The sequence below is a fragment of the Paroedura picta genome, chromosome 7 (genome assembly GCF_049243985.1).
Source record: "Paroedura picta isolate Pp20150507F chromosome 7, Ppicta_v3.0, whole genome shotgun sequence".
NCBI classification, from domain to species: Eukaryota; Metazoa; Chordata; class Lepidosauria; order Squamata; family Gekkonidae; genus Paroedura; species Paroedura picta.
Genome location: NC_135375.1, coordinates 104,271,234 through 104,413,683, shown reverse-complemented (window position 1 = coordinate 104,413,683; position 142,450 = coordinate 104,271,234). Strand labels below are relative to the sequence as shown.

General features: G+C 45.9%; 5 protein-coding genes across 7 annotated transcripts; 1 reads left to right on the top strand and 4 right to left on the bottom strand.

The window, feature by feature from the left end:
- Positions 1–1,073: 1,073 nt before the first annotated feature.
- Positions 1,074–11,381, bottom strand: LOC143841884 (bridge-like lipid transfer protein family member 1). Of its 2 annotated transcripts, XM_077346457.1 has the most exons (12): positions 11,144–11,381; positions 9,963–10,210; positions 9,577–9,815; positions 8,400–8,644; positions 7,804–7,909; positions 6,891–6,988; positions 5,610–5,795; positions 5,261–5,429; positions 4,468–4,679; positions 3,746–3,842; positions 1,609–1,733; positions 1,074–1,188 (listed from the first exon to the last, which is right to left on the bottom strand). In XM_077346457.1, exons 1-12 carry the CDS (start codon positions 11,246–11,248, stop codon positions 1,114–1,116), a joined length of 1,905 nt encoding a protein of 634 aa, XP_077202572.1. In that variant the 5' UTR covers positions 11,249–11,381; the 3' UTR covers positions 1,074–1,113. The 2 variants fall into 2 exon arrangements, with proteins under 2 accessions (XP_077202572.1, XP_077202570.1); XM_077346455.1 differs by lacking the exon at positions 1,074–1,188 and having other exon boundaries at positions 1,251–1,733.
- Positions 11,382–29,997: 18,616 nt separating this feature from the next.
- On the bottom strand, positions 29,998–52,600 carry LOC143841959 (bridge-like lipid transfer protein family member 1). The gene is made up of 14 exons (XM_077346509.1): positions 52,406–52,600; positions 51,574–51,994; positions 49,455–49,525; positions 47,310–47,483; positions 46,028–46,148; positions 44,025–44,152; positions 42,092–42,242; positions 39,111–39,351; positions 36,093–36,251; positions 34,593–34,838; positions 34,084–34,177; positions 32,469–32,711; positions 32,085–32,323; positions 29,998–30,293 (listed from the first exon to the last, which is right to left on the bottom strand). Exons 2-14 carry the CDS (start codon positions 51,811–51,813, stop codon positions 29,998–30,000), a joined length of 2,403 nt encoding a protein of 800 aa, XP_077202624.1. The 5' UTR covers positions 51,814–51,994; positions 52,406–52,600.
- Positions 52,601–59,501: 6,901 nt separating this feature from the next.
- WDR3 (WD repeat domain 3) lies at positions 59,502–97,022 on the bottom strand. Of its 2 annotated transcripts, none has more exons than XM_077345893.1 (27): positions 96,891–97,022; positions 95,180–95,383; positions 93,480–93,689; positions 92,506–92,624; positions 91,625–91,703; positions 90,148–90,243; positions 87,148–87,258; positions 85,744–85,845; positions 85,061–85,158; positions 83,572–83,685; positions 81,866–82,075; positions 80,271–80,364; positions 78,635–78,736; positions 77,724–77,809; positions 74,836–74,971; positions 73,572–73,628; positions 72,203–72,303; positions 70,208–70,319; positions 69,968–70,102; positions 68,961–69,011; positions 67,754–67,819; positions 66,705–66,797; positions 64,730–64,777; positions 64,281–64,324; positions 63,509–63,637; positions 62,281–62,374; positions 59,502–60,130 (listed from the first exon to the last, which is right to left on the bottom strand). In XM_077345893.1, exons 2-27 carry the CDS (start codon positions 95,348–95,350, stop codon positions 59,975–59,977), a joined length of 2,814 nt encoding a protein of 937 aa, XP_077202008.1. In that variant the 5' UTR covers positions 95,351–95,383; positions 96,891–97,022; the 3' UTR covers positions 59,502–59,974. The 2 variants fall into 2 exon arrangements, with proteins under 2 accessions (XP_077202008.1, XP_077202007.1); XM_077345892.1 differs by having other exon boundaries at positions 81,866–82,096; positions 96,891–97,021.
- A 112-nt stretch (positions 97,023–97,134) lies between these two features.
- On the top strand, positions 97,135–120,410 carry GDAP2 (ganglioside induced differentiation associated protein 2). The gene is made up of 14 exons (XM_077345894.1): positions 97,135–97,272; positions 100,708–100,937; positions 104,419–104,558; positions 106,456–106,609; positions 107,762–107,850; positions 109,383–109,459; positions 110,474–110,633; positions 112,250–112,400; positions 113,258–113,334; positions 114,809–114,885; positions 115,865–116,004; positions 116,337–116,391; positions 118,110–118,253; positions 119,446–120,410. Exons 2-14 carry the CDS (start codon positions 100,774–100,776, stop codon positions 119,488–119,490), a joined length of 1,473 nt encoding a protein of 490 aa, XP_077202009.1. The 5' UTR covers positions 97,135–97,272; positions 100,708–100,773; the 3' UTR covers positions 119,491–120,410.
- Positions 120,411–128,626: 8,216 nt separating this feature from the next.
- TENT5C (terminal nucleotidyltransferase 5C) lies at positions 128,627–140,365 on the bottom strand. Its single transcript, XM_077345891.1, has 2 exons — positions 140,250–140,365; positions 128,627–132,373 (listed from the first exon to the last, which is right to left on the bottom strand). Exon 2 carries the CDS (start codon positions 132,347–132,349, stop codon positions 131,186–131,188), a length of 1,164 nt encoding a protein of 387 aa, XP_077202006.1. The 5' UTR covers positions 132,350–132,373; positions 140,250–140,365; the 3' UTR covers positions 128,627–131,185.
- Positions 140,366–142,450: the final 2,085 nt, after the last annotated feature.

The window sequence follows — 142,450 nt, the reverse complement described above, 5'->3', positions numbered from 1 at the left end:
AATCACAGAAGATGCAGCGAGGCTGCTATAGCGGTTTCAACCTCTTCCCGAGAATGGCCTACCAGCAACCAATCCTCAAGGTAAGGGTAAGGGTAAAGTAAAACTCCCCATGTGGGAGGGGCTAACACTCTTGGGAGTGTTTTTGAGCTTTAAGTTATTTCTCCGAAGCAGGCCTGCGATCTTCACAGGACCCATGTGGGAATGCACAGAACCCACGAAGGTGAACTTCCATCGCTTGACCCACCAGAGAACTCTATCCTGTGGCCTTTTGACATGAGTGAGAACATCCATCTGTCAAAGATAGTGGCTGCCCAGCTCTCCTGAAATCTTGCAGCCAACCACTTCTCTGGTAGACAGACGACCGTGTTCTTTGTGTGTGTGTGAGGGGGGGGGGGGAAGAATGTTAAAAACTTTTCAGGTGAAATGGTGACCCAAGTGAAGGGGCAAGGAGGCCGAAGGAACACACAAGCCTGCAATTGTTCACCAGCCTTCTACCCTCCCTCACACACAGTTTCTCTTGTTCCCAGGTGTGGGGTGCTTGACCTGGCCCCTGTCCTGCCTGGCAACTTGGAGATCCCCCCACTCCTGGGGTGGTTTTGGCTCCTGCAAGGGCTCTGCCTCGCAGCTAGGGATATCCTAGGGACTGGAACAATCTCACCACTGAGGCACGCCGGCCCCTTTTGTCTCCTGCAGTGCTCTGCATCGTTCACCTTCCAGTCCCAGCTGGTAGTGGAGAAACCCACCCCCGAGACCTGGGGGGGGCTCACTCTGCAGAGGCTGTCGATTGCATGCCTGTGTATGCCACCTTTGGAGTCCCCAGCCCAGAAACCTTGGGCAGGGAGTCAGACACCTCCTTGAAATCCTTCGTAGTCTGAGGCCCCAGCCCAAAAGCCTTGGGCAGGCTCTCAGCCAACTACTTGAAGTCTCTCTTCATTGTCTTTAGTGGCGTTGTGCTGGATCTGTGAATGAACGCAGACCTTGGGGCCTTTCCGCACAAGGACCAATGTTGCCAATTGTTTTCAGTATGCAGAAACGCTATATTTAATAGTGGAATTTCGGCATTCCTCATACCTTTAATTTTAGTGGAATATTGAAGTCCCAGCAGCGTTGTATTCATACCCCACAGGTTTCTGGTCTCGCTGGAATTGCAGCAAAGGAAGCGATATTTTTCTGTGCTTCTTCCCGCCCCTGGCCGTAAATCAAACAGAACAGCCAATGGACAGTTGTGTTCATGCTCCCGAAAAGCCCCTTTCCCTTTAAAAACTGTTTTTTTTAAGACACAAACACACCAGTTGCAACGAATATGTACAATATTTCTATCCTGAATATCAATATCTGCATGATGGCTTATTCAGGTAAACAACATTAGAACCATTCTAGGAAATCAAACGGCAAACATGCAGCAGAAACATTTATTTAAAGGTGGAATGTCTGAAGGGACATTGCTGAGCACCCTTCAGAGTTATTGAGACCACAGTTCCGCTGATTATGCTCCTTCTTCTAAATGTTACGTTGTCATGAAGAGCATCATGGCATTTTCCCATCCACTGTGTCGTCAACTTCAACGGCACCGGAACTGCCTCCAGGTCTTGCTGTCTTCCTTCTCACCTGAACTCTTATATAAACCACCACGTCCACAGGGAAGGTTGATGAGGACACCAAGGAGGCTGTGGACTCTTCTAAGGGATCTTGCATATCCAACTGCCCGATATCTTCATCTTGGGTGCTAACAGCTTTTAATAAGACAAAGAAATTAGTTTTAATAATTAAGCAGGGGAACATGGAACAAATTGTAGCTGTGATAGAAATAAGTTAGTTTGTCATATGGTACCTGCATCGTTCCTTTTTATTGGAGTTATAAGAATGGTTTCAAGTGCCTTTTCTAGGAAATCCAACAAGCAGGGGCTAATCACCATTTCCTCCGGCAAAGACTGCAGTGCAACCCAGGCGTACAATTTTGCTGTTTTTATGCCACCTCTTCCCTTCCCTTTGGCCGAAAGGTTTTTTTAAAAAAGCGTTCAGTGAAATACCAGTTAACCAGCTTTCATTAGAATACAAATTGAGAAATGGATTTTCTAACTCATTGGATAAATCTATTTTTGCTCAAGAGCCCGAATCCTAGCCTTTTGCATATACATCATCAAGACGGCATGACTTAAATACATGTAATTTGAAACAGCAAGAAAAATAGCTACCAAATCAATGAATAAGCTTTCTATAAAATTAAACAGATAGCAGTTAAAAACAACTCTGTCCTGAATGGCTGCATTTCAATAGCCCATTCGGTAGAAAGGTGGCCATGCAAAGTTAGGAACAGGCCCTGACTGAGGTTTAATGATTTGATGGTTTTCTTCCGCTTTGGAAAAGTGGGGAGGGAAGGAGTTGAGATTGCACCCAGAGTCGTCATCAGTCAGCTGAATAATCACGGGGACTGGTTGGGTTGGCTAAAGACAGAAAGCAGAGAGCAGGCATAAATGGACAGTTCTGCAGAGGGAAGCAAGCAGTAGGATCCCACAAGTCTTGGTACAGAGACTTTTTAATGTGTTCAATAATCATCTGAATTGGGAGTGAGCAAGGCATTAGCCCAATTTAAAGAGTATATCAAACTATTCAGAGCTGGTGCAGTGGTTGGACTAGTCTCTTCAAATCTCTATGTGTGCCACAGAAGCTCGCTGGGAGACCTTGGGCCAGTCATATTCTCTCAGTCTAATCTAATTTGCAGTAGCTGGAGAGAATCCTAAAGGAGAATCCTAAAGTACTATAGAAGTTGAATAAATGGGGCTAAGAATTCCATGAAGAAGCAAACGGGGAAGGGGGTATACTTAAAAAAAAAGAGACATTAAATTGCATGGGAGTATAATTTTAGAACTCCCATCACTAACATAATTATAGTGTGGTTTGTGAAATTAGGATTTCCATACTCAAGAAATGAAGAGGATAGTTCCTCTGAAGACCTAGATATATTTGGAAGTTGAAGAATTTTTATTCCATTAAGGGGAAGTATCAATTCACTTTTGATTGCCAGAGGTAAAATCCTGACACTTAATACAAAAATAGATGCCATATTTGGTCAACTCTATTTGTATTCATAATGCTTCGCCTCAAAATGCCTTGTAAGGCACTGCCAATGTTTTAAACTACAAAGATTGTAGAAAGCCCTCTTCATCTTGACCTCAAAATCCCTATGTTGCTATCTTTGGTTTATTCTTCTATATGAAAAAGTAAAATGTAGCTCAAAGTGCTTGTCAGTTTGAATTATGATTACAGAATTTTAATGTTTGCCAATGTTGCATCCAATTCTCTAAAACCACGTTAAACCTCTACGTTCATAGAGGTTTTCACAAAACCATTTGTGAAAAAATGTCTAATAATATAAGAATAGAGAGAATAAAAGTGAAGGATAATGTTTAAAAATAAATATTAAAGAATTCCGGATCTTGAATCCAGTATCAGATTTTAGCATCCAAATTACATCATGTAAACATCTAAGTTTATTTGGAAGTCAAAAATGGTCCTAGTCAAATGGGGATGGATTTCCCAGCCTTTTTGATCCTGTGGGCCCCATTGTTATTCTGACGCAAGGTGGTGGGCACAATCACAAAATGGCTACCACAGGAGGCCATGACTGCCAAAATATGGGGCTACAAGGTCATTCATAACCCCAAGAGTAACTCATCAACATTTCAGGCAGAAGCTCTGTAGAACTGGATGTATTTCAAAATGAATACATTATATTATTTCATACCATGCAGCTTGGATTCTTTGCAAAGGGTTCTTGGCAGAGATGAACCACGGGATGCATTCGGCCATTCAGTCTTTAACATCTCGGAGTTGTAGTGTAGCTGAAAGGAAACAAATTGCTCGTTTCACACCTGTATAGGCATTCTGTCACTGGCAGCATTCATAGGAGGAGGAGGAGGAGGAGACATGCAACAGAGTTCTGGGCTTTGTCCGACTGCCGCCGCCGACTCAAGTAAGCACCTAGCGCCCGCTGCATTCCCCTGCAGCGGGCTTGCTTACTAGTATATAAATGATTAACAGAGAATTAAATGTTTAAGAAAATACTTTTAAAGTTATTACATCCAGGCAGAGGGACAGGATGGAGTTTTTCTTCAAATAAATTAAATGAATAGTAATTAAAATTCTACGCTAAGGAAAATATTTTGATGTTTAAATTAATGTATTGTAGGTTTTTGGATAAGTTCATTGCCACAGTATCTAAGAAGCATGTTAGAAGAATTTCTAGAACCAAAATTCCATTCTACCCCAACATTTAAGTTCCACTGTAACTGTGGCAAATTGTTAGGTAATTAGTATTTTAGTTCACATTGTTAGCATAAACATATTAGTTTGGCATTTCAAATTATAGTGTTAATGCAATATTAAAACTTTGAGACGGTTTTATGAAAAATGTTTGGATGTGGACAAATTGTTATTTCAATAATGAAATCATATATTCTTCAATACCTGTGGTGCACTTGTGATGGGCAGGCAAATTCCTAAATCATTAACTGTTAGCTGAAGAAAGAGTGTTCCCAATGCCTGAGCAGATGTCGGCTGGATTCCAGGTGACATGTCAACTATTTCCTTTGTGGCCATGTGGATGTCTTTACGCAAGGCCAGTCTCTGTTCACTCCAGTTGTCATAAGCAGCCTTATAATTCAGCCAGAAAAGCACAGCTTTTTAGGGGGAAAAACATTTTGCATGATGTTAGCTCATAACTGCGTATAATCCAACCTTGATTTTAACAATAACGCTATCCCGGAAGAGCTAGAAAGTTATTTGCATTTCAGTTCCCAAACTATGTTGAAGAACAAAGGCAGCATATTGCCTGAAATTGGGATTTCTTTACAGTTCAAACGAAGAAGAAGAAGAAGAAGAAGAAGAAGAAGAAGAAGAAGAAGAAGAAGAAGAAGAGTTGGTTCTTATATGCTGCTTTTCCCTACCCGAAGGAGGCTCAAAGCGGCTTACAGTCACCTTCCCTTTCCTCTCCCCACAACAGACACCCTGTGAGGTGGGTGAGGCTGAGAGAGCCCTGATATCACTGGCTGGTCAGAACAGCTTTATCAGTGCCGTGGCGAGCCCAAGGTCACCCAGCTGGCTGCATGTGGGGGAGTGCAGAATCGAACCCAGCATGCCAGATTAGAAGTCCGTACTCCTCACTACACCAAACTGGCTCTCTAATACATTTTCCTCCCCAAATACTGGTGTTCAGAAGGCATATAAATCTTCATACAACAGACACAGCATCTAGCAGTACCTCTATCAAAGGCCACAGGCTGAGCAAAGACAACGGGTCTGTTTAAAGTGATGAGCACAGCTGCACGATCCGATGAGCCACCGATTTCCTCTCTGAGGGCATTTCTTAATCCAATTCCAGTCTTAAAAGAAGCAACCTGATGGAAGTCTGATCCAGCTTCTTCATAAACCTTCAGATAGCCCAGAGATATTAAACATGAGACTTCAACATTAAAAAGGACCCACTTTGACATCGTACAAACAAACTAAAATTCAGGGTGGTTGTTCATTTCCACAGTGTTTTGCAAAGCTGTTTTTGGCATCTCCTTTTAAATCTTATTTTGAGAACCATACGAAGGATGTAAACTTACGTGATGTTTAATAGTTTGCCCTAATGCCGGATTCAAATCCACCTGGCATTTACCAAAAAGCTTTAAGGAGCTGCTACTGCCAGACACTGCTTTTGTTTGGATTCTGTTGGACAGCTCCAGTTCTGTCAATCCTGTTTCGAATCTTACAGCCCTCACATATGGTGTTGTGGCTGTCACCTGGATACCCTGGTAAGAAAAACAAAGGCTATTAAAGGTATGCTTCAATGGTCTCTCAAACATTTTTTTAATAAAGTTTTCAATAAGTTTTCGGTCTTTCAACAGATTTCATGAAAAAGTAGTTGCCTAAAATAACTTGCGAAATCAGCAGTAGCCAATTAGACGTTAGCTGAGGCATTTGCAAGTCACTTTCGGCATGACCTTTCTCTAACTTTGGACACAGTAAGTGAACTAGAGGCCCCTTGTCCATCTTTGGAGAGAACAAGGAGAGAACAAGGAGTCACTTCAGACGACTCTCACTAAATGAAGTGGACAGGATGCTGGCAGCACTGAGGCCAACCACTAGACCCATGTCCATCGTGGCTCCTAAAAACAACAGACATAAGCATTGGAGCCCCCCTCTGGGAAATAATCAACCTCTCCCTCTCAGCAGGAGAATTCCCGGAGGGATTAAAAGAGGCAGTGGTATGCCTGTTGCTCTAGTATTGCCAATGGTCAAAGAAAGAGGCAGAAATCTCTGGCTTGAGGAATGAGATGAGGAAATGGTTCCCAGAAGGGAGTGCCCCAAGAGTTACTCAAACGCCTCCTTGTTTCTTGCAATGCAAAGAAGACCCTCATCTTTTCTCCCCCCCCCCCCCTCTTGCTAAGATTGTTCTTTCACAACAACCTGTACATGTCTCAAAGACAGAAACGTCTCTCTTTGTTTACAGGCTTCCTATGGAGGTAGGAGTGGGGTGTTAAAAATTATCTCCTCCAGGTGTCAAATACACTAGGTACACGAGTGTTTGGAAGCCAATTGTTTTGGCTGAAAAATGAAGTAGAATACAACATAATCATTTAAAATTGCAAGTAAATCTAAGATTACCCTTAAGCTTAAAAGGGCAGAACAGTAGGGATCTGCTATTTATGAAGAAGCAGAACAGACACAGAAAAAAGAACAAGGAGCACCCTTCCTACTGAGAATGAGGTTAAGACGTGATGCAGGGCATAACCTACTCATTATGGCTCAAAAACTGATTAAACGCATACTATTAATGTGCTTTTAAAATGGGGGAAAGGTACCCCTTGTCATACTGTGGCAAACATGCAAGAGACAAAAACTACCTTAAACTGTAGACTGAAAGAATAGAGGAGAATCTTTGGCTTCTCTCCATCCGTTGTCCCATCATGCGCATTCCAAAGAGGACTAGGTGGCTCCACTCCTGCAAGGATATTTCGTATATTTCCAGAATTTTGCCAAGGATTACAAATTTTGATATTATTTATAGATAAAACCTAGGAGCTGTGCAGTGGTTTAATTCCCAGTCTGCCATGCAAACGTGCTTGGTGACTTTCAGCTTAGCCTGTCTTTCAGGGTTAGTGTGAGTGTAAAATGGTGAACAGGAGACCAATATAAGCTACTCTGGGTTCTCTATTGGGGGAATAGTTGAGAGATGCTTGAAATAAATACGATCCATCCAACACAGCTTTTGTCAAGAAGGCTTCTTATTCTGAAGTCAATCTCATAAAAGAGGAGCCAGATTTGAACGTTCAAGAAAGTATGGCACTGGTTTTCCTAGCACACACTTGATTATTTCTTGCTTCATTTAAACCATAAACAATGGGTTAGTTTTGACAAGTTTTTCCACTTGTGAAAAAAAGACCTTTAAAATGCTACAATAAGGATTATTTGTTTGTTTATTTGATTTATATCCTGCTGCTCTCGAGACTGTCTCAGGGCAGGTTACAGTCACATCGTAAAACCCCACAAAGATAAAAATTTGAACAATTAAAACCCCACCGTGGTTAAAATTTACCTGGCGGCAGACCCCCATCCCCTCTCTTCCCGCCCGGCCCCTCCCTCACCCAGCTCTTCAGGGGGGGATACTAGGGGTGCCTGTCTTCTCTGAATGAACAAAAGCCATGTAGTATGGGGGGCTGTAACTAAAGAAGGGAATTGTGTGAGATCTAGAGGAAAAGCTGGTTCTATCTACTAGAAAGTAACATTCGACTAAAATTCAAAAGCCATTACACTTACCTGAAACTTTCTGCATCGCTTCATTGAGCTCTTTCATGAAGACTTTCTGAACAAAAACTAGGTGGTTCAAAAGGTCTGTGGTGAGATTATGTCCAAATGAACCAACCTGGCAGAGAAAGATAATGCTTATCATAAACGAATGCGTGATAAAACTGGCTTCGAGAAAAAATCTATTCCTGAACTAAACATTTTCCCACTTCAAGTAAACCAGATTGAAAAGACAAGTTTCTACTAAAAATGTGTGCAAAGATCTACGTGATAACAGCAGAGGTATGCTCCAGTCCTACAATACAGCACAGGTTTTCAAGCTGTATTATTTGCACCACCAGCCTGACACAGGATTTCTATAACTATTAATTTGTTCATTACCAATGATAAATATAAAAACAAACAGCCTGTAAACTTATACATTTCCTTCTCAGAAAAAGCATGGTGGGACCCAGGTTCTCTGACAGAACAGTTGCTGGAATGTTAGATACAAAAGGCTGAGGACCATGTTTATAGCATCACAACAAAAATACTGTTCTATGCAGAAACGTTAAAACTCATGTATAATAAAATAACTTTCCCAAATAGTGGAAGTCTTGAATACAAACCTCAGCAACGCAACGCGAGGAATTTCCCTGTAGATAATAACCCTGTTTAGTCAGTAGCTCATCTATACTCCATGTCTGATCTGTATAGCTGTCATGCTCCTCCATGATGCATGTACCCGACATGCTTACAGGAGGAAGGTTAAGACTGGCTGATGGAGGGATGGAAGATATATCAGTGGCAGAGACTTTAAAAGTGCATCGCAGCCTGTGATATGACAATTCAAATGTAAACCTTGTTTGTGCACCTGAAAAACCAGGAGATATGGCTAAATTTAGTATCATACATTAGCAATACAAATCACTACAGAAATGTAGACCACAGTGAACATGTTGGAAATTCTGAGAACTATTCATATGCCTTCATGGCTGTTCTTTTTAAAAAAAATTGCTGCTGAAATGTATGGCAAAGGGATTTTTAATATTATGATATACACTTAAAGTAAAAGGTTTTCAAAATTACAAAAAAAATGGGAGTCCTGCCCTCCTACATTCTCCAAAGAAAGCCACTAGTATTAGTTCTTGCATTGAACAAGATGTCTAATTTGATGTTCCTCAGAGAGGGAACCATAACCATGAGGAATCCATATTTCTTTACTCATAAGCATAAACATAAAAAGCACCCAACAGGATTTAGGAAGGTTTCCCATTAAACTGGCCATTCCCCGAGACCTGGCAGATTATGAATTGTTTTTGCTGTCCTCTCAAGTTTCTAAAGAAATTCCCTAGCAATATTGGAGTGCTGTTGTTAGGAAAAGATAACAGCCAAAACGCTGCACGTGAAAATTTTCTCATGAGTTGCTCTGGACTGTAACCATAAGCCGCATTTCAAACTGCAATAATTATTGACTGATAGTTACATTATAAATATTTGAGAATAATTTAAATTTTGCACTTTATCCTCATTTAATTTTCAAAAAAAACTTAACCAAAATATTTCAAATCCTGTGCCTTTTCCTGTCTCCTCCAAGCATCCCTGTCATGTCACACATAGAGCTCAGAGAAGGGACTCGTCAAAGGAAAGCCGTGGAAAAACTGACTGGAAGCATCAATGCTTTTGAATGTACCCATTACAAGTAGAATTGTTATGTGATATATTACAAGTGGAATCCTTTAATGATGCCATGATATTTGTGATATTCCCTAAATAGAGATCTATGAAGCTCATTGGAACAGTTACCTGTCCTTCCATGGCTTCTCATTCTTCCCATCTTGTACTCTGGTTTTAAGGATGGCAAGAGGGCTGCTCCAATAGCAATTCCATCAGTCCTGGCACTGAATTTAAGAACAATGGGCTTCTTCTCCAAGCCCTCAGGCAACTGCGGAAATGCACTGGTTTCAATAGGTATCTGGTTTACGCTTGTGGGAGCCTTTTCTCCAGGTAATGGCATTGCTGTGTCTTCTTTTGTAGGCTGCGGTCTGTTTATTTTACAAAGAAACACAAATTATTAGACACACAATAGACATTGGGTCCCAGCTGCCTGATTATAATACATAATATAGGCATGACCATGCAAATTTACAGGAAATCTCCCAATGGCAACCTATGTCGAGTCAAATACTTACACTGTCGGTGGCTGTCTGATGAGGTCAGAGATCTGTTTCGAAAGCTGATGAGAACTCCGCACCGTCATGCTGTGAAGGGCAGCTGGATGTTGAGGAATGTTGATTCTGAGAGCACCAACTTTGAATTCTGCAGCATTCTTTGTTTTCAGCCCTCGTTGGGGACTGTGAAGAGCCTGTGATTTGGCAATGCTGCATTTCACCACCGTTCGAAGACGGTGGACATCACCACATTGTAGACCACCTGATTTCTAAATGATAATAAGTAGCAAGATTAATAATTCAGAAAACCTTTATGGCTCCGTTATCTTTATGGTCTGGCTCTTCTCTGAGGAATTCTGCAGATATTTGATCATTCTAGCCCTTTGAACATTTCCAAGATACCGGGGCTTCCTGAAATTCTTCTAGAACTACGTATTCCAATTACGAACTCCCTCACATTAACTGAAAATTATTGTTTGAAAACCCCTCTTCTCATTCAGATATGCCCATTAAATACAAGAAGGAGCAATTCTGCATTGACCGATCTATGGGGTTACAGTTACAGTTGACATGTTAACGTTCAATGATTACTGCTGTTATTGTTACTGTTGGTTGTTACTGAGCCATTTCGATCACCTACTGTCTCTATTATTGTTTTTATTTTGTTCATGTTCTTGTGTTATGTAAACTGCCCTGAGCTGTAAGAAGAGGGTGGTAAAACAAACAAAAAAACAAATAGTTTAAAATCACCCTACACATTCTGTCAAATCTTGATTACCTGATCAGCTCACATGAAATATAGTCAAGGGCTTGGTATTCATCAGAATGAAAGGCCTGAGGATAATGTGTGCAAAGATCTACATGATAACAGCAGAGGTATGCTCCAGTCTTACAATACAGCAGAGGTTTTCAAGCTGTATTATGGGCACCACCAGCCTGACACAGGATTTCTATAACAATTTGTTCATTCCCAATGATAAATATAATAACAAACAGCCTGTAAACATATACATTTCCTTCTCAGAAAAAGCATGGTGGGACCCAGGTTCTCTGGCAGAACAGTTGCTGGAATGTTAGATACAAAAGGCTGAGGACCATGTTTATAGCATCACAACAAAAATACTGTTCTATGCAGAAACAAATGTTAAAACTCATGTATAATAAAATAACTTTCCAAGATAGTGGCAGTCTTGAATACAAACCTCAGCAACGCAACGCGAGGAATTTCCCTGTAGGTAATAACCCTGTTTAGTCGGTAGCTCATCTATATTCCATGTCTGATCTGTATAGCTGTCATGCTCCTCCATGATGCATGTACCCGACAGGGTTACAGGAGGAAGGTTAAGACTGGCTGACGGAGGGATGGAAGATATATCAGTGGCAGAGACTTTAAAAGTACATCGCAGCCTCTGATATGACAATTCAAATGTAAACCTTGTTTGTGCACCTGCAAAACCAGGAGATATGGCTAAATTAAGTATCATACATTAGCAATACAAATAACTACAGAAATAGCCACTTATCTTCTGCTTCATGGGTCAAAGCTACCTGTTATCTCTCTGCAAGTGATGCTCAAGTTGCTCAGTTAAACTGCCTGTGTGTGGAGGGAATGTTTCATCCCAACCCCCAACCAAATTTTCACCAAGATTCATACGTGGCAAAGATATAGTGGTTAAACTTTAGCAAATGTAGACCACAGTGAACATGATGGAAATTCTGAGAACTATTCATATGCCTTCATGGCTGTTCTTTTTTTAAAAAAATGCTGCTGACATGTATGGCGAAGGGATTTTTAATATTATAATATACACTTATAGTAAAAGGTTTTCAAAATTACAAAGAATGGGCGTCCTGCCCTCCTACATTCTCCAAAGAAAGCCACTAGTATTCGTTCTTGCATTAAACTGCAATAATTATTGACTGATAGTTACATTATAAATATTTGAGAATAATTTACATTTTGCAATTTATTCTCATTTAATTTTTGAGGAACTAGTATGTCATGTTTTACAAATTCAGCACGCAATTTTACAGCAATTTTACAATTTCAGTTCCTTAAAAGCATCAATGCTTTTGAATGTACCTATTACAAGTAGAATTATCATGTGATATATTACAAGTGGAATCTTTTAATGATGCCCTGATATTTGTGATATTCCCTAAATAGAGATCTATGAAGCTCATTGGAACAGTTACCTGTCCTTCCATGGCTTCTCATTCTTCCCATCTTGTACTCTCCTTTTAAGGATGGCAAGAGGGCTGCTCCAATAGCAATTCCATCAGTCCTGGCACTGAATTTAAGAAGAATGGGCTTTTTTTCCAAGCCCTCAGGCAACTGTGGAAATTCATTGGTTTCAATAGGCATCTGGTTTATGCTTGTAGGCGTCTTTTCTGCAGGTAATGGTGTTGCAGTGTCTTCTTTTGTAGGCTGCGGTCTGTTTACATTACAAAGAAACACAAATTATTAGAAACACAATAGACATTGGGTCCCAGTTGCCTGATTATAATGCATAATATAGGCATGACCATGCAACTTTACAGGAAATCTCCAAATGGCAACCTATGTCGAGTCAAATACTTACACTGTCGGTGGCTGTCTGATGAGGTCAGAGATCTGTTTTGAAAGCTGATGAGAACTCCGGACCGTCATGCTGTGAAGGGCAGCTGGATGTTGAGGAATGTTGATACTGAGAGCACCAACTTTGAAGACTGCAGCATTATTTGTTTTCAGCCCTCTTTGGGCACTCTGAAGAGCCTGTGATTTGGCAATGCTGCATTTCACCACCGTTCTAAGACGGTGGACATCACCACATTGCGGACCACCATCTGATTTCTAAATGATAATAAATAGCAAGATTAATAATTCAGAAAACCTTGATGTCTCCGTTATCTTTATGGTCTGGCTCTTCTCTGAGGAATTCTGCAGATATTTGATCATTCTAGCCCTTTGAACGTTTCCAAGATACCTGTTCTTCCTGAAATTCTTCTAGAACTACGTATTCCAATTACTAACTCCCTCACATTAACTAAAAATTATTGTTTGAAAACCCTTCTTCTCATTCAGATGTGCCCATTAAATACAAGAAGGAACAATACTGCATTGACCGATCTATGGGGTTACAGTTACAGTTGATATGTTAACGTTCAATGATTACTGCTGTTATTGTTCCTATTGGTTGTTACTGAGCCATTTCTATCAACTCGACTACTGTCTCTATTATTGTTTTTATTTTGTTCATGTTCTTGTGTTATGTAAACAGCCCTGAGCTGTAAGAAGAGGGTGATAAAATATAATATAATAAATAAACAAACAAACAAATAGTTTAAAATCAGCCTACACATTCTGTCAAATCTTGATTACCTCATCAGCTCACATGACAGATAGTCCAGGGCTTGGTATGCATCAGAATGAAATGACTAAGGAAAATGTGTGCAAAGATCTACGTGATAACAGCAGAGGTCTGCTCCAGTCTTACAATACAGCAGAGGTTTTCAAGCTGTATTATGGGCACCACCAGCCTGACACAGGATTTCTATAACAATTTGTTCATTCCCAATGATAAATATAATAACAAACAGCCTGTAAACATATACATTTCCTTCTCAGAAAAAGCATGGTGGGACCCAGGGTCTCTGACAGAACAGTTGCTGGAATGTTAGATACCAAAGGCTGAGGACCATGTTTAAAGCATCACAACAAAAATACTGTTCTATGCAGAAACAAATGTTAAAACTCATCTATAATAAAATAACTTTCCAAGATAGTGGCAGTCTTGAATACAAACCTCAGCAATGCAACGCGAGGAATTTCCCTGTAGGTAATAACCCTGTTTAGTCGGTAGCTCATCTATACTCCATGTCTGATCTGTATAGCTGTCATGCTCCTCCATGATGCATTTAACCGACATGGTTACAGGAGGAAGGTTAAGACTGGCTGACGGAGGGATGGAAGACATATCAGTGGCAGAGACTATAATAGTATATCGCAGCCTGGGATTTGGCAATTCAAACGTAAACCTTGTTTGTGCACCTGCAAAACCAGGAGATATGGCTAAATTTATTTTGACACATTAGCATTACAAATCACTACAGAAATAGCCACCTATCTTCTGCTTCATGGGTCAAAGCTACCTGTTCTCTCTCTGCAAGTGATGCTCAAGCTGCTCAGTTAAACTGCCTGGGTGTGGAGGGAATTTTTCATTCCAAACCCCAACCAAATTTTCACCAAGATTCATACGTGGCAAAGATATAGTGGTTAAACTTTAGCAAATGTAGACCACAGTGAACATGATGGAAATTCTGAGAACTATTCATATGCCTTCATGGCTGTTCTTTTTAAAAAAAAATAGCTGCTGACATGTATGGCGAAGGAATTTTTAATATTATAATATACAGTTATAGTAAAAGGTTTTCAAAATTACAAAGAATGGGAGTCCTGCCCTCTTACATTGTCCAAAGAAAGCCACTAGTATTAGTTCTTGCATTAAACAAGATGTCTAATATGATGTTCCTCAGAGATGGAACCATAACCATGAGGAATCCATATTTCTTTACTCATATGCAAAAACATAAAAAGCACCCGACAGGATTTAGGAGGGTTTCCCATTAAACTGGCCCATTCCCCGAGACCTGGCACATTATGAATTGTTTTTGCTGTCCTCTCAAGTTTCTAAAGAAATTCCCTAGCAATATTGGAGTGCTGTTGTTAGGAAATGACAACAGCCTAAATGCTGTAAATCAAAATTTTGTCATGAGTTGCTCTGGACTGTAACCATAAGCCGCATTTCAAACCGCAATAATTATTGACTGATAGTTACATTATAAATATTTGAGAATAATTTAAATTTTGCACTTTATTCTCATTTAATTTTTTAAAAATATTAACTAAAATATTTCAAAACCTGTGCCTTTTCCTGTCTCCTCCAAGCATCCTTGTCATGTCACACACAGAGCTCAGAGAAGGGAGTGGAATCTTTTAATGATGACATGATCATCCTTTCCTTTCCTTTCCATCCCCTATCCTTTCCTCTTCACCTCTTTAATAATTGAGGGAGGGATGGGATTTTTAGCCGGCATGTTAGTAGATTGATGTTTTAATGGGGATTTTAATGGGGTTAGTTGTTGTGACCCACCTTGAGCCTGTCGGGAAAGGCGGGAAATAAATCTAAAAATACTAAAACTAATACTACTACTAATACTACTACTAATAATAATAATTTGTGATATTCCCTAAATATAGATCTATGAAGCTCATTGGAACAGTTACCTGTCCTTCCATGGCTTCTCATTCTTCCCATCTTGTACTCTGCTTTTAAGGATGGCAAGAGGGCTGCTCCAATAGCAATTCCATCAGTCATGGCACTGAATTTAAGAACAATGGGCTTCTTCTCCAAGCCCTCAGGCAACTGCGGAAATTCACTGGTCTCAATAGGCGTCTGGTTTACGCTTGTAGGCATGTTTTCTGCAGGTAATGTCGTTGCAGTGTCTTCTTTTGTAGGCTGCGGTCTGTTTATATTACAAAGAAACACAAATTATTAGACACACAATAGACATTGGGTCCCAGCTGCCTGATTAGAATACATAATATAGGCATGACCATGCAAATTTACAGGAAATCTCCCAATGACAACCTAAGTAGAGTCAAATACTTACGCTGTCAATGGCTGTCTGATGAGGTCAGAGATCTGTTTTGAAAGATGATGAGAACTCCGGACCGTCATGCTGTGAAGGGCAGCTGGATGTTGAGGAATGTTGATACTGAGAGCATCAACTTTGAATACTGCAGCATTATTTGTTTTCAGCCCTCTTGGGGCCCTGGAAAAAGCCTGTGATTTGGCAATGCTGCATTTCACCACCGTTCGAAGATGGAGGACATCACCACATTGTGGACCACCATCTGATTTCTAAATGATAATAAATAGCAAGATTAATAATTCAGAAAACCTTGATGTCTCCGTTATCTTTATGGTCTGGCTCTTCTCTGAGGAATTCTGCAGATATTTGATCATTCTTGCCCTTTGAACATTTCCAAGATATCGGGGCTTCCTGAAATTCTTCTAGAACTACGTATTCCAATTACTAACTCCCTCACATTAACTAAAAATTATTGTTTGAAAACCCCTCTTGTCATTCAGATATGCCCATTGAATACAAGAAGGAGCAATTCTGCATTGACCGATCTATGGGGTTACAGTTACAGTTGACATGTTAACGTTCAATGATTACTGCTGTTATTGTTACTATTGGTTGTTACTTAGCCATTTCTATCACCTCGACTACAGTCTCTATTATTGTTTTCATTGTGTTCATGTTCTTGTGTTATGTAAACTGCCCTGAGCTGTAAGAAGAGGGTGGTAAAATATAATTAATAAATAAACAAACAAACAAATAGTTTAAAATCACTCTACACATTCTGTCCAATCTTGATTACCTCATCAGCTCACATGAAATATAGTCCAGGGCTTGGTATGCATGAGAATGAAATATCTAAGGATAATGTGTACAAAGATCTACATGATAACAGCAGAGGTCTGCTCCACTCTTACAATACAGCAGAGGATTTCAAGCTGTATTATGTGCACCACCAGCCTGACACAGGATCTCTATAACTATTAATTTGTTCATTCCCAATGATTAATATAATAACAAACAGCCTGTAAACATATACATTTCCTTCTCAGGAAAAGCATGGTGGGACCCAGGTTCTCTGACAGAACAGTTGCTGGAATGTTAGATACAAAAGGCTGAGGACCATGTTTATAGCATCACAACAAAAATACTGTTCTATGCAGAAACAAATGTTAAAACTCATGCATAATAAAATAACTTTCCAAGATAGTGTCAATCTTGAATACAAACCTCAGCAACGCAACGCGAGGAATTTCCCTGTAGATAATAACCCTGTTTAGTCGGTATCTCATCTATACTCCATGTCTGATCTGTATAGCTGTCATGCTCCTCCATGATGCATTTAACCGACATGGTTACAGGAGGAAGGTTAAGACTGGCTGACGGAGGGATGGAAGACATATCAGTTGCAGAGACTTTAAAAGTACATCGCAGCCTGTGATCTGACAATTCAAATGTAAACCTTTTTAGTGCACCTGCAAAACCAGGAGATATGGCTAAATTTAGTATCATACATTAGCAATACAAACCACTACAGAAATATTTATTTTTAATTATTATATTTATATACCGCCCTCCCCGGGGGCTCAGGGCGGTTTACATAATAACACAAGAACATTACATGGAACAGTCTTATAAAACATTTGGGTAACGGTGCAATAATAACATAATTGTAAACATATAACATTATAATTGTGTAACCAATAAACAATACAACGTTGCAACATACAAACAGGTCCAGAGTGTATAGGTGGTGTTCTGCGGGGGGCGGGAAGCAGGGGCCCTTTGTTTGCTGTTGGTTATATATATCTGGTCTCAACCAAATGCCTGGCGGAAGAGCTCCTCCTTGCAGGCCCTGCGGAAATGTTTAAGCTCCGTCAGGGCCCTGATCTTGCCCAGGAGCTCATTCCACCAGGTGGGGGCCAGGACAGAGAAGGCTCTGGCCCTGGTTGAGGCCAGGGAGACCTCTTTAGGGTCAGGGATCACCAGCTGGTTGGTGGTGGCGGAGTGTAGGGCTCTTTGGGGGGCATAGGCAGGGAGGCGGTCCCTCAGGTACACTGGGCCCTGACCACATATGACCTTGAAGGTAATTACCAGAACCTTTAGTCTGATCCAAAATTCAACTGGCAACCACTGCAGTTGATGGAGAATGGGCCGGATGTGGGATCTCCACGGTGTTGCAGTGATGATCCTGGCCGCTGCATTTTGAACCAGCTGTAGCTTCTGGGTCAAGACTAAGGGCAGGCCTGTGTAGAGCAAGTAACAAAAGTCCAGTCTAGAGGTGACCGTCGCATGGATCACTGTGGCTAGGTTTTCTGGGGCCAGGTAGGGCGCTAGTAGCTTGGCTTGGTGGAGGTGGTAGAATGCCAGCCGCGCTACTTTTGTGATCTGGGCTTCCATTGTGAGGACACTTCCAAGTGTCCAGAATCACGCCTAGGTTCCTGGTACAGTGAGCCATAGAGTGCTGCACACCATCCAGGATAGGCAGGCGCGCTTCCTCACAAGGGCCCCTGTAGCCACCTATCTTCTGCTCCATGGGTCAAAGCTACCTGTTCTCTCTCTGCAAGTGATGCTCAAGCTACTCAGTTAAACTGCCTCTGTGTGGAGGGAATGTTTCATCCCAAACCCCAATCAAATTTTCACCAAGATTCATATGTGGGGCAAAGATATAGTGGTTAAACTTTAGCAAATGTAGACCACAGTGAACATGTTGGAAATTCTGAGAACTAATCATATGCCTTCATGGCTGTTCTTTTTTCTTAAAATTGCTGCTGAGATGTATGGCAAAGGAATTTTTAATATTATAATATACACTTATAGCAAAAGGTTTTCAAAATTACAAAAAATGGGAGTCCTGCCCTCCTACATTCTCCAAAGAAAGCCACTAGTAGTAGTTCTTGCATTGAACAAGATGTCTAATATGATGTTCCTCAGAGATGGAACCATAACCATGAGGAATCCATATTTCTTTACTCATAAGCAAAAACATAAAAAGCACCCGACAGGATTTAGGAAGGTTTCCCATTAAACTGGCCCATTCCCCGAGACCTGGCACATTATGAATTGTTTTTGCTGTCCTCTCAAGTGTCTAAAGAAATTCCCTAGCAATATTGGAGTGCTGTTGTTAGGAAATGACAACAGCCAAAATGCTGTACGTGAAAATTTTCTCATGAGTTGCTCTGGACTGTAACCATAAGCCGCATTTCAAACTGCAATAATTATTGACTGATAGTTACGTTATAAATATTTGAGAATAATTTAAATTTTGCACTTCATTCTCATCTAATTTTTTAAAAATCTTAACTAAAATATTTCAAAACCTGTGCCTTTTCCTGTCTCCTCCAAGCATCCCTGTCATGTCACACACAGAGCTCAGAGAAGGGAGTCGTCAAAGGAAAGCCGTGGAAAAACTGACTGGAAGCATCAGTGCTTTTGAATGTACCCATTGCAAGTAGAATTGTTATGTGATATATTACAAGTGGAATCTTTTAATGATGCCATGATATTTGTGATATTCCCTAAATAGAGATCCATGAAGCTCATTGGAACAGTTACCTGTCCTTCCATGGCTTCTAATTCTTCCCATCTTGTACTCTGCTTTTAAGGATGGCAAGAGGGATGCTCCAGTAGCAATTCCATCAATCCTGGCACTGAATTTAAGAAGAATGGGCTTCTTCTCCAAGCCCTCAGGCAACTGCGGAAATGCACTGGTTTGAATAGGCGTCTGGTTTACGCTTGTAGGTGTTTTTTCTGCAGGTAATGGTGTTGCAGTGTCTTCTTTTGTAGGCTGTGGTCTGTTTATATGACAAAGAAACACAAACTATTAGACACACAATAGACATTGGGTCCCAGCTGCCTGATTATAATACATAATATAAATTTACAGGAAATCTCCCAATGGCCACCTATGTCGAGTCAAATACTTACACTGTCAATGGCTGTCTGATGAGGTCAGAGATCTGTTTTGAAAGCTGATGAGAACTCTGCACCGTAATGCTGTGAAGGGTAGCTGGATGTTGAGGAATGTTGATACTGAGAGCACCAACATTGAATATTGCAGCATTATTTGTTTTCAGCCCTCTTTGGGCACTGTGAAGAGCCTGTGATTTGGCAATGCTGGATTTCACCACTGTTCGAAGACGGTGGACATCACCACATTGCGGACCACCATCTGATTTCTAAATGATAATAAATAGCAAGATTAATAATTCAGAAAACCTTGATGTCTCCGTTATCTTTATGGTCTGGCTCTTCTCGGAGGAATTCTGCAGATATTTGATCATTCTAGCCCTTTGAACATTTCTAAGATACCGGGGCTTCCTGAAATTCTTCTAGAACTACGTATTCAAATTACTAACTCCCTCACATTAACTGAAAATTATTGTTTGAAAACCCCTCTTCTCATTCAGATATACCCATTAAATACAAGAAGGAGCAATTCTGAATTGACCGATCTATGGGGTTACAGTTACAGTTGATATGTTAACGTTCAATGATAACTGCTGTTATTGTTACTATTGGTTGTTGCTTAGCCATTTCTATCACCTACTGTCTCTATTATTGTTTTTATTTTGTTCATGTTCTTGTGTTATGTAAACTGCCCTGAGCTGTAAGAAGAGGGCGGTAAAACAAACAAACAAACAAACAAACAAACAAACAAATAGTTTGAAATCACCCTACACATTCTGTCAAATCTTGATTACCTGATCAGCTCACATGAAATATAGTCAAGGGATTGGTATGCATGAGAATGAAATGCCTAAGGAAAATGTGTGCAAAGATCTACGTGATAACAGCAGAGGTATGCTCCAGTCTTACAATACAGCAGAGGTTTACAAGCTGTATTATGTGCACCACCAGCCTGACACAGGATTTCTATAACTATTAATTTGTTCATTCCCAATGATAAATATAATAACAAACAGCCTGTAAACATATACATTTCCTTCTCAGAAAAAGCATGGTGGGACCCAGGTTCTCTGACAGAACAGTTGCTGGAATGTTAGATACAAAAGGCTGAGGACCATGTTTATAGCATCACAACAAAAATACTGTTCTATGCAGAAACAAATGTTAAAACTCACGTATAATAAAATAACTTTCCAAGATAGTGGCAGTCTTGAATACAAACCTCAGCAATGCAACGCGAGGAATTTCCCTGTAGATAATAACCCTGTTTAGTCGGTATCTCATCTATACTCCACGTCTGATCTGTATAGCTGTCATGCTCCTCCATGATGCATTTAACCGACATGGTTACAGGAGGAAGGTTAAGACTGGCTGACGGAGGGATGGAAGACATATCAGTTGCAGAGACTTTAAAAGTACATCGCAGCCTGTGATTTGGCAATTCAAATGTAAACCTTGTTTGTGCACCTGCAAAACCAGGAGATATGGCTAAATTTAGTATCATACATTAGCAATACAAATAACTACAGAAATAGCCACCTATCTTCTGCTTCATGGGTCAAAGCTACCTGTTCTCTCTCTGCAAGTGATGCTCAAGCTGCTCAGTTAAACTGCCTGGGTGTGGAGGGAATTTTTCATCCCAAACCCCAACAAAATTTTCACCAAGATTCATACGTGGCAAAGATATAGTGCTTAAACTTTAGCAAATGTAGACCACAGTGAACATGTTGGAAATTCTGAGAACTATTCATATGCCTTCATGGCTGTTCTTTTTTTAAAAAAATGCTGCTGACATGTATGGCGAAGGGATTTTTAATATTATAATATACAGTTACAGTAAAATGTTTTCAAAATTACAATGAATGGGAGTCCTGCCCTCCTACATTCTCCAAAGAAAGCCACTAGTATTAGTTCTTGCATTAAACAAGATGTCTAATATGATGTTCCTCAGAGATGGAACCATAACCAGGAGGAATCCACATTTCTTTACTCATAAGCAAAAACATAAAAAGCACCCAACAGGATTTAGGAAGGTTTCCCATTAAACTGGCCCATTCCCCGAGACCTGGCACATTATGAATTGTTTTTGCTGTCCTCTCAAGTTTCTAAAGAAATTCCCTAGCAATATTGGAGTGCTGTTGTTAGGAAATGACAACAGCCAAAATGCTGTACGTGAAAATTTTGTCATGAGTTGCTCTGGACTGTAACCATCAGCCGCATTTCAAACTGCAATAATTATTGACTGATAGTTACATTATAAATATTTGAGAATAATTTAAATTTTGTACTTTATTCTCATTTAATTTTTAAGGAACTAATATGTAATGTTTTACAAATTCAGCATGCAATTTTACAGCAATTTTACAGTTTCAGTTCCTTAAAAGCATCAATGCTTTTGAATGTCCCCATTACAAGTAGAATTATTATGAGATATATTACAAGTGGAATCTTTTAATGATGCCATGATATTTGTGATATTCCCTAAATAGAGATCTATGAAGCTCATTGGAACAGTTACCTGTCCTTCCATGGCTTCTCATTCTTCCCATCTTGTACTCTGCTTTTAAGGATGGCAAGAGGGCTGCTCCAATAGGAATTCCATCAGTCCTGGCACTGAATTTAAGAAGAATGGGCTTCTTTTCCAAGCCCTCAGGCAACTGTGGAAATTCATTGGTTTCAATAGGCATCTGGTTTACGCTTGTAGGCATCTTTTCTGCAGGTAATGGTGTTGCAGTGTCTTCTTTTGTAGGCTCCGGTCTGTTTATATTACAAAGAAACACAAATTATTAGACACACAATAGACATTGGGTCCCAGTTGCCTGATTATAATCCATAATATAGGCATGACCATGCAAATTTACAGGAAATCTCCCAATGGCAACCTATGTCGAGTCAAATACTTACACTGTCGATGGCTGTCTGATGCGGTCAGAGATCTGTTTTGAAAGCTGATGAGAACTCGGCATCGTCATGCTGTGAAGGGTAGCCGGATGTTGAGGAATGTTGATACTGAGAGCACCGACTTTGAAGACTGCAGCATTATTTGTTTTCAGCCCTCTTTGGGCTCTGGAAAGAGCCTGTGATTTGGCAATGCTGCATTTCACCACCGTTCTAAGACGGTGGACATCACTACATTGTGGACCACCATCTGATTTCTAAATGATAATAAATAGCAAGATTAATAATTCAGAAAACCTTGATGTCTCGGTTATCTTTATGGTCTGGCTCTTCTTTGAGGAATTCTGCAGATATTTGATCATTCTAACCCTTTGAACGTTTCCAAGATACCTGTTCTTCCTGAAATTCTTCTAGAACTACGTATTCCAATTACTAACTCCCTCACATTAACTAAAAATCATTGTTTGAAAACCCCTCTTCTCATTCAGATATGCCCATTAAATACAAGAAGGAGCAATTCTGCATTGACCGATCTATGGGGTTACAGTTACAGTTTACATGTTAACGTTCAATGATTACTGCTGTTATTGTTACTATTGGTTGTTGCTTAGCCATTTCGATCACCTCGATTACTGTCTCTATTACTGTTTGTATTTTGTTCATGTTCTTGTGTTATGTAAACTGCTCTGAGCTGTAAGAAGAGGGTGGTAAAATATAATAAATAAATTATCAACCAACCAAACAAACAGTTTAAAATCACCCTACACATTCTGTCCTATCTTGATTACCTGATCAGCTCACATGAAATACAGTCAAGGGCTTGGTATGCATCTGAAGGAAATGCCTAAGGATAATGTGTGCAAAGATCTACGTGATAACAGCAGAGGTATGCTCCAGTCTTACAATACAACAGAGGTTTTCAAGCTGTATTATGGGCACCACCAGCCTGACACAGGATTTCTATACCTATTAATTTGTTCATTCCCAAGGATAAATATAAAAACAAACAGCCTGTAAACATATACATTTCCTTCTCAGAAAAAGCATGGTGGGACCCAGGTTCTCTGACAGAACAGTTGCTGGAATGTTAGATACAAAAGGCTGAGGACCATGTTTATAGCATCACAACAAAAATACTGTTCTATGCAGAAACAAATGTTAAAACTCATGTATAACAAAATAACTTTCCAAGATAGTGGCAGCCTTGAATACAAACCTCAGCAATGCAACGCGAGGAATTTCCCTGTAGATAATAACCCTGTTTAGTCGATAGCTCATCTGTACTCCATGTCTGATCTGTATAGCTGTCATGCTCCTCCATGATGCATTTAACCGACATGGTTACAGGAGGAAGGTTAAGACTGGCTGACGGAGGGATGGAAGACATATCAGTTGCAGAGACTTTAAAAGTACATGGCAGCCTTTGATTTGGCAAGTCAAATGTAAACCTTTTTTGTGCACCTGCAAAACCAGGAGATATGGCTAAATTTAGTATCATACATTAGCAATACAAATAACTACAGAAATAGGCACCTATCTTCTGTTTCTTGGGTCAAAGCTACCTGTGCTCTCTCTGCAAGTGATGCTCAAGCTGCTCAGTTAAACTGCCTGTGTGTGGAGGGAATGTTTCATCCCAATCCCCAACCAAATTTTCAGCAAGATTCATACGTGGCAAAGATATAGTGGTTAAACTTTAGCAAATGTAGACCACAGTGAACATGTTGGAAAGTCTGAGAACTATTCATACGCCTTCATGGCTGTTCTTTTTTTAAAAAATTGCTGCTGACATGTATGGCAAATGGATTTTTAATATTATAATATACACTTGTATTAAAGGTTTTCAAAATTACAAAAAAATGGGAGTCCTGCTCTCCTACATTCTCCAAAGAAAGTCACTAGTATTAGTTCTTGCATTAAGGTAAAAGGTAAAGGTAAAGGTATCCCCTGTGCAAGCACCAGGTCATGTCTGACCCTTGGGGTGACGCCCTCTAGCGTTTTCATGGCAGACTCAATACGGGGTGGTTTGCCAGTGCCTTCCCCAGTCATTACTGTTTACCCCCCAGCAAGCTGGGTACTCATTTTAACGACCTCAGAAGGATGGAAGGCTGAGTCAACCCTGAGGTGGCTGCTGGGATTGAACTCCCAGCCTCATGGCGGCAGCCTTACCACTCTGCGCCACAAGAGGATCTTTCTTTCATTGAACAAGATGTCTAATATGATGTTCCTCAGAGATGGAACCATAACCATGAGGAATCCATATTTCTTTACTCATAAGCAAAAACATAAAAAGCACCCAACAGGATTTAGGAAGGTTTCCCATTAAACTGGCCCATAACCCCAGACCTGGCACATTATGAATTGCCTTTGCTGTCCTCTCAAGTTTCTAAAGAAATTCCCTAGCAATATTGGAGTGCTGTTGTTAGGAAAAGGCAACAGCCAAAATGCTGCACGTGAAAATTTTCTCATGAGTTGCTCTGGACTGTAACCATCAGCCGCATTTCAAACTGCAATAATTATTGACTGATAGTTGCATTATAAATATTTGATAATAATTTCAATTTTGCACTTCATTCTCATCTAATTTTTTAAAAATCTTAACTAAAATATTTCAAATCCTGTGCCTTTTGCTGTTTCCTCCAAGCATCCCTGTCATGTCACACATAGAGCTCAGAGAAGGGAGTCGTCAAAGGAAAGCCGTGGAAAAACTGACTGGAAGCATCAGTGCTTTTGAATGCACCCATTACAAGTAGAATTGTTATGTGATATATTACAAGTGGAATCTTTTAATGGTGCTATGATATTTGTGATATTCCCTAAATAGAGATCCATGAAGCTCATTGGAACAGTTACCTGTCCTTCCGTGGCTTCTCATTCTTCCCATCTTGTACTCTGATTTTAAGGATGGCAAGAGGGATGCTCCAACAACAATTCCATCAGTCCTGGCACTGAATTTAAGAAGAACGGGCTTCTTCTCCAAGCCCTCAGGCAACTGCGGAAATTCACTGGTCTCAGTAGGCGTCTGATTTACGCTTGTGGGAGCCTTTTCTCCAGGTAATGGCATTGCTGTGTCTCCTTTTGTAGGCTGCGGTCTGTTTATTTTACAAAGAAACACAAATTATTAGACACAAAATAGACATTTGGTCCCAGCTGCCTGATTATAATACATAATATAGGCATGACCCTGCAAATTTACAGGAAATCTCCCAATGGCCACCTATGTCGAGTCACATACTTACACTGTCGATGGCTGTCTGATGAGGTCAGAGATCTGTTTTGGAAGCTGATGAGAACTCCGGACCGTCATGCTGTGAAGGGCAGCTGGATGTTGAGGAATGTTGATACTGAGAGCACCAACTTTCAATACTGCAGCATTATTTGTTTTCAGCCCTCTTGGGGCACTCTGAAGAGCCTGTGATTTGGCAATGCTGCATTTCACCACCGTTCGAAGACGGTGCACATCACCACATTGCGGACCACCATCTGATTTCTAAATGATAATAAATAGCAAGATTAATAATTCAGAAAACCTTGATGGCTCCGTTATCTTTATGGTCTGGCTCTTCTCTGAGGAATTCTGCAGATATTTGATCATTCTAGCCCTTTGAACATCTCCAAGATACCGGGGCTTCCTGAAATTCTTCTAGAACTACGTATTCAAATTAATAACTCCCTCACATTAACTAAAAATCATTGTTTGAAAACCCCTCTTCTCATTCAGATATGCCCATTAAATACAAGAAGGAGTAATTCTGCATTGACCGATCTATGGGGTTACAGTTACAGTTGACATGTTAACGTTCAATGATTACTGCTGTTATTGTTACTATTGGTTGTTGCTTAGCCATTTCGATCACCTCGATTACTGTCTCTATTACTGTTTGTATTTTGTTCATGTTCTTGTGTTATGTAAACTGCTCTGAGCTGTAAGAAGAGGGTGGTAAAATATAATAAATAAATTATCAACCAACCAAACAAACAGTTTAAAATCACCCTACACATTCTGTCCTATCTTGATTACCTGATCAGCTCACATGAAATACAGTCAAGGGCTTGGTATGCATCTGAAGGAAATGCCTAAGGATAATGTGTGCAAAGATCTACGTGATAACAGCAGAGGTATGCTCCAGTCTTACAATACAACAGAGGTTTTCAAGCTGTATTATGGGCACCACCAGCCTGACACAGGATTTCTATACCTATTAATTTGTTCATTCCCAAGGATAAATATAAAAACAAACAGCCTGTAAACATATACATTTCCTTCTCAGAAAAAGCATGGTGGGACCCAGGTTCTCTGACAGAACAGTTGCTGGAATGTTAGATACAAAAGGCTGAGGACCATGTTTATAGCATCACAACAAAAATACTGTTCTATGCAGAAACAAATGTTAAAACTCATGTATAACAAAATAACTTTCCAAGATAGTGGCAGCCTTGAATACAAACCTCAGCAATGCAACGCGAGGAATTTCCCTGTAGATAATAACCCTGTTTAGTCGATAGCTCATCTGTACTCCATGTCTGATCTGTATAGCTGTCATGCTCCTCCATGATGCATTTAACCGACATGGTTACAGGAGGAAGGTTAAGACTGGCTGACGGAGGGATGGAAGACATATCAGTTGCAGAGACTTTAAAAGTACATGGCAGCCTTTGATTTGGCAAGTCAAATGTAAACCTTTTTTGTGCACCTGCAAAACCAGGAGATATGGCTAAATTTAGTATCATACATTAGCAATACAAATAACTACAGAAATAGGCACCTATCTTCTGTTTCTTGGGTCAAAGCTACCTGTGCTCTCTCTGCAAGTGATGCTCAAGCTGCTCAGTTAAACTGCCTGTGTGTGGAGGGAATGTTTCATCCCAATCCCCAACCAAATTTTCAGCAAGATTCATACGTGGCAAAGATATAGTGGTTAAACTTTAGCAAATGTAGACCACAGTGAACATGTTGGAAAGTCTGAGAACTATTCATACGCCTTCATGGCTGTTCTTTTTTTAAAAAATTGCTGCTGACATGTATGGCAAATGGATTTTTAATATTATAATATACACTTGTATTAAAGGTTTTCAAAATTACAAAAAAATGGGAGTCCTGCTCTCCTACATTCTCCAAAGAAAGTCACTAGTATTAGTTCTTGCATTAAGGTAAAAGGTAAAGGTAAAGGTATCCCCTGTGCAAGCACCAGGTCATGTCTGACCCTTGGGGTGACGCCCTCTAGCGTTTTCATGGCAGACTCAATACGGGGTGGTTTGCCAGTGCCTTCCCCAGTCATTACTGTTTACCCCCCAGCAAGCTGGGTACTCATTTTAACGACCTCAGAAGGATGGAAGGCTGAGTCAACCCTGAGGTGGCTGCTGGGATTGAACTCCCAGCCTCATGGCGGCAGCCTTACCACTCTGCGCCACAAGAGGATCTTTCTTTCATTGAACAAGATGTCTAATATGATGTTCCTCAGAGATGGAACCATAACCATGAGGAATCCATATTTCTTTACTCATAAGCAAAAACATAAAAAGCACCCAACAGGATTTAGGAAGGTTTCCCATTAAACTGGCCCATAACCCCAGACCTGGCACATTATGAATTGCCTTTGCTGTCCTCTCAAGTTTCTAAAGAAATTCCCTAGCAATATTGGAGTGCTGTTGTTAGGAAAAGGCAACAGCCAAAATGCTGCACGTGAAAATTTTCTCATGAGTTGCTCTGGACTGTAACCATCAGCCGCATTTCAAACTGCAATAATTATTGACTGATAGTTGCATTATAAATATTTGATAATAATTTCAATTTTGCACTTCATTCTCATCTAATTTTTTAAAAATCTTAACTAAAATATTTCAAATCCTGTGCCTTTTGCTGTTTCCTCCAAGCATCCCTGTCATGTCACACATAGAGCTCAGAGAAGGGAGTCGTCAAAGGAAAGCCGTGGAAAAACTGACTGGAAGCATCAGTGCTTTTGAATGCACCCATTACAAGTAGAATTGTTATGTGATATATTACAAGTGGAATCTTTTAATGGTGCTATGATATTTGTGATATTCCCTAAATAGAGATCCATGAAGCTCATTGGAACAGTTACCTGTCCTTCCGTGGCTTCTCATTCTTCCCATCTTGTACTCTGATTTTAAGGATGGCAAGAGGGATGCTCCAACAACAATTCCATCAGTCCTGGCACTGAATTTAAGAAGAACGGGCTTCTTCTCCAAGCCCTCAGGCAACTGCGGAAATTCACTGGTCTCAGTAGGCGTCTGATTTACGCTTGTGGGAGCCTTTTCTCCAGGTAATGGCATTGCTGTGTCTCCTTTTGTAGGCTGCGGTCTGTTTATTTTACAAAGAAACACAAATTATTAGACACAAAATAGACATTTGGTCCCAGCTGCCTGATTATAATACATAATATAGGCATGACCCTGCAAATTTACAGGAAATCTCCCAATGGCCACCTATGTCGAGTCACATACTTACACTGTCGATGGCTGTCTGATGAGGTCAGAGATCTGTTTTGGAAGCTGATGAGAACTCCGGACCGTCATGCTGTGAAGGGCAGCTGGATGTTGAGGAATGTTGATACTGAGAGCACCAACTTTCAATACTGCAGCATTATTTGTTTTCAGCCCTCTTGGGGCACTCTGAAGAGCCTGTGATTTGGCAATGCTGCATTTCACCACCGTTCGAAGACGGTGCACATCACCACATTGCGGACCACCATCTGATTTCTAAATGATAATAAATAGCAAGATTAATAATTCAGAAAACCTTGATGGCTCCGTTATCTTTATGGTCTGGCTCTTCTCTGAGGAATTCTGCAGATATTTGATCATTCTAGCCCTTTGAACATCTCCAAGATACCGGGGCTTCCTGAAATTCTTCTAGAACTACGTATTCAAATTAATAACTCCCTCACATTAACTAAAAATCATTGTTTGAAAACCCCTCTTCTCATTCAGATATGCCCATTAAATACAAGAAGGAGTAATTCTGCATTGACCGATCTATGGGGTTACAGTTACAGTTGACATGTTAACGTTCAATGATTACTGCTGTTATTGTTACTATTGGTTGTTTCATAGCCATTTATATCACCTCAACTACTGTCTCTATTACTGGTTGTATTTAGTTCATGTTCTTGTGTTATGTAAACTGCCCTGAGCTGTAAGAAGAGGGTGGGAAAATATAATAAATAAATTATCAAACAAACAAACAAACAGTTTAAAATCACCCTACACATTCTGTCCAATCTTGATTACCTGATCGGCTCACATGAAATATAGTCAAGGGCTTGCTATGAGAATGAAATGTCTAAGGAAAATGTGTGCAAAGATCTACATGATAACAGCAGAGGTCTGCTCCAGTCTTACAATACAGCAGAGGTTTTCAAGCTGTATTATGGGCACCACCAGCCTGACACAGGATTTCTATAACTATTAATTTGTTCATTCCCAAGGATAAATATAATAACAAACAGCCTGTAAACATATACACTTCCTTCTCAGAAAAAGTATGGTGGGACCCGGGTTCTCTGACAGAACAGTTGCTGGAATGTTAGATACAAAAGGCTGAGGACCATGTTTATAGCATCACAACAAAAATACTGTCCTATGCAGAAACAAATGTTAAAACTCATGTATAATAAAATAACTTTCCAAGATAGTGGCAGTCCTGAATACAAACCTCAGCAACGCAACGCGAGGAATTTCCCTGTAGATAATAACCCTGTTTAGTCGGTAGCTCATCTGTACTCCATGTCTGTTCTGCATAGCTGTCATGCTCCTCCATGATGCATTTAACCAACATGGTTACAGGAGGAAGGTTAAGACTGGCTGATGGAGGGATGGTAGACATATCAGTGGCAGAGACTTTAAAAGTACATCGCAGCCTGTGATTTGGCAATTCAAATGTAAACCTTTTTTGTGCACCTGCAAAACCAGGAGATATGACTAAATTTAGTATCATACATTAGCAATACAAATCACTACAGAAATATTTATTTTTATTTATTATATTTATATACCGCCCTCCCCGGGGCTCTGGGCGGTTTACATAATAACACAAGAACAATACATGGAACAGTCTTATAAAACATTTGGGTAACGGTGCAATAATAACATAATTGTAAACATATAACATTATAATTGTGTAACCAATAAACAATACAATGTTGCAATATACAAACAGGTCCAGAGTGTATAGGTGGTGTTCTGAGGGGGGCGGGAAGCAGGGGCCTTTTGGTCGCTGTTGGTTATATATATCTGGTCTCAACCAAATGCCTGGCGGAAGAGCCCCTCCTTGCAAGCCCTGCGGAACTGTTTAAGCTCCGTCAGGGCCCTGATCTTCTCCGGGAGCTCGTTCCACCAGGGGGGGGCCAGAACAGAGAATGCTCTGGCCCTGGTTGAGACCAGGGACCTTTAGTTGGTTGGTAGCAGTGGAGCGCAGGGCTCTTTTGGGGGCGTAGGCAGGGAGGCGATCCCTCAGGTACACTGGGCCCGGACCGCATATGGCCTTGAAGGTAATTACCAGAACTTTTAGTCTGATCCGGAATTCAACTGGCAACCACTGCAGTTGATGGAGAATGGGCCGGATGTGGGATCTCCACAGTGTTGCAGTGAGGATCCTGGCTGCTGCATTTTGAACCAGCTGTAGCTTCCGGGTCAAGACTAAGGGCAGGCCTGTGTAGAGCGAGTTACAAAAGTCCAGTCTAGAGGTGACCGTCGTATGGATCACTGTGGCTAGGTGTTCCGGGGCCAGGTAGGGCGCTAGTAGCTTGGCTTGGTGGAGGCGGTAGAATGCCAGCCGCCCTACTTTTGTGATCTGGGCTTCCATTGTGAGGACACTTCCAAGTGTCCAGAATCACGCCTAGGTTCCTGGTACAGTGAGCCATAGAGGATCCAGGATAGGCAGGCGCGCTTCCTCACAAGGGCCCACAGACCACAGTGAACACGTTGGAAATTCTGAGAACTATTCATATGCCTTCATGGCTGCTGACATGTATGGCAAAGGGATTTTTAATATTATAATATACACATAGTAAAAGGTTTTCAAAATTACAAAGAATGGGAGTCCTGCCCTCCTACATTCTCCAAAGAAAGCCACTAGTATTAGTTCTTGCATTGAACAAGATGTCTAATATGATGTTCCTCAGAGATGGAACCATAATCATGAGGAATCCATATTTCTTTACTCATAAGCAAAAACATAAAAAGCACCCAACCGGATTTAGGAAGGTTTCCCATCAAACTGGCCCATTCCCCGAGACCTGGCACATTATGAATTGTTTTTGCTGTCCTCTCAAGTTTCTAAAGAAATTCCCCAGCAATATTGGAGTCCTGTTGTTAGGAAATGACAACAGCCAAAATGCTGTACGTGAAAATTTTGTCATGAGTTGCTCTGGACTGTAACCATAAGCCGCATTTCAAACTGCAATAATTATTGAGTGATAGATACATTATAAATATTTGAGAATAAATTTACATTTTGCACTTTATTCTCATTTTATTTTTAAGGAACTAGTATGTCATGTTTTACAAATTCAGCACACAATAATACAGCAATTTTACAATTTCAGTTCCTTAAAAGCATCTATGCTTTTGAATGTACCCATTACAAGTAGAATTATTATGTGGTATATTACAAGTGGAATCTTTTAATGATGCCATGATATTTGTGATATTCCCTAAATGGAGATCCATGAAGCTCATTGGAACAGTTACCTGTCCTTCCATGGCTTCTCATTCTTCCCATCTTGTACTCTGCTTTTAAGGATGGCAAGAGGGCTGCTCCAATAGCAATTCCATCAGTCATGGCACTGAATTTAAGAACAGTGGGCTTCTTCTCCAAGCCCTCAGGCAACTGCGGAAATTCACTGGTCTCAATAGGCGTCTGATTTACGCTTGTGGGAGCCTTTTCTCCAGGTAATGGCATTGCTGTGTCTTCTTTTGTAGGCTGCGGTCTGTTTATATTACAAAGAAACACAAATTATTAGACACACAATAGACATTGGGTCCCAGCTGCCTGATTATAATCCATAATATAGGCATGACCCTGCAAATTTACAGGAAATCTCCAAATGGCAACCTGTCGAGTCAAATACTTACACTGTCGATGGCTGTCTGATGAGGTCAGAGATCTGTTTTGAAAGCTGATGAGAACTCTGCACCGTCATGCTGTGAAGGGTAGCTGGATGTCGAGGAATGTTGATATTGAGAGCACCAACTTTGAATACTGCAGCATTATTTGTTTTTAGCCCTCTTTGGGCCCTGGAAAAAGCCTGTGATTTCAGCCCTCTTTGGGCACTGTGAAGAGCCTGTGATTTGGCAATGCTGCATTTCACCACCGTTCTAAGAAGTTTTTAAAAATAGTTTCAAAATGCAGAAACGTATTTAGCATCAATAATTAATTACATTAAACTAAGTTAAAGAATTAGCAGTATCAGGAACATTAAAAACCGTGCTGAATTTGTAAAACATGACATACTAGTTCCTTAAAAGCACATCCATGAAATCCAGAAGACTGGACTATGTGGAGTTACTCACTGGCAACTTAATAGTTCAAAAAGTTTACAAATTTGGCAAACTGACAGGTGCAAATATTCAGATTTCTGAAAACATGTGTGAGATTCCAAATCCACAACTTTAACTTTTGAAATAGGTGCTGGGAGCAAACATCAGCCAAAGATTGATCTCAAATTAAGCATGGGTAAATGGATGTGTATTGTCAGTTTATGCAGTCATTGCTTTTAACAAGGTCGTGCACAGCAAAATAATATGGTTGTGCACAGCAAAATAATTTTAATCACCACAAAAAAAACAGTACATGTATGAATAGGAAAGATACATACACACAAACACCATGCATGTCTCTGCATATAATTTTATTCTATTTCATTTATGAACAGTTTTTGCTGCTGCTTTACTACACGAGAAATTTGCCGCATCTAGCTTGATCAAATAATTCTGTTATCTAACACTTATTTCACAACACGCAAGCTTTTAATGACCATCTACCGTATTTGCCGACGTATAAGACGACTGGGCGTATAAGACAACCCCCCAACATTTCCACTCAAAATATAGAGTTTGTTACATTACATTACCTGTCATTGTCACCATTGTAAGGCCGCAGCACGACCGCAGTGCCTGGGAATTGTAGTCCATGGACATCTGGAGGGCCGCAGTTTGACTACCCCTGCTCTAAGCCCTTGGCTACCTCTCTAGTTTTTGAATTTATGCTCAGCTCCCTCAATGACTTGGTCTAAAGTGGTCAGCCCTTAACCTGGGGACTCTGACAATTGAGCAAAAGTGCTAGCTAAGTGGTAAATAGCATAGGGACATCATTCTTCACCTTTTAGGTTTTAGATTTAAGGTGGTTCCAATTATTGTTCTAAAAATTATGTGAATAGATAGCCTCTGAGATTCCAGCCACTTCACACTATGAAGTAGCTGCTCTTTAATACTATACAATTTTAGTAACATTTAATGTTATTTTCCCTGAATATCATCTGTACCTAACATGAAGTCAGAAAAACTCATTTCTTTCTTGGCCCGTTTGCTCTCTTAAGGTTTTTTTTTGCCTATAACAGATTTTTAAAATTCAGCTAAATTAAATGCCTAAGAAAATAGTGCGGCTCTTCGTGTTATATTGTTTGGGTATAACAGAGACCTTCCAACTGGCTGGAGAATATTCATTGACTTTTTTTTAACTTGCACTTACCGAATATTTGGTGTGATCCCTTCCAACAGAACAATAGTAACACCACCAATGTGAGCAGTAGCACTTGTCTCCGTCATCTTTTGATGAAGTATATCTTTAAATTAAAAAAATAGGTTAAACCTGTGTGAAATTTTATACTGTTTGCATTTGTTTTCATAATAACATAGGCAAAGTATAAAGGAATAATTATTTTTAATTGCCAAAATGCACTTACTGTAATCGTTCGAGAACAGAATAAACAACCTGGATGTCATTTTAACACTAACTTTTCGAATTATTTAAATACATCATTTGGGAGAAAATACAATATCATGCCTCTATTTATTCAGTGGTATGGTAACTATTTTCTCCATGAACGTATTTCAATAAAGAACATACAATGTCAGAAAGGAGGCTTTCCAGGTTAGGACATAATGGTATATTTATTTATACCAAAAATGTTTTACTTATGACTTAATTTTATTATCGTAGAAGATCAACAATAATGTATTTTCAGATACTCAATCTACCTTTCATTTTTTCTTTGAGTGTAAAACTCCCATGGATCCTCTGCAGCTCCGCTTCCCTTGTTAGCCCACCGATGCCTGCTTCAAGATGCATGCGATTCACCATGCCTATTCGAAATACTATCAAGGTCACATGCGGAGGTTCAGAGGTGACTAAACTGCCCTTTCTCTGTGTTCTGCTTAAGCTGTTGTTATCCTGCTCATTCTCAAATATTACCCTACAGGCAGGCTCAGTAGGACTCCGAACACCTACAGAAAACAGATAGCAGGAAAGCAGAAGTACAAGAACAGAAAGTAGAATTCATAGTTAACCTTTTTCTTATGCATTCAATGCATGTGTCATACTTTGTAGGGTAAGAAGATTCATAGAATGTTTTAACAAATAGAAGGTATAGTGGGAAGATTTGGGGCCACACCTACAAAACAATACCATGTCTGTCTTAATTCCCTTGTATCATACCTAGTTCTGAACACTGCAGACTTATTCACTTTTATATAGCTATATATATGAAGAACTGAATTGAAGTGCAAGGAGAAAGACATTTTCATAGAATCATAGAATCATAGAGTTGGAAGGGGCCATACAGGCCATCTAGTCCAACCCCCTGCTCAACGCAGGATTAGCCCTAAGCATCCTAAAGCAGGATTTTGCATCTTTCAGTGTAAGCTGACAATGCACAAATATAGAAGAAATTACTAGCGGTATGAATATTATGAACAGTAGCATTGGTAAATATCAGGTGAAATACACATCATGTGGTGTTCACTCCATCTCTCTTTCGAAGAACAGTTTCAGGCCTTTGATTGCATAGCAAAAATAAAAACCATTAGCTGTTCCCCAATTAGACCGTTTATGCACTGGAGGTTTCATGCCGGGCTGCAGGCTGGAGTTTTAGTCGTGGCAGATTGCCCCACCTCTTCCTGCACCCACATGGGGGAGCATTTGGCCCGGTGCACCTCATCTACCTCCGATTTTTGTTCTTGCACGGGTGCTTGGGCAGTGAAATTCCCAGTGCATAAACAGTCTTAGTGAAAACTAGAAATTGTCAACTCCTTTATTATTATTATTTTTTTGAGAAAGATTGCAAATTAGAACATTGCAGAGTGTTCCTCTTCTGAAAAATATCAGCTGCCTCGTGGTTTTAAATCAAGGTCTGGCACAGACATCACTTTTAGCCTACAGTTAATTGGACTGTAGGTAGCAATATAATCCAGGTACTTCAGGCTATTGGATGCAATAGCTAAAGAGCACCTGAGTGTTCAGGGGCCCTGCACTCCCAAATGCCAGGTGATGGAGAACCATTTTATGCACTCTCTGTTGGTACTGAAATTAGACACAACATGCTAGATCTTTGGTTTCATTCAGGAAGACTCTCCTTATGTTCAAAACTTAAATGATTTGAAGACACCATTCCGTGCTCGAAGTTTTTCTCATTCATATAGAAACTTCAGGAATAGTTTATTTTTTTTTACAAATGCATTATTAAAGCTTCTAGTTAATACCTGTTGGAAGACTATTGTGTCCAGATTTGGTGACAGGAGATTCTTGAACCACACTTCCTCTGTTGCGCACAGCATTTGACATCCAGTTATAAAAGCTCACTGATGATGGCTCAGTTAATAGAGGATGTTCTGACAACATGTCAGAGGGCACTGTGGTTACTAAATGGACATCAAATACAACACAGTTAATTCACTGTATGTCCCATAAAACTGGTATTCAAGTAATACAGGAGGAAAAAACTTTCTCAGTTCCTGGCCACAAGAACATATTCTAAGGAAACAGAGAGCATCAACTGTAAAGTTAGTACTAAATTAATATAACATGGATACCAAAACAGAATATTTAACAGGCCTCGCTGGGTGGCCATATGCTTAACTCAGGTTTTCTCAACCAGGGTTTCATGAAACCCTGGGGTTTCTTCTTGGCCCTGGAAGGGTTTCCCGAACGGGAGTTAACAAATCACAAATCACAAATAAATTACAAACATTTATTTGTAATATGACCATATATGGTCATGTCAACTTGCTTGCCCCTCCCAAAATGGCCAATGCTAGGTCTGGAGGAGGTGGGAAGAGGAGTGGCCAGGTGCATGCATACACAGCTATGCTTCCCAACATATTCTGCACGATCACACTACTTCTGGGATTTGTGGAAGCCAGAAGAATGCTTCATGGGTTTCTCAGTGCTAAGAAGGTTGAGAAAGGCTGCCTTAACTGAGTTAATGAACCTTCATCACTGTGTCCCTGTTCTGAAGATGCTGGTGCTCAGACCACTGCCCCCAAAGGATCACTGTTACTTGCTGCTTTGAATTAATTAAAAAGCATCCTGCTGGAAAATACCATGCATAAACCATCTGCATGACTTCATTCAGAAATAATGCTGGCATTCAATATTTCCACTACTGAACATAAGGAGGTGTCAACTAAACAATAGCTTCATTTCAATGACAATAATTTCACCAATTCTATACTACAAAAAAGACATTATTGTAGTCTGTGGACTGCTGACTCCTTGATTCTTAACCTAAATAATTTTGTATAGCAATACTGAAGTTGGGTATGACAATGAATTTTTAAAGTTTTACGTTGGCTAAGCTGCCTATTTTTGAGTTTTCACAACATGTTTACTGCTTTACTACATCATGCCTTCAAAATCTGGAATTAATGTTGCAAATTTAGCACTAAAGACTGCCTATTAAGAACTAATAGTTTTGAATGAGTATATATTAGCTGCCAAAGGACATTATCTGCAGTTGATTGCATGTTCAAGAACAGCCGAAAATGCTTTAAGATTCTATTGTTTTTTCAGTTGACACTAACCTTAATAAATAAGGTTAGCCAGAGTAGCAAATTGTCAGATATCACTACTGTCGACTCCAGAACATGGCAAAAAATCCACTTTGTGGATACACAGGAAACATGTTTTTAAAGGGATCACATAAGGGGTAATGCAGAAGAAAAGCACTTGTTTTTACAGACCAATCCTGCCAATTCTAATCATGTTTAAGACACTTAATTCCCAGACAGCCCTCGCTGTCTGATTGGTTGCTGATTTAAATGAACTTTTCTCCCAAGTAAGTGAGCTCAGAACTGCAAGTTCAAGATGTTCAGCTAAGTACATTTCTCTAAAGAAGTCCATCTCAGTCGTAATATTCCAACTCAAGGCCAGAGGGTAGACTTCACCTTCAGGAACTGGATTACCTCCGGATTGAAGACAGTCTCTCACATAGGTGGAACTATAGGTTTCCCAAGCTGATAGGGGTGGCCCACCCACTACACTTACTCTGGCTATGGACCCATTTGATGTACTGGTTAAGAGTGGCAGCCTCTAATCTGGAAAATCGAGTTTGATTCCCACTCCTTCCACATGCGGCCAGCTGGGTGACCTTGGGCCAGTCTAGTTCTCTCAGAGCTCTCTCCGCCTCACCTACCTCACAGGGGAGGAAGAATTGGCGATTGTAAGCCACTTTGACTTTCGGGTAGTAAAAAGTGGGTTACAAAAAAAACAGCTCTTCTTCTTTTTCTCTTTCCATAACAATGAAACTGTCTTTAAACAACTGCCTTCTGCAGAGATTAAAGGGTTTCTCTGGAGGTACTTTGAGTGCCAGTTTATGGCTTCTTACAATTTAGAGGTAGCAACTAGAAGCAGGAGACTTCAAAAATTATTCTGTGGCTATTGTGTATAAGCTACACCTAAGCTTTTAGAGGTGTCAATTACACTCTCATACCAGAGATGTAAGTCATGTTACCATATGCAACTCTCAAAAAAGATCAGAATACAGTTTACTGCCTGACATTGAATATTTTGAATATTTTGACCTTAGCTAAACACCTGAGCACATGTGGGGAAGATGGCAATAGCTCGCTACTTCTTAAAGTTCTCTTCTACTTGAACAACTGATGTTCTTGTTTCAAGGGTTTACTGCCTATCACTAATCGGTGGGGCATGATGGGTGTTTGCTGTACAAGAATCCTTGTACAGGGAGGTTCCTCAGCCTTGTGAAGTTACTGTCCTGCCTCCCACAAAAACAACACACATCCAGAAGAAAAGAAGAATCTCTACTGAGAACAAAGATTTATAATAAGTAAGATTTTGCTTCTTATTTAAGGAGTATTTTTTCAGCAAGGAAAGTAGGTTGCTCACCAGCTAACTTCTACAGATTATTTTAAAAGTCAGAAGTCCAGGAGGACATTCAGTGTGGACAAATGTCAAAAATGCTCTGAAAATACAGATAAGCTTGAATATTGTGGGAAAGCTCCATTCATGGAAGGGATTTCTGTCAGTGAGGTCAGCTTCCTCGTCTCCTCTGTAGCCCAAAGGGCACCCTGAAATGCTGATCATGGGAAGCATGAAGCACCAGGAAAAGCATGAGGACAGTGTCAGAGGTCTGAAGTTTATTTTACCAGAAATGTCCCACCCCTAACTTAAAGAGAGACTTTGTAATAAATAGAATCTAAAATAGATAAATGCTATTTATGGACAGAAGAAGTTATTTTGAAAATGTATAGGTGAAATACCTGCATCAAATTCAAACTCTGCTCCATCCGCACTTGTGTCACTTTGAAGACCACCTCCATTGTCTGCACCAAAGCCATCCTCTTGGCCATGGGGGACAGATGACTGGAGTTCCATTGGCTGAGCTGGCCTGTGTAAACTCACCCCTTTGGAGGCTGGTGTCACAACAATGAACTTCATCCACTGCCCAGCTAAGGCAATGAGACCTTTCTTTGATGTTACAAGAGCAGGAAGGCCATCCCTCTGGAAGACAAGCACACGTCAAAGATAATTTTTTACTTGGAACCCAATTGTGTTATAATCCCACCCACCCCCAAAAAAACTTTGACAAAATACGTAGAAAAAGAGGAGACAGCAGGTCTCAGTCATGCAATTTTCTGACCTGCCTGGCTGACAATTTCATTTATCAAATGGTAGATGAACCCACAAGAGGTTCAGCCATACTGGACTTAATACTGACCAACAGGCAAGAGTTGGTGGATGAGGTGAAGGAGGTGGGGACCCTAGGGGGAAGTGACCATGTCCTCATAGAATTCCTTTTGAGATGGGGAGGCAAGGAAGCTTGTAGCCAGATGTGGATGTTGGATTTTTGTAGGGCAAACTTTAATAAACTCAGAGAGATGATGAGTGTCATACCATGGATGAGAATGCTGGAAGGGAAGGGAGCATGTGAAGGGTGGGCGCTACTCAAACAAGAGCTATTGCATGCTCAATCAATGACTATCCCAGAAAGAAGAAATCACTGCAGGAGCTCTAAGAAGCCTATTTGGATGAACAGAGAACTTCAAGAGGAACTAAGAAAGACAAGGAAAATGTTCAGGAAATGGAGGGAAGGACAGAGCTCTAAAGAAGAGTACCTACAGGTTACTAGGCACTGTAGATCAATCATCAGAAAGGCCAAAGCTGAGAGTGAACTAAGATTGGCCAGGGAAGCCCATTGTAACAAGAAAAGATTTTTCAGTTATGTGAGGAGCAAACGTAAAGTAAAGGAGGCAATAGTCCCACTGTTGGGTGCAGATGGACAAACTCTAATGGAAGATGCAGAGAAAGCAGAAAGGCTTAGTGCCTATTTTTTCTCACAAGTCAAAGGGTTTAGGCACATCTAGAGATAGCAGTAGCCAAAGGATAGTGTCTGGGTGGCAGGTTGACATGGATAGAGAGGTTGTTGAGAGGCATTTAGCTGCACTGGATGAGTTCAAATCCCCTGGGCTGGATGAAATGCACCCGAGAGTGCTCAAAGAACTTTCCAGAGAACTTGCAGACACCCTTGTCTATCATCTTCAGGACCTCTTTAAGGACTGGACAGGTCCTGGAGGACTGGAAGAGAGGCCTCTTATTCCGATCTTCAAAAAAGGAAGGAAGGATGACCCGGGAAACTACAGACCAGTGAGTCTGACTTCTGTTGTGGGGAAGATAATGGAGCAGATATTAAAGGGAGCGATCTGCAAACATCTGGAGGACAATTTAGTGATCCAAGGAAGTCAGCAAGGATTTGTCTCCAACAGGTCCTATCAGACCAACCTGGTTTCCTTTTTTGATCAAGTAACAGGTTTGCTGGATAGTGGAAATTCGGTTGATGTCATTTACTTGGATTTTAGTAAAGTTTTTGATAAAGTTCCCCATGATGTTCTGATGGATAAATTGACTGCAATCTGGATTTTCAGATAGTTAGGTGGATAGGGAATTGGTTAGAGAACCACAATCAATGAGTTGTTGTCAATAGTGTTTCATCAGGCTAGAGGGAGGTGAGTAGCGGGTACCTAAGGGTTCGGTGCTCGGCCCAGTACTGTTTAACATATTTATTAATGATCTAGATGAGGGGGTGGAAGGACTACTCATCAAGTTTGCAGATGACACCAAATTGGGAGGAATGGCAAATACTCTGGAAGATAGAGACAGAGTTCAATGAGATCTGAACACAATGGAAAAATGGGCAAAAGAGAACAAGATGCAATTTAATAAAGATAAGTGTAAAGTTCTGCATCTGGGTCATAAAAATGAAAAGCATGCCTACTGGATGGGGGATACGCTTCTAGGTAGCACTGTGTGTGAACGAGACCTTGGGGTACTTGTGGATTGTAAACTAAACATGAGCAGACAGTGTGATGCTGTGGTAAAAAAGGCGAATGCCATTTTGGGCTGTATCAACAGGGGCATCACATCAAAATCACAAGATGTCATAGTCCCATTGTATACAGCACTGGTCAGACCACACCTGGAGTACTGTGTGCAGTTCTGGAGGCCTTGCTTCTCAAAGGAAAGTGCACACTATTGTTCTGAATGTGTAAAGATATTCATAGATTACAACTCACACAAATCTATCATCCAGGTTATTCACTTTTGCTCTGGCATGAATGAACGGGGGGGGGGGGGAATCCCAGAGCCAAATGGTCCTTTTTACTCTTTCCCCCACTTCCTTGGTCACAGTGAGACTGTTGTTTTCCTCACAGAGTTTTTAGAAACCATACTATGTGCATTTCTACAAACAGGCTCAGGAATTGTCATCTCAAACCATTTAGAAAACAGACTTCAATACACCATTTTATAAATTATTTGTCAATCAAATAGCTAGTTAGGTTATTAAATAGGTCAACGAGTTATAGTTGGTTTGGAGGACTAACTTTATATAATCTTAGAAATCAAATAGTAGTTAGTCTAGAGAATGTGATATAAACATCTGATTATTTGTCTATGTTTTCCCAACATTTTATGGAAAAAGGATCAAACATCATTAACTGAATAGATCTGTGGGCTCCAATCCCTATCAGTCCCACCTGGTCACTAAGTAACTAAGGAAGGTATACATAAGGACTGTCCTGCATATTCCAAGCACTAAACCAGGTGAACTATGGACTACACTGGACAGACAGTACTTCGAAATGCTAACTCAGAAAGACCTGAAATGATATTTGAAAAGTTAAGCAACTTTTAAAAGCCAAGCAAGACAAATCACTGGCCAGGTAATTTTCATCAATCCACCCACCTCTAAAGCTTCGGTCATTATGCAGTCCATGACAGCACAAACTCGTAATGTTCCTTCTGCTTCCAGTTTCTTTAAAGAGGATTTCACTTGATCAATAGGAACAAGCCAAGCGCCAACAGCAGGCGTTGCAGTGCTTAGAAAGTTCAGTTGCCTGTGGGAAAGAAAATCAGCTATGAATACAACAAATATTCCTTTTAAGACGATTTACTGATACCCAATTGTTTTCAAAGAGCCTCTTGTGGCGCAGAGTGATAAGGCAGCAGAAATGCAGTCTGAAAGCTCTGCCTATGAGGCTGGGAGTTCAATCCCAGCAGCCAGCTCAAGGTTGACTCAGCCTTCCATCCTTCCGAGGTCGGTAAAATGAGTACACCCAGCTTGCTGGGGGGTAAACGGTAATGACTGGGGAAGGCACTGGCAAACCACCCCGTATTGAGTCTGCCATGAAAACGCTGGAGGGCGTCACCCCAAGGGTCAGACATGACCCGGTGCTTGCACAGGGGATACCTTTACCTTTACGTTTAATTATTTTCACTTGACACAAACAGAATGGTTCATTTGATTAGGGTTTTTAATTTTGGGTCTGTCTGTAACCCACCTTGAGCCGGTTCCGAGAGAAAAGAAGAATTGATAAGACCTGAACACAAACTGATTTTGTGCATTTAACAAGCCATCCATCATGGAGGGGACAGGGAAGTGGACATGTTCACTGTCTCAGCCAGAGTCACCCAACAATTCTTCAATGGGTCTGAGACCATTTCCTCTATACCAGAATTGGGAGGGTAAAAGCAGAGCTGAAAGGATGGCACCTTTCTGGCAGCCCAAGTTCAAATCTGTCTGCACAGAGGAGGAAGCACCTCTGTGATCACAACAAGTGCATTTGGTGGTCACACGGGAGCGATACAAGGGGAGGGGAAGGAGCAGCCCTCTGTTACATCAGCTACGGCAGACATCTTCAAAGGCGGAGGCACCTTGAAATGATAAGTGAGTTGGAATGTCATCTATACCGCTCCTTTCCTTTCGGTTATATGACATGTGAGCTGGAACGCTCTGTTGCATTCTTTCTTTCCTTTAAGGCCTGTAAAAGCTGCTAGTCATCTTCTTTCTTTCAAAAAGCAACTGAGTTTTGACATTCACAAAGGAAGCTAACCTGTGGATTATATTACTAGTATTTACAAGCTTGAAGCTGCCTTTTCGGAAGTATCGATCTACTTTACTCTTATGATAAGGTTTTAATGTATTTTTAGATGTAAACCAGCCTGAGCTCCTGGAAAGGGCAATATATAAACAATACATTTATTTATTTGATTTATTTATTATTTGATTTATATACCGCCACTCTCTAAGAATCATGGCAGGTTAAAATGAAATGATAAAACAACAATAAAATAACAAATAAATAAAATGTTTGAATTGACAGTTAATCTTTTAAATTAATTGTCCGAGTGGATGAACATACTTTGATTGTTATATTATCTCAATTATTCTTATTTTTCTATTTAATTGATACAAATGCTTATAATTATAGGTTAGATCATGATTACTTATAAAAATACAAATACAGTGTACAGTCTATAATAATTATAGACTGAATGTGCCAGTCTATTTTTGCAAATAAGATTAATACAGGTTTAACAATTGATTTAATCAAAGGTGTCAGAATTTCTAAATTCTACTCTCCTAAATGAAAATGCAACAGATGGCCATTCCCAGCTCCTGGGCTTACCTCCTGGCTGCTCTTCCTCCTGTCAGGTGCTAGCAAATGGCAAGGAGGAGGAGCAGGGAGATGGGGAAGAGCCTCTGATTGGCCCTCTGTTGGGGACTGCTATCACGCTATTGAGGGCACGTCCCCCAATGAGGGCCAATCAGATGCTCAGCACATCGTTAGCAGGATGGTAAACTTTTTACGTGTTCTGATGGGAAGGCACTGCCTTACCTGTTCATATGAACACGTACGGCAATCCTATCAAAGCACAAAGCCACTAAGGAAACATGGATTACGCTTTTCCCTGCAGCGTTGCCTGTTGATTCTTCCACTGATGCTTGCAGCAAACACAAATTCACCTATGAAAAGGGGCCCAAAGATCAATAAACCCTATATTCATATTTTAAGAAATTACATGATAACAAACTTCCATTCCTTCACATACAAACCCACAATTTCTAAACAAGCCTATTAAATAATCCATTAAATTCATATAACCACATGCTTTTCTAAAATATATAGGTACTATAAAGCCTAGAGGCTTCTATCGTGCAAGGCTATTCACCAGACTGGTTATTACCTTAGGGAGTGTAACACTGGCCTGAAGTCCTTTAATAGTCACATGATCTTGCTTGAGAGAAAGATTTGTTTGTGTTTTTACTTGAGTAGTTCCTGTGGTCTCTGTTTTTGATCCTCTAATATCCTGCTTGGAGGATAACTTTTAAAAAGCAGGGGGAAGAATAATGCCAGTTTGTGTGCTAAAATGCTGTCTTTAATGACCATATAATTTATTCATATACATTCAATTCAATAACATAATAAATCCCTAGATCAGATGACTAGTCCATCTAGTTCAACATCCTGTCTCACACAGTGGCCAACCAGTTCCTCTGGAAGGCCCTTCACCTAATGTTACCTCCTGGCTCTGGGATTCAGAGGATTAATGTTTCTGAATGTGGATGTTTCCCCTCAATCCTATGGTTAGTAACCACTGACAGATCTCTCCTCCATGAATCTATCTAATCCCTTTTTAAAGCTGTTTATTCCCGAGGAGTGTGCAGAAGAGGATCATGGAGAGACCTTCACATTCATGCCCTGCCCCCAAGTCTCAGGGGGAAAGCCTCCCTCCTAGTCCCATCTCCTCTCAGTCCATTAATAATGCTGGAAGAGAGATGGGGAAAAGAAGGAACAGCACCTGGAATTTTGAAGGGCAGCATCAGTCTTAGCTAGGAGCTCCACTGAGCCCCTGTTGCCTAATAACCAGTTTCGGCAAGCCTAATGGTGCTGTTCTCCTAGGCATCCTGTGCAAGGCCACCCTAGCTGTGATAAAGAGAATCTGCTCCAAAGATCAAGGGTGCACGATTTTGGAATTACCCAAGAATACTCATTTCAAAGGGAAACCTGATAGCCACACAGAACCAGGATTCAGCTTTAGAAACAATCAATTCCAGGAGAACTGGTGTCAAAAATAGGGAGAACGAAAGCTGAACCTTAAAAAAACCCTATAATAACAAAACAGAAAATGAGGTACAAGGAGAAGCTGTGGGGCTACCTTCTTTGAAACACCCCTTTCTGCTTCTCTACTTTCACCCCTGTTCATAGGAAACCAATTTCCTTCCGCCAACTGCCTCCTGTTCCAGGCACACCTCACCCTGTACACTAAAGAAAAGGTGACCCAGCAAGGACACTTCAGGCACAAGAAGATCCCTGGCGATTCCACCAAGACTTAAATGAAAGGAAACGCAGAAAAAACGTCCTCTTTCCTACTTGATGCCGCTTGGCAGAGAAACTGTCTGTTCACCACAGTGCCTGCCCTTCTGCTTGGAATTCCAGTAGTGATGCATGAAGATAAAAAACCTCTCTTAATAAATTTCGCATCTCCCCTGTACCTTGATTGTGTACACTGATTTCACCCCCCTGCCTTGGGTGGTAGAAATGAAATTAACTAAATTCATTCACAGAGCTCTGGAAATTATTTACTGCAGAAACAAATAAAAAGAACAGATTTTTAAAAGACTGATGGATCCCAGGGAAGGATGATCATAGATTCACCACTTTTCTTAAAGGAATCGCACATTCACATCCTTAAAGATGTTCATCCTCACTTCCCGCTTACAAGTAGATTCTCTGGGAAATGGCTGTGTCGTGATCGTGATTCTTTGGATGCCTCACGTGAACAAAGAGTATGGTTGGGGCATCCTAAGCCAAAATGTTTGGCTATATAACACACATACCTTTTCGGAGAAAGTAGTTTTCCTGTTCTGTACAGCTTCTCTGAGGACCTCGAAATGCAGATTATCCACAATAGCTGCAGGATGGCATGTGCTAGCACAGTGAACCATTGCCTGTATATACCTGCAAGGGAAATGAGTTCAATGCAGTTTACTTATAAGACACATCCCTATACGAAACGTCAACACTGGGTAGGATTGAATTCCACAGGAAGGTGGCTTTTCCCCAAGACTCATCTCTAGCTGCAGACCTCTAAACCCCCTCTCATGTAATCTCGGGGGGGGGTCCCCTAGTCCCCAAGGAGCAGCATTTGGAGAAACAGTGGTGAGAAAAGTCCATTCCAAAGAGGAATGTCCCTTCCTTTCGTGGAAATGATCTGTAGGATTCAAACCATATTAAACATGAGGCTGCCTGTGAAGAGTCTTTGGAAACTTTAACAAATCCAGAATGCCGTGACCAAACTAACATCTGGACTCACCATACTAAGCAAATTTCACTGGTGCTCAAAAACCTTTACTTATCATCCTGCACAATTCTCCTCAGCACAATTTTTAGTGTTTGTGTTGCCTTAGGAGACAGTCTAGAGCAGGGGTAGTCAAACTGCAGCCCTCCAGATGTCCATGGACTACAATTCCCAGGAGCCCCTGCCAGCATTCGCCAGCAAATGCTGGCAAGGGCTCCTGGGAATTGTAGTCCATGGACATCTGGAGGGCCGCAGTTTGACTAACCCTGGTCTAGAGCCCCCGAAGTGCAGGTTTCTCTTGTATGAGCTTGCCTGTCAATTAAGGTCACTGTCAAAGGCCTTTTCTAGGTGTTCTCAACATAAGTTATAAGCAGCACAAAAATTATCAGAGCCTTCAACACACAAATGCACACAATGTAAGTTGCCAAGAATTTCCCAGTGAGAAAGAAAGGAGCCAACCCTTTTCTAAAAATTAAGTTTAAAAAACTTTCTAGTGCTTTGCCATAGTGATATTACTGCCGCAAAAGCAGGAGAGAAGTTTCTAATTCTACTGAAAGGGATGGGCAAAGAATGTTCACTAACATTCCTATTTCTGCCAAGACTTCTCTCAGCCCATATCTGACATATGCAAACCTCACAATGCTTAGTTGCACGTCATGTAATTGCTGAAGAACAATGCCCTTCGTATTTTGATGCATAAGCACAGTATCATGACACCCTATTGCAGCTGAGCAGAAGCTTGTACAGATGATCTTATCAGTTACATTGTAAAACAAGCATTATATTCAAAGTTGCTATGTTTTTAAAAAATTGTGAAATACCTGTCCAAAGCCTCTGCTACAAGTGGAGTGAGAACAACATCCACAGTTTTCTTTATTTCCACAATAACAGTTGTTCTGGTCTGAGAAATGGGGTGATCCAGAGTCCATTCTTCTGTTATGGTTTCATCATCCGTATTGTCAAGGATTTTCTTTTCCAAGGGGGTATAAGGTGTGCTTAATAAACAAAACAATAACAGAAACAAGTTGTTGCTTCTCAAGAGGCCATGCTACAAAATGAATTCCAAGCGCTCATAGACAGCAGTGGGATTTATGGTGTTTAGTTAGTTAGGTGGACAAACAACTTGTCAAGATGCAGCTGCTTCTTGATGCCAAGCACAGAAGGAGCAAGAGTTTAATAAGCTGCCTAATTTTAAGAGCAACAGATGTTCACACAAGGGCAATGTAATTGCAGATAACAATCACTTGGGTTGTGAGGAATGCAGCACTGGGTCATTCGCTTGCTAGGGTTGCTATGAGCCTATATTAGCCTCAAAGGAATTTTATTTCAGTAATTTTGGTTATCATTAAACAGATAAAAAGTCTCATCCTGGCAACCAAGAACATTAAACACACAACTATTGTAGTTGGTTAGTAAACACGACACACAATTTATCTCAGAAAAGTTTGTGCCCCGCAGCACCTTTCAGATCCACAAAGTTTTCGTTTGTATGCACACCTCATCAGATACATGTACATGAAAGCTTAAACCCAGAATTCAACTTTTCTAGTCCTAGAGGTGTCATTGAACTCAAATGTTGTTCTACTACTTTGGACCGACACGGCTAAACATCGGAACCTATTCTCAGAACACTAGAACAGTCTAGTTAAGACAGATGTGCTTGTGTCCCCTTCTGTATTTTCCAGGTGCCTCATCCCATTGTGATAAGAGCAGTGCATTATGAAAGGAGAATACAACTACAGTAATATATTGCTATATATTCCTAGGAGAAAACTGTGACAGGCCATTTCTATCAACTAAGGGACTCACACAGCCTTGAGGGAACCAGGTTTATTTTAAGTTACAAACTTTCCTCTCAGTTGCAAAGTATTCTAAAGATAATGGGTGTCTAGGCTTTGGATTTGCTGCTGTGAGCTAAGCTTTGAGGTGCACAAGAGTCAGACTAAATGGCAGAATGTCTACTCATTGCTAGAGACAACCCTAACAACTGGGTCCTCTTGTCAGAAGTAGAGACAAAACACTCTGCCACACCGCCAAGCAGAGCTACCCTTCACTCCACACCTGCTCTTTTCCTCAACCAGACTTGAGCTCTCATGGCTCTCTCCCCGACGCAGAACCAAACCCCCAATGTGTTTCCGTCCAATATCCTCAAAGAAAGAAAATGCAGACTATCAGCTTAGTTTTAGCTTCCCTTCACACACGCTCCATGCTTTCCGTTGGTATGATTTCATTCTGAAAATCAACATATATGAACTTGATTCAATCAGAGGAAGAGTACTGATCAGGGAAAAGAAATACGACTATGTACCAACCAAAAAGCAACACTATGTACATGTTCCTCTTTGCAGAGTATTATTTATTTATTTATTTATTTGGCTCCTGACAAGCCAGCTCATGGCGGGTTACACAATAAAACGCCACATACAATAAAACACTATTAAAATTAACATTCACACAACATAATACAGTATGGCACTAAAACCCCCTCCCACGACTGCCAGAACCCCCTCCCATGACTGCCAAAGGGATTACATCAGCTGACAACACCAATGATGTTCCAAAGTTCGGTGGCGTATCTTCCTTGCTCATCTGATCTTCTTCCTGCACTGGTCTCGCCAATAGATCTGGAGGAAGAGCTCCGTTTAACAGGCCCTACAAAATGTCAAAAGCTCCTGCAGGGCCTGCAGCTCTTCCTGGAGCTCATTCCGCCAGGTATGGGCCAGGACCAAAAAGGTCCTGGCCCTGGCCAAGACCAGGCAAGATTCACTGGGGCCAGGAATGACCAGTAAGTTGGTACCCAGAGAGCGCAAAGCCCTGCAGGAGGCATAAGGAAACAGGCGGTCCCGCAGATATGTGTATCCCAGACCACCAAGGGCCTTAAAGATCAAAACCAGAACCTTGAACCTGATCCAGGCCACAACTGGCAACCTTAGAATACTGCAAACGTATTGCAACTTGTTACTCACTTTGATGTTGATCCCGTAAACTGTATTCCTCGATCCAGTAAAGCATTAGCTGTGAGGCCCTGTTTAACAGTCTAGAACACACACAAAACCTTGTCACTATTCTAGAACTTTTATACAGCACATTTGTCTTTAAAGGAAGACTATTTATATTTTGTCCTGCTCAATAAACATGCCCATATCTGCACATCTGACTTTACATATAAAAGATATTTATTTTACATTGTTGAAGAAACATGGCTCCTAAATGCCCTTCATACTTAAATATAGATTTAGATATTGATATGTAAAGCATAAAAGCTATGGAGCATATTATATATATATATATATTTCAGTTTCTAAGTAACATTCTGAATCACAAGTGTTCCCTGGAATTTTTAAAAAATCGGTAATTCTCTTCACTGCATTCTGACATTCTTGGTAGAAACTCAACTCATTCATAAAAGCAGTTTACACTTTCAAAAGCACAATGAGACACAACAAACTACTTTGATGTAAGTCCACTGTATCCTGAGGGAGTGTTTCCCAATGTGTGGGTTAGGATCCACAAATGTCAGGAAGCCTCCCGAAAGAAGACCGGAGGCCAGCCTTCCCTAATGGCAGCTTCTGTCCTTTCCATCTTTCTCTGCCTTTCCTCCTCTCTAATTTCTCACATTCACCTCTCCCACTCCTTCTTTGTGACATTAACAAGGAGAAAAAAGCCATCAGACAACTAAGAACTTCACTGTAGTAGCTGAAAGGAGGGGAGACTGGGAAGTAGCAGGGAGCAGTCCAGCATACCATGGAATAAACAGAGTGTCAGGATCAGTCCCTGCTCTCTGCCATGCTTGTGATTCCAGTGAACCTGAGGGACTCCATCTTGGAGTGCTGTGCCTTTACAGAAACGTTCCCAGGTACCAGAATGCTTATGCCTGTAGTTTTCCTTTGATTCTCCCCCTCTTTGATCCTTGCGTTTTCACACCGCATAGTCTCCTTGCTGTGAAACAATGTTGCCCACTTCCTGTAAACATCTTATATGCTAGCCCGAGGTGCCAGCCTGACCAAGGCCGTGCTAACTTCAACACCTTGGCAGGAAGCCTGGGATGGCACCTGGGTGAGGGGTCCCCCCCCTCCCTTAGGAACGCTTGGGTTTTCGGCGGGAGAAATGTATGGATAACCGCTTGCTGTCCTATTATCGAACAGTCTTGACTTCGACTGTTATAGTGACTAGATCTACTTCCAATTAAAGCTTTCTTTCTATAGAAGTTTGTTTGTGAGTTTTGTCTGCGCTTGACACAGAGGAGAATAGAAACAGGTGTGTGTATGCGAATGGCCTCTGTCTTGGTGCTGCTTCTTCAGCAGCCCAAACACTTGCTCAGTCCCCTTCACTGCTTCACGGCCCTCTGTCAGCTGCAGAAGTTGCACTGCATTGAGCCTTTTGCTGCCAGACTCTTCACTGGAATCTGCCATCTTGTTGTTTCCCCTCAAAACACTGCCCCCCCAAGCATTCATCATAAACTCTAGCTCAGGCCCAGCTGGCAGAGGAGGAGGAGGCTGGGATTCATAGCAGAGGCAACTCTTTGTGTGATGTTTGCTGGTTTCTCAAAATCACCTGATTGGGCAATGTAGAAAATGGAATGCTGGAATAGAGGAATTGCCAAGGTCATCGTTTGCCTAGGGCACCGAAAAAACAAGGCAGCCCTGGATGGGTCACTATATAAAGTATGAATCACCATCTGAAAAGGTTGGTAAACACTCTCCTAGGGAAGCAGAACCTGGAACAGTCACATTTCTGACATTCTTGGACATAACACTGTTAACCTGAGAGCACTCCATTGTCCTTAGCTAGTGATGGTCAAGCCAGCAACCTGTTCCTGTATACCTGTTCCCTGAATATTTGGCTGAATTCTCCTGTTCCTGGGATATTGTTCTTGAAAGAATGTTGCCTTAACCCAACAGGCCGTTGCCTGAAACAACACATCTCAGATATATTGTTCTAAAGTCTAGAGTGCTACATAGTTTGCTCAAACAGTTTATTACTCATTATCAAGATCAAATAAAATTGGGCCATAAAACGGAGCCACTGAAAACACACCCTCCCGATACACTGATTGCTTTGCCTGATTTGTTGACTTCTTTTTACCTTAAAGGCTGGGACAGTCTCCTGGTCTAATGATTGACGTAATGAGGTCCTTTTCTTTCTTGGATGCTTTTTGGACCAGTTGACCGGCTGATATTGGGTAAGGTAGTTTTGATAACAGTTCATTACAGGCTGCTGGGAGGTGATCTGTTCATTCTCTGGAGCCTTCTCAGCTTCTATAACAAGGTCATCTTCTCCTCCCAAAGCAGAAACAAATGAAGCTAAGGAAGGATGTGTTCTCATTGATAAGCTCTTTGGATCCTGATTAGCTTCTCCATGTAATGTTGTAGTTAAGGGTCTTTCTACACTATGGTAGATAGAGCCTCTCCCATAATCGATTTGTTTGGCTTGCTTTTTTTCACCAGCAGGTCTCTCTTGGGATTTCGGTGACACCAGACTACTCCCAGGACAGTCTGCCACTGAACTAAACATTAGCAACAAAAAGAAGAGGGTGAACATTTTCTGATATGACATTTTTAGCCAGAATGCTGACCATATTCACAAGTTGCAGGAAAATTGCAAGTAATTCAGAGTTGTTTTCCACTCTCTCTGAAGGGCAATCTGCAAATGCAAGTATACCAGGCCTGCAAGCCAAAGTAAACAGGCTGGCTCCCAATAACTGCAGTAGCATTTAAATCTCAATTATGAGTATGCACATGACACACACAACAGTCTTTATTGTGCACAAGCCATAGCAACAACAAAACACTGTGCCAAGCAGTAGCACTGTGTCTTATCCATATTCCTGATATACTACCACGGAAGTTTTTATTTTCTATATATCCAAGCATCTGCATTGGGGAACAAAAAGTGTCAACAGAAGCAGTACACTTACCATCCGTGGACATCATCTCCTTTTGTACCCGCCAAGAATTCTTTTTGGCCCAAGCTGTCCTCAGCTGCAGAAGGGCTTTCCCTCTCACCTGCCAGTAAGGGAAGGGCAGCACTAGAGCTACTATTCTCCTCCGAAGAAGAGGAAGAACTGGGAGATCACAGTGGTACTTGTCAATTCAGGTGTTGTGATTTTCTTTCCAATTCTATTCCCATAGGTCGACACTCCCATTCTTTTCTTTTAACAGCATATATATATATATATATATATATATATATATATATATATATATATATATATATATATATATATATATATATATATATATATATATATATATATATATATATATATATATATATATGTATGTATGTATGTATGTATGTATATGTATGTATATGTATGTATATATATATATATATATATATATATATATATATATATATATATATATATGTATATGTATATGTATATGTATATGTATATGTATATGTATATGTATATGTATATGTATATGTATATGTATATATATATATATATATATACATACCGGAATAGCAGAGCATCTTATTTGTCTCTTGAGAAACTTATATGCAGGTCAAGAAGCAACAATGAGAACTGAACATGGAATCACTGATTGGTTCAAAATTGAGAAAGGAGTTCGGCAAGGCTGTATACTGTCGCCTTGCCTATTTAACTTGTACGCGGAGCACATCATGAGAAAGGCGGGGTTGGAGGAGTCACAAATTGGGATCGAGATTGCAGGAAGAAATATCAACAACCTCAGATATGCAGATGATACCACTCTAATGGCAGAAAGTGAAGAGGAACTAAAGAGCCTGTTGATGGGGACCGCAGATCACTGCAGATGGGGACTGCAACAAAGAAATTAAAAGATGCTTGCTCCTGGGGAGAAAAGCTATGGCAAATCTAGACAGCATACAAAAAAGCAGAGACATCACCCTGCCAACAAAAGTGCGTTTAGTCAAGGCTATGGTCTTCCCAGTTGCAATGTATGGCTGTGAAAGTTGGACCATAAGGAAGGCCAAGCATCAAAGAATTGAGGCTTTTGAACTCTGGTGCTGGAGAAGACTCTTGCGAGTCCCTTGGACTGCAAGGCGAACAAACCGGTCAGTCCTAGAGGAGATCAGCCCTGACTGCTCCTTAGAAGGCCAGATCCTGAAGATGGAACTCAAATTCTTTCGCCACCTCATGAGAAGGAAGGACTCCCTGGAGAAGAGCCTAATGCTGGGAGCGATTGAGGGCAAAAGAAGAAGGGGACGACAAAGAACGAGGTGGCTGGATGGAGTCACTGAAGCAGTCGGTGCAAACTTAAATGGACTCTGGGGAATGGTAGAAGACAGGAAGGCCTGGAGGATCATTGTCCATGGGGTCGCGATGGGTCGGACACGACTTCGCACCTAACAACAACAACAATATATACATAAATATAAGATTACCATCAATAGTTTTTGGAAGTTCTTTGGTAATAATCCATTCTCCTGGTTGCAATAAAGATTGTCCATAATACATATCAGATTCTGCATTTGTACTTGAAAAAGCAGAGCTACTTGAGGGTGTCAAATCTTCAAGTTTGAAGAAATCTAGTCCCAACACTGTGCCACCAAAAAACCTACAGCCACCAAGACAGCTGTACTTATTCTTGCTTCTTTTACTCTTTGTATTATCATCTGACCACAAAAACCATAACCTACAAAATAAAAAATGAATAGAGGCACATGATCCATATTGAAACTTAATGGGAAAATCCAATCTCAATTTGCTCTTTATATCAAAATTTACTTAAGAATACCATTTATTAAAGATTTAAAGAAACATATCAGTGTATGTTTTATTCATTCTATAGAGAAAGACCCATATTCTAATAAAAACTATCACTGGCTGTTCTAAGTTATGCCTAATTTATTTTATTTGTATCTTTTCTCCCTGATCTGGACCCACAGCAGCTTTTCACATTATCTTTAACCGCTCCTGCGGAGTGGATTAAATAAAGCCCTAAGGGCTATTGGGGAGGGGTTAGGGCGGTCTCTGCTCGTGATAAAAATCTCTTTAACGGGCGAATCAGGAGCCACGAAGCCGCGAAGCAGCTCCTGATTCGCCCCTACGAGTGCCACTCTTGCCCCCATCGGCCGCTTGGCACGGCCTCGCCCGCCAGGGAACTCCTTCCCATCACCCTCGGGAAAGGAGCAGGGACACCGCGTGGAAGACGCCACATCTCTGCTCCTTTCCCGCCACCCCCCAACACCACACTCACGGGTAAGTCCTACGACCCCCCTACTACCCCCCTACTACCCAATGCTGGCAGGGGCTCATGGGAATTGTAGTTCATGGACATCTGGAGGGCCGCAGTTTGACCACCCCTGCCATCTACTGCTATGTGAGTCATCGTGTACTTTAATTCATCAGAAGTTGGACAAGGGCCAGAGACACAGATCATCTTAAAAGATTAAACATAGAAAACATAACTATATATTTTACTTGCTTTAAGTTAACTAGCATTCAGCAAACAGATAGATGGACAGAGATGAGAACAATGACTAATAATATGCAAATTAATATGTACACGAACTACATATTATATGTACATGAACTTCTAGTCCGGATCTTATTTTTGAGGAATATATTTTAGCTTTCAAAATGACTTGATTCCCTTACCCCTTAATAGCAGACTGTTTTCATCTTCCATGGATGCCTCATACACCCCACAAATGAAAAGTTGGTACAGAGTTGAAGAGACATCAGTACAAGGCAACCCTCCCCCGTCCTGCACGCAGGCTCAGGGAGGCTTAGAGTGAAATTTTAATATAAGTAAAAACCATAAAAACATTACAGTTTAAAATTATTTATTGCTTTTTTCAGGTCTATGATGGGAGATCTTTCTATGCTGGGGACCACCCAGTTGTACTTGGAGAACCTGCAATAGGAGAAGGGTAGGGATGCCCATAGTTGTCCTTGTTTTACCTGGTGGAAAAGCACCATTTTACAGGCTATGCGGAACACCATCTGCTCCATCAGGGCCCAGACCTCCACCAGGAGCTCATTCCACCAGGCAGGAGCCAGGGCCAAGAAAGCCCTAGCTACAATCAAGGCCAGTCGAATGTCCAGATGATATTAACATTAATCTTGAGAAACATTATGGACATTTATTAACCTAGAAGCAAAAATAGCAGATCAAGTGGAAAAGCTGAGACCCAAAGGGAAATTTGGTATATTAATGACAAGATGAAAAACTAAAGAGGCAACTGCTTGACTGTTCTCCGATTCCTATCCCAGATGTAGATAAGTGATGCACCTAAAGGTGACAGAAAGGCTTTATCTAAACTGGATCGTTTCAGACTTCACTGCCGGTTCAATGAACACAATGTTCTTCACCGGGAAAAGAATCCCAACATACTGAGAACACACCGAAGACGCTTCTAAATGGCATGACAGGTTTTTACATGCAAGGCATATATAGATCTAAATCACCTGTATGACAGTAATCAGATTGTTCTACCTTCTACCTTATCAGGGGATATCCGAGAAGCCTTAGAAGATTTACCCTTCGATGGGGTAGATCTCTTTAGCCCACAGGCAGATGAGGTATTGGAGAAGATGCACAAATATCATCTCTAAGCCAAGACTCTGGGAATTGGAGGTTCCTAATGGGCTCAGACCCACCCCAGGCAATTCACAGACTGCCGTAAAGATAAATTGGAGTAAAGTTACTTGACTGCAACCAGGTGGCTGCCCTGCAGATGTCAGACACAGGGAGCCCTGCTGTGAATGCTGCTGATGTAACGTTGGCCCCTGTGGAATGTGCAGTGAGTGTCAGAGGACAGTCAAGTTTTGAAAGTCTGTATGCATGTCTGATTGCATGCACAATCGACCCGGATATCGTCTGTGAAGACGCTGCTTTACCTTTATTGATGCCTCGAAAGCAAATGAAAAGTGATTTGTCTTTCCTAAAGGCTTTTATTATCTCTAAATAAAAAAGGACAGTTCTACGAACAACCAAGGTGTTCATTCGTCTTTCGGAAAGCGATGTCGGATTTGGGGAAGCACTAAAGATTGTCCCAGGTGGAATTTAGAGACTACCTTTGGTAAAAACGCCACACCGGAGTGTAAAATAACTTTATCTGTGGAAATTTGCAAAAAAAAGGTGGTTCCGAGGAAAAGGCTGCCAGTTCCCCCACTCTACGCGCCGATGTTATCACAACCAAAAAGGCCACTTTGTATAACGAAAGAGACAAGTCTATCGTTGCCAACGGTTCAAATGGTTCATGGGTAAGCACAGAAAGAACAAGGGACAAGCTCCATTGAGGGATTACAGGTGCAACTGGGGGAAACAAATTCTTCAAACCTTTAAAACCTTTTCGGTCCTGGCCCCTACCTGGTGGAATGAGCTCCCGGGTGCGGGCCCTGCGGGATTTACCAGCTTTCCGCAGGGCCTGCAAGACGGAGCTCTTCCGCCAGGTTTTCGGTTGAGGCCGGGGTCAGCGAATGAGTGCCAGCATCCCCCCCCCAGACCTAGTAAGTTAGATCTCCTCCCCACCCTCCCTGCCGCTCTGATAGCAGGGGGTAGGAATAAGGAGAGCTTCTGCCATGTTGGGATTGTTTTCAAAGTCTTTTAATGGGTATTTTAATGGGGATAAGACTATTGTGACCCGCCACGAGCCTACGGGGAGTGGCAGGAAATAAATCTTAATAATAATAATAATAATAATAATAATAATAATACGCAACTTGGGGTGTGAGGTTTGCCACACACAAACTCATGTGAGGCTGAAGTAGCACCAAGGTGAGCTCTGATTGACGAATTGGCAAGCCCGGACTCCTTTAACGAGGTTAGGTAAGATAGAAGGCAGAAATCCGACGCGTTCTGTCAGGTGTTTCTGCAGCCACCCAAAAGAGCACCTATAAACTCTAGGGACTGCATAGGTATTAAACAAGATTTTTATAAATTGGTGTTAAAACCCAAGAATCACAGAAGATGCAGCGAGGCTGTTATAGCGGTTTCAACCTCTTTTTATCTATCAGGAAATACCTAGAATAATGGCATTTTTATTCAAGAACTCTGTTATCTCTGCCAGGGTTCTCAGAATCCCACTCCGAAGAAGGAGTGTTAAATGTAGGAGAATCCACAAATTCAAAAAAAAAAAAAAAACCTGATTTTATTATGGAAAGAATCCAGGAATTCTGTTATAGAATAGCAATCCCCAACCTGTGGGCTGCGGACCACATGTGGTCCTTCGACTAACAGGAGGTGGGCCCCGAAGGATGCCTTCTCCTCCCCCCCCCCCGGCCCTTTACAACACACTTTGGGTGTCATTGTTTCCCATCACTCCCAGGTGGGACTACCTCGTTGCAGAGAAACAAGCTCAGGGTTCCCATTTATTTGTCATTGTCATGAGTTAAAATTTCCATGATCAGTTCCTCGAATTCTGTAAATGCCTCCCTTGTACCTTCTCATGTTTTGAAGTCTGCTTTGAGTCTAGATTTTAGTTGGTTATATTCCAACCACTTTAATGGAATTCCTTCTTGGCTTATAGTTGACAGTTCTTTAAGTTTTCTTGTATTGGTTAGGATATCTTTATACTTTAGGCATGTGATCCTTGCTTGCTGTTGTGATGTAAAGCAGGGGTGGTCAACCTGTGGTCCTCCAGATGTCCATGGACTACAATTCCCATGAGCCCCTGCCAGCAAACGCTGGCAGGGGCTCATGGGAATTGTAGTCCATGGACATCTGGAGGACCACAGGTTGACTACCCCTGATGTAAAGTACGCCTCTATTGGTGATTTTAGTAAGGAAGGGGTTGGAGAAAGTCTTTCCCTGTATCTTTGCCATATCTTGACAGCACCGTAGCTCCAGAGGTTTTCCTTTATCTTCAACTTTTCTTTTTTCCAATAAGATGCCCAAAGAATTTCATGCAACCCTATCCCTTGATTCTCTTTTTTCTATTACCAAGTCTCTTACCGTTGGGTCTATCATCCAATCCGCCAGTGTGACCAACATAGCAGAGTGCAAATATAATTTCAGATTTGGCAGAGCCTGTCCCTCCCCTCTTCTTCTCATCTTGTAACACTCTAGCTCAGGGGTAGTCAAACTGCGGCCCTCCAGATGTCCATGGACTACAATTCCCTGGAGCCCCTGCCAGCAAATGTAGTCCATGGACATCTGGAGGGCCGCAGTTTGACTACCCCTGATCTAGACAGAGGGGGCGGAGGCTTTCTGCCCTGTCAGCCTCATCGCTGTGTCCCCTTGGCCATAGGCGGCTCACCGCAGCAGCGGGACTCACACCCTAACTGCACTCACTCGATGGTTACCCTTCCGGTCTTTCCCCAGAGGCAGTGCTTGTTCGCCACGGCCTGCAGTTTTACGGCGGCGGCACTCTTATATCTCCTGTTGCAAACATGTTTGCTCATAAGGAGCAGCAGCTTGGGCAGCAGCACTCTTCTGGTGACTATGGCACCTGCTTTGCTGCGGACACTGTACTGATGCTGTCTTGCTCAGCAGTGGTGGCAATGCTTCTGGCTGGGGCAAGCCACACAAAGAGAAGTGGGCGAGCTTATGAAGTATTAAAAAAAATGTCAATGTTAAAAGAATTTCTTGGAGATCCAGGAAAGCAGAATGTCCCTTGGTCTCACAGGAACTCCTTCCACCATCCTCCACCAAAAAAAGGCGCAGTGGATCCCAGAAATGTTACCATTGGGAGCACCAGCCATTACAGCAGGGGTGGCCAAACTGTGGCTCTCCAGATGTTCCTGGACTACAATTCCCGTGAGCCCCTGCCTATAGCATGCTGGCAGAGGATCATGGGAATCTATAATCCATGGACATCTGGAGAGCCAGTTTGGCCACCCCTGCATTACAGCATCCAGTGCTTCCAAATAGCTTCCCTTCTTCTTATTGGCCACTTTTCCTGGCCATCTACTACCTTGTGTGCCTGTCCACGTGCTATCCATCTACTACCTTGTGTGCGTGCTATCCGAGAAGACTTTTGCAGAATAAGCCAAGACTCTGAGGAAATGAAATTGAAGGGCCCGGATCACTTCTGACAACTCAGCCTGTGAATGCTTTCAGGACGGAGCAAGGGGAGAATGTAAAATATATTTATTTTGGCTCTGGGTGTCCAAACTCACGCTCGCTGTGAGACGCCAGAAGGGTGGGGGAACACTCGTGTTGGAGAGGTGGCTGTACAAATAAGGAAAGGGGGGGAAATGTTCAGGAGCCATCGCCTACACGGTCTTTCGGTTTTGCAGGGTTGTTACACAGTCTGTCAGATGTCACTGTTGTGACGGCACAAGGGTGCCCCCTCTGAGCCCAGGTTAGAGCAGCCAGGGACACTGCAGTGGATGGGCAGCTAAGCAGCAGCCAAGGGAGAGCGTAAATCTCCCTCCTTCCCCCTATTTTTTTTTCTGCAGAACCTCAGTCTGTCCCTGTTTTCCGAGATCCACTCTGGTTTGACTTGCAGGAAAGGGAAAGAGCCTGGCTCTTGCGTGGCCGGCAGTTGTCCTGGTGGAGCAGTTCCCACCGGAGTTTGGCAGAGTCCTGGGAGGATAAGCTGCCCGTTAGACCACTGCCAAAATCATCTTCTCCTTTTTCTTCCTCTTCCGCCTCTTCTCCTCAAAGCGGTCGGTGGCGTCCGCAAAAAAGGCCACTTCGTCTTGGGCCTCGATTTCTCGCTTCAGGAACTGGAGACCGGCCATGTTGAAGCCCAGCACGTCCTGCGGAGGGAGAGAATGTGAAAAGGCAGCACGAGGCCCGTGCCCAAAGCAAGGGGACTTCTTCCTGTTCAAATGAATTCTGGCCACTCTGCCCAGGGAATGCGCTCTCTAATCCTCACAACAGCTCTGTAAGGCAGGCCCAGATGGCCATCCTCTTATTAGGGTTGCGTGCTCCGGTGCGGTTCGGTCACTTCGGCGATCACTGAAAACGGCCGAACCGCACCGGAGCGTGCAACCCTACCTCTTACTGATGGAGATATCGGGGAATCTGAGGCGTTTAATCATCCTTCTCAGCTTGATTTTAAGAATAACTGACTGCCTTATCTGTACGGAACCTTCGGAGCATAACTGCTAAACACGACAAAGGGAAAGTCAGTCTACGGGCAGAGGAAGGCTTTGCCCCTGTAAGGCAGACTGAACTGAAGACTGGCAAAGTACATCAAGGGTGTATCCTGGGAATTGTGGCTACACTGGGACTCCAAGCTATCCTTTAAATCCTGACCTGGATAGCCTAGAGAAGCCTGATCCGATCAGATCTCAGAAGCTAGGCAGAGTTGACCCTGGCTAGTATTTGGATGGGAGACCTCAGAGTAACACCCGGGGAAGTAGACACTGACGGGGAAGTTGACACTGCCAAACTACCTCCCAACATCCCTTGCTTGGCTGCCAGATGATCTCAAGATGAGCCCTGACCATATTGCTATATTCTTTGGAAACATATGGCCATTGTTGAGCCACACGGTTTTACTCCCGCCCACTTCTACTACACACATGCCAGAAGAAGAAGAAGAGGAAGAGGAAGAAGAAGAAATGGTTCTTCTATGCTGCTTTTCTCTTCCCAAAGCGGCTTACATTCACCTTCCCTTTCCTCTCCCACAACAGACACCCTGTGAGGGAGGTGAGGCTGAGAGAGCCCTGATATTACTGAAGAAGAAGAAGTGTTGGTTCTTATAGGCCGCTTTTTTCTACCTGAAGTAGTCTCAAAACGGCTTACATTTGCCTTCCCTTTCCTCTCCCACAACAGACTCCCTGTGAGGAAGGTTGAGGCTGAGAGAGCTCTGATATCACTGCTCAGTCAGAAGAGTTTTATCAGTGCCATGGCGAGCCCAAGGCCACCCAGCTGGCTGCACATGGGGGAGTGCAGAATCTAACCCAGCAGGCCAGAGTAGAAGTCTGTACTCCTAACCATTACACCAAACTGGCAATAGTATTATACTTCAAAGGGTTTCTCCACCGTGGTGGCACCTGTCATGAACCCCGATTCATGACTTTTTCATTTCCTGGGCCCTGGCAAGCCCAGCCGTCATAACTCTATAAATCTGCTCTCTGGCTCCAATGCATTCCCAGTGCCCCCCCCCCTTTTGCATTCCCAGAGCCAGCTAAGCTTAGTTTCTCGCAAGCCTCTTCGTTCTCACCAGCCTGGTGAAGCCAAGGCCATAAACCCATAAATCTGCCTGTGGGCTCCTAGCCTCCCTTCCCTTTCCCAGCGAGAATTTTCCGTTGCTGATGCATCCATCTCACTATAAGTGTCCTTGCGGTGACAACACAAGTCTCAACAATGTGGCAATAACTCAGATAAGATTCCGGGCCATCTGGTCTCTTGGGAATCAGCTCACCTTTACTGCCCTTCCGCTCTCCCGCCAAAATGCATATGTGCCCCCTTCCCCTATGTGATGGGCTCTATATCTGCCCTGGGTTTCTTATTGTTCTTTGTTATTATCAAGATCTTTGCTTAGGAAGATCTTGGCTTGCTTTAGCGTTCTGTGGACTCTGTTTAATAAAGCTCTCTTTGGATTTACAACTGCCTGTTGGATCTCGGATGTGTCTTTATCACGGACTCTGCAGGCTAGGCTCAGCCTGGTTCCTGACAGCACCCTTAGGACCACCTGACCTTGTGATCCACCCGGCCACGTTTCACTTATTCTTGCAAAGTTAGCCAGTGAGTTCTGACCAAACGAATTGGAACCATTAATAAAATCGTATTCGGCTAATGTATGAATGCAACAGCCGCAAAGCTCTGAGCATGACGATGCACAGAAGGCCAGGGAGAACAGGATCAGCCCCCCCCCCCCAACCTCCCCACCTCAACAGCAACATCCCTCTGTGTGTGTCTCTCTGTGGGCGCATCGTGTCCCCCAGATCACACTCACCCGCACTTGGCTGACTTTGGCAAGCGTGGTTTTCTTCAGGTTCTCCATCACTGTTAACAGCATCTGGTTGCTTGAGATCTGCCCAAAGTGTATCCTTGGAGGTGGGAACAAAAAACAAGCAACAGCTTTCAGGCTGCTTCTCCCCACAACAGGCACCCTGGACAATGGGTGGGGCTGAGACAGCTCCGTGAGGACTGGGACTGGCCCAAGGCCACCAAGCAGGCCTCATGAGTCCCAAAGCGGTTTACAATCGCCTTCCAGTCCTCTCCCCACAACAGACACCCTGGGAGGTGGGTGAGGCTGAGAGAGCTCAGATGGACCCAAGGCCACTCAGCTGGCTGCATGTGGAGGAGCAGAGAATCCAACCCGGTTCTCCAGATTAGAGGCCACTGTTCACAAACCACTACACTACACTGGCTCCCAGGGACACGACAATCCTGTGGCCCATCTGTCTGCTCTGCATCCCAGCCGTCTGCAGCACTCCCAGGCCTCCTAATGGATGGGGATGGGTCCAAGTAGAAGGCCAAGATCAGTGGACAAATCACTGCTGAACTATTCTGTCTGTGAAAAATTTATTATTGTATTTCTATCCTGCTGTTCCCAAAACTGGCTCGTGGCAGTTCACAAACAATATCAATAAAATCTCCCCCCAAAACAGTAAAAGCAACATAAAATATAAATACAGCCAAATATACAGCCAGTACCATTCTCCATGTAGTTTAAAACCCATTCCTGCGGGTCTTGTCCTCTGGTGCCCACAGGAACCTTTTCCTGCGCTCCTCCAAGTGACAATCTTTCAATTAGTTGAAGAGAGCCACCAGGTCCCCTCTCCACCTCCTCTTCCCCAGGCTGACCATTCCCAAGTCCCTCAACCGTTCCTCAGAGGGTTTGGTCCCCAGGCCCCGGATCATCCTCGTGGCTCTCCTCTGCCCCCTCTCCGTTTTGTCCACGTCCTTTTTGAAGTGAGGCCTCCAGCACTGCACCCAAGTGGTCTCTGACCAATGCACTATACAGTAGGACTCCACTTGTACTCCGCTCAACTCATTCTCCCACACCTGTCCTTTGCATCCTTTCTTCCTGAGAAGAGACTTTGATTGGGGGAAAGGCAAGAAGGGGACGCATTGTGCCCAGGGAACATCTGCTTTAGCTGAGCCCTCCAATCAAGGCACTGAGGCCGTGGCCGACTATGAAGCGCCCCCCCCCCGCCCTCTTTAGGGCCGAGACGTACCTGAGCAGGAACAGGAGAGCTCTGCAGAGCAGCTCCAACTCCGAATCCTGCTGGAGATACTGGCAGAAGAGCCCGAGAAGGTCAGGGACATAAGAGAAGGGCAGCACCAAGAGGGATTCTTCCAGCTCACTGTGGGGAGGAAGAGAGCGGTCAAGCTCCCAAGAGCGCAGCCATCCCCTCAACCCAGGGCAGGAGCTCCATTCCGGCAGGATGCCTGCAAAGGTGAGGACTCCCAACGGCAAACCAGCCGTGACTTTCAGGAGTTGCTTCTGCTTGCCTGAAGGAGGGAGGACACTCAGGGGACCTAGCAACAAAACCGTCAACCTCCCAAAAGGCGACCTGGAGGGTTGGTTCTAGACCAGGCTTTCTCAACAGCCCTGGAAGAGTTTCCCAAAGAGGTGCAAGTTAATTCATTTTTAATACATTTAAAACATTTTTAAAACCTGCTTAGCATTTGTCGCATGATGTAACCATCTATGGTCGTTGGCCAAATTGGCCAATGATGGGCCTGGAGGGGGTGGGAAGGGGAGGGGCCCCAGATAGGCGTGTCCACAGCTCTGCTTCCCAACCATATTGTGCACGATCTCACCTTCCCTGGGGCTTCTTGACGCCTGAAAAATGTTTCAGGGCTTTCTCAGCAATAGAAAACTTGAGAAAGGTTGTTCTAAACCAACTCAAGGCGATCGTCTTTTCTCCTGCCTTTGACAGTGCCCCCCCCCCCAATCAAGCCCACTGGCCCACTCACAAGCCTCGGGCAGCGACAACTCCTCACCTGGACTTCACCTTCTTGAGAACTTCAAGTACATAAGCAGCCGGCTGTAAACAGAAAACGGGGAGATGATGGGAGGCCTCCGTTAGTATAGGTGGCCTGCTCACCCCTCCCCCCAAAATAAAACTTGTTCCAGGAGGAAAATTTTAGGACCTATACAAAACCTTTGCAAGCCCACAGCAAACTAGGGGTGAAATGAGATGGCAGGTGAGAACCCTTTTTTCTACACATGAGATGGTGTTCACGGGGGTGAATTTCTCGAATTATCCTCCACTGCAGTGGTAGACAATACACGGGAATCCCAGGGACCAACGGCCCAACCCCAACATGTGCCGCCAGTCACCCTGACGCCTTGCAGCCCGCCTCATCCTACCGACAGGGACTGTTCTTGGGCCACGGAAAAGCATATTCCACAGTTGGCACCCCTTGAGATCCCACCCGTTTCCACTTACCGAAATACTGCCGTAGGCCTGGAGAATGGGGTTGACCGGAAGAGGGACCTGCCGGCAGAAAATGGGCCACAGTTAAGACTCTCCTCGGCCAGGAGAACCAAAGCCATGAGGGTGTGTCAAAGCAGATGGGTTTAATCTCACTAGCCCCTCCTTTTCTCCACCCCAACCTCATCGCCAATACGACCCATCTCCTCTCAAACTTCTTTTTTTTTTAGAAAGTTTTTATTTTTATTTTCCAAAGTTAAAGAAAATGAAATACATGCAATCTATATTGTCAATACAGAAAAAGGAAGGCTATGATCTTCATTTAATACACTTAGTTCCCCGTTTTAATCCCCTTTGTATTATTTCCTTAAATAGTTCAGGTAAGGGCCCCATTGTTCTTGAAAGGCCTCTTCTGTTTTTCCGTTAACTATCAGTGTCAGTTTAGCCATCTTGGCAAAGTCAGCTAGTTTATTCAGCCAGTCTTCTGTCGAGGGTAGTTCTTGCGTTTTCCATTTCTTGGCCAATTCTAGTCTTGCTGCCTCCTCTCAAACTTCTGAGCAAAAGCAGTCCCGAATCTATCCCTTCTCCTGAATTTTTGGTGGCGTCTTATCTGCAGGCATATTTATCGACCAGGGTTTCGTGAACATTTATCGACCAGGGTTTCGTGAACATTTTTCGCGTGATATGACCATATTTGTTGCCCCCCCCCCAAGTGTCCAATGATGGGCCTGGAGGGGGTGGGAAGGGGAAGGGCCCTGGGTGGGCGTGTCCACAGCTCTGCTTCCCAACCAAAATCTGCATGATGGCTCCATTTCTGGGGTTTCTCGAAGCCTGAAGACTGTTTCGGGGCTTTTTCAAAGGTAAAAAAGTTGAGAAAGGCTGCTGTAGACTGTAGAGGGCTATAAGGGCTTTTTCTCCCTTCCCTGCTGTCTTGACTGCTTCGGCTGTCTCCCTCAACCAAGCTTTACCCTTTTTGCATGTACAGACGTGCTGTCCAGTTGCCACTGAATTACTATCGAGGCAAGTGAGACACAGAGGGGAGTTTGCTGTTGCCTTCTCTTGCAGAGTCCTCCTTGGAGGACTCCCACCCTGGTACTGCCCCCCACCTAGGCAAGCCCAATCCTGCCAGATCTCATGAGCTAAGCAAGGCCGACCCTGGATAGTATTTGGGAGACCAGCAAGGCTTTGTTAGGCAGTTCCTCCAGGGACCACCAGGGGTCATGACGTGGAGGCAGGTAACGGCAAACCACCTCCCAGCATCCCTTGCCTGGCTGCCAGACAAGCCTCAGATCTCCTGGCTACACAACACACCTGCCATGCCATTTGGGTGGTGTTTGTTAAAGATGGGATAGCCTGTCCCTTGGGGTAATATCCCAGCTCTCCCCGGATGCAGGATATTCCACCTTCTTCTTTTAAGGGAGCAGAGTCTGAAGTTCCTTCATAGTGGATGAGTATATGTATATATACAGCACATATATTCATATTAAGAAAGCTGAAGCTGAGTTTAATAACCAGTTAAATGTACATTTAAGGGGAGGGGCTGATTCCGGAGCAGAGCTTTCAGACCCCCTCCCTCCTGCAATCCCTGAGACTCCAATCAGGCTCCAGAGAAGTGGTTCCCCTTCCTCTCTCCACAACAGACACCCGGTGAGGTCGGTGAGGCAGAGAGAACTCAGAGAGAACTGGGGATGAACTAAGGCTGCCAGCTTGTGGAAGAGCAGGGAATCACACTCAGTTCTCCGGATTTGAAGAGCCGCTCTTAACCACCTCACCAAGCTGGCTCTTGTTTTACTCTGGGTTTTATTCTCTTTTATATTCTGTGTATAAGCTTTCACATACATGCACACTTCCACAGCATGCACAAGAAAGCTTACACCCAAAATAAAACTGGGGGATAAAGATGCCCCAGCTGGCTGCATGTGGAGGAGGAGGAGGAGTGGGGAATCAAACCGGGCTCGATGACTGCAAGGCTCCCAGCTCCTTTCCTCACCTCTTTCCCGGCTGCTCGGCAGATGGCCTTGTGCTCCTCCATCTTTGCCGTCTCCTCTCGGTACAGCTCGAGGGCTTCCATGAGTCGTTCCGCCTGGGGATGCCAGAGAACAGCACCCGGTTAACCTAGAGCAGGTGGGCTGCGTGGCAAAACAGTTCCCTGGGCGATTATGAAGCCTCCATTCCCCTGCCATGGCTTGCCCATGCCAGCTGGGTACCCCTGACTAGTCTTTCCAAGAATGAGGCGTTCAGTCCACAAAACATGGGATCTATACTAGCCAATAGGCACTGAGAACAGACTACGTTTTAAAGGCTTTTTTCGTGGAATAACCACCAGCATGAAGAGCTACGCAGGTCGGGAAGACCCTGCCGTCCCCCAGCTGGCTGCAACAGCAACAAGAATTAGCCAGGCGTTTCTGCCAAGGTCTCAGAAGAAGAAGAAGAGTTGGTTCTTATATGCCGCCTTTCCCTACCTGAAGGAGGCTCAAAGTGGCTTACAGTTGCCTTCCCATTCCTCTCCCCACAACAGACACCCTGTGGGGTGGGTGAGGCTGAGAGAGCGCTGATATCACTGCTTGGTCGTAACAGTTTTATCAGTGCTCTGATGAGCCCAAGGTCACCCAGCTGGCTGCATGTGGGGGAGCGCAGAATCGAACCCGGCATGCCAGATTAGAAGTCCGCACTCCTAACCACTACACCAAATTGGCTCTCAGTCCCAAAGGACAGGCCCTGCATGCTGCAGTCAAGCCCCGCCTTCACTGAAGCCCCACCTTCCATACAAGAGACATCCATACTCTCCCCCTGTAAGCATCCAGGCAGAATTCCAAAATACTAAAAAAGCCTTCCTCTTCCCAGCTCATCAGAAGCGTTTGCTTCTGGGGAGGTCCTCATGGAGTAAATCTCTTTGGATTCAGATGCCCTCAAAGCCTGGTTTAGGGGAAGTGGTCAAGGACTCATGATCTGGAGCAGGCCCCACCTCAGCCGGGCACTTCCTGAAAAGGCTCTGCTCTGTAGGAAGGGGGGGAGGGGAGATGAATACGGCATACTTACCCCCTTGATTGTTTCGATGGTCTTCTTCCCCGCCAAGCCAGCTTCGCCCTGTGTTTCACCAGCCACCTGGAACAAGTCAAGGAAAAGTTTCCAAGTAGGATCCTGCCAAGCGCGGGACTCTGCTAGCATCATAGTCGGGGCTTACAATTGCCTTCTCTTTTTCTCCCCACAACAAACACCTGGTCAGATGAGGGTGGGGGCTGTGAGAGCTCTGAGAGAACTGAGACTGGGCCATGGTCATCCAGCTGGCTGCATGTGGAGGAAGAGTGGGGAATCAAACCCAGTTCTCCAGATAAGAGACCACCACTCTCAACCAGAGCACCATACTGGTTTTATTGATTTATTTTTAAATAGTTTGATTCAATGACAATAGCAATTTCAGGGCAAGCAGACTCATGGAAAGGGGGACGCTGTGAGAAAGCCTCTCGCCTAAGACAGTTCCAGTCTGGGGCTAGACTGGCTCCTGAAGAAACAGCTGAGCTAGACTGGCTCCTGAAGAAACAGCTGAGCCAACTGCAATCTTAATTCAGGAAGGCATCAAATATGTCTTCCATTTGCAGGCTCAAATACTAGAAAGATGAGAGGATTAAAAGTGTGAAGACAGGGAAGTGAAGGCTGAGGAGCAAACCTAGAAGCTCAACTAGGGGCCAAAAGAGCAGCTGTTGGATCAGGGCCTCGCTCTTTGCTAAAGCACCGCCAAGCAGGGATAGATAAGATCTTACTCTCCATGAGAGACTCTGATAAGGCGTTTCATGTTAGCCCGGCTCTTGGCAGGGAAGGGAGCTCGTGGACTGCACGTCAGCTGCAACCGTTCCACAACAGGGCGCCTGGCACAAGCCCCGCCTCCAGAGATCCGAAAACACTTGACAACAGCCCCAAGTTTGCTTACACAAAAGCCGGTTTTTGAAAAGGGGGCACTGATCGCGTTCAGGCCCCGCCGCAGCTTCGGAGCGACCACCGATGCCGAACTAAGACTCCGGTTCGAAACAAGCGGTTCGGACGTGCCGCACGGACGCAGGCAAGGAGGTGCCCCTCTGGATGCCCACTGCCTCCCAAAGGTGCTGGGTGTGTCTTGGCTTCCCAGTCTCAAGAACTGCATTTCCAGACTCCCTGGAAAACCCACTGCTCCCAAGGAACCTTCTCCCGCGTAGATCCCCCAAGTTGGCAAGCAAGGCAGCACATGGACGCTCAGGTCTCCCTCACTCACCACCGGCTGGTCTTCCTTGGCTACGCTCTCTTCGTATTCCGCCTCCCTTTGCTGCAGACAGAAACAAGACAGCCTGTGAGCCTCGATGTCATGGACCAGACAGCGCTGGCAGAGCCAGGTGATGCAGACAACAGCTCTGAAGAAGGGGCCGCCAGCGGACCTGACCCAGAGCCACAGCCAGTGGCAGAGACACTGCAGGAGGAAGCAGGCTCCGAGGAGCCAGACATGGATCTGTAGCACAACAGCCCCTCAGCCCCCTAAGCCCTGAGTTGGCAACAGAGCAACAGTTCACCTCCCCGGTCACCAGAGACTTGGGAACTGTATAGGAGGAGGACAAGGATGGAACTGCAAGACAGAAGGCACAGTGCCAGGTTGGCAGCACAGCACGGGCTCCACATTAACACTGAAGAAGAGTCTTTGCAGGAGCAGGACTGAGGAGGCTGGGAGGTGTGGAGGGTATGTTTAAAGTCCCTCCCGCAAGCCCCACTGTCTGCAGGCCCCACCTCAAAATCTCCAGTTTTTTCCCAGCCTCGAGCTGGCAACCCTAACTAGTAGTCTGATCCAGGAGTCTTAATTCGTAATGTCCTTCATTAACCCCATTTCCCAAAGCCTGCCATATCTTTCTGTTGGGAAAGGACCACGAATGTCAACCAGGCACCACAAAGGTTCTAAACATCAAGAGCATCCCTTTGCACCACTCGGCTTGTTTTGTCAGTTTCAGAAGCCACCCAGCTGACTGGCAGGATGCGTTTGTTTAAAAAAGGATACCCCCAAGAAACCCAACAGCTGGCCCCTGCCCATAGCCAGGTCTGGGTAAGGCAGGATGCTATGAAACAAGAACTGAGATTACAAATGGCAGAAGATCTCACAGAATTAAGAGCCAAAAACAAAAGAAGGCTTTTTGAAAAAATATGTGGACCTACAACATACAGATGTGGGGCGAAGGACTAGAATTCGAATTCCGCTGATGTTTCAGAAGCCAGCAAGTCCAGGGCATCAGCACTTACCATCTCCCTCTCCTCCTCTAGGACCAGTGGCTCCCTGGTCCTTTCCCAGAGACGCAGCGACTTATCATGAGAGGACGAGGCAACGTAGTCTCCATTGGGACTGAGCGCCAAGCACCACACTTCCTGGTGGTGGCCCTGCAAATTGGACACACAGAGTGACAGTCAGAAGAAGGGGGAAGGGAAGCACCCCCTTCTAAAGTGTGGCCGCCCAACCCCAAAGACACCGTGCTGATATTCTACCTCCAGGGTCTGGATGTGCTCGAACTTATCGGCATCCCACTGCTTAATCTTGTGGTCCTTCCCGGCTGTGAAGAAGAGGTGGGACTTGGGGACGAACTGGAGGTACATCACGCTGAAGAATAAGAGAAGGAAGATTTTGTGAACCGGGAGAGGAAGCCTCAAATCGCCACCAATTTCAAAGAAACACTGTGGCCTCTTAGCACGATTCTTCAGGGCAGCTGGAAAAGGGGAGGAACACAGAACGTTTGACCCACTGATCCCACTCCCAGATGTTCCTGAATTGGCTGAGTTTAACTCAAGAGACCCAGAGGTATAATTTCAGGGTTTGCAGAAATACAAGTCCACGGAGCAAACACACAATGGGGATTTAATAGCTCAAAGATAGCCAGAGTGAACTCCCACCTATCAAAGGCAACCCCAAACACTGCTTGGGGCTATCACCTGGCAGGATGGGTGCATCCCAAGCACATACTGCAGAAGTGCAGCTTTCAAAAGCTAGGTGTGAAATCCAATTCAGGATTTTTAAGTGCCAATGGTCGCAGATAGGGATGGGCATGAACCGAACCATGATGCAAAATTTGTGCTGAATTTCAGTCTGCCATTCATGAACAGACGTTCGTGGCAAATTCGCTGTCATTAACTTCCACGAACCTTTAGAGCAGCTTGTGAGGTTGGAGGGTGGAGCAGAAAAGAGGGATTCAAGTCCCTTTAAACCTCTGCTTTCTGCTCCCCATGAAAATCCGAGAGCCCCACAGCTATGTGAATACTTGAAATCCTCCAGCAGATAATGTCTTCTTTAAAGTAGAACAACTGTCTCCTAGTGTTATTTATATATTTAATTATTTATGGGACTCACAGTCTGCCCTGTTTTTGGGAACTCAGGGCAGATTATGTTTTACAGTTCAATACAATCCCTGTATAAAAGTCAAAATTAGTTCAAATTAAGACAACACATTGATATGTTTACATTAAAATCTCATGCCTTAAAAGGTAAAGGTATCCCCTGTGCAAGCACCAGGTCATGTCTGACGCTTGGGGTGACGCCCTCTAGCGTTTTCATGGAAGACTCAATACGGGGTGGTTTGCCAGTGCCTTCCCCAGTCATTACCGTTTACCCCCCAGCAAGCTGGGTACTCATTTCACCGACCTCGGAAGGATGGAAGGCTGATTCAACCTTGAGCCGGGTGCTGGGATTGAACTCCCAGCCTCATGGGCAGAGCTTTCAGACTGCATGTCTGCTGCCTTACCACCCTGCGCCACAAGAGGCTCTAAAATGCCTTAAAATCATCATATCATAAATTAGCCATAAATGTTAACTATTATGGAGCTGGGAGGGAGGAGAATCATTCAAACTAAAATGCAACATCTCAGCAGAGAGGCCGAATGAATTAGACGTTACTTCTGGCCTCAGCCACAGGCCTAAGGGAACAGATCTATATTGTAAGCTCCATGGAACTGTTGAAGTTCTCACAGGGCTCTGAGGTCCTCTGGTGGAGCATCCTGACAGGCCAGGGCCAGGGCTGAGAAGGACCTAGCTCTGGTCGAAGCCAGAGCTAGGTCAGGCTCAGGGCAGGGTACCCTTAGCAGATTTTACTTGCTTGAATGCAGCGTCCTATGGGGAGACGTACTGGGAGAGGCAGCCCTGCAGCTGGTCCCAGACTGCTTAGGGCTTTAAATGTGAGTACCAGTACCCTGAAACTAATCCAGTCTCCAATCTGGAGCCACTGCAGCTGGGAGAGGGCTCTCCACTAGGTCCCAGTAAGGACTCTTGCTGTCATTTTCTGGACCAGATGGAGCTTCCAGGGAAGCCTCAAGGGTAGCCCTGTGTAGATCGAGTTGCAGTAGTCCAGCCTGATGGATTTTATGGATTTTTTAATGTCCCCCAAATATGGGATTGGACAAAGGGTGGTCAACTTTTCTTGCTAGCTCCAAAACAATTTCAGTAGGGAAAGATCCAGCACAAACCCAAACCAGCTGTTCTTGGAAGTGACCTACCTGTCATCATGAGCAAAAAGTGAGCGATGACAGTCGCCAAAGTCCAAGCCCCAGATTTTCACATTTCGGTCAGCAGAACCAGTGGCAATCAATGCCCCGTCCTGCCACATGGCAAAGCAAGTAAAGGACATTCAGACAACGGAGCAAGAGAATGAAGGCCCCTCGCTTCCACCTGCAACCAACCAAGTGAAGACCACCCAACCACCCTTTTCTGAAACAGGTCGGGACCTAATCCTGTACCACACTCTGAAAGAAGGAGAGAACGGAGTCCTTTTCTCTCCAAATCTGTGCCATCTTAGTGTCGTGGTTTAGAGTGGCAGCCTCTAATCTGATTCCCCACTCCTCTTCCACATGCAGACAGCTGAGTGACCTTAATATTTATAAACTAGTATCAAAGCCCATTTTAAAAATGGGCTTTGAAAGGGGCGGCAGGCAGGAGGGCATGAGAGGGTGGCCGCGGCTCCCTTTGGCCCACAAAGCGGACTAAAGAGAGTGGGACCCCCCCCCATCATTGGCGACAGGGCTTTGTGGCCCGCAGGGAGGCTGCAAACTCCCCCCCCCCCAGCAGGAGTGTACCTGTGGGCCGCAAAGCCCTGTCACTGCCTCTCCTCGTGGGCGACAATGGAAGCCGCAGGCACAAGGATTCTAGCAGGCAAGGAGGGAGGGTGGGAGCTGGAGGGGGAGGGCCAATCACGGTGGACCTTGACAAACAGGGCCCTGGACAGTCCCCTCCCAGGATATATATGGGAGCAAAATAGTGTTAAGGGTATTTTTACATTTGTTAAACATTTATCGGATGATAAAACCACATATGGTCATGTTGACCTCCCTCCCCCTTCCAAAATAGCCAATGATAGGCCTGGAGGGGGTTAGAACGGGAGGGGCCCCAGGTGGGCGTGTCCACAGCTCTGCTTCCCCGCCGTATTCTGCATGGTCACGCCACTTCTGGGGTTTCTCAAAGGCTGAAGGGGTTTCTGGGGTTTCTTAACAGTAAAAAAAAATTGAGAAAGGCTGGTCTATCAGGCGGAACCATTGAGACTGTAGTTGCAATACTGCACAGACTCCGACGCTTCGGTTTAAATGTTATTCTTAACCTGCTTAATGCCCAATATATACACCTGTATTTTCATTTTAATCTATTCTCTTGATTTATGACCACCGCAGATATGGCTTTCGGCAAGCCACGGACAGAGCGCCACGAATTCCCTTGCTTTGCACCCCTGCTTTCCTCCCCAGCAGAGAGCCCAATCGGCCTCCGTGGTTCTCCTCCCCTCCGCCTCATCCCCACAACATCTTGCCTGACCACCTCCAGCACCAACACTCTGCCCCACAGGAACATCACTCGGCCAGCGAGGCACACCGTACTCACGTAGGAGATGTCCATGCACAACACCGGCAGCTTGTGTCCGTACAGAGACAGGAAAAACTGGAAGGCAAAAGGTGCGGCAGGGAGGGAGGGAGGGAGGGAGGGAGGGAGGGAGAGATCTGTCAGTTCAATATAAAAAGGAAGCGCAGAAGCGATCCTTCCATCGTCAAAACCCGTTGCCCTCCAGAAACCACACAGGACCCATTTCCGCACTCAATTGCTTTTGTTGAAAGAACACGGGAACTTTCTATGAAAACCTGCATGGCAACAGCTGAGAAGCAACAGGCTTGCAGATGGTCCTGAATGCCCAAAGGTAACCACCGCTGAAGAGAGAGTGAATGAACCGTCCCCAGGTCACCTCAAACAGAAGAAGAGCTGGTAATTTGGACTGTGCTTTTCACTACCCAAAGGAGTCCCAAAGCGGTTTACAACTGCCTCCCCCTCCTCTCCCCACAACAGACAACCTGGGAGGTAGGGGAGGCTGGGAGAGCTCTGAGGGAACTGTGGCAAGGCCCACATGTGTCCCAGGGGAGCTTAGACTCACCTTCCCTTCCTCTCCCCACCTCTCCTCTCCAACCTGTGAGGTAAGGGAGGCTGAGAGATCTCTGGGATTGGCCCAAGGTCACCCACCAGGCCTCATGTGTCTCGGAGGGGTGAGGCTGAGAGAGCACTGAGAGACCTGGGACTGACCCAAGGTCACTTGGTGGGCTGCATGTGGAGGAGAGGGGAATCAAACCTGGTTCTCCAGATTAGAGGCCACTACACTGAACCTCTAAAGCAAGTGAGGCAGCACAGAAAGAGAGCCATTCCACACAGGGAAGAGGCCTGATCCAGCAAGGCTTTCCTTACGTTTGTATGAAGGCCTTGGCCTCTATGCCCTGTAGTTGGCTCTCGAGACGCACTGGTTGGCCCCTGTGTGAGACGGGGTGCTGGACTAGGTAGACCACTGCTCTAATCCAGCTGGGCTCTCCTGACGTTCCTCAACACACTAAGCTGCCTTAGACAGAAGCAGGCCATTGGCTCATTGCAGTCAATATTAGCAGCAACTCTCCAGAGCAGGGGTAGTCAAACTGCGGCCCTCGCTGGCAACGGCTCATGGGAATTGTAGTCCATGGACCTCTGGAGGGCCGCAGTTTGACGACCCCTGCTCCAGAGTCCTTCGCAGGGGTCCTTCGCCTTACTCACTACCTGATACGTTTCACTGCAGAAGCTAGGGGTTGAACCTGGGCCCTTTGGCGGGACAAGCGTCCGAGTTGACGTCGGCTACCTTGAGTGTGTCAGTGTAGAATATCTTCACGGTGCAGTCCAGCAAGGCAACAGCGAGAAGTTTCTGGTTGGGGCTGTACCGGACACAGAGGACGTCTTCCTCCAGCTGCAAGACACGCGTTTGCTTGACAGACAGCCTAGAGGGCAGGACGGAGAAGAAGGGCTGGCGTTTTGTATCCTGATTTTTACTTCCTGTAAAGTTCTCTTAGGGCTGTTCTCGTGGAGTGATTCTCTCAGATCTCTCTGAGCCTCACCTCCCTCACAGGGCGTCTGTTGTGGGGAGAGGAAAAGGAAGGCGACCGTCAGCCGTTTTGAGACCCTTTGGGCAGTGGAAAGCGAGGGATGAAAAACCAGCTCCTCTCCTTCTCACCTCCAAGGAACCCCAAAGCAGCTGACAATCGCCTTATTTTCCTCTCCCCTCAACGGACACCCTGCGAGGTAGGGGAGGCTGAGAGAGCTCTGAGAGACCTGGGATTAGCTCAAGGTCAGCCAGACAGCCATGCTATGGCAGTGCAGGCTGGCAATGATTCAAGATTCTGCTTAGTCTTAAGGCAAGAAGCCTCCAAAAGGAAATGCCGGATGCCTCAGCAAGGCCCTTCTCCTTCACCACAGCCTCCCTATCTGCACTGTGGAACCCAGCACCAGCTGGCACTCCACTGCCCCTCCCAGCTGGCCCTTTGTGATGTCATTTCCTGTTCTCCTCAGAGCACTTCCAATCAGAGGGCCCAATGAGACAGGAAGGCCAAGAACATCCTCAGTTGCTACAGACTGTTGCTCTGGGCTAAGAAATAGAGCCCAAAATACAGACATACGTTAAAGTTCAGAGCTGGGAACATACGGTCTGAGAACATGTGGGCACTGGTGTTTATCCTGCTTTGCTCCCCAGTTTGGATTCAAAGCAGCCTTCTGAACACTGTACTCCCCTCTTTTATTTTTAGAGCCTCTTGTGACGCAGAGTGGTAAGGCAACAGACATGCAGTCTGAAAGCTCTGCCCATGAGGCTGGGAGTTCAAGGTTGACTCAGCCTTCCATCCTTACGAGGTTGGTAAAATGAGGACCCAGCTTGCTGGGGGGTAAACGGTAATGACCGGGGAAGGCACTGGCAAGGCCACCCCGTATTGAGTCTGCCATGAAAACACTAGAGGGCGTCACCCCAAGGGTCAGACATGACTCAGTGCTTGCACAGGGAATACCTTTACCTTTACCTTTATTTTTCCACAACTGCCCTATGAAAGAAGCCAGGCTGAGAGGTTCTGATAGGCCCATGGTCACCCAAGTGAGTTTCCTATTGGGAATATGCAAAACCTGCGGTGTGAATGATACCCATACAGGGGTATCCTCACAGAGGATACTGTGAGCTGCAGTGTGCATGACATCCTATGGGGGCATCAGAAGATATGCAAGAGCTGAACTGTGCACGATATCCTGCAGGGGGCATCAGACAATACGTGGGAGCTGCAGTGTGCACCATATCCTACAAGGAGTGCCAGGTAGAGCTGCAGTATATATGATATCCTATAGGGGGAGGCAGAGGATACGCGAGATCTGCACTATGCATGATAACCTACAGGGGGGGCATTGATGAAGATATTTCACTAGAATATATAGATCAGGAACTTCCTGGTATTTTTCAAATCATTTCCTCCTATGTCCTGATTGTTTTAGTTGGAACAAACAGACAGAATGAAGACAGTTAGGGCTCACTCTCCCACCTCTCTTTGTTTCTCTTCTTCATAAAACTATTTCATTCTTTTAAGAGTTTGGTGCTCTGCTCTCTTGCATATTTAAATTCTGCCAACACTTGCAAGTCAGAAATGGGGTTTCGAGCCTTAGTTGCCCAGAGTCCCATTCAGCCAGTCTTTCCACTACCCCACACTGGCGGGGTACTGATGTATAAACAATAGCACAACAAGGAGCACTGCCCGTCCAATCCACTCGCCTACAGATTTCACTGGAGGACTTGAAACGAAAAAGAAAGTGAGGTTCAGGTGCTGGCGAATAATACAGAACCAGCCAGTGATGTGACACAGTAGCAACCACATGCCATGTTAGAAAAATAAATAAATAAAGACAGTGGGACCGTGAAGGGATTTGATTCTCAGAAACTCGAGCTGTCTACAGCCTATGATCTTCCCTTCATTTCCATGGAGCCCCAGTAAAAATGTTAGTTTAATACAAACGCAAGCAGTAAAAAAAATATATATATACAGGGGTGAGGACAGGACACCACGCAAAACATATAAACTAGTAAAATTGGCATTTAAGAGACAGACGTTAAGGGATCCCTAAGATTGATTTTGCATATTCTTCCATCTAGTCGAAAAGGAAAAAGCGCATGTTGTGATACCTCCTGTGCTTATGACATTGCCAACACAGGGGGAAAACACCTTCCTGCCCCACATCATGTGTTTGGCTGTTCGGCACTGTTAAAGACGGGATAGCCCGTCCCTTCCCTTGGGGCAATATCCCAGCTCTCCCCGGATGCAGCATATTCCACCTTCTTCTTTTAAGGGAGCAGAGTCTGAAGTTTCTTCATAGTGGATGAGTATATATATGTATATACAGCACACGTATTCATATTAAGAAAGCTGAAGCTAAGTTTAATATACATGTAGATTTCTTCAAGTTAACTTCACAACAATAGAAAAGCCACCCCCCCCCAGGAGAGAGGCAGAGAGAGAAGAAGGGCAGTTCAGCTGCAGAGGGGAGGGGCTGATTCCGGAGGGGAGGGGCTGATTCCGGAGCAGAGCTTTCAGGCCCCCTCCCTCCTGCAATCCCTGAGACTCCAATTAGGCTCCAGAGATTCCCCTACAGGCACTGGCTGGCCAAGGCCCCTAGTGGTGTGCTCAAAAGCTTCTGTGCTCTCTAACACCACACTGACATCCTCACCTCTTCTGGAGGGTCTTCTCGTCCTTCACCAGCTCAAACTCCCAGAACTTGACACATTTATCTGCGCCGCCCGTCACGAAGCCGCGCTGAAGGAGAACAAGGCTGACATTGAAGCTAAGCCTACGGGAGAAAGCTACAATCGAGCACACAAAATCTGCTCAAGATCCCCAGGCCCAGAGAAGTCAAGCTGGCCTCCAGCAGGAGCCAGGGCTTTCTCCGCCCTGGGGTTGGCCAGGTAGAACGCTCCCTCCAGTGAGATTTGGGGATGGAGCCCAGGGAGCATAGGGGCCTCAGTGGAGTACAATGCAGAATCCCCCTCTGAAGCAGCCATTTTCTTTGGATCTTGATTGCTTGGAGATTAGATGTAATAATGGGGAATCTCCAAGTACCACCCAGAGGTTGGCTGCCCTAAACAGGGATAGGGAGTTTGGGTGGCTGAATCCAGTTTGGGAAAGCCCTGGGGGTGGAGCCCGGAGAAGACAGCGACCTCAGCAAGGTACAATGCCCTAGAGCAGGGGTAGTCAACCTGTGGTCCTCCAGGTGTTCATGGACTGCAATCCCCATGAGCCCCTGCCAGCAAACGCTGGCAGGGGCTCATGGGAATTGTAGTCCATGAACATCTGGAGGACCACGGGTTGACTACCCCTGCCCTAGAGTCCACCCCCCAGAGCAGCCATTTTCTCCAGGGGAACTGATCCCTGGAGTCTGGAGATAAGCTGTAATTTCAGGGGATCCCCAGGTCCCACCTGGAGGCTGGCATCCTTACCACCAGCAGTACCACAAATCCACACAAGAGCCGCCGCCTTGGACAAAACAGGTTGCAACACATACGGAGGACCGTCCTCCTGAAAAGTGGACCCAGCTCCCTAGTCCCGAAAGAGCAATTCAAAGACAACAGGAGGTGGTGCTACCTGATCCGAAGAGAGCGAGATGGACCAGAGTGCTCCGTCGTGGGCCTCGAGGGTTTCCAACGCAGTGCCCGAAGCCAGGTCAAAGAGCTGCAGCTTCCCAGCCTATGGTGAGCGATACAGGGCAGGTGTTCATCTCAAGGCCACACTCACGAGCCATTCCTTCGTTCCTAATATTGGTTCCTTCTCTCTCTCTCCCCCCCCCCATCCCTCCCCCATCCCCTGCATTTTATATCCCCTGCACTTGTTGTTGTTAGGTGCGAAGTCGTGTCCAACCCATCGCGACCCCATGGACATTGATCCACCAGGCCTTCCTGTCCTCTCCCATTCCCTGGAGTCCATTTCAGTTCGCACCGACTGCTTCAGTGACTCCATCCAGCCACCTCATTCTCTGTCGTCCCCTTCTTCTTTTGCCCTCAATTGCTCCCAGCATTAGGCTCTTCTCCAGGGAGTCCTTCCTTCTCATGAGGTGGTGAAAGTATTTGAGTTCCATCTTCAGGATCTGGCCTTCTAAAGAGCAGTCAGGGCTGATGTCCCCTAGGACTGACCGGTTTGTTCGCCTTGCAGTCCAAGGGACTCACAAGAGTCTTCTCCAGCACTAGAGTTCAAAAGCCTCAATTCTTTGACGCTCGGCCTTCCTTATGGTCCATCTTTCACAGCCATACATTGCAACTGGGAAGACCATAGCCTTGACTAGACTTTTGTTGGCATCCCCTGCACTATGGGAAACTAAAGGAAGAAGTTTAGGCAGGTGGGGGAGAGGAGGTGAGACTGGTTTTAATTTGCATTTTAAACAGTGTTTTTATGACTGCATTTTATAGCTGTGAACTGCCCTGAGCTCGCTTGCAGGGAGGGGAGGTATAGAAATCTAATAACTAAATAAAATTAATAAACGCACTTTCAAAACATACAAAGCCTATCATGTAGATACAGCTTGTTCTTATCCCTACAAAAGCCTTGTAAGGTATTAAAGAGAGACGTCGGGGAGTGGGAGGAACCAGTTTTCCATCTAATCATGCCTTGGTGAGAGTTTATTCAAACGGGGGACTCACCCCGCTCCCTGCGCAAGCCGTCTCTCAGCATTGAAACAAAAGGGCAGCACAGAAACAAAGAAGAGGAACTGTTTTTTTTTTTATACCCCATTTTTCACTACCGGAAGGAGCCCCAAAGCGGCTTACAAATCTCTTTCCCTCCCTCTCCCTTGTCAGGCAGATGGGGCTGAGAGAGCCCTGAGAGAACTGCTCTGAAAAGACAGCCCCAAGACCACCCAGCTGGCTGCATGTAGAGGAGGAATGGGGAATCAAACCCGGCTCGCCAAATTAGAGGTTGCGGCTCTTGAACCACAACACTGCGCTGACAACACCAAACTTAAAAGAAAGATGCCAGAGTGATTTCACGGATAGTTCTGGGTAGTATTGCAACAGTCTTCACCAGGGCGATCACGCAACACAGAGGTGGTGAGTTGCAAGGACAGAATGCTCTGCCTGACCCAGGCCCAAGTCCCAGAATGGAGCGCCAGGGCAAGAGCTGGGGAGGCCAGGGAGTGAAGACCCTTCAAACCATTGAGGCCCAAGGGGTGAAAGACCCTTCAAATCAGAGAGGTCTTGCGGCTAGGTCTTCGGAAGGGACAGGAACTCACCTTGGTTCCCACAATGACCTGGCGATCTCCCGGGACAAAGAGTGAGCAGAGAGCGTAATCACACGTCATGGTCCGGATGCACTGCAAGGTAGACCTGCAGGGAGAAGAAGAGCTGGTTGTTTGTACTGCACTTTTCACTCCCTGAGTCTCAAAGTGATTTACAATCGCCCACCCTTCTTCTCCCCACACCTTATGAGGGAGGTGGGGCTGAGAGAGCTCTAAGAGAACTGTAACTAGGTCACCCAGTAGGTTTCATGTCTCAGAGGGGCTTAGAACTACCTAACTTTCCTCTCCTCACAACAGGCACCCTGTGAGGTAGGTGGGACTGAGAGCTCTGGGAGAACTGTGACTGACCCACGGTCACCCAGCAGGCCTCATGTGTCTCAGAGCGGCTTAGAATCACCTACGTTTCTCACTCCACAACAGTAACCCTGTGAAGGAGATGAGCTGAGAGAGCTCTGGGACTGGTCCAAGGTCACCCAGCTGACTGCATGTGGAGGAGGTGGGAATCAAGCCCGGTTATCCAGACTGGAGGCAGTCGCTCTTAGCCCCTACGCCATGCTGACTCCCACACCAAGGAGGCAGGGTGCCAGGCCATCCCCCCTCCAAACAGCAGCCATGTTCAGCCCTGTGTAGCGTTTGAGATCTGGTGGGATTAAGGCGTGTCTCAACTATCCAGGTCTAATAAGACCTGTTGCAGAGAAGGAACCTCAAGGACAATGTATACTGTAATCCTCCAGGCCAGACTGGCCAGGGATTCTGCGTTTTGTTTTGTTTTTTTTTGGGGGGGAGCATCATCTGGGCATAGAATTGGAGTCATGATTCTATTATTAGAGTAGAGGGGAAATGCATGCGTGGGGGGCAGAAAATCAGTTTAGGTAGTGAGATAACCCGGGGAGGGGATGTTTTGAACGTGTGAATGTATTCAAGTTCAGAAATCACATTGGAATCTTGCCTTGAAGCTTCTCAGTTTCTTCCTTGCAATGCCTTTCCCATCTTCTGACTGGGATAGAAGGACTCCGAGATTGCTATTTCAAACCCATATCCGGTGGAGGGAGCTTTGACTCTCAAAAGCGCATTCCCTGACAATATTGCTGGTCTCTAAGATGACTCTGGCCTAAAAGAGGACAGTTTGCGTCCAGTAGTTCCTTAAAGACCTACGCGATTTCCAGTGTTACAATGATTGGAGACTTGCCAAGTTTTCGGCTGTACTTCAAGAGTACGGTCCATGAATAAAGTCACTAAAAATTAAGAAAAACTGGGAAGTTTGTGGCAGTGTGGTTATCCGCAGGGTGCCAAGACCCTGGCTTCAAACCCTATGAAGATAACCAGTAAAAATGGAAAGCTTTCTTCCAAAGTCAAAACAGCAGCTGGACTCACGCCACAAGCCGCGCTGCTTGTGAACGTTTATTGCATTTCCCTTTGCTGAAGGTCCCAGGTTCGATCCCCGGCAGCTCAGTTAAAGGCACCAGGTGTTGAGTGATGTGAAAGATCCTAAGCCCCAGGGAGCAGCTGCCAGCCTGAGCAGGTAATGCTGAAGACCTTCTGACTCAGTACTGGGCTGCATCAGGAGTCCCGCAAGAAGAACTTCTCACCTGTTCCAAATCTTAACGGACTCGGCAGATGCAGAAAGAATGGCTATGTTGTCCGAGCTGAACGCCAGCGTCCGGACGTCGCTGCGGTGCCCGCCGATGGTGATCTTGGACGTCCGGGCGACTTGGGAGGGCTGTTGGGATGGGTTCAAGGTGTACGTCTCGACGAGGTTGTTTTGGAGCATGAGGGCTGCTTTCAGCTCCCCTCTGGGGCTAAGGATCAAGTCAAAAGACCTGCTCAAACAAGAAGCAATGACGGCAGAGGGTAAGCGGCATGCGGACTCAATGCCACACAAACGGGTCAACTGGGGGATTGAACGGGCACAGGGGATCGTAACAGTTCAAACAGACACAAAAAGGTTTGTCTCCCCCTGTGCAGTTTGGTTCTCCATGGACTCTCTTGGGATAAGTTATCAGGGGCCAAGGGTGAGGAACCTGTTCAGGGAACAATGATCTTACTGATCCCTCTTGATCCCAAAGGTTTATATTACCAGGAGTCTCAAAAGTGGCTTACAGTCGCCTTCCCTTCCTTTCCTCACAACAGACACCCTGAGGTAGGTGAGGTTATAAGAGCTCTGAAAGAACTGTGAGTGGCCCAAGGTCACCCACCAGCTGCATGTGAAGGAGGGGTAGGGAATCAAACCTGGTTAGAGGCTGCTGTTCTTAACCACTACTCCAAACCCATAATTTGGCTTGGGTTAATTTCTGGAGTTGAAAAATCTGGACTCTGCTCACACTCACACACACACACACAAACCCCTTTAAAATCCTTGGCTAATGCAACTGGGTTCTCCAGCCCACTCCTCCCTGCCCCTGGAGATCTCAGAAGCACCTCAAGAATCACACCAGTTCTGTATTTGAAATTCAAGGTGCAGTCTGACCAAAACAGCAGGAGGGAAGCATCCCACTGTTACCCAGGCAACGATCAGCCTGGGGTTTGTAGCCTTGACCCAAGGCCTCTTCTCTGACACAGGAATAACTTGTGCTACAAAGGAAGCGCTAAATGTGAATCCAACAAGTAGGCAACTAGTCAGGATTTGGGAGGAGAGAGGGCATCAAGGAGAAAAATAACTTGCATGCCAAGGGAAATACCAATCACCACTTTGGATTGAGAAGTGAATTTCTTCCTGGATAGAGTGGCCAGGGATTCTAGTTTGGGGGAGAGGGCATCATATGGACATAGAATTGGGGTCACTGTGGGTGGGCAGGTAGTTGTGAATTTCCTGCATTCTGCAGAGGGTTGGACTAGATGACCCTGGAGATCCCTTCCAACTCTGTCATTATATGACAACAGCAGCAGCTAATTTTATTTATGGTTATTCAGACCAAAATTTAAAACATACATTTCCAATGTCGGGAGGACACAGAAAAATATCTGGGTAGAAAAAACTTATTTAGATGATCAAATATGTAATACCTAATGGTGGTGATAACACAACCATTAAAACGGTCTTTCCCGGAACACTGACTCGTTACAGAATTCAGTTTCGATGGAGGGAGATACTTTCTGTCCTATATATAAACTATGCAATTTAATAACTCAATGGGCTAAGAGAGGCGGTCTCCAACCTGGAGAACCGGGTTTGATTCCCCGCTCCTCCGCCACCTGCAGCCAGTGGCTCTGGGCGCCCATCGAAGATAAAGGGTGGATGTAACGGAGGACAGATGGGCAGGGCCCGTGTCGGCATCCATCGGGGCTGGGCACTCACTTGATTTTCGCAGAAGCTTTTAGGTTCACAAGGCGTACGATCTTGTCTTGCAAGCTGCACTCCGAGCCACCATCAGCTTCTTCCCCCTCTTCCTCCTCCTCGTTGGATCTTTGCCTAGGAGAGGCAGGGGGGGGGGAATTAAACCACAATCCATACCAGGAACCAGAAGACAAAAATATGTATAACGTGCACCCTAGACCAAATTCATGCCTGTTCTGGAGTCCTGAGCTCTGTGGCCTCCCACGAGCCTCTTTTCAGAACTCCAGAAAGCTGGCAGGGAGAATAAACAGAGGGATGCCCCTCTTTTCTCCTCTCTATTTCCCATCTTCCAAGATCCACCAGCAGCTATTGGCCACAAGGTATAGCTGGAACACTCTGTCTGGGGCAGCGATGATCTGTCTTCTTGGGACTTGGGAGGGGCAACAGGAGGGGCTCTGGAGTTCAGGCCCTGCTGCTGGACCTTCTAACCACAGCTGGGTTTCGGCCACCACGGGACACAGAGCATTGGACTCGATGGGCTACTGACCTGATCCAATATGGCTTCTCTTATGTTCTTAAGAGCAGAGGTCCATCTGTATTTATTAGCCACAAGGTATCGATGGAACATTTCATCTGGGGCAGTAATGCTCTGTATCCTTGGGGCTTGGGGGCCCAGTGGGATGGCTTCTGGAGTTCTGGCCCCATTGCTTTACCTCTTGATTACACCTGGGCTTTCGCCACTGTGTGGCATGGAGTCTTGGACTGCGTAGGCCACTGGCCTGATCCAACAGGGCTTCACTTATGTTCTTATTACAATGTCCAAACCCCTTTCAGTGAGCCCAAGTGCTTCCCTTGCCCACTCTACACTCTCCCCTTCTCTCCTGCTAGACTCCCTCATCTGGTAAAACCTGCTGCCAAGTCACAGGCTGGTCTGTATCTATAGTACATACTCCCTCCCTAACACTCATAAAAGCTTTGTGTCAAGGGAGGCACGGAGATGAAGGGGCTGGTGGTACAATACAGGCCAGACACTGATGTTTTCAAGCAGCTGTGCTATACCGTCAAAGCAAGCAAGGAGAAGAGCTGGGTTTTTGTACCCTGCTCTTTACTAACCAAAGGAATCTCAAATCGGTTTACAATTGCCTACCCTTTCTCTCCCCAAAGAGACACCCCGGAAGTTAGAGGAGGCTAAAAGAATTCAGTGAGCTGGCATGAAGGGGGTGGGTGTGATGGCAGCTTTGGGCCCTCCCTCTGATGACCTTATTGATGGCACCCAGAAGCAAGGTGAGGGGCAATTCCAGCTGGATCTGGGTATGGCAGAGAGATCCCTGGCTGTTTCTTTCGCTGTCAGGCATAGATGTGTCCATTTGCGAACACCGGGATCACCACTCACAGGTTCTCACACTGGCCATGAATCATGGAGAAGGTCTGGCAGCCCACTCATGCGGATAAAGCCTTTCACACTTCCTTGAAATATAAGAACAGGGCAAACTGCTCAATAAACACTTACTTGGCCTTTTTCCTTGCTTTCTTCATTTTCTTCTCCATTTTTTTATGGAGCTCCTCCTCACTAAGAACGTAGAATACTTCCAGGATGGAGTCCGTTCCCTTGAAAGAGACAGAGAGTCCGTTGCCATGTTAAGAACCTAAGAGAAGCCCTTTTGGATCAGGTCAATGGCCCGCCTAGTCCAACAATCGGTGTCACATGGTGGACAAAACCCAGGTGCCATCAAGAGGTTCAGCAGTGGGGCCAGAACTTCAGAAGCCCATCACCTCTGGGCCTCCACAAGTGCCATGAATACAGAGCATCACTGCCACTGACAGAGTGTTCCATCTGTGCCTTGTGGCTAATACCCACTGATGGACCCCTGCTCTTCAGAACATAAAATAAGCCATGTTGGATCAGGCCAGTGGCCCATCCAGTCCAACACCCTGGGTCACACAGTGGCCAAAATCCAGGTGTCATCAGGAGGTCCACCGGCAAAGGCCAGAATTCCAGGAGCCCTTCCACTGTTGCCCCACAAGCATTTGAACACATGGCATCAATGTCCTCTGCTCCAGATGTTTATCCAATCCCCTCTGTCTATGCCTGGAGCCACCCCCGCTTCTTGCGCAGTGAGTTCCACACGTTATCTCAGCAGGACTGCAATGAAGGCCCCAGTCCACAGGGACCGCCAATGGCAGGCAACTTACATGGCAAGCGAGAATCCGGCCCGTCCGATCCGTGGTGAGAGTCACAACCCGGTCCCTTCCTTCCCGCATAATGGAGCCAGCCTTTGTGCAGCTCAGGATGTGCTAAGAACAGGGGTGGGAGACAGATTGGTTAACAATTTAGGGCTAAGCATTTCAAGTAAACTAGCCGGACAATCTGGCCAAACAAGCAGAACAGCACCATAGCCTAGGAAACGGGGCATCCAAGAAGCACCATCAATGGTTTCTTTCAACAGCACTTCCAAGCACTCTGGGTCAATGTCCCGGATGTTTCAAATGTGCTTGGTCACAAACAAACAGGAGCAAGACACGACTGCAGTCCCGTAGCCTATGAAAGGGGCCATGGGGCCATGTGGAAGGGTCCCCATTAGGCTTGTGCACCAGGGACCCGATCCAGACCGATTTGGCTTTGGCGCCCATTAAAGTCAATGGCGCCATTGACTTTAATGGGAATTCCGGTGTTCCCGCCTTTCCTGGGGCCTAGAGTGGGTGGGGGTTCCAGTTACAGCCTCCAAACTTTCAGAGTGGCTCTGGGAGGCTTTTCCCTAAACCCCTTCCAAATTTCACAACACTTGGTCATGGGATTCATATCCAGGGGTCCAAAAGAGGGCACCCCCTAGGCTGGCTTTGTAGACTGGCTGCATAGCACCAGCTGCCACTACAGTTCTAGAATCTTCACCATGTGACTGAGGGCAGCCATTTTGTGGCTGGCTCCGCCTCTTGTGGCAGCCATTTTGTGGCTGTCCCCACTAGGTTTTAAAAGTTTGGGGACCCCTGAGCTACAGAGACAGTCTTCCTCCCAACAGACCCTGCTGCTTCAGGAACTCAGAACTGAACAGAGACATTGAAAGAAAGGCCTTCGCTTCCTGACTTGACAATGCCTAAAGGGCACACCTTCCCCTGCAACAGAGTTCGCTGCTGAAGAACGGGAGAAATAGACCAGGTTCATTTCCTTTGCGTGAAGAAGGGGAGCTGCCAGAGACTTTGAGAGCTCCTGAACTTGAAGCAGGCGGTGTATTTGTCCAAGACAAGCTAGACCAGGGGTAGTCAAACTGCGGCCCTCCAGATATCCATGGACTACAATTCCCATGAGCCCCTGCCAACGAATGCTGGCAGGGGCTCATGAGAATTGTAGTCTATGGACATCTGGAGGGCTGCAGTTTGACTACCCCTGAGCTAGACATTCCCTCCTGGGCAACATGAATAAGTATTCTTCTGTGAGTGGTCGTTTTGATAAGCCCAGGTAAACTGGAAGCATGGGAACCTGGCTGAGGATCACGTCAGAGGATCTTCTATGTTGGACACCTTTTTAAAAACTTAATTTTAAGCATATTTTGGAAGAGAACATGAATGCTATGTAGGCAAGAATGCACAGGGGACAAGTACCTCCTCTTCGGTCTCATCCTGCTCTTCTGCCTTATCCGTCTCAGAAGCTTCTTCGAATCTCCCCGAAGGCCCCTTACTTCGCTTGGTCTGGGGCTCATTAGGGTCTAGGCCCTGTTTACAATACCAGGAAAAAAAGGAAGAGAAGTCAAACAGAACACGGAACTTTCCATCGTCCCTCCTGCAAACTCGTCCAAGGGGTTGGATGGAATCATTCCCCCAATACAGACAGGCAGAGCCAACCTACAAGCCCAGCAGCTGTCCAAGACATCAGCAAAAAACCTCTGGAGTTTCGCACTGCGGCCACCTGGCAGGAGGGGACCAAGAGGTGCTTGGCCCATTAAACAGATCAAGCAGCCATAAAGGCTGTGGCCAAATATTTCACACCAAATTATGGCTGTCAGCATCCTCATTAGGCCGTCAGTATCCCCCTGCAAGGCAAAAAACCCCCAAGACTCATCTAAAGGGGGCCATTGGCACTGCGGGGGAGGAATGCCAACAGGGACCTGGCTGGTGGGAGAGAACTCCCAGCCCTGGCATTCTCTGGGCAATGTGTGGGTCGGCATGGCAACTGGGGGCGTGGCTGAGCTAGGCGTCAGTTAAACGGATGGCCTGACATTGCTCCGCCTCTTTTCCCCCTCAGGGCGCTTGAAGACGCGAAATCCGCATATTTACTTTAGGCCAGCTGGTGTATATGGGGGGTGGGGTGTATAAGGTAAAGGTATCCCCTGTGCAAGCACCGAGTCATGTCTGACCCTTGGGGTGACGCCCTCTAGCATTTTCATGGCAGACTCAATACGGGGTGGTTTGCCAGTGCCTTCCCCAGTCATTACCCTTTACCCCCCAGCAAGCTGGGTACTCATTTTACCGACTTCGGAAGGATGGAAGGCTGAGTCAACCTTGAACCACCTGCTGGGATTGAACTCCCAGCCTCATGGGCAGAGCTTTCAGACTGCATGTCTGCTGCCTTACCACTCTGCGCCACAAGAGGCTCACGTATTTATTTTTTAAGAATGTTAAAAACAATAAACTGCGGTGGTATGCCCTCTTCTCAAGAAACCATCTCTGGACCCGCATGACCCTGCAAGTTACTGCCCAGTAGCGCACTTAGCGTTCCCGGGTAAGGTGGTGGAAAGGGCTGCGGCGGACCAGCTCCTAGCGTTCCTGGAAGATACTTTGGCCCTCGATCCATACCAGTCTGCCTTCCGTCCTGGCCACGGGGTTGAGATGATGTTGGTCTCCTTGTTGGATGACCTCCGTCGCCAGCTTGAACGAGATGGCTCTGATGTGCTAGTTATTTTAGATCTGTCTGCCACGTTTGACGTGGTCGATCATGAACTGCTAGCGAGCCGTCGCGCCGGTACGGGGATAGGGGGTACAGCCTTGTGCTGGATACTCTCCTTCCTCCAAAACCGGATTCAGAGGGTAGCTGTGGGAGAGGAATTATCGGGCCCTTACTGGCTCTCTTGTGGGGTCCCACAGGGCTCGGTGCTCTCTCCCACATCATTCAACATCTTTATGCGCTCTCTGGCTCAACTGGTGCGGAGTTATGGGCTGGGTTGCCATCAGTATGCTGATGATACCCAGCTCTTTCTCCTCATGGATGGCCGCCCGGACACTCCCCCGGAACCATTCGCCAGATGTTTGGAAGCCGTGGCTGGATGGCTTGAGCAGAGTCGCCTGAAACTCAACCCCTCCAAGACGGAGGTCCTGTGGTTGGGCCGTAGGGGAGCAGACCAGGAAGCGTGCTTGCCCTCTCTGGCCGGGACGCAACTTCAGATCACGTCTCAGGCCAGAAATTTGGGGGTGACAATTGATGCCTCACTAACACTCAAGGCACAGGTCAAGCAGGTAGCTGGCCAGGCATTTTTCCATGCAACAGTCACCTCCAGGTTAGATTTCTTTAACTCACTCTACACTGGCCTGCCTTTGGGCTTGACCTGGAAACTGCAACTGGTACAAAATGTGGCTGCTAGGGTCCTCACGGCTACACCTTGGAGGGCCCATATCCAGCCAGTGCTGAGGCAGCTGCACTGGTTACCGGTTATATTCCGGATCAGGTTCAAGGTTTTGACCTTCAAGGCCATCTGTGGTCTGGGCCCAGTGTATATGAGGGGCCACCTATCACCCTATGCCCCCTGCAGGGCCTTACGCTCTGCGGGGGCTAACCTATTGGTCATTTCCAGCCCCAAGGAAGCTCGCCTGGCCTCGACCAGGGCCAGGGTCTTTTCGGTCCGGGCCCCGACCTGGTGGAATGAGCTCCCAGAAAAGCTGCAGGTCCTGCGGGAACTTTCAATGTTCCGCAGGGCCTGCAAGATGGAGCTCTTCCGCCAGCTCTATGGTTGAGGCCGGGCAGCAAGAGAGATGCACCCCCCCTAACAAATGCGGCGGTTGCGCGTGCCATCAGCCCCCCCCTTTCCCCCCTTCTTTTTAGTGGGGTTATGGAAATTGGGTTAGTTGCATGAACCTGGCTGCCATTCTTGTCTTGCCTTGTTGTGATTGCTGTACTGTGTTTTATAGTTCTTGTTACTGTTTTTAGGGGATTGATTTTATGTGACCTGCCTCAAGCCTCCGGGGGGAGGCGGGATATAAATTAAATGATGATGATGATCATCATCATCATCAATAGTCTCACATGTAAAATCAATAAAACAATGAAGAAGATGAAGAGGAGGGGGAGAAGTTTTCACTAGTTGGGACAATCATCTCCCCTTCCTCTCCCCCACAACAGACACCTTCTGAGGTGGATGGGTCTGAGAGAGCTCTGATAGAACTGCACTGTGAGAACGGCTCTATCAGGACTGTGACTGGCCCAGAGTCACTCAGCTGTCTGCATGTGGAGGAGTGGGGAATCCGACTTGGTTTGTCGGATTAGAAGCTGCCGCTCTTAACTGCTACACTAAGCTCGCCTTGGGCTGGGGTTAACACAAAGCCACCGGTTTTCTAGTCCACCATTAGGAGCAGAAGGCAAACGCGGGAGGACAAAAGCACACGAGCTCTTACTTCCTGGAATTGGTTGATGCTCCAGGCTCTCAGCTCGCTGTCCGCAGACCCCGTGAGAAGCAGCCTCCCGTCTGCAACTAAGGCCAGTCCCCACACCTGAACAAGGAGAAAAGGTACAAGCCTTTAAGTTAGACTCCCTCCACCCCAGCAACAATAACTAAGGTAGGGGTGGCCAAACTGTGGCTCTCCAGATGTCCATGGACTACAATTTCCATGAGCCCCATGCTGGCAGGAGCTCATGGGAATTGTAGTCCATGGATATCTGGTAAGCCAGAGTTTGGCCACCCCCGGATGGGGGGGGGGGGGATGGTCTTTCTTGTTTTTGTTAGATGAAGACTTGGTTTTCTTATACCCCAGTTTTCACTGTCCAAAGGTATCCCAAAGTAGCTAATCCCTTTCTCCTTCCTCCCCCCACAACAGACACCCTGTGAAGTAAGTGAGCCTGGGAGAGCTCAAAGGGAACTGCTCTGAGAGAACTGCAACTGGCCCAAGGTCACCCATGGCTGGCATTTGGAGAAGTGGGAAATCAAGCCCAGTTCTCTGCCGCTATTAACCACCATGTCCTTATATTAACAACAGGATTTAAGGATCCCCATACTGTGGAGCTCAGGACGATCGGGGGGGGGGGAGATCTTTGACAGGTCACCTGTAGCTCTTCTGGGAACTATACCCCAATGTGGCACCTGGTCCGTCTGCAGCAGGTCAAAGAGGCTTTCTTGAGAACATCCCTGCTGGATCAGACCAATGGTCCATCTAGTCCAGCATCCTGTCCCACCCAGGGGCCAACCAGTTCCTCTGGAGGGCCAACCGCAGGGCATCCGTCACCATGGCTACTAACCATGGATAGACCTCGCCTCCAGGAATCTATCTAATCCCCTTTTTAAGCTGTCTGAGTCCGTGGCCATCACGGCATCCTCCACCACCAAATTGCACATCTGAATCACTCCCTCTGTAGCGGCTCCTTTTGTCCCGCCTGAACCGACCCCTCCCATCGGCTTCCCTGGAGGCCCTCAGAGTCTAGTATTTCGGGAGCAGGAGAAAAAATTCTCTCAGCCCACCCCATGCCGTAACTTCATGTCACCTGGCTTTCCTGCCTAAATCCACCACGCCAACTCCAGTTTAATGTATCGACACTAGGGTTGCATGCTTCAGCGATCACGGCCACTTCGGCCGAAGCGCACAACCCTAATCGACACTTTCGGACATTGTCCTGCTCCTTCTTTTACATAGCTCGCAACGCCGGGCAAAGAATGCCCATCCACGTTATCTGTTCTTTCTCAGTATTTTATTTATTTATTTGTTTGTTTGTTTACTTACTTATTTATTTGGACTTTGAACCGGCCACTCCCAGACAAACTGGCTCGTGGCGGCTCACAATTATATATATAAAACATAAAAACCCATAAAATACAGCATAAACAGATCAAAATAACACAGATGGTGATCACACAATCCCAGATTAGGCCCTTTGATTTACCTCGGTTCGGTGGCCAACCAGCGTTTTGAAGCAGTGCTGTGTACTCAGATCCCACCATTTCACTAGAGTGTCCTTTGCACTGGGAAAGGGAGGGAAAAATCACATAGCAGATGGTAAGCACAATGTCCTCTGAATTAATCTAAATTCATTTAGTCGAATGGGGGCTGAGTAGCCCAGTTGTTACCTGCCACTGAGCAGGGAAAGCAAGCAACATACGTGGCTGGAGCCATGTAAATCAGTCTTTCCTTAAGCTACCTAGAACCTTGTCAGAAAACAGGAGAGCTAGAAGCATTTGGAGAGATACCCTTCGAGGACACTGCGCCAGGGTGCCCCTTCCCTTTTCCAGCCACATACTATTTGTATGTGGAAGAGCAGAGATGGTCAACTTATCGGAGCTTCCACCGTCAAGGAAGAATTGAGGATCACGCCCACATTCCTGACTGATTTCATTGTTGTCAGTTGAGCTATGTGCAGGCTGGAAGATGCGCTTCCTGCACCGTTTACGCACTGGGAACTTCACTGCCGCAGCTCCCATGCAGGAGCACAAATCGGGGGCGGATGAGGTGCACCGGGCCAAATGTTCCCCCGTGTGGGTGCAGGAAGAGGTGGGGCAACCTGCTACGACTAAAACTCCAGCCTGCAGCCTGGCATGAAACCTCCAGTGTGTAAATGGTCCTGGTCTGACCCTTTCCCACCTATCCAAAGGTTTCCCCCCTATCTTCAAGAGGTTCAGCTTTATGCAACTCTGCTGAAACCATTCCGCTATGAACTGACCTACCAGAGTAAAATTACAAATTTCTTGAAGTAACTCAGCTTCTCCAATCAGGACCTGAATACCATTTAGAAGCCTGGCCTGCAGGGTCTGAACTGAGCCCCTTTACCTGGAAACCAGTATATTCTTCTCCTTCAGGAAGAGCACCTGCGTAACAGCATCCTTGTGGCCCTTCAGTCTATACAAGCCGCTCTCGTTGATCACGTCCCAAACTATGACGTCCGTGTCCTGGGTGCAAAAGGCAGGATGTGAAGTCAGCCAATGAGATTCAGAACGGGCAAGACAGTTCTCTGAACAAGCCCTCAGGACTAACAAACAGCATTCCCTGTGACACAAAACGATCACATGCACTGGCCAGATGGGACTTAGAAGAGGTTCAGGAAATGAAACATATCAGACTGAAGTTGACAATAACTCCAAGATTGTTAGAGACATAAAAAGAAAGAGGAAAGTCCCCCCTTCTAAGCTTTTAATTGTTTGTAATAATTTGAGACCAAGTAGGCAGCTTTGGTATATAATACTATTCTGCAACAAGTGTTAATATTATAGATCTCTTGCTGAGCATTTTAAGACTTCACAGATGTCCTATTTAAGTATTTCTCAATCTGGGTGTCTGGACCCCTTTGGGGATCGAACGACCCTTTCACAGGGGTCACGGCAGGACAAGCAGGAGAGAGAGGGATGCATCCACACAACAGCCTTGTGGGGTAGTTTGAGATAGAGCGTTCATCTGTCTGGAGCAGCAGAAAAGAGCGAGATCAGCATGGTGGGACAAGAAGCAGAACTGAACTGAGAAACCCCGGGGGGGGGGGGGACAATTTATATACAATTCTGAACAATGGATCTTCGGTTTAATTTCTGTGAAAGAACCCTTGCATAATTTTATGGTTCGGGGTCATCACAACACGAGGAACTGTATTAAAGGGTCGCGGCATTAGGAAGGTTGAGAACGACTGTTCTTACACTACTTTTGCTTTGCTTTTTTTGTTGTTAAACTTTTATCTCAAATTTCAATAAACAATTAATTATAAAATGGTTCCGACAAATTCACAGAGATTCTCCAGTTCCCCCGAGACTTCTCACCTTGGACCCCGAAGCCAGGCTGCCTCCCAACTCGTCATATTTCAAGGTGGTAACGGCGGCTTTATGCCCATTGAAAGTGACGCTGCCTTCCCCGCTAAGGAGACTGAACACACGGATGGCTCCGTCTTCATATCCCACGGCCAAATGAAGCCCATCGGGGGATGGGCAGAGAGCAGTCACTTCCTGCTTGAGGCCCTGGAGGACGAGAACCTGCAACGGAGGATACAAGAGACTTGGAGTGGCTCATGTAGAAGAGATGAGAGAGGCCTCTTCGGGTGACACAGAAACACAGTTACCAGGACATAGAACAGCCGAGTTTTTGTACCCAGCCTTTTTACTACCCGAAGGAGTCTCAGAGCAGTTGACAATCGCCTACCCTTCCTCTCCCCACAACAGACGCCCTATTAGGTAGGTGAGGCTGAGAGAGCTCTGAGAGAACTGGGGATGGACCAAGTTCACCCAGCTGGCTGCACGTGGAAGAGGAGGGTGGAATCAAACCCAGCTCTCCAGATCAGAGGCTGCTGCTCTTCAACCACTATGCCACGCTGGTTCTCAAGGACCTAAACAATAAGCGTGCAGTTTTAGTATGATGATTGACTGCTGCGAACAAGAGACAGCAAGCTGGCAACCTGGGCAAGATTCAACTTTCTTGTTTTATAGGATAAAATGGAGAAAAGGCAGGGTCGAATTCCGAAAGGAACTTCTTAATTCACTTTACCCATAGCAGAAGGAGAGTTGGTTCTTATATGCCAGTTTTCTCTACCCAAAGGAGGCTCAAAGTGGCTTACAATCACCTTCCCTTTCCTCTCCCCACAACAGACATCCTGTGAGGGAGGTGAAGCTGAGAGAGCCCTGATATTACTGCAGAAGAAGAAGAGTTGGTTTTTATATGCCACTTTTCTCTACCCAAAGGAGTCTCAAAGTGGCTTACAATCACCTTCCCTTTCCTCTCCCCACAACAGACATCCTGTGAGGGAGGTGAAGCTGAGAGAGCCCTGATATTACTGCAGAAGAAGAAGAGTTGGTTTTTATATGCCACTTTTCTCTACCCGAAGGAGTCTCAAAGTGGCTTACAGTCGCCTTCCCATTCCTCTCCCCACAACAGACACCCTGTGGGGTGGGTGAGGCAGAGAGAGCCCTGATATCACTGCTCAATCAGAACAGTTTTATCAGTGCCGTGGCGAGCCCAAGGTCACCCAGCTGGCTGCATGTGGGAGAGTGCAGAATCAATCCCAGCATGCCAGGTTAGAAGTCCACACTCCTTACCACCACACCAAACAGGTCCTGCTTGTCACCTACATCCTCCTTATCCCATGAATAACTGTCAATCCAGACTGTCAGCAGAGGCCAGCTCTAGATGCCCCCACCAGCAGTTAGGTAGGCAGCAGCCAGAGATGTGGCATCCAAACAAGACTCCCCCCTCCCTACAGAGGAGGGGCTTGGTCTACTCCTGCCCAGTAATGGTGACCAGCAGATGCCAACAAGCCCTTCTTTGTACCATCTGTTGCCATCACAGCTGTTGCCATCACATATTTCGAACCCAATAGCACAGCACGCTTCCCCAGACAACAAAATGGGAGTCATCAGGCCACATATAGGAGGAGGAAGTTGGTTGTTTCATTCTCTGCTTCATACATGTATCTTAAAAGGCACTGCTCTGTTAGCTGAACTGTCTTCTCGGGAGGCTGAGAGCTACTCACCTTCTCTCCTTTCCGGGTATCCCAGATGAAAACATGCTCACACGCTGGCACTGCCACGTAACGGCCTTTCTCGCCCCGCAGAGTCACGAAGGCAAGATTTCCTTTTTGGCTGGCGACCACTCCGAAGAGGGCAGTGCCCGCGTAGCGCAGGTACTGCTTGGTGAGACCCATGGAGGGTACTGCCAGACCCTTGCAGGATCTAACCTGTACAAAGGAGAGTTAATTTTGAAAGGCCACAAGAAATAGCAAAAAGTGTCATGATCAGCTTTGCTGGTAATCTCCCTCACTTGCAAAGAGGCTGAACAAAGTTTGAGTCCAGTGGCACTTTTAAGAGGAAGAGCTGTTTTTTTGCATCCTACTTTTTACTACCCGTAGGAGCCTCAGAGCAACTGCCTGTCCTTCCTCTCCCCACAGCAGACATCCTGTGAGGTAGGTGAAGCTCAGAGAGTGAAGCTCATCCAGATCGTTGCATGTGGAGAAGTGGGAAATAAAATCCAGCTTCACATTTTTGAGAAACCAACAGACATCTCCCAGAGAGTGCAGCAGCCCCCACTATGAACCCGAAGCAAGTGGCATTACAACATGCACAGCCTTTGCATAAGGAGGTGACATTTCAGGCTGAGACCACCCTCTTCTCTATTGCACCCTCTAATTCTCCCTACAATTCTAAGCAAGTCACATGAGTAACCATCAGGACACATTTTGCCTGAGCCACAGGCGTACGCAGTGAAGAAACAAGACCCACTAATGGAAGACATGGAATATTCTTCTGAGATCTTGGTTTCCAAAATTAAAAAAAGAAAGCCATGTAAAGGGAGCCATTAGGGGAGGATGACCTGTGACCCACTTTCATGGGAATCTAAACCATAGAATGGGAGAACTCTTTTAACTGAGGATGCCAGAGACAGAATCTGGGACCTTCTGCATATCAACCAGGTGCTCTACCAGCTGAAACCGCCAATCATTCAGCATCTGACTGGCATTAGGTGACATATTGGCACTAATCTACCTGGCCAGTAGGGTAGGAACACTTGCAGAGATTCCTAGTAAAAAATAAATCAATCCACTCAGAACAAGTGAGGACTTGGACCAACTTGTTATTGTTTCAGAAAGACTGACCCCTGTTTATAACATATCCCCCCTCCCACCCTTCTACAGCTTGCAGCTCATAGTAGATATCTACCTGCTACATATGTGCCCTGCATGCATCTGACAGTTTACAAAAGCAACAATACTTTTATCCAAGGTAGAAGCTTTAGTGTGCAAACACACTTCTTCAGATATCATGGAAAAGAATGTCCTCAGCCAAGCATATGGTAAAGAAAGCGTCTCGGGGGGTGGGGGGGTGTTACCTGCCAGAAAAGTTTAGCTGGAGTTCAGAGGCACAATTAACTGAGCACTTATAGCTGATATAGGATGAAAGCAGTTATCACAACCTTGCAAATTATGCACCTGAACCCTGGCTAAACCTTGCTATTAAACCTCCTCACCCCCCACTTATATACTCCACTAAGCAAATCCTGTTCCATTATATCAGATAAAGTGTGCTCTTATGCCACTGACTTTGGCCCCGTGTTTATAAGACACGCCTTCATGAACCACACTTTTTTAAATCGCCTAGTCGCCTCAATAGCCCTTCATGAAGGCAGCAAGGTGGGGGATAAATAAAGAAGAACACAGAATAAATAATCTTTCAGATGGCTCAACTTACCAACACCGACACGCGCCTTCCACGAGACTTAAACCAGCAACAGAACCACAGGACAGGAACCGGAAGTGTCTCTCCACGTATTCCTAGAGCGCCACTTCCGGCACGGGATGCGCTTCTAGGGAGCGGGAGGCGAGCGCCCCATTCGCCACAGAGATGAAAAGGCCTAGAGCGGATGTTCCGGAAAGCTGCGGGCGTTTCTTCCGGAAGCGTCGGCGGGGTGGCGCGTTCCCCTTTTCCGTCCCCATGGCAACCCGGGGGAGGCGGCGCCTGCGGGGAGTGGGGCGTTGACCGGAAGTCGCGGCGGTGACAGGGGATGCCTGCGAGGGGCACTTGGCTGCGTCGCGGCGGGGACCGGATGGGGGACGCCTCAGCTGCGCAGGCCGTGAGTGACGCCCGCTCTCTCCTCCGTCCGTGGGGCGCGTGTCAGAGGAGGGCTTGGGAGCCCCGGGTTCGAATCCCCCGCCGGCCGCCTGGGTGACCTTGCGCTAGTCACGTGTGCTCGCCAGACGCCTACCTCGCAGGGGTGTTGTGCGGGGAGACGCGGAGAGTTCTTTGGAGGAGGGGGGAGGTTTAAAACAACAGGGGGGGTCGCTCCCGTCTCTTTCTTCCCCACCAAGCTCCCCCGCGCCTCACTTACAGAAAGCCTTTTCTCTTCTTCTTGTTGTTGTTTGTTTTGCTTATACGCCGCCCTTCCCTGTGGCCCCGGGCAGATTGCAAAGTTTAAACCGGGAAAGGTGCTCTATTTTACTGTCAAGATGCCGTTCTCACAAGACAGACTCGGTGGCAAGAACACGTGAACTAGGGAACAAGCTCTGGACACCGAGAGACAATAGACATCATTCAAAATTCCAATAAAACGGCAGCTGCACTAGTTTAAAATAAAGTCAAGGGGTCGGGCTACATCCGAAGCATCTCCTGTGTCTAATGCTGGGATTCCCAACCAAGGTTCCAAGGATAACCCTGGTGCTACACAAGAGCTCCCCCAGGGTTACGTGGCCTTTCCTAGAAGTTTGGATGGCCCCGGACATCACTAGACGTCACTGGAGCCCACTTCTCATGCTGTCTGCAGGCCTAGTCTCTTTCTCCACAATGGAAAGAGTAAAGGATCGATGGATTGATTAGCTGGCTCCCACTTCTCTGAAGGGGCATGTCCCCGCTTCTGTGGTTCCTCAAGGCCTGGAAAATATTTCAGGGCTTCCTCCATGGTTAAAAGGTTGGAAAAGGCTGGTCTAGGGGGTGGGGAATGCTGATGTGTCAGCGGGTGGGTCTGAGAGGGGAGGCCAGCAGATGTTAATAATAATCCTCGGCCTTAGCCATTGGCCTGGCAGAATACTTCATGATCCTGCAGGGCTTCATGGTCTTGCAGGGCTCCAGTTTCATTAGGCGGGGCATTGGCTGAGGATAGTTTTATCTCTTTAAGGCTGGGGATCCTCAGTAGATTTTGGTCACTTAGCCAGCTGGCGTAATATTTATAAATTAATTTTAAAGCTGCTTTTCCTCCACGATGGCAGATATAATCCAAAAAGACAAACACCTGTGTTCCTCTCACCAGTCCTTCAAGGTGGGTTAATGGAAAGAAATGTTGGCTTGCGGGCCAACGGCACCTGGGTGAGCTCTGTGTCTTGGGAAAGAGGCCCTTCTGTGCCAAAGTTTAGATCTGCCGGGCCCATATGGATTCTCTCTCCTTGTTTTCCTGTCATTTTCAGGATGGGCCTGATTTGTGTACTTCTGGTGACATTAGCATAAAAGAGAAACATGGGATTAAAACTGTTGGCTGTTTTAGCATTTTAAATTCCTAACAGCTTTGGTTCAGAATGGGGGAATTCTTTTGTGGAGGGAAATTTACGAAGAGGCTATACAAATGCTGTTGCTGTTTCTTTACACACAGAGTGCTTAAAAAGTGGAATTTGCTGCCAGAAGAGGTAGTGATGGCCACAGGAATAAACACTTTTAAAAGAGTTTTAGATAGATTCAAGCTGGACAGGTTTATCAGTTGCTACTAGCCAAGGTGGCTGAAGGGAATCTCCACATTCAGAGGCAGTAAACCTTTGAGTTCCAGTGACAGAAAGCAACATTGTTCAACCTCCGTAGGACTGGTTGGCCACTGTGTGAGATGGGATGCTGGACTAGATGACCATTGGTCTGATCCAGCAGGGCTCTTCCTATGTTCTTATCCAGCAAGGCCTCAGCCTCTATAGCTTTTTTTTTTTTGACCCTCCGGAGAAACTTGTTGGCTGCTGTGTGAGACAGGCTTCCGGACTAGATGGACAATTGGTTTGATCCAGAAGGGCTCTTATTAAGAAATACCCTGCAGGTATATAGTAGCAGAGACTGTGTTAAGGAGGAAGTGTAGTTTGGAAGATGCAGGTGTCTCACAGGCTTGTTAAGCCACTTCTTCTAGAAGACATACTTCCAGGGGCCTTGCTTAAAAACAATCCCCATTGAATAGACTGGACCTTGCTCCCAAATAACTGTGCAAAAGGTCCGCAGCTTAAAGCAAAGTGCGAGTCACGGCAGTTCCTAGCACAGGATCCATTGGATGTAAGTCTTGAAAACAAAGCTGTTTGGTATATGTGGCCAAGATGGAATAAGAGTAGCAGGTTAGAGAGTGCCAATTTTGTTTTTTAAGTTGCGTTGGGGAGGCAGCTGTGTTCAGTCTTGATCCCAGTAATTTTTTGCTTGCTTCCACTTCCATGAGTGGAAGATGGCCCTGTAGCAACCTTGTTGTCCTTAGGTGCAAAGTTGTGTCCGACCCATTGCGACCCCGTGGACAATGATCCTCCAGGACTTCCTGTCCTCTACCATTCCTCGGAGTCCATTTAAGTTCTCATTCTCTGTCGACCCCTTCTTCTTTTGCCCTCAATCGCTCCCAGCATCAGGCTCTTCTCCAGGAAGTCCTTCCTTCTCACAAGGTGGCCAACCTAGCAACCTAGTATGGAGAAATATCTCCAATAGTGTTTCTCTAACCAGCTCAGCTCTGGTTCTTGCAAACCACAGAAGGTGAGATAGACCTGCACGGATTGGACTGCTTGAGACAGTCAGATGTGGACTTTCCTGGAAATAGATTCCTGGACAAAGGGTGTGGCTCAGTGGTAGAACGCCTGCTTCACATGCTGAGGTCCCAGGTTCAATCCCCAGGATCACCAGTTAAAAGGATCAGGTAGTTAGTAATATGAAGGACCTTGCCTGAGACTCTGGTGAGCAGCTGTCAGTCTGAGCGGACAATACTGATCTTGCTGGAGCAGCAGCCTGATTCAATATAAGGCCGCTTCATGTGTGATGTAGAAAGCTGGCATGTAAAGGCTAGCCTAGAACTCCTCTCCCTGCCATGTAGTATTCTAAGTGTCAGGAATTTCTTTTAATGTACAATGGAGCATCCTTGCTTACAGCCTAAAGAGGTCTGGTCCAAAAGCAGGGATTACCTTCCGCTCCTGCTATTGTGCAAAATGGGTCTAAGAAGGTTGTTTTGCCCACTTAAGGAAAGAAATGGAGACGTTCAGGAAACAGGATCCTTGGAGAGGGGTGTGTGTGAAAAAATTCCCTTGGGAAGGATCCAAGAATATACCACACTATTTTCGGTGGGATTTGTCTCATTAATGTATTAATAGTGTGGCACGTTCTTGGAGCTCTACCAAAGGAGGGCTTTCAGACAGACCTGTCTCTGAGAACATTATTCCAGAATTGAAGAAGCAGGGTGGGTAGCCTAGTGGCTGATGCATGTGTTTCTCCACTGGAATTCTTTCCTAGCCTTATCCTGAGTAAAAGAATTTTTTAAAAAATCAGGTCTTTGATTTGGCTGCCTCTCTTTTATCCAAAGCGCCAGGAAGACTTCTGTAGGAGCTGCTTCCGGAATCAACTGTAATCGGCCTCCCCTCTTCCCTCCATGGATCCACTGGGGGCTCCTTCCCATTTTGTGGATATCGAAAGTTTGCCAGGGTGGACCGACCTTTATGAGGCAGACTCTCAAAGCCTACCTGAAAAATGCCAAGTTGATGTCCCGTCGCCCTTCCCATATAGGAAAGACATCAACGCAAAGATAATATTGTGGTAAGTTTCCATCTCATGAACTTAATATAAAAAGAAGAGTTGGTTTTTATGCCCCGCTTTTCACCACCCAAGGGAGTCTCAAAGCAGCTTTCAGTTGCCTTCTCTTGTGTTGATCACCCCTTGATCAGCTTTGTGCAGTCAAGCGGGTTATCATGATTAGGCCTAGGCCTCAGTGGAGCCTGCAGTAGACGAGGAGAAGGTAGGTTGTCCAATTTCTGGAGGACCAGATTGTATACCAAGGCCGAAGTTTTCGCTTAATCCAGGAAGGCATTTCTTAGATATCTCTGTGATGGCACTGAACATGAATTCTACCTTAAAGGTAAAGGTATCCCCTGTGCAAGCACCGAGTCATGTCTGACCCTTGGGGTGACGCCCTCTAGCGTTTTCATGGCAGACTCAATACGGGGTGGTTTGCCAGTGCCTTCCCCAGTCATTACCGTCTACCCCCCAGCAAGCTGGGTACTCATTTTACCGACCTCAGAAGGATGGAAGGCTGAGTTAACCTTGAGCCGGCTGCTGGGATTGAACTCCCAGCCTCATGGACAAAGCTTTCAGACAGCTGCCTTACCACTCTGCACCACAAGAGGCTCTTGAATTCTACCTTAGCAGCTAAGAAATTCTGATCATTTTTTAAATCGAAAATACATCACTGAACTGTAGGGATTGTAGTAAAAAGTGTGGGGCAGACCATGAAGGTTTCAGTGGAGCCACATCTGATACAGAAGACTCTGCAAACAAGATGAGGTTGGGTATTCACAAAGGGGCTTTGTATGGTTTTGTGCAGGGGATTGTTCTAAAATTCCTGGCCCCCGGGAAGCATGTCTGACCTCGACTAAGATCAGGGCCTTTTCGGTCCTAGCCCCTACCTAGTGGAATGAGCTCCCAGAGGAGCTGCAGGCCTTGTGGGAGCTCCCGGTGTTCCGCAGGGCCTGCAAGATGGAGCTCTTCCATCAGGTCTATAGTTGAGGCCGGCGCACTAAGGAAGAGCTATATGAACCCCCCCTCAGGGTTTAAGATACAACTATACAGGCAGCAGCCATGGGTTCCATCTGCCCCCTTTCTTTCCTCCTTCTAGATTATATTGGGGGAATGGGTTTGAGTTGGCTTGAACTGGGTTTCCGCTGTATCTTATTTCATTTATTTGACTTGATTGTTAATTTATGTCTGTGGTTTTATACAGACTTTGTAACCCGCCATGAGCCGCCTGGTAGTAGCGGGTAAGAAATTGAATTAATAATAACAACAACAATAATAATAATTAATAATTCATAAATATCCCAATACTTCAGTCGGAAAGAACAGCGGACTGCATCCAACAACATCCTTTGGCAGAGCTACTTACAGTGTGGAGGGCTTTCACCATTGCCTCTCTCATCGTAGCCCATCGAAATGTTGTTCCTGGGCGGGGGCAGTACAATGGCATTGGAGCTCTTGGGGGAAATGGGCAGAAATCCCACACCTCCTGATGACAGGTGTGCCCTGTTGTCACTGGAAACGAGTGGCAAGATGCAAGCTGGCCTGTCAAACAGTCATGTTGCCACTTAGTATGGATCTTTTAAAAAAGGATTTTCCGTATGTTCTGGCTGTCACTCGGATGGCAGCTGCTGTCAGCTAGCTAGGGAGCTAGTTAATTTGTTACCATCTTTGACCAGTGTAAACAATGTCATAAAATGAAATAAATACCCGTAGTCATAATATTTACAGGCCTTCTAAAGGTCAAAATATGGTAATTAAGCAAAAAGACAGGCTGCTGTAAGCTCATTTTCAGGTTCCCTTTTCCTGTTACATCACCTCTTCTCTTCCTGGCCACAATCAAACTATATTTTTGAGTACAGCAGGTTAGATCCAGGCTAAATTTTCTGCTAAAGGAAGGGAAGGTCCAGAACGGATTTGCCCCTCATGCCTTTCCTGCCGGTCCCCTGTGCCCCCCCCCCTCCAGGAACAGCATTCGAGGGAGATAAATGAGCTGCAGTGGGAGGGGCAGAAGCAGGAAGTGTCTGTTATGCTGGCAGAAGTGAGTGAGTGGCGTGAGTGGAAATCCCCCTGAAAGCTAAGCAGGAGTAGAAGAAGAAGAAGGTTGGTACTTATATGCCGATTTTCTCAACCCGAAGGAGTCTCAAAGTGGCTTACAGTCGCCTTCCCTTTCCTCTCTCCACAACAGACACCCTGTGAGGTGGGTGAGGCTGAGAGAGCCCTGATATTACTGCTCGGTCACAACAGCTTTATCAGTGCTGTGGTGAGCCCAAGGTCACCCAGCTGGCTGCATGTGGGGGAGTGCGGAATCAAACCCGGCTTGCCAGATTAGAAGTCCGCACACCTAACCAAGCTGGCTCTAGCCCCAGTTAGTGATTTGGTGGTGCTGCTCCACACAGGTAGGCAATGGCAAGCCGCCTCTGGCCACCATGACGATTCCTGTTACAGGCTCTCAGTCTGCAGAGAAAGTTTCGGATGGTGGTGTACTTTCGTATAGTTATTTCAGAAAAGTTAAACTTACAGGGTGCCACGGTAAAGTGTTCCATTTTGTTAAAATTCGAATTATTATTTATTTTCAGTTTGAATTTCAGTTTGAGGGGTTGTATTTTACTACTTGATGCCACCTGTCCTGGTTAGAAAAATAAAGTTTATTTTTATTACAATAAAACTTTCTAAAGATTATTTTCTTGTAATGTTTTTGCAAAATGTCTCAATTGTAAATATAAGGGGAAAGATACACTGCTGTCTCTTGCATTTTTACTTCTTTAGACGTGGTAAATCATGCAGCGTCTCACACCTTCTGTGAGAACAGTAGCTAATATACAACAGTGGCTGTAGACCACTTGCTGCTGTCTTGCTAATATTCTCACCCAGGAAAGTGTGAGGTCTCAGTGTACAAGTTATGAAGAACTTCCTTTTTCTTGCAGGATTTCTCTTTGGAAGGTTGTCACTTGGAAGCGGGCAGGAAAAAGTTCCTGTTGGCAGCAAAGGATGGGACCTGGAGTGTAGAATGGTAGCAGCTAGCTATCGGGGGGGGGGGGGGGAAATTCACCGTCATATTAGTTCAGCTGTGGAATCGGCTGCCTAAGGAGATGGTGAGCTCCACCTCACTGGTGGTCTTCAAGCCGCAGCTGGACAGATACTTACCATGGATGCTTTGGGTGGATCCTGCATTGAACAGGGGGTTGGACTAGATGACCTGGAGGACCCCTTTCATCTCTATGAATCTATGATTCCATTGGTACAAATGTTGCAGCTTTGTTATCAGGAGCTAGGCACAGCATGCGTTATTAAAAACCCTTTCTGCAGTCATTCACTCGGCTTTCCATCCGTTTCAGGACTCAATTGAAGACGATCCAGGGCTTGGGGACCAAGCCTTAGGAGGAAAGGCTGAGGGAATTGGGAATGTTCAGCCTGGAGAAGAAGAGGTTGAGAGGGGGCATGATGGCCCTCTTCCAACTCTTTGATTCTGTGGTTCTAATGAATTGGAATGATGATCTCTCCTCAGGAGGGGCGATGTAGCGCTGCTGAACTGCACGGCCATAGTGAACACCAGCAATGAATCTCTCACAGACAAGAATCCCTTGTCAGAAAGTATCTTCTTGCATGCGGGACCAGACCTGAGGGCTGAGCTACAGAAACTCAAAGGTAGGTATAGTATTAAACTTGAGCAAACCTGCTCAGTCTCCCCACCCACATGGACTTCAGAAATTTTTAAGCAGAGGCTGGATAGCCATCTGACGGAGAGGCTGATTCTGTGAAGGCTCAAGGGGGTGGCAGGTTACAGTGGATGAGCGATTGGGATGTGAGTGTCCTGCATAGTGCAGGGGGTTGGACTAGATGACCCATGAGGTCCCTTCCAACGCTATGATTCTATAATTTTATGACTGGGTTTGTCGGTTCAGCTCTCTGTTCTTGCCATCACAGTTGAAACAATCATGTAGAAACCCACATATGTGTATTGGAAAATAATCTGGTTGTTGGTCTCCAGATCAATGAGAATAACTGTTCAAATGTGGGACAAAGTTGGAGTCCAGTGGCAACTTAGACCTCCCCCTCCTCAATTTATATTCAAAGTGTAAGCTTTTGTCTGGTGAAATGTGCATACACACAAAAGCTTATATCAGCAGTGGCCAAACTGTGTCTCTCCAGATGTCCATGAACTGTATTTCCCATGAGCCCCTGCCAGCATGCTGGCAGGGGCTAATGGGAATTGTAGTCCATGAACATCTGGAGAAACGCAGTTTGGCCATCCCTGGCTTATACCTTGAAAAAAACTTTGTTGGTCTTCAAGGTGCCCCTGGCCTCAAGCTTTGTCCAACACGGCTCCCCACGTGCATCTATGTTCAAACCCGGGAAATTCTCACTGGACCATGACTTTCGATGCAGAAACAGCAAACGCCACAAGAAGGATGAATGGGGTATTCCATGAATTGTTGGGAGTCCCCATATTTTTCACACCTGGAAGAGTGTATTCAACAGATGGTTTTTAGTCTGTCTCTAAAGGTGACCTTAATTTTCCGAGAGTGAGCATTTGGAAGTGCAACTTGCAATACAGCCTCCTACGACTGATTTAAACAAATGTCACATGTGACATGAACTCCTAAACTTGCTGCTAATGTGTCCAATGTCTGCAGGTTGGTCAAGGAGGTTTGGCCCTGCCGCACTGTAAGATTATTGGTCAGCAGCCATTTTGAGTCTGCCCGCCCTGTGAGAGTGTGGTGGGCGTAGCCACGGGACGATTGCCACAAAATGGACACCGCAGCTTTCCACCAGCTACCCAGTGAAGTTCCTTGTGCTGTGGCGGCAGCTGCTGCCAAAGCAATTTTCTAAACTAAATCTTCCCAGCCAGTCAGAAGCCTTGCTTGCCCAAAGCCCCACCCACTTCCAAGAAACACTTGGTGGGCCCCAGGCAAGGTGCTGGCAGGTGCCGTGGTGCCCATGGGTGCCATGTTGGGGCCCTTGAATCACATTGCTGAATGGCAAACGGTTATTTGCATCCGGTTTTACACAGATTGCTTTCTTTGGTTAAAGATCTGACACTTCCCCCTTCCCCAACTATAACCTGAAGAAGTTGTGGGCTACGAAAATATGATTTTATAATTTTATTGATGGTTGGATCAATGTTATCAGCCCTGAGTGTTTAGGAAGGGCAGGTAGGAAGGAGAAGATACCCCGCTCATCACTACCCAAAGTTGCTTCCCATCGCCTTCCCTTCCTCTCCTCACAACAGACACCCAGTGAAGGACGTGAGGCTGAGAGAGCCCTGATATTACTACTTGGTTAGAACTTTATCAGTGCTGTGACTAGACCAAAGGCACCCAATTGGCTGTATGTAGGGGAACGGGGAATCAAACCCAGTTTGCCAGATTAGAATCTTAACCATGTCACCATGAAATAAAGAGACAGCTGATCTACAACACGGCCGTGCTTGCGTGCCCATGCAGATGCTTAAAGACAACTACACTGGGACTAAAATGTATACACGCTTTGCTTGCCTTTACTTTTCTTATTTATTTCTTTTACTTCTCTCCTCTTCCTTTAGGCTGCCGGACAGGAGAGGCCAAGCTGACCAAGGGCTTCAACCTAGCCGCGCGGTTCATCATTCACACCGTGGGGCCCAAATACAAGAGCCGATACCGCACGGCCGCAGAGAGCTCCCTGTACAGCTGCTACCGGAACATTTTACAGATTGCGAAGTAAGCACACGTCTGCTCATGAGGAGCGAGCACTCCGCACCACCTGCACAAAGGGCTGGCCGCAGAGCTCTGCGATTCATAAGCGGCACGAAAACAGTGTGATTCATAAGCAGCTTGTGGAGGTCTGGCAGCTTTTTCCCCATATGGCTGAGCTGATTATCATGTTTGTATCATTGGCTCATGTAGTGGTTTAGCCAGCTTGGTGTAGTGTTTAAAAACAGCAGCTTCTAACCCAGAGAGCCGGTTTTGATTCCCCACTCCTCCACATGCAGCCAGTTGGATGACCTTTGGCTGGTCACAGTCATGTTAGAGCGGCTCTCACAGTAGTTCTCTCCAAGCTTACCAGTGTGTTTATCGTGGGAAGCGGAAGGGAAGGTGATTATAAGCGGCTTTTTAAATCCTTCAGGTAGTGAAAAGTGGAGTATAAAAACCCAACTTCTTCCTGATTACCCAGCATCTGGAAACCTATCATGCCACAGAATATGTAGACATGGGATTTGGATCCAGGCCACTGTGTGGAAAGAGCTGTTTCCTTGCCTTCCCTTTCTCTTTGACAGCAGTATCCTCTTATGACCCGGGGGGGGGGGGGGGGCGCGGGGCAGCTCAGAAATAAAATGTGTTGTGACACAAGAGCCTGAAGTAAGAACAGGCAACCAAGTGAACTTTGCCAGCTTTAGTCGCTGTGCTGTTTGCTGTGTGAGCATCAGAATAAGGGGAGGCAATATTTAGACTACTTCCTTCTCCCCATTGTCTCCCCACCACTCTCCATGGTGCACAAGGCACCTGCATCCCACAATATCAGCTTTTCAGAGGTCTCAGGAAGCTGCTGTGGGCAAGGGAAGGTGGGGACAATCCACTGGGGAAACTCCGAAGGCAGGGGTGACCAAGCGGTGGCTCTCCAGATGTCCATGGACTACAATTCCCATGAGCCCCTGCCAGCAGGGTCTCATGGGAATTGTAGTCCATGTGCATCTGGAGAGCCACCGCTTGGCCATCCCTGTTCTAAGGTAACTCTGGACCAAACCCACAGCACGTGGCGTTGTCCGCAAACTTCTGGAGGGTAACATTGCTCTATTTGTTCCCCTCATTTGCTGTGGCATTGGTGGTATCTGGGGATTCGTGACTTGTTTGCTCTTCTTTTCTCCTCTCTAGGGAACAGGCGATGTCTTCGGTGGGATTCTGTGTCATAAACACCGTGAAACGATGCTACCCCTTGATGGATGCCACCCACATAGCATTGCGTAAGTAGCCCCGGAAGGCTCGTGGTAATCAGTGTAAGGCATATCTGGGTCTATCACGTCATAAAGAATTATAGAATCATAGAGTTGGAAGGGATCTCCTGGGTCATCAAGTCCAACCCCCTGCTCTATGCAGGACACTCACATCCCTATCGCTCATCTATTGTAATCTGCCACCCCTTGAGCCTTCATAGAATCAGCCTCTCCATCAGATGGTTATCCAGCCTTTGCTTAAAAATCTCCAAAGATGGAGAACCCACCACCTCCCGAGGAAGCCTGTTCCACTGAGAAACTGCTCTAACAGTCAGGAACTTCTTCCTGATGTTTAGACAGAACTTCTTTTGCATTAATTTCATCCCATTGGTTCTGGTCTATCCCTCCGGGGCAAGAGAGCACAACGTCTATATAGAAAATTACAGATGCACTGGGAAACCAATATGGCAATAAAATATCCAAACTGGACTTATAAAGAGTTCTCTCTCTTCAATAAAATCAGAGTCCAATAGCACCTTTAAGACCAAAGATTTATTCAAGGCGTGAGCTTTCGAGTGCAGCATGCACTCGAAAGCTCATGCCCTGAATAAATATTTGTTGGTCTTAAAAATGCTACTGGACTCTGATTTTATTGTGCTACTTCAGACCAACACAGCTTCTCATTTGAATCTTTTCTCTTCAGTAATTATTATTTCACAAAAGTCCTGACGCATTTCGCCTTACAGCTTTTTCAAGGGACAATGATTTCTATATTTAAGGGTCAACTTCAACTTATTAAGGAATCTCTTGACAGAGTATAAGGTCATGCTAACAATAGCTAAGCTTAGCTTGTGGCACTACAGACACCATTCCGCAATGTTCAGCGGGAAAGATAGCTGTATCGATGTTGGAAGCTGAGTATTTCAAACCACTGGTAAACTGATAGGCCTTCCATGTTTGAAGAATAGCTAGCAACTAGCGCAGATCATGGCTCAGACCCCTTGCCTGCGTAACCTGGAACAGTGTGCTATATTAGTTCATTATAGGCAGCTACAGCAACTTGATGACGATGGTGTTAGCCATTCAGTCGAGTCCAACTCTCGGCACTCCTATGGCTCAGCTGTCTCCAGGTCTTCTGATCTTGCCTCGCTTCTTTTAGTTGTGTAATGCTCTGGCCGGTGTCCATTTTGATTGTGTCTACCCACTACACTCTTTGTTGGCCTGGTTTCCTTTTTCCACTGACCAGTCCCAGCATAGTTGCTCTCTCCTTTGAGTTAGATCGCACTATATGGCCAAAGTATGGACAGAGTTTTGTAATTTTTGCCTTCCGGTGATAGAGAGCTGTTTGAGTTGAGGGTATCATTGGAAAGAGCTCCCTTATGCATTGACTAAGTCCATGTGTCTCTGCTGCTTCTCCTAACCCTTGACTTCAAATAGATGGGCAATAGCTCTGCTTCCAGAGCGGGTCTCCAGCTGAGGCAACAGTGAAACACAAGAGAAACGTGTCTTCTGGGTTTCTCCTCTATAGGAAGCTTTATCCATATTTTGTTTTTTCCTTGCAGGGACGGTTAGGCGGTTTCTCGAGATTCACGGGGAAACCCTTGAAAAAGTGGTGTTTGCCGTGTCCGAGTTTGAAGAGGTACGTGCTGTGTTTTTTTCTGTGCCTCTGAAGGCGCGGCTCTGCAGTTGGTCATTCTGCCCTCTCTAGCCCGAAAAGCTTTGTGCCATTTCTCCAGCCTGCCCCTCCGCATTCCATTGATCCACTAACTGCCATACCCTCAAGCCTCACAATAACTTGGTGGTTGATGTCCTTGGCCGAGTTACTCTAGTCTAGGCTTTCTCAACCAGGGTTTCTTGACGGCCCTGGAAGGGTTTTCTGAATTTGTGAGAGTTAATTAATTTTTAAATATATTTTTTACATTTGTTGAATGTTTATCGGGTGATAGGTCCATATATGGTCATGTCGGCCCACTCACCCCCTCCTAAAATGGCCAGTGATGGGCCTGGAGGAAGTGGGGAGGGAAGGGGCCTTGGGGAAGCGTGTACAAAGCTATGCTTCCCAACCATACTGGGGTTTCTCAAAGCCTGAGGAATGTTTCAAGGGTATCTCCATGTTAAAAAAGTTGAGAAGGTTACTCTAGTCCAAGACCATTAAATCAGAGGATCTAGGTTGGAGTAACTCTGCACTTTGTGTGATCCTTGCATTCTAGTTAATACATTTGAATGATAGGTGTAGCTTCCTCTGTTTTTTACCGGCATACGGTTATTGAGCTGTGTGTGACTTCTGGCTGTCAGATGCAGGGGAACGCCTGGCTTCAGTGACTGAAAACAAGAGTGAAGTCTGGGCAAGACCTTTTGTTAGGCCCAACAAAACAGGCCTGGTTTTAGCTTCCCGTGCTCCCCAAAAGTCCTCCATCAGGCAGGATGTTACCAATTTTTTAAGAGAGAAGAAAGCAGATTCTTCAGGCTGTGCTGGATAATTGCCTTTTTCAGCGGTTCAACCATGGAGGAGCCCTTGAAATAAAGTCAGGGGGGTTGCGAGGAGGGGAGACACTGGGGTGCAGAAAGCAATAGGCCCAAGCCCTTGTTCCCAGCTGGTCTTGAAAACAGGAGGGGGCAGCCAAGCATCCTCAAGCCTTCTTGGTTTTTGCAGGCTACTTACCGGAAGCTGCTGCCTCTGTATTTCCCGAGGTCGTTCGAAGAGGAGAAGCAATCCTTGCCTTTCCTGCCTGCTGATATCGGCAACGCAGATGGGGAGCCGGTAGTGCCTGAGCGTCAGATCAGAATTAGCGAAAAGCCAGGCATTTCTGAAGGTGAGTCTGGCTTTCAGGCCAAGAGAAGCTGGACAGACCCAGAGACCATGGGAGTGATTGCCAAAGCAGAACCCCTAGAACCTCCTTTTCAGCCTGTGGTCCAAACATGCTATGCTGTATAAATTCCAACCTGCTGGTGGTCCCCAGTCCCAAAGAGGTGCAATTAGCCTCAGCCAGAACCACGGCTTTTTCAGCTCTGGCTCCAGTGTGGTGGAAGGAGTTGCCAGCTGAGATCCGGTGTAAACAAATAAACAAAGGAATTTATTTATGGTCTTTCAGACCAAAAAGTAAAGGTAAAGGTAAAGGTATCCCCTGTGCAAGCACCAAGTCATTTCTGACCCTTGGGGTGACGCCCTCCAGCATTTTCATGGCAGACTCAATACGGGGTGGTTTGCCAGTGCCTTCCCCAGTCATTACCGTTTACCCCCCAGCAAGCTGGGCACTCATTTTACCGACCTCGGAAGGATGGAAGGCTGAGTCAACCTTGAGCCGGCTGCTGGGATTGAACTCGCAGCCTCATGGGCAAAGCTTTCAGACGGCTGCCTTACCACTCTGCGCCACAAGAGACCAAACAGTAAAGATCCATTTAAGATACCAGTAAATGCCAGAAAATGTGTTAAGAGTACAGAAACATATTTGAACCACCTAAACATACCGTAATTAAAACTCATTGTTAAAACACCATATGCAAAGTAGCGAATAATTTGATCGGAGGAGATATTTCCTATCCTATGTATGTACTTCGCAATTTAATAGCAGCAGTATGGAACTTAGCAGTGTGGAAAGTTCTTTGACTTCACCAACTTTATCCATTGAGGAAAGTCTTTGGAGACTGTCTAAAATTAGCTGTATTAAATTGCCTCTGATGGTGTTATAAATAGGACAGTTTAATAATGCATGTTCTCTTGTTTCTGTCTGGCCACTAGCACATGGACAAAGATCTGGTGTGAGGCTTTAGCCAATTGCTTTCAATAAGAAAACTCAGTTTGTAGGAAAAGCTCTTTATTGAAAAGAACAACAATGCTTACTACCTGGGAAATTTGCTAAGACTATTTTCTGCTGTCCATTGCTCCAATTTAATTAATAATGATTACATCTGAACCAAGCTACTTCTCATGTCTGGTGCATTACACCTGCATTATACGGTTTTATCTAAAGTGCCCTGAGCCTCTGCAGAGGGCAGTATATAAATATATAATAAATAAATCCCTTCCGTGTGGCATCACACAAGGACTCTTTCTAGCTGCTGTGCTGTTCTCCTCTGGTCTTCTTGCAAAGGGGGAGGACTGTTTTTTATATCCCGCTTTTCTCTAACCTAAGGAGTCCCAAAGCAGCTTACAAATACCATTCCCTTCCTCTTAACAGACACCCTGTGAAGTAGGTGGGGCTGAGAGAGCTTTAAGAGAACAGTTGCAAGAGAACAGTGACTGGCCCGAGGACCCCCAGCTGGCTGCATGTGGAGGAGGAGTGGGGGAATCAAACCTCATTCTCCAGATTAAAGTCCCCAACTCATAACTACTCTGCCACACTGGCTCGCTTATGCTAAATGTCCACAGTGGTGCCATCACATGACAGCTTCTCATTCTCAGATGGGCGTTTTTTTTTCTTCTTTGCAGATAATTCCGACGAGGAAGGGCTCGAAGCAGACTTGGCTTTCATCGGCTCCCACGCTTTTGCGCGCATGGAAGGGGACGTGGACAAGCAGCGGCGCCTCGTTCTCCAGGGGCAGCTCTCAGAAGCGGCGCTGAAGAAACAGCATCAGAGGAAGTGAGGGGCTGTTGTAAATAGGTGCTGCTGCTCGCACCACGCTGTCGTTCGCCTTTCAGGGGCTGACGGCTGCAGGGAAGCGGCATCATGCCAATGTATATCGAACGGCTGCTGGGTTGCGCCTTGTAAGCATGAGAAAATGTGGGGTAAGATGCTGGACTAGGACCATTTATGCACTGGGACCTTACTGCTCCATCTCTCATGCAGAAGTACAAATTGGGGGCGGATGAGGTGCACCGGGCCAAATGCTTCTCCGTGTGGGTGCAGGAAGAGGTGGGGCAACCTGCCGTGACTAAAACTCCAGCCTGTAGCCTGGCATGAATCCTCCAGTGCATAAACGGTCTAGATCAGGGGTAGTCAAAGTGCGGCCCTCCAGATGTCCATGGACTACAATTCCCAGGAGCCCCTGCCAGCATTCGCTGGCAGGGGCTCCTGGGAATTGTAGTCCATGGACATCTGGAGGGCCGCACTTTGACTACTCCTGGTCTAGATGGACCACTGGTCTGATCCAGCAGAGCTCTTATTCTGTAAAGCTCTCTCTCCCACCCACAGCATAATCACAACCAGCCCTCGTGCCTTGAGTATAGGGAAGGGGGCTTGCAGTTCAGATTTATACGGTGCAAAAATAGTGCATGAGAAAAGCACCCCTGCTAGCAGAATTTCTCCATGGGATCCAACCCCTGTAATTGCTTGCTACCCTTTTGTGTGTGCCCGTAGTTTTGCAATCAGTCAGGCATAAGCCGTCTCAGGATATTTTAGCAGTTTCAACTGGCAGTAGGTCTTCGCTGCTGGCCTTTTACGATAGCCTTGATGTCCAGGGTTGACCGATTCTGATCTCACACCCGGCTTTCTTCTAGTTACAGTCGCTGGCTCTGTCAGGCGAGAGCCGAAGACCTCTCCGACATCGCCTCCCTCAAAGCTTTGTACCAAACAGGTGAGTTCTAAGAAAGAAAGGAATTTTCGGCCCCAGGCTTCTTTTCCCCAGAGGCTTGTGTTGTGGCGAATGGTGAGCAAAGCAGTACAGTGAAAGGAGGGAAGAGTACGTTTGCTAGTTCACAGAAACCTGGAGGAAAAGGTAGATTAAAAAGTTGAAACTGAAATGTGAAGGACACGGGAGGGAAAAACAGTCCAGAGGTGTTGGTGGGGATGTGCAGAAGCTGTTGAACCCCTTCAGGATTGCATCTGTCTTTGGAATTTGTGAGCAGTCATTCATATTTGCCTGCCTTAGACCAGGCTTTCTCAACCAGGGTTTCATAAAACCCTAGAGTATCTTTTTTTATTCTTTATTTATAATGTTATGATTTATAGGCCGCTGCTCCCAGCGAACTGGCTCGCGGCGGTTTACACCAACTGGGCAAAAGGGCACATAAAGATGTTATATTGGAGAGGGGACCGCTCCTTGTGGAACTCCACATGGGAGTTTGTACCGGTTTGACTGTCTCTCTCTTATTGCTGCCCTCTGTCTGCGACCCTGGAGGAAGGAGCTGTGCCTTTGGAGGGCTGTCCCCCATTTGGTGATACAGAAGAGTGCGCGTCCACCATGCAGACTAAAGAAAGAATAACCCAGTGGGTTGTCAACCTGGGGGTCGGGACCCTTTTGGGGGTCAAACAACCCTTTCACAGGGGTTGCGGCAGGGCAAAGCAGCTTGGCTGGGGGGGGCACCATCCACACAACAGCCTTGTGGGGTAGATCGAGATAGAGCATTCATCTGTCTGGAGCAGCAGAAAAGAGCGAGATTGGTATAGTGGGACAAGAGGCAGAACTGAACTGAGAAACCCTGGAAAAAAACTAATTTATATCCAATCCTAAACAATGGATCTTCATGTCATTGGTCAGTTTTCGTTTAATTTCTGTGAAAGAACATTGGCATAATTTTATGGTTGGGGGTCCCCACAACATGAGGAACTGTATTAAAGGGTCACGGCATTAGGAAGGTTAAGAACCACTGGAATAACGCATTCACAACTAATCCTCTGGACGTACTTAGTCTTGAAAAGGTTTCTTTAATTTTTCTCTTGTTTTTTCGACACCTGCATGTGCTTCCGTTGCACTCCACACCTGTGGTCTTTCAAAGAGAATTTGTGTCCCCCAGACTCCAGCAAAAGAAGTTCACATGGGAGGGTTTGGACTGCTTCTTAAATTATTTTTTGTACTCTGCTCACTCTGTTTGAAAGCTGCAAATCATGCCGGAGCTGCTGTTCACTTTTGAAGCTCAGGAATTCAGCAGAAGGGAAGCAGCCTGAACGTCGGGCAGAAATACTAATGGTTTCAGCACAGCAGTTGTCTTACAAACTGTTGGCTCTTGGGCACGACCTGAATTCCACTTCTGCAAATCAAAGTGCTGGAGTTTGCTTGGCTGTGCTTTTCAGCACTAACCTCCCATTCCTTGTCTTTGTTTTATTTGGAGGCGTGGACAACTGTGGCCGTACGGTGATAGCGGTGGTCGGAAGGAATATTCCCGTAACTCTTATAGACATGGAGAAGGTGAGATGCCGAGATAAGACGTTACATATTTATGGTAGCGACAGCCCTGACCTCGATAGTCCAGATGAGGCGGATTTAGTCAAATCTCAGGAAGTAAGCAGCCCTGGCAAGTAAATGGGCAGGAGACCACCGAGAAAAGCCAAGGTTGTCATGCAGAGGCAGGCAAGGGCAAACTACCTCTGACTGTCTCTTTTTCTTGAAAACCTGGAGAGATTGCCATAAATCAGCTGCAGCCGGACACACCCAAAAAAAACCTGGTTTTTTTTGTACCCAGCTTCAATGCTTTAACTTACTTGTGATGGTTTTAACTTCGATGTTACCTGGCCTGAGCCAACCAATATTATTATATAACAATAAAACTATTATTATTCTTCATTAGATGCCATTAAATGAGCCTCTTGTGGCGCAGAGTGGTAAGGCAGCAGATATGCAGTCTGAAAGCTTTGCCCATGAGGCTGGGAGTCCCAGCAGCCGGCTCAAGGTTGACTCAGCCTTCCATCCTTGCGAGGTCGGTAAAATGAGTACCCAGCTTGCTGGGGGGTAAACGGTAATGACTGGGCAAGGCACTGGCAAACCACCCTGTATTGAGTCTGCCATGAAAATGCTGGAGGGCGTCACCCCAAGGGTCAGACATGACTCAGTGCTTGCACAGGGGATACCTTTACCTTTACCATTAGATGCCATCAAGTTCTATCAGCCTTTATACTCGAGGCTATAAAAATCCTCTAAAGAGAGCGCTCTTTATCTGTGCATCTGGGACCACAGACATCCACCCTCACCCCCCCCCCAAAAGCGTCTCTCTGATTCTGAGTTTGATTTTCTTTCTCCCTAATGCAGTATTTTTTAGAGTGGGGTGCCTTAAAGGTTAGTAGTAGGGCAAAATCCAGATGCAAGCCCTTGTTTGAGATGCCCAGAGGACGAACAGCACAGTCCTCTGTTGAACCAATTAACTCCGCTTGTGGGTTTTCCTCCCCCTCAGGCCCTCTTGTATTTCATCCACGTGATGGACCACATTGTCGTGAAAGAATACGTCATTGTGTACTTCCACACACTCACCAACGTCTACAATCACCTCGACTCGGATTTCCTGAAGAGGCTTTACGATATTGTCGATGTCAAGTGAGTGTCCTCCTTGATGCCTTTAAACCATGTTGTCTCAACTCGTTTTCCCTTCTGACAAAATACACAGAGAGAAGCTTTATATGCTAGAAATCTCGATCCTGGGCTTGTGATAATCTCTTTGGTTTTTTCATAGAGAAACTGTGCAGGGCGGCTTTACTGAGTGAAGTCCTGGGACAATTGGCCTTTTGAAAAATTATTTCAATTTTCAGTTGATTTTTTAAAAAAATATATGGGACTCAAATTGGGAGAAAGGATTACTGAAAAAATGTTTTGTGTTCTTGCAAACGTTTGTTCCCCAGGTGAGGTTACTTCTCTTCTTGCTAACCTAGGTACAAAAGGAACCTGAAAGCCCTGTACTTCGTCCATCCAACATTTCGCTCAAAGGTAGGAAATGTCTGGTCCCAGTGGCAAGGCTGCATTTTAGGTCAGGATGCAAACATCGGGCAATATCAGCCAGACTGTACTTTTTTTAGTAGAGTGAGCTGGGCCTATTCTGCACATAATAGATAATGCACTTTCAATGCACTTTAGAAGTAGATTTTCCTGTTCCGCACAGGAAAATCCAGCTGCCAAAGCACATTGAAAGTGCGTTATCCTGCGTGTGCGGAATGGGCCCTGGTTAATCCCGTGTCAGTGCATTTCATTTATTTCTGTTGAAACTTGTATTCCATCCTCCCCTGTTGATTCAGGGAGGACCACATCAAATTCAAACACAATGTTTAAATTACATAAGCATACAATAAGAAGGGTTATTTTAATGCCCTGCTTTTCACTACCCTAAGAAATCTCAAAGCGGCTTACAATTGCCTTCCCTTCCTCCCCCCACAACAGACACCCTGCAATGTAGGTGGCTCTGAGAGAGCTCTGACGGGACAGCTTTGTGAGAGCAGCTCTAACAGGACTGTGACTAGCCCAAGGTTGCCCAGCTGGCTGCATGTGGAGGAGCAGGAATCAACCTCGATTCACCAGATTAGAAGCCACCGCACTTAGCCACTGCGCTGAGCTGGCTCGAAGTTCTGAATTTAAGATTTAAGAACACTTAAAAGCGTCCTCCTCACAGAGCAGCCTTTTGCAACCTTTTGCCCATGGAGAAACCCCTGAAATATTTCTTCAGGCTTTGAGGAACCCCAGAATTGGTGTCAGCTGGGCATGCCCGCCTGCCACGCCTCCCCAAAGTGACGTCACCCATCAACTCCCGTTGGATGTGACCAGCATTAGGAAGGACCAATAGGATAAGATGAAAATGTTGTTCCACAGGCCCTATACAGAGGAAGTGGGCTCCAGTGGTGCCTAGTGACATCAGCAGCCATCCAAACTTCCAGGAAAGGCTGTGGAAACCCTGGGGAACTCTGAGGGACCCTGGTTGGGAATCCTTGTCACAGAGAGGTGACAGAACTGAACTGAGAGGGGGCCTAATAAAAGTTCTTAGGCCAGTGGTTCTCAACCTTCCTAATGCTGCAACCCTTTAATACAGTTCCTCATGTTGTGGTGACCCAAACCATAAAATTATGCAAGGGTTCTTCCACAGAAATTAAACCGAAACTGACCAATGGTGTGAGGATCCATGGTTCAAGATTGTATATAAATTGGAATTTTTTTTCTGGGGTTTCTCAGTTCAGTTCTGCCTCTTGTCCCACCATGCCGATCTCTCTTTTCCGCTGTTCCAGACAGGTGAATGCGCTTGATCTACCCAGCAAGGCTGTTGTGTGGATGAGGCCTCCACTCCCCTGGCCAAGCTGCTTGCCCTGCCGCGACCCCTGTGAAAGGGTCATTTGACCCCCAAAGGGGTCCCGACCCCTAGGTTAACCACTGCCTTTGAGGATTTATTTGATGGGCAGATTCTAAGCAGAGAGGCCAGCCTGTTCTCTGGCCTCGGCCATAAGCTCTTTCTTTCAGGCCCTGCAAAACTGGTAAAGGTTCCACATGGCCCTGGTCTCATTAGGCCGAGCATGGTTTCTAAACCAAGTTAGCCTTTTGTGTGCTTTAGCCTTCTTCAGCTGAAACGCTGAAGGGATGTTTGGTTTTGTCGGCATGACCTCTTGACAAATGTTTGAAAAGCAAAGGTTTGACCAGAGCGTTGATTTTCCTTTCTTGCTTGCCAGGTGTCAACGTGGTTTTTTACCACCTTCACCATCTCAGGACTGAAGGACAAAATCCACCAGGTAGAAAGCCTCCAGCAGTTGTTTGCAGCCATTCCCCCTGAACAGATTGACTTCCCACCGTTCGTTCTAGAGTACGATGCCAGGGTAGGTGGAGTGTCCTGTTTCCAGTTGGATTTCAGCACACCAACGGGTCTTCCTTCCTTCCCTCTGCGCACAGACCACCCAGAGGCAGGGCTCCCATAAGCTTCTGGAACCTCTGCCAGTAGGAGCTCTCTATTGTGGCAGTAGAAGATAGGACCCACAGTGGTGGGTTTAAGCTACAGATGGAACAGACCCGGCTAGATACCAGGCAAAAAATGTTAACCGTCCGAGGAGTTCAGCAGTGGAATGGGCTGCCGAAAGAGGTGGTGAACTCCCCCTCCCTGGCAGTTTTTAAGCAGCGACTGGACAGAACATTATCCTGGATACTTTAGGCTGATCCTGCATTGAGCAGCGGGTGGGACTTTCCAATTCTATGATTCTTTGCTGTTTATTTATTTACTAGGGGCCAAGCCCATTGCATTCAGGAATACAACAGGCACTAGATTGCGTTCGGGGGGAGGCCTCTCCTTCCCCCCAGGACGTGGAAAGGCTGCAGGCTGGAGACCCCCTGGGAAGGGAACTCACCGGCAGGGGCAGCTCTCTTGCAGCAGGGATCTGCAGCCTCCAAGCCTTGGAGGGAAGTGGAAGGAGGAGGGGTGATCAGGGGTGGGGGATGGAAGGCGATTGGCTGGTCACTGGACAGACAGGCAAGCCTGTTGGAGGAGGAGGCACTGAGGGGCAGGACAGCCGTCCTGAGTGGGTGTTAAGCGCTGAGTGGCACTTAAGCCATGAGACCAGCTCCTCCTCCAAGGCCTTACCAGAAATATATGATGTGGAGCAGATTGTACGGCATGTATGTCGTGTAGCCAGGAGATCCGAGTATTGTCTAGCATCCAGGCAAGGGACATTCAGAGGTGGTTAGCCATTGGCTGCCTCCATGTCGTGACCTCTGGTGTTCCTTGAAGGAACTCCATCCAAATCCTTGGAGGGTCTGCCTTGCTTAGCTTCTGAGATCTAATGGGATCGGGCTGGCTTGGCTATCCAAGTAAGGGTCACAAGGCCATTACGCACAAGGTCTAGGCTTATTCTTGTCATAACAAGCCAATAACTCTGCTAGAGCTCTACCACTGGAGTAAGTGGATAGTTGTTTGCAGGAGGACATCAAGGGCTTGGTGTAGTGGGATAAGCGCTGTGAGTCTTTAATTCCATTGGACATATGCCGGCACCACCTATTAATGCCTCTTTCTCCCCGCAGGAAAACGGGCCCTACTATTCTTACCCTTCTTCTCCGGACCTCTGACCTCGCCACTCTTCCTGGTTTCCTGCGACCTGCCGCTTGCCGACACCGCTGGTGCTGAGCTGCCCCAAACGGTGTATAGAGATCAGAGGGAAGGGTTTTCTTCCCCACCTCTGGTATTTTTTTACAAAGGACATTCTCAAGCACACGAGCAATCAGAATCCCCTATCGTTACGAACGGCCGTGGTGTCAGATCTCTCTTTCTCTCGTTCTCTCTCTCTCTCCAGTAGAAAAGTTGATTTTGGACTTCTGGAGTGGATTCAGTTTTCTTCCCCCCCCCCCCGCCCCCGCCCCGGATATCGGGACTTTTTGTCCTCACAAAACCGCTTTTTCAAGAAGCCCCAAGATCAGGTTTCCATCTTTTTCTGCAAGTTCTTGGCTTTGCTGCCACTGCCCCATTCTTGACCAGTTTGGGGTGTGGCGGGGGGGGGGGGGGAGGAGCGGGAGGGGAGCTACAATAGCAGCTTGACAATTTCCTGTAATCTTTGCACATCAAGCCCACCGTTACGGCAATGAATCCTTTCCAAAGCCAAGTCCACAGACCAGGCAAGCCCCTGCTGTCACGCTACCCCACCCCCTCCACTCCCCAAAACCTGCCGGAATTCAACGTCTCAGACAGTGCCTGCGTTTGGAATCTGGCAATCTGACTGTTTATTCCCTGGATGATGTGAGACGCAAGGAGAAGGGGTGCTGCCACTCTCCTGCTGGACAGTGAATGAGAAGGGTCTCCTGTCCTCCTGGCGCGTTCTTCTCCGGGAGGGACAAGAGATGCGGATGCCATAAGAGACGCGGATGCTGTAAATAAGGCCATCTTTGATCACGTGCCAAGGTTCTGCTGATTGAAACCTGTATTGTTGCAAGGAGGGGGATCAAAAATGAAGTTTTGTCTCCCCCAAAAAATCAAATAAATGATTTGTATCTGCCTTCTGGAAGGAACGTATAACCTCTACTCCCCTCCTCTCCCCCGGTTAGCCTTCCAGAGAGTGAATACTGCAATGCTCTTGACACTTCTGCCGCCAGATGGAAAATTTATTTCTATTTCTATTTCTATTTGTAGGCCGCCCCTCTCCTTGCAGTCTTGGGATGGCTTACGCAAAAAGTGAAAAACCAGCACAATACTTTTTGGATTTAAAAAACACATTCAAGCCATCGCTGTACCTCGCTCCTACCCTCTGTGCCTGGAAATAAGACACATTGCCAGGCACAGCGGAGGGATAACAGGTCTGGCTGGGGGCCTGGCTTGTTGGTGGTGGTCCTCAGCCTTAACCAAATTACTGGTGGAAGTGAGCCATCTTGCAAGCCTAGCAGAACCTGGGAATGTCTGTAAGGGCCGGCAATTATTCCACCAGGCTGGAGCTAGGGCAGAAAGGGCCCTGGCCCTGGTCGAGGCCAGCAACCATCAGCAAGTTGGTAATTGCAGGAACGAGACGGGAATTTGGCTCGGGCGCTGGTTGATGCTTGGATAAGAGATCTCCTGGGAAGCCAGTGTGCGGTGAAACCCAGGGATCCTTTGGGTAGCTCCAGGCCGAAACCCGTCCTAGCCACGTGCTTGAAATGCCCGTGAGTGCAGCAGGCAAAGGTGGAAAATGTAAGCGGCCCCTTCCCCCACTATGCTGGTTAAAATAATGTGGACGGCAGCATTTTGCTTTCTGCTGCACCCAACAAAAAACGTGCTCCTGAAGGAGGCCGCTTAATCCTGTGGTTTGTCCTAGTGGCTACTGGGGTTGTGCAGCGATATTGGGATGGGAACCAAGCACAGAGCCACGCGTGTTCAGCTGTTTCGCCAGGATTAATGCCCTGCCCTGGATAGCCCATCCGGTCTTGGAAGCTAAGCAGAGCTGGCCCTAGCTAAGATTTGCATGGGAAGCCTTCAAGGCACACTAGGGCAGTGGTCCCCAACCTTTTGATCACCAGGGATTGGTCAACGCTTGACAATTTTACTGAGGCCTGGGGGGGGAGGATAGTCTTTTGCGGAGGGACGTTGCCTGAGCCCCTGCTCCGCTTGCCTTCCCGTCGGCTCCCCTGATTTCCTGCCGCCCACTGGGGGGCGCTGCCAGCAGCAGCTACGCAATGCTACGTCGAGGGGGAGCCCCAGCCATGGTGGCCACCGGAGAGCACCAAAGGTGAGCTGGTGGCAGAGTGGCAGGGCAGCAGCCGGGGAGGAGGACAAGGAGGAGCCGCGGCCCAGTACCGACTGATCTACAGACAGAGGTTGGATGCTACTGCACTAGGGCACATGCCACCAAGGCAGGCTATGGCAAACCACTTCCAAATGTCCCTTGTCTGGCTGCCAAGCAATCCTCGGGCTTCCTGCTGCACTACGCACTTCATATATGATAAATAATTGCCAGGATTAAGGATTAAAGTGATGTCTTCTAATAATTCATTAGCATGAAGACTGGCTATTCATGGTGATGCAATAATCACTTCCGGATCAGAGCTGCGTGCAAACCCCTTAGCAGCAGCAAACAAACCTGTTTCAAAGAGAGAGGAGAATATCAAGAGCTACTGGCTGGCCTCTAGGACCCCTTTTTCCATTCAGCAGGCAAGCCGACAGCCCCTGGTAGTTTTTGTCTAGTGGTCATGCGGGCACTCAGCAGAGTTCAGCAAAATCGACAACGCTCTGGAGCAAGGTTGCCAGCTATCAAATAGATAAAAAGCCTGGAGATTTGGGGTGGGTGGGGGTAGAACCTGAGGAGGATGGGTTTGGGGAGGGGCAGGTATTTCAGCAGAGTGAAATGCCACCTTCCTAAGCAGCCATTTTCTTCAGGGGAATTAATCTCTCACTTGGAGATTCTATTGTATTCGCAGGAGATCTCCAGCTACCATTTGGAGGTTCGCAAGCCTATACTGAATATAAATTTAATGACAACCTCTGAATCCATGCTATGGTCTGTTTTCAGAAGGTCCCACCTACTTAGGACATAAATGCATAATATTTTATCTGGTGTGGCCATTAAATTGGCCTAGGGAAGGGGTAGCCAAACTGTGGCTCTCTGGATGTCCAAGGACTAAAATTACCATGAGCCCCTGCCAGCCTAAGGCAGGGGGTCATGGTTGTTGTAGTTCATGGACATCTGGAGAGCCAGAGTTTGGCCACCCCTGCCCTGGGGCGACCAAGCTTCAAATCCCCTATTGCTGTGAAACTCAATGGGTGACTGTGAGCCAGCTATGCTCTCAACCTAACCTACCTTGCAGGGGTGTGAGTGTAGCATGAAAGAGGGGGAGCTGTGCAGGCCACCTTGTGCTCCTTGGGCGAAGGGTGGAAAGAAAGTGCAATGTCATAATGGTTAGCAATTACAGAACCACGTACACTGGACCTACAGGTATAATGAAAAATTAAATCAATAGAAGCTCCATTAGAAGACAGTCAATTGTGGAAGCTTTTCATGAATTTTGACAACACACACTGAATCTCCTTGTGTCCCATGAGTCTCTGGGGAGATGTTCATGCACTACAGTGTTCATGTGCTACCAACAATAATAAGGTGAATTAGTTGTACACAAAGCTAATTATTCTGGTATTTGCCCTTCGAGTCCCTCCCCCTAGACGTTGGGTGCAGATTAGTAAACTGCTCAGACCCACAAGAAAGCTTCTCATCAGTCATCTCCAAGACACGGTTCAGGTAACAAACGGCCTGTATGTTTTTCCATCTCCCGATAACCACTTGTTCGTTTTCACACCCTCGCTTCTGCCCAGCTGCTCTCTGGCAAAATAATTCACATCTCCTGTACCTTTAAACTCAAGTCGGTATCAGGTAGGTTTTCTCGAAGGGTTGGTTAGCTTAGGACAGTGGTGTCCGCCCCACAGCTCAAGGAGAGCCACATTAGCACTTCACGACAAACAAGCCGTGTTTACCTCCAACCCTGACATGCGGCCTGCCCCTCAGGTAGCCTCAAGACCTACCTGCTCTTCTGGTAATGGCTGCAATGGAAGTTGCTGGTTCCATTGACTTCAACCAAATGCCTGGCGGAAGAGCTCTCTTTTGCAGGCCCTGCGGAACTGTGCTAGCTCCAACAGGGCCCGGGTTTCTCCTGGGAGCTCATTCCACCAGGTGGAGGCCAGGACAGAGAGTGATCTGGCCCTGGCTGAGGCCAAACATGCCAGCAATCACCAGCTGCTTAGTATTGGTATTATACACTGAGAGCCAGCTTGGTGTAGTGGTTAAGAGCAGCACCTTCTAATCTGGCTAGCTGGGTTTGATTCCCCGCTCCTCTCCCACATGCAACCAGCTGGGTGACCTTGGGCTCGCCACTGCACTGATAAAGCTCTTCTGACAGAGCAGGAATATCAGGGCTCTCTCCGCCTCACCCACCTCACAGGGTGTCTGTTGTGGGGAGAGGAAAGGGAAGGCAAATGTAAGCCACTTTGAGACTCCTTTGGGTTGAGAAAAGCTGCATACAGGAACCAACTCTTCTCATTCAGTAACATCAGAGCTCAGCCTCACCTCCCTCACAGTATGTCTGTTGTGGGGAAAGGAAAGGGTGGACAAGTGTAAGCTGCTTTGGGACTCCTTTTGGTAGTGAAGAACAGGCTCAATGAAACCAGCTCTTCTTTATTGTGGGGGAATGTTCAGATGTAATGCCCACCTTCCACCTGGTGGTACCGTCCAGACACCGGTTGGCCATCTCCTGGAGACCTGGATGCAAATAAAAGCAGGTGCCATTTTAGCAGGCTGGCCCTCTTTCTGTTCAGTTTTCTATTTGAACCTTTGTGGGCACCACAAGACTTTCGTAACAATTTGTTCTCAAGGCTCAGAAGCAAAACTGGCCCTTCGAGATGAAACCCTCAGCACCTGCTACTTTCAGCCCTCTGCAGTTGTTTATTTCAGTGCTTGTAAATTCAAGGCTTTTTATTTTAAAAAAAACAAGAATAAAACTTTATTCTGGCACCTACTTTTCACACAGAAGTATTTCAGACTCTGAAAAAATCTAAAACTGCCTTGTAGCAGTTCAGGCGGTAGATCTACCAGTCTTCTGGTCTTCAACGGCTCTTCTGTACTTGTAGACAGAAGATTGTCTTTCACAGGGCCTTCTGCCCATGAACCCAATTGAAAGCTGTTTTCTGGAACAATTAAATACATTTGATATAAACTACCCTGACTCAAATAGCACAGGCTAGCATGACCTCACTAGATCTAGGAAACGTATGCAGGTGTGGCCCTGACTAATGTTTGAATAGGCGTCCAGTAGTCAACCTGTGGTCCTCCAGATGTTCATGGACTACAATTCCCACAAGCCCCTGCCAGCATTTGCTGGGAGGGACTCATGGGAATTGTAGTCCATGAACATCTGGAGGACCACAGGTTGGTTGCCCCTGCAGTAAGGAATACCAGGGCCATGACAGCAAGGCAGGCAATGGTAAATTACCCCCCGTGGCTCTTGCCCTGAGGTTCCAAGATCCATTTTATTTAGAGATGCTGGACCTTGAGCCTGGGATGTGCTCCCCATAAGATACGAATCATGGTCTCTCTGCATTCATTGGCTCATGTACAGGGCAATATGGTGCTCCTGAATTGAAAGCTGTTGCTAGAATAACTATGCGCCCAAAAGGACATTACGATCGTCCAGTTCCGACCAATTGGTGATCCCTGGCCCTGTCTGGCCTCAACCAGGGCCAGGGCCTTTTGGGTGTTGGCCCCAGCCTGGTGGAATGAGCTCCTGGAAGAGCTGCAGGCCTTCCAAAGGCTGGCTCAGTTTCAAAGGGCCTGCAAGGCAGAGCTCTTCCGCCAGGCATTTGGTGGGGGTCAGTTAATCTCACAACTTGAATTACATCAGTGTAGTCCCACTATATGGATACACCCCATGCCCGAAAACAAAAACTGAAGGCAGTAAGTCTGATGACGAATCAGTCAGTATGTTCAGTTTTAAAAGTTGTGATAGTTTTCCATTTTAATGTCTTAATTTAACGTTAATTTATAGATGAATTGTACCACATAGATTAATTGTAACACCTCTGACCTCTGAGCCAGCCTGCTGGGGTGGCTGGGGTATAAATCCCTAAATAAAGATATAAACCACCACGACCTAGATAGCTTAGGCTGGCCTGATCTCCCTAGATCTTGAAAGTTAACCAGGTACGGCCCTGCCCAGTATTGGATGGGAGGCCAATGAGGATTTCCAGGGTCATGACAAGGAAGCACGCAATGGCAAATTACCCCATGGCTCTTGCATTGAAAAACCCACATGATAAAAAATTGTTAATTTTGGTACTATAAATTGGGATTATCAAATGCAAGGGCGGCCAAAACTGTGGCTCTCCAGATGTCCATGGACTACAATGACTATTAGCATGGTACTGGCAGGGGCTCATGGTCATTGTAGTCTATAGACATCTGGAGATCCACAGTTTGGCCACCCCTGATCTACAGTTTTGTCAAGGAGAGAGGCAGTTGAATGGGGCCCAAAGCTTTGACGAAATGATACAAATGTTCCTTGATAGGTAGACCACCTCTGGCCATGGAGCATGAGGTTCCATGTTTGGAAGTAGGAGACCTTCCAGCTACAGGAGGGGCAAAGGATCAGCTTGATCTTTCAGAGGCAGAGCTTAGCTAACCTTGACCAATATTTATCTTGAAGCTGGCTGAACGATTTCTGGGAAACTGAAGTCGGAACAGCAGCTGGGTGTCCTGCTGTGTGAGTATCTTAGATTATCTATACGCCCTGTGTGCATGCTAGAACAAATTATAAAGCCAAAGCAGATGCCAAAGGTGCCTCCCCCCCCCCCAGAAAACACAGACTTTTAGCAGCCTTCGGTCAGACTAACCCCTCATGGAAATGCATACGATGAAGAGGAAGAGTTGGGTTTTATATTCCGCTTTTCATCGCCCAACGCAGTCTCAAAGTGGCTTACAATTGCCTTCTCTTCATCTGTCCCCACAACAGGCACCCTGTAAGGTAGGTGGGGCTGAGAGAGCTCTGACAGGATTGCTCTGTGAGAACAGCACTATCAAGGCTGTGACTAGCCCAAGCTCACCAATTGGCTGCATGTGGAGGAGTGAGGAATCAAATCCAGCTTGCCAGCTTAGAAGCTGCCCCTCATAACCACAACACCACACTGGCTCAATGATGTTGCTGTCTTCTGCTCCTGTCCCGCAGTGACAGGAGTTATTCGTGCCTCTCAAAAGTTGAAGGGCAACATACCATCAGCCTAACCACCGTGAAAATGCAGGCGGAAATGCCAGTGGACCATGAATCACCCCGATGAGTACCTGGGATGCTGTATAGGTGACTGGCAAGGGCACTGAAAGGAAGAGGAACGAACTGAGGGTATCAATTCACTCTTGCTCTGCTCAGACCTCCTTTTGAGTACCAGCTTCACTTTGGGGCGCTGCAGTTTAGGAAAGATGTTGACAACCTGGAATGTGTCTCAAGGAAGGCAACAGAGTCTAGGGAGGTGGGTCTGGAGTGCAGGCAGAGTTTAAATATGCAAAGGCTGCGAAACACCAGGCTGATTGAAAGAGTAAAACAGTTTTATTAAGAAGAGAAACAAACTTGGCATAGGAAGAGAAGAGAGAGAGAGAGTGGCCTAACCAACTCACTGTTCTGTTGGCTCGATCCAATTGGTTTGATCCGTTCTGGAGCCAAGCAAGGAGAAAGGGTGCTCAAAGGAATAGAAAGTCTCTTTTAGAGACTTTCTTTTAATCAATCAGGCCCCTGGAGATTATTTGAGAAGTATCAGGAAGCTCCTTGTTGATCTAAATACATATCTCTTCTGATGACCCTCGTAGAATATCTCTCACATGCTCTTAAGCCATGCACGCTACAGATCTTGCAAATCCCAACCGGGAGGGCAATACCTGTGAAGAAAGGTTGAAGGAGCCAGGTATGTTTAGCCTGGGAAGGAGACAACCGAGAGGTGATACGACAGCGACCTTCAAGTATCTGAAGGGCTGTTAGACGATGGAGCAAAGTGGCTTTCTGTCACCCCAGAAGGGCAGATCTGAACCAAAGGCTGAAAATTAAATCAAACGTGTTTCTGGCTAAACATTAGGAAGAAGTTCCTGAAAGCTAAGATGGTTCAGCAGTGGAACAGGCTACTTCAGGAGGTGGTGGATCCTCCTCCTCTGGAGATTTTTAAGCAGAGGCCAGATGGCCATCTGACAGCATGCAGATTTTGTTAATTTAGGTAGACCTTAAGAGAGAGGGCAGGAAGAGATGGACCAGTGCCTGGCTCTTGTAGCCCTTTCTTATAGGCCAAGAGTTATGGCTCAGGGATCCTGGAGGTTTTGTGGCTTCTCCTGGGTCACTGGGAGAAGGGAAAGTGGTTGCGAATGCCCTGACTTGTGCGGGGGGTTGACTAGATGACCCTTCAGGTCCCTTCCCACTCAGTGATTCTACAGCAGCACCCTGTAATGGCAGCATCTGAGGATATGACAGCCAGAAGGCATTAGGGAACAGAGTGGACAGGCTGTTCATAGGAGCAATTGATTTGACTCCTGGGTTCAAAGGCAGAATTGCCACCAGTTGTCAGGTGGTGGGGAAGAACCATTGGCTGTAGGTCTCAAGCGTGAGTTTCCTAGTGGCATATCTCCACACCTTAAAGACACAAGGCTGGAATAGATGAACCAGTAGGTGCATTCTGTTACATTCTTAGAGCAGGTGGTAGGACAGAAGACCTCTTGAACTTCCTGCGTCATCTGCAGGAGTCCTGTCCCATGCCAATTAGTAGCAATGCCAGTCCTGCAGTGGGACCTGGGGATACCCTGGAATTATAGCTCATTGCAAGACTAGAGATCCAATTGCCTGGAGAAAATGGCTCCAGTTACATGTCTGGAGAAAATGGCCATAGCTCGCCACCCTCCCCATAACCTTTGTAACTTCACTGAACCACAATCAATATTCTGGGGCACAAGCAATTATGATCACCTGTGTACAAATAGGTATCAAGGGCTTCCTTTGGCCATTACAAGGAGCTTTCTTTGCTGGCAGTTTTTCTGCTAGAGGTTGGTTTGGAAGCTGATTTTTAGAATCAGGCAGAAGACAAGGGTTGTAATAAGGCAACCTTTATCCCAGGCTAGAAAAAGAAGGGGGGGGGACAATTGGGCAGAGCACCTGTTTTGCCAAGGCACGTAGAATATAGAAGAAGATGGTGCTGAGTTTATTTGTTTGTTTTTAAGGAGAAAACCACACACACATGTATGTTGATGACCTTTATTTGACTTCAGGAAAACCAAAATAAGGTACACTCTGGTAACTCTTCAAAGAGAGACTGGACTCCAACACTGGCAGTTAACATCGAATTTCTAGTTCAACCCAAAAAAAAAGATTTGCCAGAAAAAAAGGGTACAACATGTTTTATAATGCAAAGAAATTCTGCTCAGAAGTCTGTAATGCATTCTGACCTTTTAAACTCGATGACAAACCCCCAAAAAACCCTTCCGTGTTCAACTCCCAAGGCTATGACCTCCCTACCCATGAAATTACTAATGCAATACACAACCCAGCTGCAGCCCACATGTTCTGCAATCTTTCTCTTAAGGTGAAGAACGTCCCTTTCTCTCTGGATTATTTTATAAGCTTTACATTTTCCATTTTCAGACTCGTTCAGGTACCAACAACGATGACAACAACAAAAAAACCCCAGTTATCTCGTCTCTCCAAGCGAAGCTGCTGGATCTGGTTACCTTGACTCTTCCTGCTTATCCGTGCAATTCAGCTTGCACTTTATCCAAGCCGAGAGGAGGCAGCTGCTTTGAAACACCCAAAGCTGTTTGCATTTTGACAGATAAAAGCTCTAGAGCACAGAAGGAGCCCTGTGAGGAAAGGAGCGTAAGCCCTTGTGGCCTGAACAACTTTGTAAGAAAAAGCCTCAGAGATTACCAGGAATTCTGTAGAACTCCTGACGAAATCAGCCTTAAAAAATGGCTTGCAAAAAAATATTCTACCATGGTCAGACTCAGAACAGTTGAGCTCCCTTCCTTCTCTGGGACACAGTTATGTAACTGAACCGAGGGCTGAAAGGTAAAGACTTCTGCCAGAAACCACTGTTTGGACTCTTAAGCCAACATAAAACACAGTTCCTTTTCACAGAAGAGTATCTGTCCACATGTAAATCCTGAAATATTCTGTATCGGTAGTATTGCTGACTGGAACATAGCCAAAAAGACAGGACAGCACCCAAAATTGATCTCAACCACACACCGCTTTTCCTCTTAACCCAGTTCCAGAGGGGACCTGTAGAATCGCAACAGCTGTCTTGGTTCTACCTTGAGTTACCCCAAAACGCAAGTTATAAAGAGCCTCCCGTATACTTGAGAATCTCCAAGAACATCCAGTTAATCTTTCGAACAGGGGTGGCCAAACTGTGGTTCTCCAGATCTTCATGGACTACAATTACCATGAGCCCTGAATGTTGGCAGGGGCTCATAGTAATTGTAGTCCACGGAAATCTGGCAAGCCACAGTTTGACTATCCCCCCCTTTAGAACTATTAATTTTAACTGGACCTTTCAACTTCCCAAGAGTAATCTTTGGGAACACGAGTTAGAAGACTAATTCTATAGACGGTATCACATTTTAGACGTCTGCAGGCTGAAGACCGTGTTTCACAGGTTGCTGCTACAGTTCCCTTTCCCAAAATTATTTCAGACATGTACAATGAGTAGGGGAGCAATACACAAGCAAGGCATTTGCTATGACACCTTCAAGACATTCTACCTTCAGCAACTGACTAGGAAAAAGACCACACTATTCCACACCTCAACTGGAGTTGCTTTATTAGTGCTTTAAAGGAAGAAATGCGCATTCGACCTCTTTAAAATACTAATAGTAAAGCAGAGAACCCAGGTTTCAACTGGGGGAGCTAAGAGGAAACTGGAAGGCAAACTTCTTTCCATGCACAGCCCCAATGCAAATGGAGACTCGACAAGCTTAAAAGATGAATTTCTAGACAGGTAGAGAGGCGTAATCTTTCTCATCTTCCTCCCCCCCCCCTTCCTAAGACAGGTGTTTAAAATCTTTCAGCCAAATTCCAGAAATGGTTGTTGATTTGCTATTCAGGTTCAACGTCGCACCAATCTGCTAGACAAAAAAAAAGCGCTATCAAAAACATATAAACAGAAAGTTAGAGGTATATTTTCAGTCCCGCTTAGGACTACCTTAACTTTTAAGGGAGCTTGATTTACCAAGCTGAAATTCCTAAATTGGGTAACCTTGGATGCACCTTTCTTTCCCAACCAAAACAATAAGTGCTGCAGAATGGGCAGCATTCTTGAAGCATAGATTCTTCTCTACTCTTTAGTCATGTGTTGCCACAACTTGAGGAACATCAAGATTCCTCAGGGAGGAAAAAAAATCAGTAATGCCCTCTTCTACAATCCTGCACACTCTTCTAGCGGTGAAATTCCAGTATTTTAAAGGGACTGGAGATTAGACAAGAGCAGGATGGCAGATCCATAGTTACCCCACCCACCAGCTTACACACCATAACGTAAGGGAATGCCAAGAGCCAGGCAAACAACCACACAACTTTTCTTGCCCAACACAATCTCTCAACATTCAGTGTTAAGAATTCAAGAACAAAATAAAGCACAGAGGAATTCTAGGACACAATATTTCTCCGGCTAGAAACCATACAATTCCTTCTAGCAAGGAGAAAGGAGGCCACGTTGTGGTTTATCCAAGAACTCTTCAAATTACAGCCCTAGAGCTATTCTTCTGCATAGGAACATTCTAGAAGGCATTACAGGCAGTCCAAGTCAGTTACAAGGCAACCAAGTGGGATACGACTGGCCACAGGTATCCGGAACATAGTAGCTGCTGAAGTTTCCATCGCTGACATACGGAGCAGGTTGGTAGTAGCAAGTGACGTTAGTAGCATTAGGGATGATGTTTTGCTCTACCAGAACTCTGAGGGCCATGAGGGAAATCAGGTTCAGCGTCTGTCTCCGCTCATGTCCCATGAGGCACACCGTACTCTCGTTCACCACCCTGCGCAAGGTCACGAGGTAGTCATATTTGCTCCGGTCTTCTTCGGCGAAGTGATTCTGGAGGTACTGCTCCAGCTTCCGTTGCTGCTCCAGAATATCCGGGAAGTCTATGAAGAACCGGGAACACATGTAGCGCTCTAAGGTCTTGATCTGCTCTCTGTCCGTGGGTTTGAAATTCCTCACAAGGAGGTTGCTGTACTTCAGAAGGCCGCCCCCTCTGATCTCCTCGGGGTTCTTGGTAGCTATCAGCCTGTTCCGAAGATGATTAAAAGCTGCCTCAAAGTCACCGTACATACTCTCTCCGATCACAGTTGGGTGGAAATGCTCCGACATCGGGTTTTCAGAGCAACTGTAGTACAAGAGGAGCGAGTCTAGAATGATCTGGAAAGAATCCACGCTGAACTCGAACTGGCGCCTTATACGGTCCACAAACTTCAGTTCAATGTTCCTACCGTGATTATTAGAGAGAGAGATTAAACTCCACCGGTCGGCTTCAGTGTACACCTTGACCAGCTTTTGGATGTAGGCTTCCTTTAGCGTCATGGGGCTAATTTTCAGCTTGCTCACTCCTTCAGGCAAGAAGTTCAACAGGGACTGAAGAACCACATCGCGAACTAACTGGAACTCTGCCTCGCCTGCGAGGCTGACTCGAAAGACAAGGTCCAGATCCTTACAGCCCAGCCCATTATCTTTGACCAAGACTTGACCGGCGGCGGAACCATTCAGACGGACGTCGTGGACCTGAACGTTGACTTCTTCCAACCTGCCGCGGACGGTTTGGACAATGTCCTTCAAAGTTACCTTCAGAGTCGGGAAGTTGCCTCGCCCGTGGACTGGGACCACCTCCGACAGGACCGTGTGCAGGCGACTGACTTGATCCCAGCTTAGCACGCTGCAGGACGCGTTGTTGGTTTGATGCTTGTTCTCAGCCATGGTAGAGTTGGATGTTCAAAATAACTACGAGGAGAGAGAGGGGCAAAAACAAAACCCAGCACACGTGAATCACGCTGCATAGAAGCACCAAGAGGATGTAGGACAATAATTATTCAAAGGGAAGTTATTTTGCACTGGGTGGTTCTCAACCTGGGGGTCGGGACCCCTTTGGGGATCGAATGACCCTTTCACAGGGGTTGCAGCAGGGCAAGCAGCTTGGCCGGGGGGGGGGGGGAGAGGCACCACCAGTGTTGCTGCTCCTCCTGAAGGCACCCACCAATTTATATACAGTTTTTATACAATCCTGAACAATGGATCTTCACGCCATTGGTCAGTTTCAGTTTAATTTCTGTGAAAGAACCCTTGCACAGTTTTATGGTTGGGGGTCATCACAACATCAGGAACTATTAAAGGGTCACGGCATTAGGAAGGTTGAGAACCGCTGCCCTAGGGGACATCTCAGAGGTGTCAAAAACCTTTGATTCTCTCTTGCTCTAAACTCTGTGGAATCACAATCTTGGGCTTCCCAACCTCCTGGTGTGTGTGTGGGGGGGGGGCGACCTGGAGATATCCCTGAATTTCAACTAATCTCCACACAATGAAGATCAGGCCAACACCACAGCTAGGCACATGGCCAGAGTGAACAGAGAGAGGCAAGCAAACAGGCCCTTGAACAGAAGCACAAGGACTTAGTCACAGTGCCTGAAGCCTTCTAAAATTGTACCTTGGAGGAGCTTCACAAGGAGTAGGAGGCTAGGGACCCACCCTGTAATTCAAACACTGAGAACTCCTTCAATACCTACAGTGGTCAAGGACCCTCCCGAGCAACCAGGAAGGGATGGGGGAGTAGGGTTGAAGATCCAGGTTGGGAACCTCCGGGAAGTTTGGGGGTGAAACTTGGAGAAGACAGGAACCAAGAGCGCTACAGAGTCCATCCTTCAAAGCTTCCACTGAGCGACTGGTCTAACTGTAAGAAACTTTGTCCAAATATTTAGCCAAAAGTTTTGTTTGAATTCATTTCAACCATTGCTTCTGTTCTGACCCTCTGGGGCAACAGAAAACAACTCTGCTCCATCCTCTATATCAGTGGTCCCCAACCTTTTGAGCACCGGGGACCGGTCAACGCTCGACAATTTTACTGACGCCCGGGGGGGGGGGTACATCGCCGCTGCATGAGCCCCTGCTCCATTTGCTTTCCCACTGGTGCTCCTGACTTTGTGCCGCCCACTGAGGGGCACTGCCAGCAACAGCTGCGCAGTGCCACGCCAAGGGGGAGCCCCAGCCATGGTGGCTGCTGGATAGCCCCAAAGGTGAGCCGGCAGCAGAGTGGCAGGGCAGCCCCTGAGGCTGCAGCTGGGGAGGAGGACAAGGAGGGGCCACAGCCCGGTACCGACTGATCCACGGTTGGGGACCACTGCTCTATATGATAGCTACGTGAAGATCGCTATCATATCACCTCTTAGTCATTTTCTCTCCAGGCTAAACAGACCAAGCTCTCTCAACCTTTCTTTAAGTGTCTTAATCTCCAAACCCCTCACCATCTTTGTTGCCCTCCTCCAGTTTATCTACATCCTCCTTCAACTGTGGTGCCCAAAACTGACTACAGTACTCTAAGTGAGGTCTTACCAGCGTGGGGTAAAGCGGTACCATCACCTCATGCGAGCTGGACATTATATTTGGATGAAGGAATAGAGGGAGTGCTTATTAAATTGGCAGATGATACTAAACTGGGAGGGGTAGCAAAAACATCAGAAGACAGAATCAGGATACAGGATGATCTTGACAGGCTGGAAATCTGGGCTAAAATGAATAGAATCGATTTCAATAGTGATATATGTAAAGTTCAGCATTTAGGTAGGAAAAATCAAATGTATCATTATAGGATGGGGGAGACCTGTCTTTGCAGTAGTATGTGTGAAAAGGATCTTGGGGTCTTTGTAGACCAAACACTGAACAAGAGTCAGTGTGACTCGATGTCTAACAAGGCAAATGGGATTTTGGGCTGTATCAAAAGAAATAGTTTATAAGTATACTGAACACAGGACCTAGGACAGGTCCCTAAGGCACTCCACTCATCACTCCTCTCCAAGAAGATGACAAACCATTAACAAGCACCCTTTGGGTGTGATCTCCCAACCAGTTCTCAGTCCACCTAACAGTAACAGGACCCATACCCATTTTACTAACTCAAGGATCTTATCAAAAGCTTTACTGAAATAAAGGTAAACTATATCCACAGGATTAGTCCAACATGACTTGTTCTTGAGAAACCTCCATTGACTCTTCGTAAACATAGCTATCTGTGGGGGCAACATTTGCCCGCCTCCAATCTTCCGGCACTTCACCTATTCTCCAAGAATTGTCAAAAATAATGGACAGTGGTTCAAAAGTTACATCTGCAAGTTCTTTTAGTATTCTTGGGTGCAGTTCATCTGGCCCGGAGGACTTAGTTTCATTTAAAGAAACTAGGTGTTTATGGACTACCTGTACAGTGTTCCTAGGCTGCAACTCCCATCTCTTATCACATGATATGATTTTGCCATAATGAACATGATTTCCCTCACAGGAGAAGACTGAGAAAAGTAGAATTGAGCAGTTCAGTCCTCTCTTCATCACCTGCTACAATTTAACTTTCTTGTCCCTGCAATGGTCCTTACTTTTTCTTACTTGGAACATAACTAAAGGATCCTTTTTTTTTTTTTTTTTGCTGTGTTTCGTTTTTCTCGTTTGCCTAAGCTCCTAGTGAGCTTTAGCTTTTCTAACACTCCCTACAAGCTTTGGTTATTTGTTTATATTCATCCTTAGTCATAAGGCCCTCCTTCCATTTCCTAAATTACTCTTTTTATGACTCAAATCTTTTGGAAGCTGTTTGGGTGCCATCCTTGTTTCTTTAGGCTCTTCCCGTTTTTTCCTTCTCAAGGGAATTGTCTGCGGTTGGGCCTTCAGTATTTCACTTTTAAGGAATTCCCATCCCTCTTGATCCCTCTCCATACGTTTTTCCTACCACAGGATTCTACCCAACATAACTTTGCTAAAATTTGCTTTCTTGAAGCCCAGCCGATAGGTCTGACTACATACAGCTTTTCTCTTTCCCAAGATTGTGAGTTTGCAAACCACATGTGCCCACTACTTCCACCTGGTCAACCAGTTCCTCCCTATTGGTGAGAATCAACGTAAAAGACGCATGTTTTGCAGGTCTAAAATTTTACGTATCCGTTTCTCATGACTAGTACTGAGATGAGACAGAAGAAAATCAGGAGTACGGAATATTTTAAGTATGAGTCCCCTCCCCCCCCCCAAATAAAAGTTATTAAAATATACAGATGCATCCTGTTATTTGTATGTCACAAAAAAATTACAGAGAAATGGACTATTAATGAAAAAAACTCCATGGAATCTCATCATACCATTTGTTCCAACACAAATAATTTCGCCCACGCCTGCCGAAATAAAGCAATTTCACATTCCTTTGCGTTTACTCGCGCTCAATTGATAGCCCAGCAATACCGAGACCTTAGAGCAGGGGTAGTCAAACCGCGGCCCTCCAGATGTCCAGGGACTACATTTCCCAGGAGCCCCTGCCAGCATTCGCTGGCAGGGACTCCTGGGAATTGTAGTCCATGGACATCTGGAGGGCCGCAGTTTGACTACCTCTGCCTTAGAGGATACAAGCAACGCATATGTTTTGAGCAGACGTATCCATTCTGGGCTAGTTTCTTTTGTCCCTCCCCAATTTAAGCACTGTGAGAAACAGCCCAAGAGCTATTGCAGAGGATGTGGGTGGTGGGTGGGGGTTTGCTTCCATCACGCCATTTCTTAGCCGAATGCCCCCCTTCTCGCTTTTTTGTTCGTCATCCAAGAAAGAGTTCCACAGAATTTCAAAGCGAGTTCCCAACGATTAAACTCAACAAGTTCTAAAAGGAATTTTGAGACCGTTTGCATTCCCCCCCCTTCTAGATCAACACAGCTGTTCACATTTGAGTTCTTCAATCACCAGCAGGCACGCAAGATGACCACTTAAAAAAAATAACACAAGTGCCAACACCATGCATGGGGGGGTTTGTACAAAGCTTTTCTCAAGGAGTTTCTGCCGATCTGCCCTCCCGTTGGCAGCCCAACCTTAATCATGTTTACTCATGGCACATTCTACTGGACTTCTAAAGCCATGTCAGTCTTTGGCACCCAAGCGTTTGTCTTACAGGCTCCATGAAGACTATTTATTTTGGCATAAGCTCTTGTGGGCAAGAGCCCATTTCATGTACCCGAAGTGAAACCTCAGTTGGTAGACATATTGAGCCACAAGCAAAAACAAAGGTTATTAAATAGTAATACATCAACTCACATGAAATGGGGAGGAAATGTGAAATGCCCATGTAGGAAATTGACTTTGTAGATAGCACTGTGGAGCTATGGAATGGGAACATGAGCACTACCTTCTGTTGAAGACTTCCAGCTGGCACATAGCTCCATGAAGTTCTAGCTACTATCCTGAGCAGATGGTAGGCAACAGCAACACAACCAATTTGCCCAGCACAGAAAGCCAGATCTCTACACAAGCAACTAAGAAACAGCTGATCAATGGCTACTAGCCATGGTGAGTGAATGGAACCTCCCATATTCAGAGCCCTCTGAATCCCAGAAGTAGGAGGCAAAATCAGGGGAAGGCTGTATGCCCTGTTGCTGGCCTTCCAGTGGAACTGGTTGGCCACTGTGTGAGGCAGGATGCTGGTCTAGATGGACCATTAGTCTGATCCAGCAGGGCTGTTCTTATGAAGGCTTCAGCCTCTATGCACTACTGCTGGCCCTCCAGAGGAATAGGTTGGCCACTGTGTGAGGCAGGATGCTTGATTAGATAGATCTCTGATCTGATCCACTAGTGTTCTTATTATATTCTTATCTGGGGAAGGGTTGGCCCTCTGGAGTAACTGGTTGACCACTGTGTGAGACAGTATGCTAGACTGGGTGAACCACTGGCTGAATCCCACAAGGATGTTCTTATGTTCCTTGAGCTGACGGTGTCACTGGCAGGGAGCAAGAGGAAGGCCGAATGCCAGGGGCTCTCTCAGCATGGGCAGAGGCTACAAGCATGGCTTAGGCCCACCAACCTGTTTCCAGCTGAACTGGAGGCCTCGGCAACATTGCTGAGGCCTGGCCCGGCCCCAGCATGGCCAGATATGTTCTGCCCCCCCCCCAAAAAGATGTTTACTCTTAATTCACAGGACGTCCCCCAAAGGGTTGTTTACACCAGCATGGATCCAACCATCCTGCAGCCTAAGGCACCTTTCTCCAACAGGTGTTTATATTGGAGGAAGGCATCAGACATGAGCCAAGAGGAAAGGGGTGGTATAAATGTTCTAAAGAACCACTGTACAAAATGTGCAACTAAGTTTTGTGTACTGGAGTGACAGGGCCCACTGGAGTGGCTCCAGTTCCTTAGACAGAAACTGGCATTTGAAGAGCTTGGGTCAAACATTTCTCAGATTACTAGACCTGCCAAAGGAAGTGAAGGGATGGGGGTAATGAAGCCAGAGGAGACAAACAGAGGAATATGAGTAGCCAGCCCCTTCGTCTCCCCTACAGCTCCTAGCTAAAAGTGCTCTAGTGTAGCTTATGGACAAGAATCATTCCCATGGGTGAGTGGACAGTCCCCATATCTACCAGCCACAATGCCCCAGGGTGGCCAAACTGTAGCTCTCCAGGCACTGATCAACTACAATGACCATGAGCCACTGCTGCTGGACTCTGCAGCGCTGGTTCTGGGACCCAACAGCAGCAGCCGTGCCCCCAGCAGCTCACTTGCTTACCTCCCATTCACTTATCTACACAGCTATCCACCCGTGAAGCATTTTTGCCATCTACAAACAAACGGGTCCTCAAGTACACGTTTCCTAAAAAAACAGCATTAAAATGGCAACATTTCAGAAACCCCCGGGAAAACAGGTCCCTCTTCTTGTTCACCAGTCAGCAGCATTTAACAAATGGAATCTGCATGAAACAGTTGAATTTAACTATATATATATATATAGTTAAATTTAAATATAAATATATATATATATATATATATATTTTTTTTTTTTACAGTCCAAAAGACCACACTTTAAAAACTCAAATTAGGACTGCCGACAAATAAAAAACTAAATTACTTCAATGCCATCTTCAAGGAAATATCCACATAATTGTATTAATTAGGGCTGGAACCAAAGTCTTCCCTTTCTCAGCCAAGTAAAAGCTGCTAAGTTGTTACCTGATAGATTCAATTGAGTCGCCATATTGGCCTAGAGCAGGGGTAGCAGCGTTCGCTGGCAGGGGCTTCTGGGAATTGTAGTCCATGGACATCTGGAGGGCCGCAGTTTGACTACCCCTGGCCTAGAGCAATAGAACAGTGGTCCTAATTGATATGGCTTGGAATGATGTTTGAATCTACTAGGGGCCTCTTTAAGACCCGCAAAGTTATTCTGAGCTTACATCAAGAATTAAACTTTGTTGGTCGTAAAGGTACCACTGGACCCAAACTCTGTTCTAAGTGTTATCGGTTACAGCCACCTAGAAGGGTGCCTAGGCTTACTTGGTGTATTTTTGAAAATTTTGGGTAGAAATGTCACATATTTTTGCATGAAGTACAATGTTCATCAAGGTTGACTCAGCCTTCGATCCTTCTGAGGTCAGTGAAATGAGTACCCAGCTTGCTGGGGGGTAAACGGTAATGACTGGGGAAGGCACCGGCAAACCACCCCGTATTGAGTCTGCCAAGAAAAACGCTGGAGGGTGTCACCCCAAGGGTCAGACATGACTCGGTGCTTGCACCGGGGATACCTTTACCTTACAACGTTCATAACTCCCCCACATCCAATCTGCATGCTTATTATCTGAAAGACCAAAGTGGCCAGCCACACACCCAATTGGCCCCCACATACATGATCTGCTGCTTCCATTAATGCAGGGGTAGTCAACCTGTGGCCCTCCAGATGTCCATGGACTACAATTCCCAAGATCCCCTGCCAGTATTTGCTGGCAGGGGCTCCTGGGAATTGTAGTCCGCGGACATCTGGAGGGCCATAGGTTGACTACCCCTGCATCAATACACTGGGCTTCAAGGTGTCCCAAGAACAATACAAAGACTTCACAAATACAATGGGTATATTATTCGTGCTTGAACCCAATACTGGCTAAATAACTAACCACTGTGAACCCCACTGGAGACTGCACATCATAATACGACCATCTTGTAATGCATATACTACAGAAGGCTTGTATATGTCATTTAATTGTACTCCTCTGGTGCTACTATTTTATTCTTTATTTTTAGTTAGGCCAATAAACGTATCCTCTCCTTTACTCCCAGGGCAGGGGGGCGTTTCAGAGGGCAGCCCATCGACCCCACAGAAAGCTCAGGAAGGAGAACTCACGGGATTCTCTGCCAAAGAACAGAGACGGTTTTTTGCTAAGGTCCACAGCGCTGAAGGGATCCCACCCAGCCGGAGAGATGCTCGCTGCAGGTTAAGGAGGCCGAAGGAGATACAAAAGCCTGGACCACTTCAGAGGGGCGGGGAGAGCAGAGAAGCGACTTGGCGCTTGTTAGGGTTCTTTTAAGTTACTCCGCACAGCCAACACCCTGACCTAAGCGGGGTATAAAAGGCTTTCCATGCGCAGGTGCTCTTCTTCCTCACGTGGAGCAACGTTCCAAATTGACAGCCTACACCCGCGGTCCACAGCACTTGCTCTCACTTTCTCTGGCCGCGGTCCCTGCAACCGTTTCTCCTAGCCCCGGGTCCAAAAACTGGCAATTTCGGATCCCTCCCCCTCTCCAGAAAGTGCAGCGCGGTGCAGCGTAAGGAACAGGCACAGCCCTCGCCTCTGCGGCCACCGACCCACCCTGCAACCTCCTGGCCGGCGCACTCACCCGCAGCCGCCTGAGCCTCTTTTTCCCCCCCGGTCCCCGCAGCGCTCGCCAGCCAGCATTCGCTCGGGCGGCCCCGCGGCTAGATTTATAAGCGCCGCCGTCAAAGGGGACCACGCCCCCGCCCCGCGAGGGAGCCAATCCGGGGGCCGGGGAATCAAGAAGGCAAGGGAACGCCCGCCAGCCATTGGCCAGGCTTTCGGTCTCGGTAGCGCGAGGCGCTTGGATCTACTGATAACGCTGGAGAGTCGCCGGCGGGGCGCGAGGGGCTTCCTTTGGGTGGGATGGAAGGGACCACTTAGCCCCGCGTCTGGACATGTGGATTTGCTTGGAAGGGACGGCCTGTACCCATCCATCCTTCCTGCCCTCCAGGCGTGGGGCTCCCGTCTTAGTCTGAAGGGCCCCGACACGTTGGCGTAGGGATGCCAGCCTCCAGGTGAGGCCTGCAGTTGTGGCTCAACTCCAGGTGACAGAGATGAGGTCCCTGGAGAAAATGGCTGCCCTGCAGGGTGGGCTCCTTAGCATGATGCTCCACTGAGGTCCTTCCTGCCACAAATCCTGCCCACTCCTGGCTCCACCCCCAAAGTCTCCAGCTGTTTCCCAACCTGGAGCTGGCAACCCTAGTTCCCCTGGAGAAAATGGTTGCCTTGGTGGGTGGACTCCATAGTGGGATACTCCCTTGAGGTCCATCCCTGCCCACTCCCGGCTCCAACCTCTAAGTCCATTTAGGGGACAGTCCACTCCCGACTCCACCCCCTAAGTTGGCATTTCACAACTCAGCGCTGGCAACTCTAGTGGTTGAGGTAGGCCAGGCCAGGAGAGAGGGACTTGCCCAAGCTTAACCCATTTCTATGTTCTATTTTAACGGCAGTTTTGTTATCACTTTGGGAATCTCTCCACACCTGTGCTCTTCAGAAAACCTACCCTGCCACAGTTTGCAAGTGATGCTCCTGGATACGAACCCACTGAGAGAACTGGAACTGGCTCCAGGTCCCCCTGCAGGCTTCATGTGTCTCAAAGTGGGTTGCAATCGCCTTTCATTCCTCTCCCCACAACAGACATCCTGTGAGGTAGGTGAGGCTGAGAGAGCTGTGAGAGAACTGGGACTGGCCCAAGGTCACTCAGCAGGCCTGATGTGTCTAAAAACGACTTACAACCACCTCCCCTTCCCACAACAGATATCCTGTGAGGTAGTTGAAGCCGAGAGAGCTGTGAAAGAGCTGTGACTGGCCCAAGGTCACCCAGCTGGCTTTCTGTGGAGATGAGGGGAAACCAAGTACAGCAGGGGTAGTCAACCTGTGGCCCTCCAGATGTCGGTGGATTAGAATTCCCATGAGCCCCTGCCAGCAAACGCTGGCAGGGGCTCATGGGAATTGTAGTCCACGGACATCTGGAGGACCACAGGTTGACTACCCCTGAAGTACAGTTCTCCAGATCAGAGGCTACCACTCTTAACCACCACCAAGCTGACTCTCAAGGAGACAGGTGGAAGCCACTTGGGGTCCTAATTGCAGAGAAGGGCAGAGGGCCAATGAATGAAATAGATAACGGCTGCTAGCCATGAAGGGCATGCAGACTCAAAGGGAAGGTGAGAGAAAGAGAGATGGGCTCAAGGTGGACATTGGAACCCTGGACTGACCAGTCACTGTTGTTCATAGCTGTGAGAAGATTGTGAAAGGTGACTGAAATAATATAATTGGTGCTGGTACATCTTACTTGAGACCTCCTGACACCGAGGTAATGCTTTGGCCGTTTTTGAGGGGACAGACTCCTGCTAGCAGCGCCAAACGTTCTGGGATGTTCCGAATTCAAGTGGATTCTGTAGCATCTTCTGAATATCTTCAGTGTTTTTCAGTACAACGGGCTTTTTTGCTTGTTGAATAAGGAACAGAGAACCGGGAGCTTACTTCAGCTTTGTGTGACAAGGTGGGGTGTTTCCTGCTGTCCCAAAGAGAAGGTCCAGCCCTGACTTTTCTGCACCTCAGTGGAGTGGGAGAACTTTTGAAAAGCCCATCAGGGTTCGCCTTTTGGATTACCAGGATCATCATCCGAGGAAGGTACTTGGCTAGAATCCTTGCAACCTTTTTCTGATTGGCCCATTTTGGGGTTGGCCATGCCCACAACCAGCTTTCAAAATTCCAGAGTGGCCACAAGATAAACAAGGGCTCCTGACAGGCCAGACACGATTAAAAGTCAACGATTAT

Bases quoted from the DNA above. Each gene is read 5' to 3' on its own strand.
- LOC143841884 (XM_077346455.1), bottom strand. From the start codon at position 11,248: ATGGAGGAGCATGACAGCTATACAGATCAGACATGGAATATAGATGAG. The intron at 10,211-11,143 runs GTTTGTATTCAA...ATTATCATTTAG, and splicing joins CCTCGCGTTGCGTTGCTGAG to AAATCAGGTGGTCTACAATG. The intron at 6,989-7,803 runs GTAAGTGTAATG...ATATCCTTGCAG, and splicing joins AGCGATGCAGAAAGTTTCAG to GAGTGGAGCCACCTAGTCCT.
- LOC143841959 (XM_077346509.1), bottom strand. From the start codon at position 51,813: ATGAGAACACATCCTTCCTTAGCTTCATTTGTTTCTGCTTTGGGAGGA. The intron at 49,526-51,573 runs GTAAAAAGAAGT...TGTGTGTTCTAG, and splicing joins AGACTGTCCCAGCCTTTAAG to ACTGTTAAACAGGGCCTCAC. The intron at 34,178-34,592 runs GTAGATTGAGTA...TTTAATTTAAAG, and splicing joins ACTCAAAGAAAAAATGAAAG to ATATACTTCATCAAAAGATG.
- WDR3 (XM_077345892.1), bottom strand. From the start codon at position 95,350: ATGGGTCTCACCAAGCAGTACCTGCGCTACGCGGGCACTGCCCTCTTC. The intron at 64,778-66,704 runs GTGAGGAAAGGA...TTCTGCCGGCAG, and splicing joins GCCGAGCAGCCGGGAAAGAG to GTCCCTCTTCCGGTCAACCC. The intron at 63,638-64,280 runs GTGAGGAGTTGT...TCCTCCCCACAG, and splicing joins CTCAAGAAGGTGAAGTCCAG to TGAGCTGGAAGAATCCCTCT.
- GDAP2 (XM_077345894.1), top strand. From the start codon at position 100,774: ATGGATCCACTGGGGGCTCCTTCCCATTTTGTGGATATCGAAAGTTTG. The intron at 106,610-107,761 runs GTAAGCACACGT...TCTCCTCTCTAG, and splicing joins AACATTTTACAGATTGCGAA to GGAACAGGCGATGTCTTCGG. The intron at 116,005-116,336 runs GTGAGTGTCCTC...TTGCTAACCTAG, and splicing joins TACGATATTGTCGATGTCAA to GTACAAAAGGAACCTGAAAG.
- TENT5C (XM_077345891.1), bottom strand. From the start codon at position 132,349: ATGGCTGAGAACAAGCATCAAACCAACAACGCGTCCTGCAGCGTGCTA.